This window comes from Adiantum capillus-veneris, chromosome 19 (assembly GCF_014529385.1).
Source record: "Adiantum capillus-veneris isolate H3 chromosome 19, ASM1452938v2, whole genome shotgun sequence".
NCBI lineage: Eukaryota > Viridiplantae > Streptophyta > Polypodiopsida > Polypodiales > Pteridaceae > Adiantum > Adiantum capillus-veneris.
Window position 1 is genome coordinate 5,299,030 of NC_140949.1, and position 144,179 is coordinate 5,443,208.

At 43.7% G+C, this 144,179-nt stretch overlaps 1 protein-coding gene across 2 annotated transcripts; it reads left to right on the forward strand.

Annotated features, from left to right (window-relative positions):
• The first annotated feature begins 37,524 nt into the window (after positions 1–37,524).
• Positions 37,525–117,356, forward strand: LOC147433492 (DEA(D/H)-box RNA helicase family protein). 2 transcript variants are annotated; one of them, XM_086490174.1, is made up of 9 exons: positions 37,525–37,923; positions 67,590–67,865; positions 67,954–68,277; positions 68,775–68,966; positions 69,066–69,221; positions 69,295–69,592; positions 69,706–69,823; positions 70,052–70,203; positions 116,451–117,356. In XM_086490174.1, exons 1-9 carry the CDS (start codon positions 37,549–37,551, stop codon positions 116,816–116,818), a joined length of 2,259 nt encoding a protein of 752 aa, XP_086346300.1. In that variant the 5' UTR covers positions 37,525–37,548; the 3' UTR covers positions 116,819–117,356. The 2 variants fall into 2 exon arrangements, with proteins under 2 accessions (XP_086346300.1, XP_086346301.1); XM_086490175.1 differs by having other exon boundaries at positions 37,785–37,923; positions 67,545–67,865.
• Positions 117,357–144,179: the final 26,823 nt, after the last annotated feature.

Consider the following 144,179-nt stretch of genomic DNA (forward strand, 5'->3'; position numbering starts at 1 on the left):
AGGGGCTTTATTTGTGCCGTTTGGAGCCTGCAAAGTGGAGCTCTCTGACAAAGGAGTGTGCCTGTCAAAGCCCTTTGTATTTTCTCGTGAAAATGGCCATGGTGATGGCAGTGCAAGCCTATGTACATGCCTTTTGAAGTGCAATCAAGCCACTGTTGCTCCGTCTTGTTGTTGTTTCCCCTTCCCCCCTTCTCTTTCTCCTACTTTCATGTTTCCCCTCGGTGCCGGCAGTGTGGATGGCAGTGCGAGCCTATGTACATGCCTTTTGAAGTGCAATCAAGCCACTGTTGCCCCGTCTTGTTGTTGTTTCCCCTTCCCCCCTTCTCTTTCTCCTACTTTCATGTTTCCCCTCGGTGCCGGCAGTGTGGATGTGTGTGCCCCCCGGGATTGACGGTGTTTTGAGGTAGAGAGTGAGATTGAGCGGTTGTGTGCGTGTGTAAGGATGGAGACAGACCGTGGCAGTATGTGTTCTTTGTGTGGAGGATTTGTGGAGTGTGTGAGCGGTGGAAGTTGGGAAGGCGGTGGTCTGCAAGTGTGAAGTGTGTTTTTGAAGGTGTTTTCCGAGAGGATAGGGGTGATGTGGATACCCTGAGCTATAGAGAGGCCTTTGTTGTTGTGTCAGGTGTGTTCCCCATTCCCCCTCTCCATCTTTTGGTGCCCCCACTGAGGAGTGTGTTGATGCTCCTAGTTGAAGTTGAAGTGGTGATTTTGGTGATGCCAAAGGTGCGGCCTTTGAAGAGCAGGTGCTGCTAGTGATGGCTTGGGTGGGATTTCCCATTTTCACTGGGGTTGAAGATGCAAAAACCTGGCTTCAAGACTATGGATTGTTTGTGTTGGAAAGCGTTTTATCAAGAGAAGATGGTGCGGTATAGGTGTTCCCGCTCCTAGTTCATGGTAAAGCGAGTCTATGGTTCGATAGACTTGGTGATGAAGAAAAGGCAGATTGTTGCGAAGCCCTGGAGGCGGCTTTTCAAAGAAGATTCATAGTGGATGCGCAATTGGATGAAGTAAACCGGAAGCTAGACGGATTGAAGCAAAGCTTGGAGGATGATTTTCAAGCGTTCGAGTGGGAGTTCGAAGCCCTTCGGGGAAAATTGATTAAGGTAACTGCTACAAAAAATGCCAATTTTTTTAAGTTGAGTAGATTCATGGATTGCCTGCATGAGGAAGTGCGAGATAAGGTGGAAATAGATGGCATGGTGTCGTATGAAGAGGCAGTAGCTCTAGCGAAAGGGCGGACCAAAAAGATTCTGAAGTAGCATGAGGCTAGGCAGGTTTTGTCAGGCGCAATGATGCCAAGGCAGTGTAATGCGGTGGTAGACGAGCCACATGTGGTGCAAAGGGAAGTGCATGTGCAAGAAGAACCAAGGGTTCTTTGGCTACAGAGAGATAGGGTGGTTCCTATGTCGAAGATGCCGGCTAGAGTGGTTCCAATAGTGGAGGAAGTGCAGGTGGTTCCAGAGTGGACAAAGGATGTGTTGTCAAGTTCAAGTGCGGTTGTAGAAGCTCCGTTGAAGTGTGGTAAAGAGCAAAGAGTGCAGTTTGTAGACGAGGTCAAAGCAATGAAGCTAGAGGAGGTTCCTGAGCTTGAAACAGAGGAGGAGATTGAGTCAAGTGACAATAGCTCTATGGATGCGGACACTAGTTGGGAGACAGAGTCGTCTCAATCCAGGTATGATGAGTTTGACCTCTTGCATGTAAGTAGAGAGGCAGTAAATGTATGTGAGGAGCAGCATGAAGTGCAAGCTGAGGTGCCAAGTGGAGTGGCCTAGGCCTACAAGTGATGATGTGCAGGTAAAGCTGGTGTGCAGTGCCATGCTAATGGCCGTGTTGCTGAAAGTAGCTGTGGAATGTGCCATGGCGATGCAGCAAGTGCATAATTTTTCCAAGAGGGATAGAGCGGCCGTGCCCATGGAAGAGGACAAAGATGACGTGATAGAGGACGAGTTTCTCTCTTCCTTGGCGGAGCTTGATGCAGCGGTAGAAGAACAGGTGGTTGCAGCCGACAAGCAGGTGGTGCTTATCAACCTTGAAGGGCCACTTGAGGAAGAAGAGATCGAAGATGCTGGAATTGAGTGCATGGTAGGTGAGAAGGGTAGTGCAGAGTCAAAAATAGAGGTGCTTCCTATGCAGTCAGTGCCCTCTATGACAGGTGACATGGATTCCAAGGCGGTGTCCAAGCTTTCTAAGAAGGTTTGTGAGTGGTGGTTGAAGGGGATGCTAATAAAGGGAGCTGTGCAATGGGCCGTTAAAGAGGTATAGGATCTGCTAGATGAGGATCTAGCTTTACATGGTTGGGAGGGTGGGTCAAGTATGTTAAGTATGTCAGGAGTGTTAATTGAGAAGAATGGTGAGCACGAGGGTGCTCTATTTGGTGTTCTTCGAGGTGCTTTGTTGCGAGTGGGCAATTTGCCAATGAGTGCTTGGAGTGTTAGAAGTATGATGTTGGCGGTTTGGGTATGCAATTGGTTATGTGCCTTGGGGTGGCACTATGCAAAGGTGTTGCAGGTGGATGGAGGAGACCAATCCAAGGTGTTTGACCCTGGTGGGTGATTACAGGTAAGGTAGGGGGTTGGGCAACCCGCATGAGCAAAGGTGGCGGGTGGCAGATGCCAGGTTTTGTACATATGTTAGGTGTTTTGTGGTGTTCGGAGAGTTTGTTTTGGGTGTGCATTTTTTTAGTGCAATAAGCCCATGTGTGGTTGAACATAAACGTTCAACGAGGGGGTGGGCAATGATGATGCAGCCCAAGTTGGTCAGAGCTAGAAAGTGGTCTATGCCAAGCGAAGGTTGCAGGCAGGTGCAGTGCAGAAGGCTAGGGCAGGTACCAAGGTCCTGGGCAACCAAAGGATAGCGGGTATGTATGTCTAAAGTAGTTTTTTAGGCTAAAAGAGCTAAGGGATGGTCCAGATGGGATAGCAAGTGAAGGTGCCCGAAGTGCCGAGTCGGTGCCCTGGAATGTAGTGTTCCATGTGCTCTAGAAGCCGGTCCAAACGGCTCGTCAAACGAAACCTCGGAGCTCAAGATACTGAAGTTCAAAGGTAGAAGGTGTTGCAGATCCTCGACGGATAGGGCAGCTGGGACAGGTGGCTCATGCAAATGTCAGTAGATAGATGTGTAGAGCTCAAATTATGGAGCATGCATGTCTTCTCGGATTGCGCATGGGAGCTTGGGATAGCAAGTTATGGTCAATTGAGATTTTTCAGGGGGTCGGGTTTGAGCCCACTTGCCCGCATCATGGAATGTGCCATCTGGCATCTTTATGGCCTCACCAAGGTCCTCGGTGATAGTATGCTTTATGTGGAGTTGGTAGAAAGTGACCAAACATCAATCGAGTTCTTGGTCAGTAAGTTATTGCAAGTCAAAGTCGGCAATTGGCAATGAGAGTGGGGTGTCAGATGATTTTTTTGGTTTTTTGCACGCATTGTTCAAAGGCACACCAAGGCCAAAATGTGACGAGGTTCATGTGGTTCAGAGCCGACAAGGAATTCTTTCCACTGAGCTCAACAGACTGCTCATTGAGCATGTGAGCAAAGGATGGGAGTTGGACTAGGTTGGCATCCCGAAGGGGGGGTTTCTCTCTCATGGAGGAGGTTTTTTTTATAAAGGATTTTAAAGCCTTAAAAGGTTTGGAGGCCCAGGTGACTCCACATGTCAGAAGATTAGTCCCATATGCGAAGCGAGGGCGCCATGGGGTGGGCTTTATAGGGTGGACCGTGAGCGCCATTTGGAGTGTATGAGGGGGTGAGAGCTCCCTGGAGCAGTGGGCGATGGCGTGCGTAGCTGGCAGCGCTTCCAACGCTGTGCGCGAACGGCAGGGGCGGAGCGTGGCGGTGGTTTTGCTTGGCAGTTGGCGCATGGGGTGGTCCTACCCGGCGGCGCTCTCACTATGGTGGTATCGCAAAGATAACGTGGCAATCCTCAGGCAACTAGGCCCACAGCCCCAAGGCTGCCAAGTATTGGAGGCAAGGTGCCCCCCCCCCCCCCCCCCCAGTAGCGATATCGCTATTGCTCACTAAGGGGAGGGGTCCCGCGAGCAGTGAGTTAGAGAAGAAAGATAAGGCATTTCAAGGGCAATCCCACGGTCAGTGAGACAGAGAGAGGGAGAGAGAGAGCCCTAGGGGGCCGCCCAGTGAAAGGTGCAAGCGGGCCATTCCAAGGCCGCAAGCTCTCTACACACTCAATCCCTCTTTTTCTCTCTCTAATCTCTCTTATTCCTCACTCTAATCTCTCTTTTCCTTTCTCTACTCTCTCTTTCTCCCTCTCTTAACTCTCTCTATACCCTCTATCCCTATTTTTCTCTCTATGATCTCTCTTTTTTCTCTCTATCTCATTCTCTCTTTACCTAATCTAACTACCTCTACCTGTACCTAATCTCTACCTCACTCTTCTCTCTACTTAATCTCTAAACTCTCTCTAACTACTCTATCTATACCTCTCTTTACTCTCTCTATACCTTAATCTCTATTCTCTACCTAATCTCTATCTCTGCCCTCTCTCTACTCTTTCTCTCTCTACCTAATCTCTATCTTTGTATTCTCTACTCTCTCTCTCTATCTATCTATCTCAGAATCTCTACACACCTCTATATCTCTCTCTACACTCTAACTACCTCTCACTACTATCTCTCTATACCCTCTACCTACCGTCTTGCTACACCCTCTACCCTCTTTTCCTCTCTCTAATCTAGGCACCACTCTCTCCTCTCTCTCTCTCTCTCTCTCTCTCTCTCTACACCCTCTATGTACTCTCTCTAATCGCTCTTTTCCTCTCCTTTCTCTCTCTAGTCTCTCTTTTCCTCTCTTTGCTCTCTTTAAATATCTTGCTTCCTCTCTCTAATCTCTCTTTCCTCTTCTCACTCTTTTTCTCTCTTATTCTCTCTTTTTGTCTCTCTAATCTAGCCTACACTCTATTAACACTTTTTTCCTTCCTAATCCTCCCTCTAATCCCTCTTTTTCCTCTCATTTTTCTACCTCTCCCTTTTCTTCCTTCTTCGCGTGATGTCAACATGCATACAAAGAAGTCTTGGTGGAAAACCCCCCTTAAAACACACACCCCTCTCAAAACATACCTCAACCCACAAAAAGGGCCTTGGAAGAAAACACCTCCTACAAAAAACATTGGTGGAAAAGGGAAGAGTGGTAACCTCATTAAAAGAGGAATCTATAACTGACTATCCCCCACTCCCCTCACCTAAAATACAATTAAAAAAGATCTCCCACTCCTCCCCCCTTTTTCTTTGCACGGCTTAGTTTATTTGGAGGGAACCAAGAACTTGGAGAAACCTATATAAGGACAAGACTCCCAAAAAGATCATTGCAAGAGGATTTCAAACTATCTCACCAAGTGTTGTACTTCCTGCAAACTATCCAAGCCTACACCATGGACCCTCTCGACCAAGTGTTGTCTCATGCATGATTTATTAGGGTGACATCAATAACACGTAGGAGTTTCTTACAACACCTGCTTTCCACCTTATGAACTAACTTTTTCTTGTTTCTTTTTTGGGTGATGGTGGCAGGTAACAGGACTCTCCTCTCTCTAATGCATGTGCATGATGGACACCCATCACCAGTAACATCAAAACTATTGTAAAATTTCTCCAAGTTTCTCTAAAATAGGCTCACTTTGCGTATGGATGTAGATTTTTCAATAATATATCTGCTTCTTTGGACATACATGTGTGATTCAGCCATCTCTACTCCCCTAAATTTCCAAGAAATTTTGTATTGTTCCATTTAATACTCTCTCTCTCTCTCTCTCTCTCTCTCTCTCTCTCTCTCTCTCTCTCTCTCTCTCTCTCTCTCTCTCTCTCTCTCTCTCTCTCTCTCTCTCTCTCGGCCTAGTAGGCATTGTACCCTTAGGCTACACAAGTCTACCTAGCATCTGTAAGCCTCAAACATTTCAAAACTCTTTGGTTTTAACTTAGCCCCACAGAACTACGACCTTTAATTCTCTGATTTTAGACTTAGCCCCATCGGGCTGTGACCTTTTTACTTGACCCCTCTGGGTGTTGAACTTTTGGGTTGGCCATGGCCCCTCCAGGCTACTTAGCCTTGACACCACGTTATTCTTCTTTTTTTCCAAGAGATCCTTGGGCCCCACTGGGCATACTAAAAGACCTTAGCAGCGTGTCAAGAGGTTTTTAATTTCAAATGTGAAGCCACCTATAGCCAGCTAAGCCCACCTACCAAAAGTGGTAGCCCGAGTCTGACTTTCGTGGCCCCTGTAGGCTCGTCCTCACTCAACTTTTCTACCCAAGAGCCGCTCACACTACCTGCGTTCTCCCTAGCAAGACTAATACACATAGCGCAAGCATCTCTGTGGCACTTAGATGTTTTTTGCAACCAACCCTTGGCCGGGGCTTGTAGACCCGCTAGCACCCCTCCTCAACTAGCTTTTGCAAGCTTAGGTACGGAGGAAATCCGGCCTGCACTGGCTTTGAAGGTGTTATCACACTATGTCCCCCTCGAGCTCTATGCCAAGCTTGCAAAGCATGAAAGATGCGTTGTTCGATAGTCTCTCTCTAACCACTTGAGCTTCCTTCTGTAATATCCCTCTAGCCTATGTATCAACCATTCAACAAATACAGCATGATAAGGAGCTTTATCTCCTTTGCGCTCTTCTCTGCATGCTTGAGCACCCCTACCTGTATTACGGATCCGCTCTCTTTCTATTCTACAGAAGGCAGGTCCCGCTCTATACTACTGTATGAGGCTTGATAAAGCCATGGTATAGAATTTTGTGGTACCACCACCATACTTTCTCTACATACTACAAAATAACAACTTCACGCTACAGATTTGTTCTATAATAGGTTATGAGGCATGATAAGGCTATGGTACAGAGTTTTATGATACCACCACAAAACTATCTCTTCATGCTGCATAGTAAAGTCTTCATGCTACTGATTATCACATGCTGCTAATATGCACTGATTAGAAAGTCGGACTAAATCTATGCTACAGAGTATCTAGGAACTATGGTACTAAAACCATACTTTTTTATGTGCCGTAGATTGAAGCATGCTGAGACCCCGCACTCCTGTAATTGGGTTATGGCTCCCTCACGCCAGCTCCACCTCCGATTGTTCAGGGGCTTCTGCTCTGCATCAAGGACCCCTCCTATCATGCGACCCTCACCAGGCTGGACAGTGTAGCCATTGCTACAGATGCAGACACGGATTTGCTCGTCCTCAACTTACTGGACCTCCCCACATGGTTCAGAATGTATTCTCTCGTTCAGGATAACCCGCAGGCAGCAGTGCAAAGGTTTAAAGAGCTTGCAGCGAGCCTAAAAGACATAGCTGAGGATGATGAGCATGAGCAAAAGGAATGGATGGAGCACTCGCCCAACCTTATGAGGCGCTTCATGGAAGCATATGGGAAGAAGCTCCGGAACGACCCACTGTCTCACGGCAAAAGAAACGCCACCTACTCAATGGCTTCGACAAGATCACCCTCACACCACCAACCGAGGCCATTAGCTCTCTAATCCACACACATCTGGATTAAGAAGAATTCATTCTTGCAAACAAAAGCTTCACTCTCAATAGCCCTACCCCTAGTCTTACTCAAAAGCCCTTTGACATATACACTGACCCCTACATCCCCGGACGGTTCTTAGAGCTACTGTTAGCTAATGCACATCATAAGCCTTGGTCGATGGGTAATTTCACCCTTATGGAACCTTTATCTTAAGGTCTCCTCCTCACACTACTCAACAAGAAGGACAAGAAGGCCCTAAAGCTTGGTTTACAGCAAGTACTCGAGTCCAACACCTCTACCCTCTTTGAAAACTCCCTCATAAATGCCCCCTTCACCATGTCCAAGTTTGGCACAACAAGGTGCAAAGCAGCCTATGGATGCACCATTGGTGTAAAAGGAGTAATATCGACCACTAGGCGGGAACCCAACTACACTACTCAAGTGTGGAATGTCCACAGGACCTTCTTGAAATGCGTTTGTGAGCATGTGGGCTAGGCAAATGCGTGCAAAGATGGGAATGTGCTATGGTTTGACCATGCACTTTGGATGGTCATGCACCATCTTCCCATCTTCTTCTTGAGTCCAAGCTTAAAGAGGACCACAATATCTCTCCTCAGTGAGAAGGAAGCGCAGGAGGCCATCAAAGCCACGGTCATTCACTTACTCTACAGACAGAAACTAAAGGATGCCATCAAGTATACTATCTTGTCAGATCAGAAACCCCCCTCTGTGGACCCCAACTCAAAAGTCGTTAGCTTCATCTATGCAGCCATCAACCCTGGCAAAATGCCGAACATGCGTGGTGGTAAGCGTGCCAGGTCGGAACCTAATCGACACATTAGAGGACATGGGAGGCAACCCTACACACCACAACGACCTGTCACATCCTCCGCCTCACTATCTAGGCGGACCAATGGGTTATCAGCCAACTCTTCTAGCAGTTGCTTCACGCCACAAGGAGTCTCTTCGTAGTCAGCCTTCTCCTCACAACCCCCTCTCTTGGCACAACCTTCTGTGTAGAACTCATGCACCCACCCTGCATTTATTGCTCAATGTGCTAGCAGTGCTAAGGCCCTATTCTATAACTAAAAAGGTGTTTTCTAAAAAATTGCAGGTTATCCGTGATGAGCATGGTCGCCTTTTCTTGTAGAAAAAATATCCCTCCAAAGGCACTTTCGTGCCAATTTTGTTTGTAAACCCTCTCCTAGACATACCTAACCTAAAGGCTTTCGTAAGCTTTTTCTTTTTTGGACTTTGTATTGCCACCACCCCCGCCTGGGATGAATGTCTCTTCAATTGGGCCTTTTCCCCCCCTTTAAAAGTTCAGCTATGTAATAGTAGGGAAGTGTTTGCTTTTAAGCATGATCCTTTGTCCAGTTGTGCATGTCATACTTTACCAGACAAACTTAACAAGACCTGGGGACATCTTATCTCTACAAAGATAAGGAAATTTGTTAGCCTAGAGCTTGCCACACTAAGATCTTATGTTTTGGGACACATACCCTCTAGGCCACCACTACTTGAAGAAGCCATCATTCAATTAAGTAAAGTCATGGACTTCCTCACCTCAAATAACATTATCAGTCGCCCTCTAGGGCTCTCTCGGGAAAGCATGCACCAAGTGCTCTATGGGTATTGCAACAAATACCTCCCTTTAAATAGGCAACACAGAGCATACTCCGATCTCCAACCCAAGATCAATGAGCTTAGAAGCCATTTTTTCATCACATGTCTTGATACAGTAGCCAATAACCAGGTCCTGATATGCAAACAACTAATCATCTTGGAAGCCAACAAAAGGCTACAAGGACTAGGCACATAAGCAGCACTCTCACTCCCATATTGCAAGTCAAAAACAACTCTCTACCCTTTCTTACAACAACCTACAAAAGCCACAAGGAGGCATTTCGATGGATTACATGTGTCTCTAACTGTTGCTTCACAGAAATTTCTCTGCTTATGGCATGCATCGTCAAGACATGCATTCCTTACCTCAAACAACAAGCCAAAAAAATCAACCTCAAGGCTCTCTTATGCCACAACCTGCATATTCAATCTTGGTGGATAGTGGATTCTATTTATGAGTGTGCCCTTAATCTACCAAACGAAGCAAAAACATTGTACTCGGGTGATATAAAGAGATGTTATGAAAATATCCCCCACCACGGACCTCAAGGTCTGATTCACCACATCACACACCTATTTTATGTGGCTTTCTCTATTGATCACCAAACGTTCATATCATTGAAAAGACTCCCTTCTTCATGTACCGAAGGAACATGGTCTTCATACCCCTAAAAATCAGGACTCTCATTCTCACTTCAACAAGTGATTGAACTTAACACATGGCTCATCAACCACATGTTAATCCAACATCAAAACTGTGTGTATAGGCAAATCAATGGCATACCCATGGGGTTAGCATGCTCCCCCCTATGGTGCAATCTCTACCTTCATGCTTTATAATATGATTACCATACGAAAACCCTTAACTCACCTAATCCAAAATCTATCTTGGCAAAATTTGGCACGCCTTATAGATGCTTTGACGACCTCCTCATCATTAACTCAGAAGACCCTCTACAGTTCATAAATAACCACACTATATACCCTAAGTTCCTAAGCATTGAAAGTAATATTGGCACCCAAGCCAAATTTCTCAACCTCCAACTTACAATCACTAACAACCAATTAATAAAAAAACTCTCCAAAAAAGAGGATGGCCTATCCTACAAACCTATCAAATATCTCCAAAGGTCAAGTAATAGACCTATAGAATGGGCCCACAAAGTGATTCTCTCCCAACTAAAACCCATTCTATTTTGTAACTCATACCCATTAGAAGCTACAAAAGACATCAAAAAGGGCCTTGGAAGAAAACACCTCCCACAAAAAACATTGGTGGAAAAGGGAAGAGTGGTAACCTCATTAAAAGAGGAATCTATAACTGACCACCCCCACTTCCCTCACCTAAAATACATTTAAAAAATACCTCCCACTCCTCCCCCCTTTTTCTTTGCACGGCTGAGTTTATTTGGAGGGAACCAAGAACTTGGAGAAACCTATATAAGGACAAGACTCCCAAAAAGATCATTGCAAGAGGATTTCAAACTATCTCACCAAGTGTTGTACTTCCTGCAACTATCCAAGCCTACGCCATGGACCCTCTCAACTAGGTGTTGTCTCATGCATGATTTATTAGGGTGACTTCAATAACATGTAGGAGTTTCTTATGACACCTGCTTTCCACCTATGAACTAACTTTTTCTTACTTCTTTTTTGGGTGATGGTGGCAGTTAACAGGACTCTCCTCTCTCTAATGCATGTTGCATGATGGACACCCATCACTTGTAACATCAAAACTATTGTAAAATTTCTCCAAGTTGCTTTAAAATAGGCTCACTTTGCCCATGGATGTAGATTTTTTAATTAAATGTCTGCTTCTTTGGACATACATGTGTGATTCATTCATCTCTACTCCCCTAAATTTCCAAGAAATTTTGAATTGTTCCATTTAATTCTCTCTCTCTCTCTCTCTCTCTCTCTCTCTCTCTCTCTCTCTCTCTCCCTCCCTCTCTCCCGCTCTCTAATTTAACATATACAAAGTTCACACCTTTTATCTCTCTTTATCCTCTCTTTTCTAATGTCCAAATTATCATACTCTAATTTATCACTTTTTCAATTTTCCTTCTTCTAATGTTTAATGCCTAATGTTTAACTTTCTCTCTCTTTTTTCCTCTGTTTTTCTCTCTCTAATTTTAATATACACATATTTCAAGCATTTCCTCACTCTAACTTTAACATTAAACATGCAAGAAATTTCCTCTCTCTTTTTTCTCTCTCTACTTTAACACTAATTTACTATTAACCAATAAATCTAAGATAATCTCTCTTTCTCCCTCTCTTTTCCTCTCTCTCTTTTTTCTCTCTCCGTAATCACACACCAAGCAAGCAAGCACTGACAATTGCAAGCCAGCAAGCACCTACGAACTAATCACACACTCACAACAAGCAATCAAGCAAGCAAAGTGATCACAACCAAGCAAACAAGCAAACACCTACACCAAACATGCAAGAGGTATAAAATCTTTGGATCTATCTTTTTTAATGTGTGTGTGTGTGTGTGTGTGTGTGTGTGTGTGTGTGTGTGTGTGTGTGTGTGTGTGTGTACGTGCCCGCTTAAAACAATAGGGCATGGGGTTGTGTAGAAGCTTATGTCTTGCTCTCTTGTGTTATGTCAAAGATCACGGAGTGATGGAACTCCAATGATTGTCAAGTGTAGATCTCTCCATGAAATATTGTGTGTGTGTGTGTGTGTGTGTGTGTGTGTGTGTGTGTGTGTGTGTGTGTGTGTGTGTGTGTGTGTGTGTGTAAAGGGGGGGGGGGGGAGAGAGAGAGAGAGAGTTGTAATCTTTGAGAGGGAGAGAAGGAGAGAAGCTTGTAGATGCAATGGCGACTAGAAGAGCAAGGTATGCTGCAAAAAACACGGCATGCCTTGCTCTATTTCTTTTTGAAGAGCTCTACTTATTATTGCACCAGTTATTGCGGATATTACCATGTCCCTTACCACGGATATTACCACAATTTGAATTTTCTAAATGTTTGAAAAAGAATCCGATGTTCCAAATCTGACCAATATTTAATGACCACCCAAATGTAGCATTACATAGTATTATTTTTAGCTTTTTTTAACTACTATTTTGCTTTTCACTTATTAGTTGTTTTTAAAGTAATACTTTAGTGTTTTCTTTCATTGTCACATGTTATTTTTATTATAACCTATTTACTATTGATGTTGAGGAAACATTAATTTTACAAAATGTTGAAATAATGTAGCTCTATTTCGTGTGTATGCAAGGCAATTGGGATGAACTTTGCCCTCCAAACGGTCCATAGCACGAGTGATGGCTCAAAGAAAAACTCCATTGCCCTTGTGCCAAGTGCAAACATGCAATTCCTTGCTTGCAATGTATTGCCTTGGAGCATGTGGAAAACAAGGGGCTTTGGATCCCTCAAACAAGAGTTTGAGTTGATGGGAGCACCATCCCACCCTCGCTTAACAATGCTTCATATTGGTCTAATATTGGTGGAACTCGGAGAGCACACAAGAATTAAAAAAAATAACAAGAGGGAGTGAGCAAAAGCATGGTACCAGTGATTGTGGCACTAGCTCTACTTAGATAGCTCCTTCACATGCCTCTCAAGGTCACTTTGAGTTTGAGGGTGAGCACATGCTTGACATGGTTGATGAGTTGTTGTCACATGAAGCCAACATGTGTGAAGAGGATTATAGAACATGCACGAAAGGGACACAAGCACTGGAGGAAAAGTTGTTATCGCGTTCTAAAACACCTCTTTAGAATGGTGCACAGTACTCAATGCTCCAACCATTGTTGGAAGTCCTCATCTTCTTGCAAGTAAAATTTGGTTGGAGCAATGCTAATGTAGATGTAGTGCTCCTCAAGTAAGTTCTCTTTTCACTTCTTTTTTTCAAATTTTTCTTGGCTGCTCTATAAAATTATATTGATTATCTATTTGATTGTAGATTGATAGGCAAAATGATTCCTAGAGATCACCACATAGCTTTGGATCATCCAACATGTGAGATCGTATGTCACTAGACTTGGCATGGAGTATGATCACATCCATGCATGTATCGACAATTGCATTCTTTATTGAAATCAACATGCACATGTCATTGCCTGTCCCATGTGTGGGGAGCCATGCTACAAGATTAGCATGACCGAAGCTCACTTAGCTCACTTATCCTATATGGTATTGAGGCATTTTCCACTTATTTCTTGGATCCAGTGTAGCAGGTCTATGGTGGAACTTCTCACATGGGATGTCAACGACCACTCAAATGATGGAATCATGCATGCCCCTACCAATTCACCTACATTGAGGCATATAGAGACTCAATGTCTAGAGTTTATGCTAGAGTCTCAACACTTAAAGCTTGGATTGGCAAGTGATGGTGTCAATCCCTTTGGCACCAAGTCTACGGCATGGAGCACTTGGCGGGTGTTGATCATCAACTACAATATTTCACCATGACAGACACCTAAGATGGAAAATATACTTCTTTCTTTGCTTGTGCATGGGAAGCACAAAGTGGAAAATATCCATGTCTACCTCAAGTATCTCATCAAGGAGTTGGAGGAGTTATGGAAGGGTATCTCCGTTTTGGATGTATCACTTCCTAAGGAGAGGAGAGAGGTTGTTGTGAGGGGTATCCTTATGTGGACTATGCACAACTATCCTAGCCTCAAAGAGATTTTTTGTATGTTGTGTTCATTCCGCTTGCTCTTTATTATTTGAAGAATACATATTTTTTCTAATGATATGAATATAAGATTGTCCACAATGCTTGTCCTTATTGCGAGACATCATTGGTGATGGAGCAACCAAATGCCTTGTGCAAGGTAATCTATCTAAAAAATCATCATTCCTTGCATCAAAGTCAAAGAAAATTCAAGGCTCCCATAGATGGGAAGAGCTCTCCAAAGTGCACAATTGAAGATTGGGCAAGTAATTGGGAAGAGCATGTTAGCGGGTCACCACGATTGGATGTCTATAGCATAGCTATTCGGCACTAACATAGTGTCAATACTCAGAGAAGGGACTCAAATGGGGCGTGGAGACTCTTTGAGGGTGTCAACCTCAAGAAGTGAACCTACTAAACTAAGCCATCAACACAACCAGCAAACTATCACTCTCCAATCTGGGAAATCAGCTTATTCCTATCTCGATGCTCTAGGTCATCCCGCTATAATAGACGTAATAGCACTAATGGGATCATCCAACAAGGTACCTAAATCCCGATCCATTGTGGTCCAAGTCCTAAAACCTGTAATAGAAAAGTCCAAAAAGGTCAACCCTAGGATCTAGGAACACTCTCCTATGGGTAAAATGTTAAAAAACAACCCTTACGGCACTCAAATCTATAGATATAGCTCACAAGCAAATAGTCGCAAACCACAACAAAATTGAGAATGGTTATACTTAAATGAAAGGACAAGAGACAAGGAGAACAATGCAATTCTTGCAATAAAATTTTGATTACGAAATGAAGAAAATCAATTACAAGTTGCTCTTGAGTAGTTGCTCACAGTCATATGTACGAAAAGCTCTTCAAAACTCTAGGTAATATAACAATGTGTTTTCAAACTAAGGGCTTTTGAGCTTTATACCTAGGGATTTTTATATGGCCAATGGCAGGCTTACAAGGTTTTTAGGCTCATGATAAAAGAATACATCTCTGAATTTATAGCATTCGGCTCAAAAATCATAGCGTCCTTTTTACAAGGCTTTTGGAAAAAATGATATGGGTTACATCAAAGTTTTAGACCCAGGGAAGGTGTGGCTGGCTAGGAGCGCGCCCATCACCTACATCTACCAAACACTCCCCCCTTCTTAGTTGTTGCAAGTCCTCAGGCAAGCCTTTTCTACTGATTCTTAGCAGTCGAACTGTCGCTTTTTCAATGTCTTGGTGATCTGAGTGAATTTTGTAGCTTAAGCAACTCTGGTAGGCACTTTCATAGGGTCTTGGTGATCTGAGTGAATTTTGTAGCTTAAGCAACTCTGGTAGGCACTTTCATAGGGTATGTGCCTTGCGTGTAAATATTTGGTCAAGGGGTTTAGTATCTTAAAAGGCCTATATGCAAGTGATAATTATTTTGATTATATTTCTCATCATGTGACATGTTAGATCAGGTACATCCATCATTTGAGAAATGACAACTTTCATGGTATGGACCATGTACGATTGTCTCTGAGAATTGTCGTCTAGGGATTGGATAATAGGTTGGGTCGATCCTAAGGTGTTGAGGGCACTTTCATAAGTGGTCTCATCTTGGGGTCTTTTCTCAAACCACTTCTTTCTCCATAGCTTGGTCTACTATAACTGGCGCATCCTCCTAGAATCCCTTTGCATTTGGTTCCAATGTCAGAAAGAGCTTTTTTTTCCACAATATAGCTTCTTATTTCATCATAAAATCTAATATCCAGCCAACCCAAATTATTTTCTCATATTAAACTAATCATTTAATGTGGGGGAATAAACGGGAACGAGGGTTAGAATATAGACATGTGATTACAGATCTATCTCAACACGGGGTCAATGGTAAAGGGGTCCAAATGAGATATGTTCAATCAAAGAGCAAGGCTAGCTAATGGATCTTAAATACCTTAGGGTTAGCTTCATTAAATACCTCCAAAGATTAGTGTTAAAAGTCCTTTAACCTTAGGTAAGCTAGGGATGTACTTGAGGTGGGAACCCGGCCCAAGCTTGAGGTGCTTGTCGTGCTTGTTGACTAAGGTGCTTGAGGTGCTTGTAGTGCTTGCTGACTAAGGTGCTTGTAGTGCTTGAGGTGCTTATGACTAAGGTGCTAAGGTGCTCCATGACTAAGGTGCTTACGGGGTAAGGTGTTCAAAAGTCAATGCATATCCCTACACAAGGGGAGGGCAAGCCCTCATTGTAGGAGCTAGAGAGAGAGCACACACACCCTCACACAAGGCAAGCTTGGTACAAAGAAAGCATCTACCACACTTGTCAAGCTCCTCCTCATGTTTCCCTCATGGTATGCCTAAATCCTATTGGTTGGCCTCCCAATGGGTACAATGATAATTTAGTTAATTTAATTAATTGTTTATGCATTTATCAAGTCCTCTCTCTTAAAGGGGGAAGGGGGACACTTGGCCCAAGGCTACCCTTGTTGATTGATATGCACTAAGCATGTGATTGGCCAGGCTGAGGAGGTCCAATCGAGTGCCAGATAGTGCTAGAAGAGGGGGTCGACCAAATCAAGGAGGGGGCTAGCTTGGGAAGTATACTCCCCCCCCCCCCCCCCCCCCCCCCACACACACACACACGCACTCAAACACACTCATTGTGTGAGTTGCAAAGTGCAAGAGCTCCATCTCCTTCTCCAAGCTTGTAGAGAAGTTGAGAGCCTACACAACCACTCTTGGCTATGGAATGCAAATCCAACCAAGAGCCATGCTTCAATGCTTAAGCTTGCCATCTTCTCCATCTTCATTACTATGTTATTATGTATGCTAGCAAGAAGAGTGATGATAAGTGAGGAACTATTTCTTTTTCCTATGAATGTTTCTTCTTCCTCTTCCCTACCCTCGTTCCCCGCTAGCTCTCTCCACCTTTGAAGGTGTTTAAGGCCTTGGGACTGAGGCTGGGGATAGTAAATGTTTTTTTACAAATTCTATGTTATGCTCTTGATGCATGAATCTTTCCATCTTCATTGCATCACCTAGGTCACAAGGAACACAAAGATTGTATTGTACCAAGTCTCTCTTGATGGGAGAATCTATTATACAAAAGCCTATTGGAGGGGGGACCGGCTCCGCATAAGTCCGGTCCTCAAATGTTGTCAAACTTCCTAAACTCTCTCTCTTGCAAAAGAATTGTTCATGCCAAGTTAATTAAGTATTATGGTTAAGTTTCTACCGCTAACTAAGTTCACCCTCTATGTTCTCAAAGGAGTCTCACAAAAATGTTCTCTTTAATTCTCCTAGTTCCGCTATTCTTAAAGTTCATAGGCCATTTCCATTACATTGGTATCAAAGCTATTGGTTTCTCTTTTCTTGCTTAAAAAGAGAGGTCCTTATCCATGAAAGGTTGGAAATATTTATTGCAATAGGGTGAGTGGGACAGGGATCTATTATCTTGATTGAGAAGGACTTAGTTCAAGGTACACCATTGCGAACTATAATCTTAATAATGGAGCCTCTTGGGGTTTGCCTTTGGCTTAACCATTATTGAGCTATGAGCAAGCTCGAGAGGAACCATAATCAACCGAGCAATGTGAGACCCTCTCCACTAGTCTTTGCAATCAATAGTGTCTAAACCACGGGTGTAGCTGCTTGAGAACTGATTTTCAAAGGTAAAGAAGAGTAGCGACTAAGGTTTTTGAGGGTACCAAAGCACAAAGTAAATCTATACATAATTTTAATTAGCATGGCTGACAATAACCAAGAGAGTAGAATAAACATTGATAACTTTGATTTTGCACATGAAGGTGTTAATGATGATGCCCCATGTTTGTCAATTATCTTGTTACTAGGTTGCAGCAAGCTATGGGCAACCCTACTTTGCAAGCCGAAGTTACTCAACAACTTTGTGCTTATGGGATTTCCCTTCCTCTCCAAGAGGAGAGAGAGCTTAGGATGCTTCTTGATGAGACCCCCAAAACAAGACTCCCTCCCGTAAGAGAGGAGGAATCCAAAGAACGAGAAAGAAGCGAATCCTTAAGTTGCTCTGAAGATGTGGCTCCAGGAAGACGGCGGTCTAGATGATCGCCAACTCCTCCCAAGAGAAACGGTCAACCCAGAGCCCTTCTCCTTGTCACTCTGAAAGGGAAAGGAAACAAAGGAAGAAAAGGGAAGAGAGAGGTCACCCTCTTCTCCTTGTTCTTCACCTTTCTCCTCTTCCGCCAAAAGCTATGGCTATTCTTCTAGAGAATACAAGAGGGGAGGACATCGCAAATCTTCCCGTGCATGGCAAAGGTCCCAAAAGCTCAGGAAGCTCAAAGAGGGAGGAAAGAGTATCTCTTTTCTCACCTATAATGGCACCTTTGGTGCTATTGATAAAGTATTGGCCTTCATCCAGCAATTTGATGCGGCCTTTGGAGACGAGGGCTTCACGGAGTTCTCCAAGCTACGCCATGTAGCTATGCACTTCCAAAACTCTGCTCGTCAATGGTGGGCTAGCCTTCATGGCAACGAAGAAGCCCCAAAGACATGGAAAACTCTACGAGTTTTGATCATGAAGCAATTCCTTGCAAGCTATGCAAAGGATAAAGTGCTTACCAAATGGCGGAGTTTGAAGCTTCTCTCCCATGAGTCTATCCACAAATACGTGGACAAGTTTTTGGATTTACATCTCAAGGCTATTTTCTTTCAAAAGATAGACTTCTCCAAGAAAAAAGCAAAAATTCTATGCGGGATTACTTGAAAAGATGGCCGAGTACCTCAACTCTCAGGCCTGGTTCTATCACTGAAGTAATCCACCACACTATGGTTGCTTCGCGCATCAATTTCCAACAAGGGGCTAGAAGGAATGTCAAGCCCATGGAAAGCAAAGACAAAAGTGATGCCAAGGGGAAAACCAGTGCCCAAAATTCTTCCCGAGGCAATTTCAATAACAACAACAACAACAATTGGTCCAAGGAGAAGGGAGTTTTACAAAGGCAAAAATAAACTCTCTCCTGAAGAGCTTGAAGCTTTTTGCAAGGACCACAAATGTTTTGTGGGGAGCAAGGACATGGCTATCGTTCTTGCCCCAAGAGAAATGCCCTCAATGAGACTCCTAGAGCTTCCACTATCGAAGCTCCAAAAGAGGATGCTCATTGCAAAGAATCACCTCTCTCCTATGCTTGGGGAGCATGATGCCTTCATTTTGTTTGACCCTGGCTCTCCTCACAACTTCATATCAATGGAGTTGGCCTTCAAGCTTTTGAGATGGGAGATATTGTAACTGCCAATACAGCTTTGAAGGGACAACAAGCCTCCGTTACTTCCTTGATTGGGAAGTTGAGGCTTCATGTCCAAAGCTACGGCAACAAAGAAGACTTTTTCATCTCTCCTCTCCAACATGAGGATGTTATCCTAGGGGTACCATGGTTCAACCGTATGGTTGCCAACATGAAGTTCCCTAAAAGGACAATCTACTTCACCTACAGGGAAAAGAGCATGTATATAGATGCTAGTGAGTCTGGTCGTACTATATCACTTGTAAATCCTCTTGCTTTTGATAAATCAATGAAAAGCTCAGTTTTTGCGTACATGATTTTTGGCAGAGTCCCTAAAAGGTCCTAATGTTTCATCAAATGTAAATAGTAGGAATCAAGAAGAGTTAGACTTGTCTAATTTTCTAAAACGATTCCAAGATGTGTTTATCGATGATATTCCTATGAACTTACCTCCAAAACGAGGGGATGATGACCATCGAATTGAGATCCTGCCAGGAAGCTCACCACCTAACAAGCCTCCTTATCAAGTTTCCCAAGCTCAACAAGAGGAGATCATGAGGCAAGTACAAAAATTGGTAGACAAAGGGATGGTGAGGCCTAGCTCCTCTCCCTTTTGTTCTCCAGTCCTTTTATTGCAAAAGAAAGATGGTACATACCACATGTGTGTGGACTATGGAGCACCACAAACCATATCACTATCAAAATAGATTTCTCGTACCTCGGGTAGAAGATCTGTTTGATAAGCTACAAGGCTATACCTACTTTAGTAGGATTGACCTTAAAAGTGGCTATCATCAAAGAAGGATAGTGAATGAAGATATCCTAAAGACTGCATTTCGTACAATGTTTGGTCTTTATAAATATCTAGTCATGCCTTTTGGCTTGACTAATGCACCAACCACGTTCAATTGTTTAATGTAGAAAATATTTAGACCCTACCGCAAATTCACTGGAGATCTTTGATGATATCATCATCTACTCCAAGTCCTTGGAGGAACACAAGCAACATCTCCAGGTGATTTTTCAAGCTTTGAGCAAAAACAAGCTTTTTATCAATCAAAAGAAAAGAAAATTTTTCCTTTCATATTATCTCTCAAGATGGTATCCTTATGGATCCATCAAAGTTGGAGGTAATAAAACCATGGCCTAACCCAAGAAATCTACATGAGCTAAGAAGCTTTATTGGTATGTGTGCATACTATAGACATTTAATAGCAAAATGCTTTTGACAAGCTCAAACAGAAGCTTACTTCCCAACCAGTTCTTATGCTTTCCAATCTCTCAAAGACATTTGAGGTGCAATGTGATGCTTGTGGTGATTGCCTTGAAGCAGTCTTGCTTCAAGAAGGACATGCCATAGCATATGAGAGTCGAAGGCTCAATACGGATGAACGGGTCTTGGGCATTTATGAGAAAGAGCGCCTAGCTATTTTACATGCCCTAGACACATAGAAGCACTATCTATTGGGGACTCCATTTATTTTACAAACAGACCACCAAAGTCCATAATGCAAACCAAGCTTTCTGACAAACAAATGAGGTGGGCAAATTTTCATTTACAGTTTTACTTTCATATTGCTCACATTGCTGGTAAGCACAATTAAGTGGCCGATGCACTTTCACGACAACCAAAAGTTAATGCAATGTCTATAGAAACTCACAATGATCTATCTTCTATGATAGATGAATATGCTATTGACCTTGACTTTAAAGACATAATGCCAGCCCTTGCTTTGGGGAAGAAAGAGGAACCATTCACCTTGCAGGATGGTTATCTTCTCCATGACAATAGGCTATGTGTTACCCACTCCCTTCGTGAGAAAGTTATGTATAAATCCCATGCTCCTCCCTATGCAGGGCATAGAGGCATTCAACCTACTCTTCACAGAGTAGAGATGTACTTCTATTGGCCTACCATGAAAGTGGACATACAAGAGTATGTTTCAAAATGTGTGGTATGCCAAAAGACTAAGTATGATAGAGGGAAGCAACCTAGATTACTCCATCCATTGCCAATCCCTAATTCACCATGGGAGAGTATATCCATGGATTTTATCTTTGGATTACCCAAGCTTATCCATGGGAATGTGGGAATCTGGACAATAGTCGATAGATTAAGCAAGCAAGCACACTTTATTCCTATCAAAAAGACTATTAAGGCACACCAAATTGCAACTCTCTTGATATCCCAGATTTTCAAACACCATGGATTGCCAACATCCATCATGTCGAATAGAGATCCTAAAATGACTAGCAATTTTTGGAAAGGTCTCTTTGAAAATCTAGGTACAAGATTGAATTTCTCTTAGGCCTATCACCCACAAACGGATGGCCAAAGTCAGATATCTTACGATTCTTGATCTACTAAAGAATTATGTTGCAGAAGTAGATCAACGCTCACAATGAAAAAAGTACTTACCCCTTGTAGAGTATGCGTACAATAATACTGTCCATACTTCTACGAGAAAAGCACCTTTTGAAATCATTGAGAGAAGACCAAAAATCCCTTGTTAATTAAAGTACATGGGAGGATCTTTGTTGTGGATGAGTATTGTCGTGACCTACAAGAATCTTTCCAAAAGATTAAGAAGGCTATATCCATCTCTCAACAAAGGCAAAAAGTTGCTACTCACATGTACAAAAGGGCCTTAACATTTAAAGAAAATGATTGGGTCTTACTTAAGTTCTCGAAGGCTCGATTGAGGCAAACGATCGGCAAAAATCCTACGGGCCATCAAAAGTATTATGTTAAACTAGCAAAAAGATACTATGGCCCTTTTCAAATTTTGAAGCCAATCAATGAGATGGCTTATCAACTCAAGCTGCCCAACCATTGGCTTATACACAATGCTTTTCATGTGAGCCTACTTAAGTCTTACAAAGGAGAGTCACCAAGTGAACCAATTATTGAAGACTCTCTCAAAATCGAAGACCAAGAAGAGGTGAAACAACCCGAAGCTATCCTTTGGCATGAAGACAAGGTACTACGACATGGTAAGATTATCCGACGGTATCTTATTAAGCTAAAGAATTATCCTTTTGAAGATGCTAGATGGATGCAATGAATACAGCTTAAGGATAGTATGAACCTTGTTAATGCTTACAATGCTACATTAGAGTAAGCAAATGTACATGTTTCTTTTTAATGACCAATGTTTTTGTCTTATAAGACTAATTCTCTTTTTATTGTGCACAAACTTAAATAGTATGCATGCTTTCAATCATGTTTGTGATGACGACGTCTCTCAAACACCAAGTAGAATTTGTCACTCTACTTTGGGAGAATGAAATGGACTAAAGAGCAGACATGCTTGCGACAGCTACATCTCCCAAGCACCAAATGGATTAGTCATCCATCTTGGAATGATGTCGTAGGGTAAAAAGGGATTCTCTACACGCTAAGAAACATTGACTAATGACTAAGGCTTTATCTCTTTTTCCTCATAGTCGAGGACGACTATGATTTCAAGAGAGAGGTAATGTCATAATATCTAATATCTAACCAACCCAAATGATTTTCTCATATTTAACTGATCATTTAATGTGGGAGAATAAATGGGAACAAGGGTTAGAAATAGACATGTGCTTACATATCTATCTCAACACGGGGCCAATGGTAAAGGGGTCCAAATGAGAGATGTTCTATCAAAGAGAAAGGCTAGCTAATGGAGCTTAAATACCTTAGGTTTAGCTTCATTAAAGACCTTCAAAGGTTAGTGTTAAAAGTCCTCTGACCTTAGGTAAGCTAGGGCTGTACTTGAGGTGGAAACCCGGCCCAAGCTTGAGGTGCTTGTCGTGCTTGCTGACTAAGGTGCTTGAGGTGCTCCATGACTAAGTTGCTTAAGGGGGTAAGGTGTTCAAAATTCAATGTGTATCCCTACACAAGGGGGGGGGGCAAGCCCTCATTGTAGGAGCTAGAGAGAGAACACACACACCCTCACACAAGGCAAGCTTGGTACAAAGAAAGCATCTATGACCCTTGTCAAGCTCCTCCTCATGTTTCCCTCATGGTATGCCTAAAGCCTATTGGTTGGCCTCCCAAGGGGTACAATGATAATTTAGTTGATTTAACTAATTGTTTATGCATTTATCAAGTCCTCTCTCTCAAAGGGGAAAGGAGGACACTTGGCCCAAGGCTACCCTTGTTGATTGATATGCACTAAGCATGTGATTGGCCAGGCTTGAGGAGGTCAAATCGAGTGCGAGATAGTGCTAGAAGAGGGGTCGATCAAAGCAAGGAGGGGGCTAGCTTGGGACGTATACTCTCTCTCTCTCTCTCTCTCTCTCTCTCTCTCTCTCTCTCTCTCTCTCTCATTGTGTGAGTTGCAAAGTGCAAGAGCTCCATCTCCTTCTCCAAGCTTGTAGAGAAGTTGAGAGCCTACACAACCACTCTTGGCTATGGAATGCAAATCCAACCAAGAGACTCTCTTGATTGGAGAATCTATAATACAAAAGCCTATTGGAGGGGGGATCATAAATCTGGTCCTCAAATGTTGTCAAGTTCTCTAAACTCTCTCTCTTGCAAAAGTATTGTTCATGCCAAGTTAATTAAATATCATGGTTAAGTTGCCACTGCTAAATAAGTTCACCCTCCATGTTCCCAAAGTAGTCTCACAAAAATGTTCTCTTTAATTCTCCTAATTCCGCTATTCTCAAAGTTCATAGCATTACAAGTCTCCTTTCTGCCAAGCCCATCAAAATTACCACATCAATATGGAGGTTTAGCTCGGTGTACCTCTTTGGCTTTTGAACCTTGAGATTTTGGGAAATAAGTCAAAGGGGCAACTCTAAGTCTCAAAGTAAATAATATCTTTATAGGTTAATTTTTGTCTTTGTTGCTTAATGAAGGCCTTATCATTGTCTATTTCCTCTGATTTATCGAGGAGATTATGAGCGCCAGCTGGTAGGTGGAGGGCTTGGTTGATCAATTCATCCATGATTCTTACTTTGATAGTTGCTCCATCCTTGTCTATAAGGGTAGCTTCGCCATTGTACTATATTGAGCTCATCGGCTCATGCGATCTGTGGAAGTAAGTGCCCCAAGGTGGTAGTCTAAAAAGGCCATCCAAGTATAGTACATGCATCTTGCTCTCTTCAAGACTTCCTTCTTTTGATGCAATGTCTAGAGTTCTTTGGGAAAAATGGCGGTCTTCACATTTGTCCCATCAAAGGCCTAAAACTTGCCAATGAACACATTTTTCGATATCTTGCTAACTCCTTGTCTGTGACATGGGAATTTTCATTCAAGGAGATGTCCACGACTTTGTATGGAGCGGCTTACCACTCCTTCTGAGCCTTTTACGAGGCATCTTGCTACCAAAAATTAAATTGCTAGGCGTAGAAGCTGGTCGATAAGTTGTCAAAAATTTGTATGCAAACTTGACCATAAAATAAAAAATGAGCATAACTTGATCAAAATTGTTCCAAATTTGACCAAACTTTACCAGTGTGACTAAGACAACTATAAGCACTAGGTCAATGGGTTGCAGGTCAATTATGGGTCAGAGGTACATGGATCACAATCCATGTTAGAACACTTTTTAAAAGATCTGATTGCACCATCTGATTTAGTATGTTATAAAGATGCTACATTTGAAAAAATTTGTGATTTGGATCACTAGTTTGAGATCTACACCAATGTTAGGAATTTTCCACAAACTTAAATAATTGTGGCATCTTTACAAGGTTTAAATAACTAAATGACTTGGAACTTTAGGGTTCGGCATTTTTGAACATTTGGCAGCTGATGACTAAGTTTTGGTCTAGAAATGTGGAAAAGGTACATGGATCGTGGTCCATGTTTGGTCACATTTAGAGATGAAACTTTGGGGACATGTTCTTATAGGCTATCCTAGCACATTAGTGGACTCTTTTCAAATTTGGATTTGCTTTTCCTAAATATATCCAATTTTCCACTCTATGGCTCAATTTTTTTTTGCTCTTGTCATATTGGTTTCGTGGAGCCAAGTTGGATTGATCCCTATGCCTAAAGTGTGTTGATTTTGATTTATTTGAATATTTGAGCTTGAAATCCATCCCCAAGGCTACCTGATTGTCAAGTTTCACATCATTTGGAGTCTCTTTGATCCCTCTAGCTGAAATAGAAAAACTTGCCCAGTTTGATAAGCATTTGTGATGCCTTTTTGAACCATTAGACATACCATAATTTCACTTTCATTTGGTTTAAGAAAAGCCCTAATTTTGCAATGAATACTCTAAAAATGTACAATTGCTAGAATTGGAACAATCTTGCATTAATTCCTTGATAACTTGATGGCCTTCGGCTCTGCAAACATTGTGGGCTCTGACTTTGACATCTAGGAACGCTTTCGTATGGTTAAAATGTTAAAAAACAACCATTTTGGCACTCAAATTTACATATATACCTCACAAGCAAGTAGTCGCAAACCACAAAAAATTTGAGAATGATCGTACTTAAATGAAAGGGAAAGAAACAAGTAGCACAATTCAATTCTTGGAATAGAATATTGATTACCAGACGAAGAGAAAAATCAATTACAAGTTGCACTTGAGTAGTTGCTCACAGTCGTACGTACAAAAAACTCTTCAAACTTCAGTTAATGTTACAATGTGTTTTCAAACTAAGGGTTTTTTAGCTTTATACCTAGGGCTTTTTATACGGCCAATGTCTAGCTTACAAGGTTTTTAGGCTCATGATAAAAGAATACATCTCTAAATTTACAGCATTCGGCTCAAAAATCATAGCGTCCTTTTTACAAGGCTTTTTGGGAAAATTGATATGGGTTACATCAAAGTTTTATGCCCAAGGAAGGTGTGGTTGGCTAGGAGGGCGCCCGTTAACTACATCTACCAAACACTCCCCCCTTCCTAGCTGTTGCACGTCCTTGGGAAAACCTTTTCTGTTGATTCTTAGCAGTCAAACTGGCGATTTTTCAATGTCTTGGCGATCTGAGTGAATTTGGTAGCTCGAACAACTCTGGTAGGCACTTTGGTAGGCTATGTGCCTTGCCTATAAATCTTTGGTCAGAGGGTTGAGTATCTTCAAAGGCCTATATGCAAGGGATAAATATTTTGGTTATCTTTCTCATCATCTGGCATGTTAGATCAGGTACATCCCTCATTTGAGCAATGACAACTTTCATGGTATGGACCATGTATGATTGTGTCGGTTTGTAGTTGTTGATTGGATTTGAGAGTATAAGGTAATTTAGAAAAGAGGGCCTCGTGCTCCACCATGTGTAGTAGATCTCCCAAGATTGTTGTCTAGGGATTGGATAATAGGTTGGGTCAATCCTAAGGTGTTGAAGAGCACTTTGGTAAGTCGTTTCATCCTGGGGTCTTTTCTCAAACCACTTCTTTCTCCATAGGGGCTGACTCTTGAGGATGAGAAGCACTTGGTCTACTATAACTGGTGCATCCTCCTAGAATCCCTTTGCATTTGATTCCAATGTTAGAAACAACTTCTTTTTCCACAATATAGCTTCTTATTTCATCATATTGACCCAGCCATACGCATCTATCTTTGTAGCTTTTCTTAGGCTAGCTCCACCTTGAGTGCTTTGCGTTCCCTTGTAGTGGTTGCTGGAGCTTGATATGTGGAGGCAGGTGTGGGTACTTCTTAGAGTTTAAGGAGGATCAAGAGTGTGTGCTTGACCACATCATATGACTCACATAATTTTGAGTACTTCTTTTGTTCTCCTGCCAAAGTCTCTTCTAGAGCTTGGTGCTCTACCTGCAGCTCACTATTGGCCTCTATCTACTTTTCTAGGTCTTGGAATAGGCTGGCCACATCGTATTTTTCTCTCACCAGAGTAGCATGGAGTTTCTCTTTGTCTTCTTGTAGGCATTCAATTTGCTAGTGGAGCCGCTCAATCTCTTTGATGGCATAATAAGCTTCATCTTTGGCATCTCTTGTATCCACCTCCCGCAAATCCAAAACTACTCTTTGGCATTTGAATTGCAATCTAATCATTTCAAGGTGGTCTTCTAAATCAAAATCCTAGAGGAGCTTGTCTATTGCTTTTGTCTTCACTCTTAAGAGAGGTACCTCCCACCGTAGTTGAGTTGCCTATCATCTAAGAGCTCCGTGGCACTTGTTCTCTTTTTGTTATTCTTCAAGTTGCTTTTGCTCTTCTTCTGGCTTGCTTTGATCTTGGTTTGCTGTTTTGAAATCTTTGATCTCGGCTTGAGCTTCATTTTCCTTTACTTCAAACTCCTTCTTGTCTCCTTGATCATCAATTCCTTCTTGATCTCGGTCTTTGTCAGTAGGAGGAGAAGTTGTTGGTTTGGGTGAGACTTGTTGTTGCTCCATCTTTGATCTCTTCTCCTCTTGTTGTGTAGTGATAGTTGTGTCCTAAGGAGTATCTCTCTACATGGACTATTGACTCCCAAATGAGTCCAACAAAGATTCCAATTCAGTCATCTTCTATATCCTTTGAATTATTCCTCCTCTGTTTAGTTGGATTTGCACTTTAATACTTCATGGATCTTTTGCCTAAATAAGCTTGCTGATTTTGCTTTAGCAGTTTCTTTTTGGCATGTCTTTGGTTTGATCTTCTCTAGTCGTTCTTATCTATTTTTCTCAATCTTTCTATCGAGCTCAACATCATCTTCCTTCTCCTCTAAGGGGGCTTCATCCACTTTCTTCATTTTATCAGCTAGCCTTGCCAGTCGTTGCTCTCACAGTCATTGTACTTCTTTGCAGTCGAAGGGATGGTGATATCTTCCTCCTCTTTAGTAAACTAATACTCTAAAGGGATGCCATGATTTGTTCCTTTGATCTCTCCGCTTAGCTCAAAATGTGACTGCGTGGCCTCACTATTTGGTGTCTTGGCCCTTGAGCATTTCCCTCTTGTTCTTTGTTTTGTGGGTGTGGTGTATGTGTCCAATAGACCTTACCAAATGCTTCTCTTTGTGTAATAAATTCAATTGTGAGTCCGCTTTTGGTATCTCATCTATCATGCCCAATGCTTGATAAGCAACTTGGGTTAGTGTTGGACTTGCATTCATGTAAGCTCTATTGCAATCACTGTCCTTTATATTTGCATCTAATAGGTTCTCAAGGATGTAGTTGCCTAGTTCGCATCCTTGTTCGCATTTGATGAGTCTTCTTTTTGCCAAGCCCATTACCATTACCACATCAATATGGAGGTTTGGCTCGGTGTACCTTGGTGGCTTCTGAACCTTGAGATTCTGGGAAATAAGTCCAAGGGGAATCTCTGTGTCATTGGTGGGGCTTCACTCCGATGTAGTAACCCTCTCAAAGCACCACAAAAACCCATCAACCACATAGGATAACCCTAATAAGATATGTATGGGTGGGGCGAAGGCAAGACACTTGATTCCAAACTATGGTGAGACTCAAAGCCATACTCCTTTTCAGATAAGGAAGCAAGTGTGTGACATAACAACCTACCTTGCCAAGACACTTGATTTCAAACTATGGTGAGATGCAAAGCCATACTCCTTTTCAGATATGGAAGCAGGTGTGTGACATAACAACCTACCTTGGCAATGAGGCAACACTAGGGCTGAAGAGAGTGTGTGTCTGGGAAGCATGCAATGAGATGATGAGGCTTCTTGAGAGGCCGCACCTTAGTGAAGATGAGATACAATCATTCAAGGTGTTTATTAATAAATTCACAGAGCTAATGGTCGATGCATGGGGTGAAATCCATATCACACATTACATGCATATCTTGTTTGCCCACGGTCCATACTTTCTTAACGAGTATGAATCCCTTGCATTCTGGAGCAATCAAGGGATGGAAAGGTCACACTATCAAGCAAAGGCTGCCTATTTTAAAAGCACTCAACATGGTGGTGGAAAGATCCACAGCAACGCGTTTCAGGAGATGTTCAATGGCGAGAAGCTACACCATTTTGTATTATTTAATTGTGATGAGAAGCAGGATGTTTTGTAAGGGTTAAGAGATCATTTTTGGTGGGAACGAGTCTCTAAGGAGGAATTGTATATAAGCCAAATTTTTGTAACCCTAAGCAAATTTTGAATTAATCAAACTATTGCGTTCATTGTGCTGTGTCTGTGTAACTCTGTGTGTGTGTGTGTGTGTGTGTGTGTGTGTGTGTGAGAGAGAGAGAGAGAGAGAGAGAGAGAGGTCTTATCTCTTCACTATGCACACTATGGAGCAACCATTGCAAAGCCGACACCACCGATGAATTAGCAACGGAAAGGGCTACGCTCCAACGCCAAGCTTGCAAAGTTTCGGTTTTCTCGTGAGGCGAGCTCCCATGAGCTTCGAAGTGAGTTATCTTGCAAACGTGTGTCTATTTTGCGAGTTCTTTATACCGATGGGTTCATGGTGAGTAGAGCTACATGTTGGAACCATACTTGACAAAAAAAAATTGGTGACCTATATACATTGTATGTCTTCATACACGGTTGTTGCACGGAGTGGTTATAGGCAGGGTATTGAGTTAGAGTCCATAGGGTAGTGAACACTTGGTAAGTAGAGTGTACCTTATGAGTTTCGTGGCGTTCCGAGCACATTTGGTCTTGATTTGGAGAGTGTAAGCGTGGAGGTTGAGTTGCATTCATGAGCGCATAGGATGTCCAGATTTGATTTCTTCAAGTAGTGATTGTCTTAGAAGGTCGAGTAGGTGATTGACAACCATCCACTTGTTTCCATGCGCCTACAGGTCGAGCTTCGTCCTTGGCTGACATTTAGTTTGTTGGCCTTGTTCTTGTTGTGCTAGCATGTGCTCGTGGCATATCGGCCAACATTAGCGTCGTTGTCGGGGATGAGAGCCCTAGGTAGGTGACCTTAGACTAGTCTTACAAGGTGAAAGTTCCTCTGGTTCGCCAAAATCTTATTATTTTATTTTAGGTAGGATCCGAGAGTGGGACTCTTGAGATCTTAGGGAAGTGCTAGGGAGCGTGTGACTCACTTGGATTTTCCACCATAGGTAGTATTAGTCTTAGTTTAGTGTTGGTTGGAGTGTGAGCGATTTGTGAGGTGATAAAAATGTTAGCTAGTCTGAGTGAGGCGGTGAAGCTTTTTTCTACTCATAAATACAAAACCTCATATGATGTGTAGGAGTAGTTTAGGTAAGTGATCTGATTCTGATGTAGAGCTATTCATCATAATTTTTTTTGCTTGTATGCTTGTTTGCATTTATGATCTTTGAAAAGTTGATTTTTAGGGTTAACATGCAATAAACAAGTTCCAATGGATAATTGTGCATGGTTTAATGATGCTGGAGCATAAAAGAACACATATGCAAGAGATCTGGATGAGAAAATTATAATTTTTCAACTCTGGAATCATACGTGTACGATGTTCTTAGGCCTAACAAGAGACTAAATTTGCAAAACAGTATGCACCAGAGTGTTCAAAAGGGGTGTTTTACCCTAAGTACACCTTGAGACTAAAGTTTTGACCAACATTTGGTCCCCAAAAGACAAGAGTCGTGGACAAAGCATATCAAGGAGAGCACAAGATTCAAGTTTGAGCTGATTCTAAGCATTTAGACATCTTACGCGTATGTTGTCTAAAGTCTCAGTTTTAGGATTCAGACTGTGAATTTGGTGGTCCAAAAGTCTTCCTTGTGACCCTAGGATCTCATCTGTTCTTTCTGACCACTGCATAGAGGGAATCAATGCCTTATATACAATTGTTTGGTTGAGATTAACCCTCTAGTTTGACCAACACCGTACAGCACTAAAGTGAGAATCACTAGTTTGACAAAAATTTGTAGAGTCAAAGTTTTGTACAAATATCTTGAACCAAGGATCCTACAAGTTGATGATCATTTTCGAGTGCAAAGTACTTTACAAGTTGAGAAAGTGGTTGGAATGCAGATCAGAGCAAAGAGCAGCAGCAAGTAGACTTCTAAGATAAGAGGTTTGGGTTGATAGTCGTGTGTGAGAAATATTTGATGAATTTGAGATGTGGTAGGTGTCTTCAAAGAGACCGAAGAGTGGTAGGAGATCATGCTAGCTTAGTGTCGACAAAAGAGAGTGTAAACCTAGCAAGGATAGATCCGTTAGCACGAGGGCAGTGATACTGACACCTCTTCTGAAGGATCATATCAATGGATGGTTAACCAACAACTTGGAGGATTCCAATAGCAAGGGACAATGGGGGGTAGCACCTCCCAAAAACCCTTAAGCATACCAAAATACACGGAAATCTTCCTAAAGGGAACAAATGCCCATGGAGCCCTAATGTATGTTGATGTTCGAGGACGTCAATGCATCTGTATTGAAGAACGGCTAGCGAGAGGATTGGCAATAATCATGGTAACTGACGATGGTAATAGGTTCCGCGATGAGGAGGAAAACCACTATCTCATTGTCAAAGACCCACAATCGGTATGGAGACAACGTAGCAAGAGGGAAAATGGTTATGGAGACCTAAGAATTACCTCCTAAACTAACTCTTTCTTGAGCCTTCTACGTTCATGACAAGAGAGTAGAGAGAATGGCTACAATTTGGGAAAATATTGGGATTTACAAGCACAAGGAGGGAAGAGTAACCTCTTACTACCATTGCATGGAACCCCATGTGAATGAATTAAGCATAGGCAAAGTCCTGTACTTGTTTTTGTATGATCTTGTAGCTCGATTCCATATGATTTTTGTCGATAAGTACGGACGAGAACGCGAGCCAATTCACTCAGAAGATGTAGGGCGTGATAACGCCATAACTGATGGCGCATGCTCTAAATGAGAAGCAAAAGCCCATAGAAACCCCTAGCAAGTTTACAAATCCCTTCTCAGATGATTAAAGCATACAATGCAATCAAATGTGCCTTGTCAAGAGTGGGCCTTCTTGCCCTGCACTAGCGAAGACCAGAGAGTGGGCCCTCCTTACCCTGCCTCAGAGAAGAAAGAGTAGAAGTGGGCCTTCTTGCCCTGCACTAGTGAAGACCAGAGAGTGGGCCCTCCTTACCCTGCCTCAGAGAAGAAAGAGTAGAAGTGGGCCTTCTTGCCCTTTGCACCAGAGAAGATCAGAGAGTGGGCCCTCGACCCTCCTTGCCTTGCATCACACAAAGAGAGAGAGAGAGAGAGAGAGAGAGAGAGAGAGAGAGAGAGAGAGAGAGAGAGAGAGAGAGAGAGAGAGAGAGAGAGAGAGTTTCTAGACTTCGGGAGAAGTAGCTCGACTTTTGTCACACACGCAAAAACAAAATGAGAGCGAGGGAGAGGGGGGGGAGATGCTGCTTCTTGTGGGTCCTATCGTGCACACACACACACACACACATAATGAGAATGTGTGTGTGTGTGTGTGTGAGAGAGAGAGTACTCACATGCACAAAAACTTACATTGACTAATGTTCGATTTACTTTCAAATGGTTTGTCTGTAGTATGTATGTACAACACCGTGTCCTTTCTCCAGGTCTCTCTCTCTTTGCATACGGGCTCCCTCTCTCTCTCTCTCTCTCTCTCTCTCTCTCTCTCTCTCTCTCTCTCTCTCTCTCTCTCTCTCTCTCTCTCTCTCTCTCTCTCTCTCTCTCTCCCCCCAGAAAATCCGTCACACCTCGTCGCTTTCTCACTCCACCCATTGTGCACCGGCTTGCCCCACTGTGCTGCTCGCCCTCATTGCCAGCGTAGAGCGCAGTGCCGTAGTCGCCTCCATCACCGCGGCAGGAGCGGAGTCAGAGGAATTCAAGGCAAAGGTAGACCCAAACCCACTACCACTACCACCTCGTCATGTGCAACAAAGGCCTCGCGTAAGCCGTCAATCACACAATTCCTTGAATGGACATTATGGCCTTGATTCCCGAGTCTTCAAGTGAGGGCCCAAATGCCATCTCTTGGAGTGCGTTGATTGTGGGATACACACAACAGGAGTAGGGCTGCAAAGCTCTCGACTGTTTTCAAAGGATGCAAAGCGAGGGCCTCTCTCCAATTGCAATCACATACGCATGCATCTTGAAGGCATGTGGCTCTACACAAGAAGCCGATATGGGTTTAAAAGTTCACCCTGACATTGTTAGTCAGGGGTTGTTGCAGAAAACTGCCGTGCTTCGCAATGCCTTGGTCGACATGTATGCCAAATGTGGTGCTCCTGTGCAGGATGTCATCTTTTGAAACACACTAATTGCATGATATGCCCGACAAGGGCCGGGCAAGAAGCTATGGGCTGTTTCGAGCAGGTGCGAAGCGAGGGCCTTTCTCCATACGCTATCACCTACGTGTGCATCTTGCAGGCATGTGGCTCTATGCAATGTACTCTTGAAAAGAGATGGCGTGCTTAGCACTATGAGACCTACTACTTACTCTTGCACCTTGAAGGCGAGTGACCTTATGCAAGCAGTTGACATGGGTGAGAGAAACTATTGAGGCCCTACGTGGTCCGACGCTCTTGGGGAAGCATGTCATGCTCTAGGCTGCTTTTAGCTGATGCAAAGCAAGTGTATCTCTCCAAATTTAGTCATCTATATTTTTGCCTTGAAGGCTATGCTTACATCTTGAAGGCATATTGCTCTATGCAAGAGCTCGAGGAGGTTTCTTTTTGGAGTGTGGACTCTTGGAATACATTGATTTCAAGATTTTCCTTGTGCAACGTGCTTTGCATTGTCTTGGTCGATATGGACGCAAAGCGAGGGACTCTCTCCAGATGCAATTACCTACGTATGTATCTTGAAGGCATGTAACTCTACACAAGATACTGATATGGGCACAAAAATTAGCAATTATATTGTTAGTTAGAGGTTGTTGAAAAACGATGTCATGCTTGGTACTCCCTTGGTCGATATGTAAGCCAAATGTGTAATGCTTAAGAAAGCACAAATAGAACTTGAGCAGCTTCGTGGCTGGAATGTCGCCTCTTGGAATGCACTGATTGCGGGATGTGCACAACCAGAGCAGGATCAAAAAGATCTTGTTGAAGTGAAGTGAGGGTCTCTCTCCATAGGCGATCAACTATGCATGCATCTTGAACGAATGTGGCGCTACGAGAGATGCTGATATGGGCACAAAGACTCACCATTATATTGTTAGTTAGAGGCTGTTGAAAAAGGATGTCATGTTTGACACTGCCTACTATGGTGCGGCTTGAGAAAGCACAAAAAGACGTGCTTGAGGAGCTTCCTGTCCTCAATGTTACCTCTGGGAATGCATTGATTGCAGGATGTGCACAACAAGAGCACGCTGTTGAAAAATGATGTCCTGCTTGGCACTGGTTGATGCCAAATCTGGTGCGCTTGAGAAAGCACAAAGAGTGCTTGAGTAGCTTTTTGGACGGAATGTCGCCTCTTGAAATGCACTGATTGCGGGATGTGCGCAACAAGAGTAGGGCTAGAAAGTTCTCGTTGAAGAAAAACAAGGAGCTCTCCCTGGATGCAATTAGTTACGCATGCATCTTGAAGGTATGTGGCTCTACGCAAGATGCTGATATGGGCACAAAGTTCCACCATTATATTGTTTGTTAGAAGCTGTTGCAAAAGGATGTCGTGCTTGGCACTGCCTTGGTCGATATGTATGCCAAATGTGGGTTGCATGAGAAAGCACAAAAAGTGCTTGAGCAGCTTCTTGGCCAAAATGTCGCCTCTTGGAATGCATTGATTGTGGGATGCACGCAACAAGGGCAGGGCCAGAAAGCTCTTGTTGAAGAGAAGCGAGGGGCTCGCTTCAGATGCAATCAGCTACACATGCATCTTGAAGACATGTTGCTCTACGCAATATGGACTGATATAGGCACAAAGATTCACCATTGTATTGTTACTTAGAGGTTGTTGAAAAAGGATGTCGTGCTTGGCACTGCCTAATGTGGTTGGTGTGCTTCAGAAAGCACAAAAAGTGGTTGACTAGCTTTCGGTCCAGAATGTGGCCTCTTGGAATGCTTTGATTGCGGGATGTGTACAACACGAAGGTGACCAAAATTCTCTAGGTTGTTTTCAGCGGATGCAAAGCAAGTATATCTCTCCAAATTCAGTCACTTATACTTTCGTCTTGAAGGCATGTGGCTCTACACAAGTGCTTGAGAAGATTCGTGTCCTGAGTGTGGACTCTTGGAATGCATCGATTTCATGATTTTCTCCACAAGGGTAGGGCCAAAAAGCTCTATTTTCTTTTCAACAGCCTTATCTAGATGCAATCACGTACGCAAGAAGTTGATATGGGCACAAAAAATCACTATTGTATTGTTGGTCAGAGGCTGTTGAAAAAAGATGTTGTGCTTAGTACTGCCTTCCAAATGTGGTGCGTTTGAGAAAGCACAAAAAGTGGTTGAGGAGCTTTTCGTCTAGAATGTCATCTCTTGGAATGCACTGATTGCAAGATACGCACGATAGAAAGTTCTAGGCTGTTTTCAGCAATGCATCTCTCCAAATTCAGTCTGAATGTGACCTTCTACAAGCTATTGACATGGTTGAGAGAATTAATGAGGCCATACCTCGTCCGGGGCTCTTGGGGAGGCATGTCATGCTCTAGGATGCTTTCAGCAGACGCAAAGCAAGTGTATCTCTCCAGATTTGGTCACCTATACTTTCTTTTTGAAGGCTATGCTTACATTTTGAAGGCATCTTGCTCTATGCAAGAGCTCGAGGAGCTTCATTTTGGAGTGTGGACTCTTTGAATGCACTAATTCCAAGATTTTCCTTGTGCAACGTGCTTTGTGTTGTCTTGGTCGATATATATGCAAAGTGAGGGCCTCTTTCCAGATCAATCACTGACATATGTATCTTGAAGGCATGTGACTCTACACAAGATATTGATATGGGCACAAAACTTTGCAATTAAATTGTTTGTCAGAGGTTGTTGAAAAAGGATGTCATGCTTGGCACTGCCTTGGTTGATATGTAAGCCAAATGTGGAGTGCTTAAGAAGGCACAAAAAGAACTTGAGCAGCTTCCTGGCCGGAATGTCGCCTCTTGAGGGATGTGTGCAACAAGAGCACGGCCAAAAAGCTCTTGTTGAAGCGAAGCGAGGGGCTCTCTCTAGATGCAATTAGTTACGAATGCATCTTGAAGGCATGTGGCTCTACGCAAGATGCCAATATGGGCACAAAGATTCACATTATATTGTTAGTCAGTGGCTACTGAAAGAGGATGTCGTGCTTGGCACTGCCTAATGTGGTGCGTTTGAGAAAGCACAAAAAGTGCTTGAGGAGCTTCTTGTTCAGAATGTCACCTCTAGGAATGCATTGATTGTGGGATGCGTGCAACAAGAGCAGGGCGATGTCCTGCTTGGCACTGCCTTGGTCGATATGTATGCCACATGTGTTGCGGTTGAAAAAGCACAAAAAGTGCTTGAGCAACTTCCTGGCCAGAATGTCGCCTCTTGGAACGCGTTGATTGTAGGATGTGCGAAACAAGAGCACAACGAGAAAGATCTTGTTGAAGCGAAGCAAGGAGCTCTCTCCAAATGCAATCATCTATCCATGCATCTTGAAGGTATGTGGCTCTATGCGAGATGCCAATATGGGCACAAAGATTCACCATTATATTGTTAGTAAGAGGCTGTTGAAAAAGGATGTTGTGCTTGGGACTGCCTAATATGGTGTGCTTGAGAAAGCACAAAAAGTGCTCGAGCAGCTTCTTGTTTGCAATGTCGACTCTTGGAATGCATTGATTGGGGGGTGTGCACAACAAGAGCAAGGCCAAAAAGTTATTGTTGAAGCGAAGCAAGAGGCTCTCTTCAGATGCAATCAGTTACGCATGCATCTTGAAGGCATGTGGCTCTACGTAAGATGCTGACATGGGCACAAAGATTCACCATTATATTGTTAATGGTCTCAACGTACATTTTATTCAGGATCTCATCATTTGGCGGTGGTTTGGTTGATATGTATGCTAAATGTGGTGTCCTCACAATAGCACAAAAACTTCTTGCAGGGTATCCTCTTTGGGATGTCATCTCTTGCAGGGGTTAAGTGCAAGAGATGCCCAACATAGTTGATGCAATGAAGTGCATTGGCGATAGACATTCAATCGCACGGTGAGTAAGAATTATCTTTTTTTTTTTTTTGACACTGGGAACGCTGTTAATGAACACAATGAAAATTGTAAGCTGTCGTGGGAATGGCACGTTCCCTCGTATTATAAAAATTGGAGAGGACTGTGCAAACTCCCCCCATGCAAGGAGACTTGCATGCTTTCTTTTTTTGAAACATAAAAATGAAACTACAAACAACTAATAACATTGACATCTTCTATGATCATGAACATTGTGCTTGACAAAACTCTAACACTCCTTGTGGTTTTTTGCGAGGTATCACTTCAAAGCACTACGATTGGTATCCCATTTTTTTGAGGTACATCTCTGAATCATGACAATCAATATCCCAAACACCCTCAAGTAAAAAATTTAACACGCTTTCATGAAAAATCTCTCTCTCTCTCTCTCTCTCTCTCTCTTTGCTTCATTTTCTCTCGAGAAAATAAATAAATATAACACCCTTGATCTCTCTCTCAACTTTGTTTTGATGTCTCTCCTCCAAATTAATAATTGAAATGGCATACATAATTTTCAATATTTGTTTGATCTCAATTCGATGCGAAGGCAGCTAACGAAGCACTCTAGTTTTTTTTTAGTAGTCCATGTAAATTTTAATCAACTTGTTCAAAAGTGTGCAAGTTAGGAAGCCAAAATCATAGAAGTTTAGCCTAGACAAACATTCGAGCAATGGAGAAGCGGGATGGCAAGCGAAAGTTTCAGAGAGGGCGCAAAGATGGGCGGATGGCGGAAGCGGAGGAGATTGCTCAGCTGGAAGCTCGTCTGAGTGCGGGTGCCCCTGCTCCGGGCTCCAACCCGCTTGCTCATTCCTTACCTCTGCAGAACCAGCAGCCCTCTGATGGAGCTGCTCTCGCACCTTTTGTGGGCGCCAAGCTCTTCCAGCAGCTGCCCCTCTCTGAAAGGACCAAGCGTGGCCTCACGGAAGCTAAGTTCACGCACATGACGGCTATTCAGAGAGCAGCCCTGCCTCATGGGCTCTGTGGCCGAGACGTCCTTGGCGCTGCAAAGACTGGCTCCGGAAAGACACTTGCGTTTTTGATTCCTGTGAGTCTTGCTGCATACGATGTAGATAAAATTGGGTGCTCTTGTACCTTGTTTCACCAAGCAAAATAATTCAGTATCAATTTATAATCATGAACGTGTTGGGAAGTCTTGTCGTTGGGAGCATATTGATGTTCTGCCAATGCAGGCTCCATTTCTTGCGATGGCATTGTGTGAAGTGCTTCTTTAATCGAGAACAAGCTTTGGGTATGCCAGCTTGAAAGCAATGGAAACATTGACTATTTTGGGAAGAATTTCGTTCTGCGAAGGTGTCTAGTTGAATTAAGAGAAAGAATTTTACTGTTTTGAAAGATGCTATTGAGAAGCTTTTGCTGGAGTGTAAGGGAGATAGACCAGTTGGAATAGGTAGACTGCCATCTACAATCTATAATCGGATTGACATGCCTATAATGTTTGGAGAAGAGTACTTTGATGGGAATGCTTTACTCTTTGAGGAGTTGAACTACCAGAGTGGACCATTTGAACAAGGAAATAGGGGGGTAATTTCTTTAAACTAAATTCTGCTCCTTTAAACTTTGTCCATTGGTTTTATAAAGGATAAAGGATGTGGTAAACTTGAACTAACTTGACCAAGAACTACTCCTACACTTTGAAACTAATGACATGAGTAGGGATGTCGCAATTGTTGTCCAAGCTATGCATGGTAAAGGTGATTATCTTTTCCAATTTGGAGTTTGGACAGGCGATGAAGTTGAGGTTGCATGTTGTGAAGTTTTCAAGATCGTTTTTAATCTGGTCAGTATTGCTTCTATCTAGGACCACACATTGTAGAATCCTATTTTGGTCTTTGCTTGTATCAGGACTCTAGAATTTACATTTTTTAATCGTATGTTTGCCTTGTCATATTGAGTTATAAAGTTTTAGGAACTATCTATTTGTGTCGTCTTGTTCTCATTTTGAACACCTTTACAACTGATTTTAACTATTTATTTGTGCTGTCTTGTTCTCATTTTGAACACCTCCACAAGTGAGTTTCTTGTCCTAATTTTTGGTCAAAAAAGCTTTTCTTGCTTATTTTGCCTAGCTTTTTCACCAAGTCTTTTTTAGGTAAAATGCTGTTTTGTTTTTAAACAAATAAAATGATTATTGGATTGATCGTGCCACCTGATCGTCTTTGTTTGTATATTTTGATCTTCTAAGTTCTTACTTTTTTGACCTTGTGAAGGTATATAAATTCTATCCTTGTAAAGCTAGAATAACTATCCTAAATCATCATTGAAGGCATACCAAGTGTTTAAGGCATTGGAAGAGTCTGTCTTGCGGAACCATGTGAAAAGCTTTGCGGAAGTCCGCAACAATGTAGCCTCCTCTTCTGCCCCTTCGTCTGGCCAATCAGGCAGCATAGAGTGTAGATGTGACTAATAGTAGCAAAGCCAGCCTATCTCTCTACTTGGCTCTGTCTCTAGGATTGCTCCATAGAGTTTGGTCAAGGTATGGCCGATCATGATAGTCCTGTAGTTGTTGGGGCTAAGAGTTTCCTCGGACTTGTGGATAGGCACAATAATATGCATAGTCTACTTTGCTGGCAATTTGCGTGCAAATGCGCAATTGAAGAGTAGTGTAATTGGTTGGGCTACAGCCCCGGCGGTGCGGGACAGCAAAACAATAATTTTCATCTTTGTTAACCAGAATTTCAGCACATAGATACAAGACAAACTAATTGAGAGATAAGAGATGGGATCAGGAGAGGTGGAGAGGCGGAGCTCCTTCCCTACATGATATCGGCCCCTGAATAGGCGCCCCTCTTGGTATTTCTTTTATTTATGTAAAGAGTTACAGAACAATGCTCATGAGAGATGGCGCCTTGCTATTGTGTGATTGTGTGTGTGTGTGTGTGTGGGAGAGAGAGAGAGAGAGAGAGAGAGAGAGAGAGAGAGAGAGAGAGAGAGAGAGAGAGAGAGAGAGCTCTGACTTCTATCCTTGGTCAGTTCTTGCTACATGGCGGCCACCACACCTGCACCAGGCGTCACGACGACTGCCCACGCACCCTTCACTTGGACATATGACCCGACTATGGAAGTCCTAGCTAGTATCGAGGCGGCCACTACACATTACCGGGGCTGCACACTAGTTGAGCGCATGGTGGGCCTATCCCCTTCATGCGGCACAGTTCAAGAGCGATTCCAGTCTGCCCTCGGTGGCGCTGAAGGCAGCATCTTGGAACTCATCATACAGGGCCGTGGCATCTTTCAGGTGCAGCTTTCAGACGACTGCTGCGTCGAGTCTCTCTACTTGCTCTCCTATTGTTGCAAGGACCCGAGTGCTTTTTCTAGAACGTTGGACATCAGAGTTCGATGTTGAGGAGTTTGAGCGCTAGCAAAGGATCCCTCATTTTTCAGTCACTCTCCTTTCCATTGCTCCCAGTCCATCTTTCAAGTTGTGTTACTGGTGTTGCCGCTAGGTGGGGCCTGGTTATATGTGGTTCACTGGTTACAAAGATCGGCACACCACAGATACAGGTCTAGTGGGGATACTTTCCAAAAATAGTACGACTTTGCGATCCCACGATAGACCAGGTTCGCCTACAGAGGTTGGTGGTTACAGGTCGCGCGCATCAGTGTCTTGGATGCCATTAATTTGGGCACATGGTGAGAGACTGCCCTTTCCATCCTCTGCGTCGCTCTGAGCCACAACATCCCCCACCTTAGGACGCAACGGGTGGTTGGCAGAAGGCTCCTCGTTGCCTTACTTTTCTGCAGGCGTTGCCTTCAGCAACACCACTCCCACCACCTCGACAACCTTGTCTCCGACAATCTCACAGATCTCAGCTACTCAACCGGTCCAGCCGCTATAGGACATACCCTCTACTTTGCGACATCCACCCAAAGCTTCCTCGCCTTTAGCTATGGAGACAGATTTCCCACCTCTTACCATCTTCACGTGTCACGAGACACGGGCACCACGGGCCAGACTGAGCAACTTTAAGCACTCCAAATAACAACTAGATAGAAAGAGATGCACGACACGAGATAGGAGTGGCGGAGTTCCACCCCAAGAGAACACTGGCCCCAAACATTGGTGCCCCTTTCGGTATTTCTTTATATTGATTCAACTCAGTACAACCCCGGTACTCCAATCCCTGCATCTTCACGTAGAAGCATGCCAGAGAATGAGCCCTTGGCTCATATTTAAAGGCCCTTGGCCATGAAAAGCACTTACATGAAAAGCTTCAAACTCAAAAGCATCTGGTCCCAAAAGCAACCCAACGTAATTTATGGAAATCCGTACAATTGCCATGTCATCATTGTAAAACGCGAAAATTCGTACAGCTGCACGTCAACATGTCAATGCGTTTTAAGGGTTGTCCGTACAGTTGCCATGTTGTCATCTTCTACGCTTTGTGTGTGTGTGTATGTGTGTTGGCCTCGCTTTAATTTTAATGCCTTTAGGTCCCCTAGGCCCCATCAAACGGGGTGCCATAAGCTAGTAGGACTTCTTCTTCTTCTGCTGTTGTTGCTTCTTCTTAGGGTTTAGGCCCCTCGACCATTGCCTCTTCTGCTAGATACTGCTAGCGCTAGCTTTTCTTATATATTGCCCGAGTCAAATTGCCCTACCCAGTTTCCCAACAAAGTCACTTATTAATAATAAGTGAAAAATGGCTAAAATAGGGAAAATAGGTTTGTGCATTGTAAAAATGCTCGTGATGGGTTCTGATGGTAATCTGATGATCATGCTGTGTGCAACTAGAGGATATGCATCTACTCTAAGTGCCTGGACATGCACGGTCTGCGAACAGACTCACAAAAGTGCCATAACACTTCCTAAGCTAACTGACCCTTGTCATGAAGTAGCTTGTCCACGTACACATAGGGTTAGATGTGCATGTGACTAAGTGAGGTACTGGTACCGAACTGTATGGCATCGAGGGAGATCGCCAACAGCGTCTGGTTGGAAAGGACTCTTCGTCGGCCCACTCTGATGCGTGGGTCATGCGATACTTGAACTTCATAAAGGTCTGCAACGCTTGCTTCTTTGGGCCGCGCCGAAAGCGACAATCATCTATGGCTCCTTCCATGCTTCAACTTCGTCTATAGTCATGCGTCTACCTTCTTCAAGAATCTCCGAGGATGAAAATTCTTGAAACCACTTCCAACACAAAAACATGAACATACCCATTCAATGTAAAGTGACTAGAAAAATTCTAGTCTTCTTTAAAGGTTGTGCATCCAATGTAGATGGACATATAGGTGGAGTGCCAAACCGTTCATCAAACACACGCAAACGATGGAATTGAAACTTGGTTTTTTGATCTAAATCTATCAATTGTGGCAAATCATAATGGAAATGCCGATGCTTGATGCTCAATCCTTCTCGTGCTCTTTCGGATACTGTGTCATGCCAAGGAAGAGACATGGAATGTGAATTCCTTGAATGCAAACATTTCATCTTTTCATGAGTAATCCGCATACATCGGTGCTTATTCATGAGTGAATTGTGTTCATCGTGCAATATGTCATGCCTATGAAAAGGGATCACATAAAGACGGTGACTGAAATACAGGAAACCGTCACGAATGAAACACTTGAACAATGCGTACTGACTAATCATGTGCATACACAATACTTCCTGTGGGGGTTCCTCAAATCTCAACTCGAGGGCCAAGATCAGTTCTCCGTGATTAATCGAATCTGCAATGAGGTTAACTTCACTAGAAAAAGCATCAACTAAACCATCATCTTGGTGAACAATCACATCTTTATCCTGCAAATCATCATCATTGTAAATAAGCACATCTATATCATGCAAATCATGTGTGTCGTGCTTTGGAGAAGAAAAGACTGAGAGAGTCTCCTCCTTTTTCTTTTCAAGCTTCGCTTGCACATTAGAAATGAGAGATGAAGAATGAACAACTTCCTCCCCACGAATGACAATGGGAGAGTCACTTTTGGCATTGAAAGTGAAAGTATTTTCCGCCCAATCAATAAGAGGGTTGTGCTCACGAAACCATTGAATGCCTAAAAGCATATCACATCCTGAGAGAGGAGATACTACAAATTTTCTGCGGAAGGATGCTTGTTGAACAGTGGACAACACACCAAGGCATTCTCCTGTAATGAGAGAGCCCATATCGGGAGCGCAGCCCGACACCTCGAAAGGAGATGTCTTGCGAACCTCCAAGCGGGCTCTTTCGACAAGAGAGGGACTAATCACATCATGCATACTACAAGAATCAAACAAGACCACCATGTATTGACCATTCACATGACCATAGCACTTCATGAGAGACTCATCAATGGGAGGATCATGAGAAACTTGGGACACACTAGTGTTCTCATTTATGGCATTAACAGAGGATGTGGGTTCTCTGGGTTCTTTAGATTCGTTAGATTCAATCTTAGGACATGTTCTTTTTATGTGACCCTTGATGTGACTATGATAACATCGACCTTTCTTAGAATAAATGCTTTGTTCTTATGACGTGATGTATCCTCCTAAAATTCCTTGTGGTGCTTTTTCATCTGGGTTAGCTTTACCCGTAGATTCATTTGGAGAGTTCTTTTCTGAGAGACTAGAGGAGGATTGGTTAGAAGAGTTACCATCCTTACCATTCTTACCGTTCTTATCATTCCGAGGGTTCTGAGAAGTCTGAGTGGTACCTTGAGAAGTCTTGTTCTCCTTCGGCTTTCCCTTATTGTGCTTCACAAGAGCAATCGCTACCGCCTTGTTGAGATCGATGGGATCGAGTACCTCGACATCAAACTTGACATACTTGTCCAATCCATAAAGGAATGCCTCCTTGTGCTCAATTTCCGATTTGCGTAATTGGGTGCCGAGCTGCAAAACACGATTAGAGAAAGACATAACGGGCATACCATTTTGCTTGAGACCGAGCCAATCGTCCTTCAATCGTGCGAGGTACTGGGGTGGCATAAACCGCGCCTTCTTGGAAGTCGGCCCAATTGAAGGAAAGGGGCGCATCTCCGTCGGCTTCCTCTAGGTGCGCAGCCAACTGTGCCTCTTGCCATGCCTGGTACCAATTAATGGCATCATCGGCAAGGTACATGGCTGTCGTTAAAACCTTGCTATTTCTTATCTTCTTAGTTGTCGCAAAGTAAGCATTAAATTGATGCAACCAAGAATGAATAATAGTAGCATCCATCTTACCGTCATACTTATTGAACGTCAATATCATCATATCCATCATTGTCTTGACCAAAGCCTCCATAGGATTTGGTGCAATCCTTGGCGTAGATGGGGAAGGGGGAGGGTCGGAAAAACCTCCTGGTGGGGAAAATTCTTCTTCGCCACTTCCATGCTCACCACCTCCTTGCGAAGTATCCATTCCGCTTCGGGTGATGACCATACACTGAATTCAGTCTTGGGTTCTTAAGTTCACGAGGAACTTGGGTTCTTTTGGTTCTTGGGTTCTTGGGGGTCTTGAGTTCTTGAGGTTATTCTTTAGCTTGCAATCTGTGTTAGAGAAGGATCTTCTCTTACCCGAGCTCTTCTCTTTCCCGCGGGCGCACCCCTTGACGGCCTTGTGCTCACACCAAGGTTGCTTTTTTCCACCTCACGTCGATTGGCCGGCCACTAAGTGCACGGTCCGCTCTCAATGAGTGAAAAGAGAAACAAGGGGAGGTTGGACAAGCCCTTCTTTCTTGGGTTTCCTGTCACTCTTCAAAAACACGATTAGAAATCGACATGCCCAAGTTGACTTGGGTTACGTGCGACAGCAACAAGCAAAAAAATTCTTGCGGTTCTTTCCTTGAGTGATACAGAACATTGCCAAAGCTCTGATATTAATGTAAGGTGCAGCGGAAGTGATGTTGAACTTTGCTCAAGATGAGTGCTCCGTACTGTGCTCAAGGGTTCCTTTTAACTACGGAAGGGGGAGCCTTCCGTTCCTTTAGTGAGAGAGTCCAAATGATCACAAACAAAGTGGTAAACACTGTGAATGAAGGTGCTGAGATAGAGATAGAGAGAGAAGAATACGACACCAGAATGTTGTCAAACCCTCCTCCAAAGGCCCCACTCTATGGCGAGAGCGGTCTACTATCGATTGCACAAATCTATACAATGCAATGGACTTGCTGACGATGTCGACAATGACGAGGACGGGGACGAGACGGGCTGAAAACTGAAAACGCTAATGGCTGAAATTTGCAAATCTTGTATCTGTTGAATTCTGACTCTATGTCGGTGACGACGACGCCGCGACGATGACGTGCTGAAAACGCAGATGCTGAAATCTGCGAATAGCAGGCTGAATCTGCAAACGCTGGCTGATCTGATCGTGCGGCGAGGATCTGCTGTGGGAAGGTGAGATCTGCGAGGTTTGGGGGCTGTGGTACGGAGTCTAAATGCTGAAAACTGAAAATGCTGATGCAATCATGGGTTCTGTCGTCGGGAATCTGCAAACGCTAGAGGTAGTTTGCAATTTCAAAAACACTGGGCTGATTTGCTATTTGATGCAAAAACGCTAGGGAGTCTGTTGTGATCCGCTATTGCCAGGCATCATCTGCAACTGCAAAACGTTGGGCTGATTTGCAAAAGCTGAAAAAGTTGGCTGGTCTTTGGTGGTTGAAAACTCTAGGTTGCCTGCCGGGGGGTCTTGCTGAGAAGGTGCACTGTCGAACGCTTGGTCCCTGCCCCCTCTTCTGCCAGATACTACTAGCGCTAGATTTTCTTATATGTTGCTTGAGTCAAATTGTCCTACTCAGTTTCCCAACAAAGTCGCTTATTAATAATAAGTGAAAAATTGCTAAAATAGGGAAAATAGGCCTGTGGACTGTAAAAATGCTCCTGATGAGTTCTGATGGTAATCTGATGATCATGTTGTGTGCAACCAGAGGATATGCATCTACTCTAAGTGCCTGGACATGCACGATCTGCGAACAGACACACAAAAGTGCCAGAACACTTCCTAAGCTAACTGAACCCTTGTCATGAAGTAGCTTGTCCACGTACACATAGGGTTAGATGTGCACGTGACAAAACAATTCAAATCGGCACCAAGACATGCTTAAAATAGATACCATCCATTTCAAACAAATCTCAAAACAGTACTTGCTCAAACAGAGTTCAAAAGTAAAACTACAAAACAACTAGAAAATTCATTTAGGATTTTGTTCGGACAGTGGAACTTTGAGGACGGCTGGCTTGTCCTTCTGCATCAAGGTAATGGTTCGGTTTCGAATGTGGAGAGCTGCATCACTCGTCGTGCCAAGGCATGCTCAAGAGAACGTTGCAATTGCCCAACTTCATAATGTGAAATCGGCTGCTTTTTCATGATTATCTTGGATAGTCACTGGAAGGGCACCAATGAGTGGTACCACTTTCTGAGTTTGCCCCGTGGTTAGCTCGGCTTCAATTTCTCCACTCTCTGGACCATAATCAAAGTGCATCTGCTTCAAGAATTTTGGATGGATGAAGTTCTCTATAGCTCTGGGATCAAAGAAAATAAGGGCTTTCAAGCTGTTGACTTTGCCATATGCTCAACACAATTCATTTGTACTTTCAAGGCGTATGCCATAGATATCAAGGACTAGTCCAATAGCGGGTCTAGCTCTCTTAGCTGGAGGTGGCCCTTCGGATCTTTCTGTCGTGGGAGCAGACTGTTGCTCTAAAGACGTTGAGGCTCGCTCAGGACATGTATTGAATATATGGCCTCTTTGATAACATTCGAAGCATCGGCCTTCTTGTAAAAGGGTTTCTCGTTAACGCTGTACCAGACGAGGCCTTTGAGGTTGGGTTCACGAGACTCCCGAGAATTTGTTCGTTGTTGGCGAGAGTTTTAGTTGGTGGCCAAAATTGATTCTGTGGTAAACTTGAGGTTGGGTTTCACGAGACTTCCGAGAATTTGTTCGTTGTTGGCGAGAGTTTTGGTTGGTGGCCAGAATTGATTTTGTGGTAAACTTTCCCTTCATCAATTTGTAGCCGACCGCGACATGGTCCATAGGTTCTTGCATGGTTGAGACTTGCTTGGATAGACAATATTTCTGCAACGGTGATGGTAGTCCAATGGTGTATCGCTCGCATTGGTCCTCCAAGGAAGTGAACTTAAAGGAGGACACCTGAAGGTAGACGTCGAGAAACCTTTGGTTATAGTCGTCCATGGTCTCTGTGGCAAGCACTTTCAAGTTGCCCCATTCTTCCAAGATTCGGACTTCAAAGAGAGAAGTCATATGAGTGCGTGCAAATATTGTCTTGAAAGCTTGCAAGGTCCTTGGAGCATGCGGTTGCGTCTAGATGGAACTCCACCACTGCATGACATTATCTTGAAGAAATCCCGCTCCTCGAGAAATCTTGGATTCTTTTGTATAGTTCCCCAAAGCATAGTAGTTGTCGAATTGTTGTAGGAACTGCAATGCTTTCTTCCGATCTTTTCATCTCGGAAGAGGTGAAAAATTTGTTTGTCGTGCCGTCATCTTTGAAATCTTTCGGTTGGTTAGGCGAGTATCCTGGGTATGGATAATAAGGGTGTCCATATGGGCTCCAACCATTGTAGCCTTGTGGCGGTGGAGGTATGGGCAACGGCGGTTGCAGTGGATAAGGGTCAGATGGCTGCACCATATTCCTGAAGATTCCCTTGATTGGAACAAACGGTTGGGAAGGTTGCCGGTTGGAAGATCTCGTACTTTTTGGTGCTGGAGGAGGAGGTAACATGTAATTGGAAACGGTTGAAAACTTTGCAGCATTGAGAGATTCTATTGAGGATGCGGCTAAAGAATGTTGTGAAGCTCGTTGTGGAGAAACTCGATGCGCGATGGAGTAAGGTTGGGAGTGGCTAATAAGTCTAGGGTCGGCCACGAAGATACGTTAGTAAAATTCCCTCTAAAACTTCGAAGCGCCACCTTGCTCTGTCTGCTCTTTAGTAGGACCGGTATGCTTTTACTGGTGTGCTTTCAAAAAAGCACACGCCTGAAGCTCTGATACCACTGTCACGAGACATGGGCACCATGTGTGTCACAAACGGGAGTGCATAACAATATTGTCATGTGACACATCCCAACCCTATGTGTCCGTGGACAAGCTACACCACAGGAGGGTTCAGTCAGTCCGATCAAGTTAGATTAGCAGTGATCTGGCACTTTTGTGAGTCTATTCGTAGACCGTGCATGCCCAATCACTTAGCATAGATGCATATCCTCCGATTGCACATAGCATGATCATCGGAATTCCCATCAGAATCCATTAGCATCAGTTAGGGGAATTTTCCAGTGCATTTAGCCTATTTTCCTATTTATTGGGATTTTCACTTATTATTTTTAAGTGACTTTCCAACAAAAGTAGGTAGGGCAATTTTGCTAAGTTAATATATAAGCAAACCAAAGTTCACACTTTCTGGCAGAAGAGGCAGCAGGAGCACCTTGCTCAACAGGCAACTTCTAAGCAAGACCAACCCCCGCGACTACTCTTGCGTTTTCTCCACAGAAGACCTAGCGTTTTTGCATCAGATCAGCCTTGGCGATTTGTGCACAGCAGATCAGCCCCGACGTCATCACGACACAGTAGATCAGCCTAGCGTTTTTGCATTTGTAGAACCCCGGGGACAGAAGGATCAATTTCAGCCCCTGGCATTTTTGGATTTCAGCAGCAAATTAAGACCGGCATTATTCACCTAAAGTGTAGCAGATTCAGCCATCAGTTTTCAGCCCTAAGAAACCTCATTTTTCAGCCAAGAAAACGCAGCCAAAACAGTCGTTTTCAGCCACCGAAACAGTCCCGAGATTCAGCGATTAGAAGATCTCAGATTTCAGCCATCGTCGTCGTCGTCATCGTCATCGTCGTCACCGTCGTCGTCATCGGCATAGACCAAGTTGCATAGTCCATTGCATACGCATTGTACACCTTTGTGCAATCAAAGAATAGACCACTCTCGCCGACGAGTGGGTCCTACGGAGGAGGGTTTTACAACTCTCGGTGTCGTATCTCTTCTCTCTCCTTCTCTCAGTCTCATTCACTTGCACGCACAATCCACTCACTTTGTTCGTGACCACAACACTCTACAAAGACGGAAAGCTCTCCCTTTCCCTAAAGAACTAAAAGGAACCTTGAGCAATAAAGATCACTAATCTTGAGAAAATACAACATTCATTCAGTTGCACCTTACAAATATAAAATACATTTGGATAAATAGAATTTATCACTTAATACTGAAGCCAGAGGATATAGAGAGAAATAGATAGAGAGAGAGGGAGAGAGAGAGTGAGAAGATCGACACAGTATTGGGACCAGAAGATGGGCTGGTCCCTCCCCGTAATAGTATCTTTATTAGGGAGAATCTTTTTTACAAGCACAAGAACCGGAGAAAACCCCTCCGTTCTAATTCTCTGACTCGATGGTCGTTCCTTCCCGTAAGGGAAATCCGAGAGACGAGCTCTCAATCCTTTTTCCGTCTGTACTCGGAGTCGAGACTCCGCAGACAATTTCCGAATTCCGTTCCCGGAATTCCCAAGCGTAGGCCAAAGCCTTCTCGCTTCTCCTTCGCAATGAAGTACTTGCAAACACACACGCAAACACGCGACAACAATTCGTATGGTGAATCCACATTAGATACCCGTCGCTCTTGCGCGGGAAAAGTGACTTCCGTGCTTCGTAGTTCCTTACAGGGTTTAATAAATCTTGCGCTGGCTTATTAGTTGGTTGTAATAGAAACCATGCGTTGCTGTATAAGTGACCTGTGTAGACTTTTCACGAAAGGCTGCCAGCGTAAGATGTAACAAACTGCTAGCCTAAAGAATGGAGCCAACTTACAGATGTGCCGAGGGGCCTAAACTGTCACAAAGTGATGACGTGGTTGCCTGAGAGCAAAAACCCTAACCCTAATTTCTACCAAAAACCCTAATTGTTGAAACCCTAATTTTGCATGAAACCCTAACCCTAAAATCAAAAACCCTAATTTTGCCCAAAACCCTAATTTTGCTGAAACCCTAACCCTAAAATCAGAAACCCTAATTGTGCCCAAAATTCTAACCCTGATTTGCTGACGTGGCGGGCTGACACGTGGCCTGCCGTACAGACACCAGCGCGATTTAGGAAAAGTTGGCAGCTTTTTGGCATTGCTTTTGGACTAGAAGCTTTTGAGTTTTAAAAGCTTTTTACTGTAACTGCTTTTCAGGCCAAGGGCCTTTAAATATGAGGCTAGGGCTCATTCTCTGGGTGCAGAGTCTGGAGTACCGGCTTGTACTGTGTTGATGCAATATAAAGAAATATCGAAAGGGGTGCCAAGGTTTGGGGCCAATACTCTCTTGGGTGGAATTCCGCCACTCTGTGTTGCGTGTCGTCTCTTTCTTTCAGTTTAGTTGTTATTGAAGTGCTAAAAGTCTGTTCAGTCTGTTCTTTTCTATTGGCACGTGGTGCTCGCCTTGTGATAGTGGTATCAGAGCATCAAGCATGTGCTTTTCTGAAAGCATACCGGTCCTACAAAAGAGCAGACAAAGCTATTGGATTTTGACTTGAGGTACCTTTGCCCTCCAACCCGGACTCTTTGCCCTCCAACTCGGACTTATCAACTACTCCCACCCTTACTTCATCGCGCATCGGGCACGCTCCTGTCTTCACCGCTCATGTCTTACAGCGCCTAAGCCATTAAGATCACTTGCAAAAGAAGGATCCCAGATTTGTTTCGAGTCACTGTTTTTCTCAGAAGCAGTGCCATGCAGATGTTGATGTCTATAGCTACTAAGTTGCACACTTCCAAGGACCTGGCAAGCTTTCAAGAAAATTTTTGCTCGAAGTTATATGGTTTCTGACATCTTCCTTCGAAGTGCAACTTCTGGTAGAGTAGGGTATCTTGAAATGCTTGCCATGGAAACCCTAGCAGATTATGACTTGAAGTTTCTCGACATCTCCCAATAGATGTCTCTTCACGACCAAATGACCTTGGAGGTCCAATGCAATTGCTATCTTGGGACTACCATCGCCGCCAAAGAAACATTGTCTGTCCAAGAGTTGATGGACCATGCTGTGCTTGGCTACGACCTTATGAAAGGAACCTAACCCTAATTTTTGATGCAGGTTTCAGGATGGAAAGTCAGTCGACTTTTTGAGCTCGACTGATGTCGAGATTGCTTTTTGAGTTTGACTTCTGTTTGAGAACTTGTTTGGTGATCTTGTTTGAAATGGATGGTATCTGTTTTGAACCTGTTTTGGTGCCGATTTGAATTGTTTGACTCTGATTTAATATTGGTTTCATTGATTGGTGATTTTACTCCGGGTGTAGTAGTGAAAAATGATGTTTGAGAATTCTTGTTCATACTCATGGCCCGGACCCTTGTGGTTATTTGCGGGGGGAGTATTGAATGATTGAAAAGTGATGTTTTTACTCATGGCCCGGACCCTTGTGGTTATTTGCGGGGGGAGTATTGAATGATTGAAAAGTGATGTTTTTACTCATGGCCCGGACCCTTGTGGTTATTTGCGGGGGGCGTATTGAATGATTGAAAAGTACTGTTTTTCTACTCATGGCCTGGACCCTTGTGGTTATTTACGGGGGGAGTATTGTTGTTGTTACTCATGGCCCGGACTTGGATGGTTATGCGGGAGGAGCATTAAGAAGTCTGAGCAGTGGTTACTCTCAGCACCTCCAAACGACGCACGCTGCGGTCTGGGGAGCGTTTGGTTGTAAAAGGCCTCTATATCTCATGGCTCGGACCTTTTTAGGTTATTTGCGGGAGGAGTGATGAGGGAGTCGTTGAACAGCTCATGGCTCGGACGTGGATGGTTATTTGCGGGGGGAGTGTTCATCGGCGACTTTATGTTTCTATGTCTTGTAACATGCATATGTGAGCATTTGTGTTGCATTGTGATGTGCCAACCACTGAATATTCCTAATTGGATGAGATTGCCTGGGTATGTAATTTTTTAGTGCATCAAGACACTCATGGAAGCTCAGTACGGTCTGGGTGTGATGGCTAATTTTACTACGCCGGAATATCAAGAGTTCCGATCTTGACGAAAGGAGAAGCTAACTCCTTGATCAAAAGAGTAGAAGGAGAAGCAAACTCCTTGATCAAAACAACCGAAAGGAGAAGCTAACTCCTTGATCAAAGGAGCAGAAAGGAGAAGCTAATTCCTTAATAAAAAGAACAAACTGATTGTCCCTCGGAACGACCCTCGGAAATTTTTGAGCTAACTTGAGTTGTTTTGCAGATATGTTGTAATCGTTGACGATTACTCTCTTTCAAGAAGGGGAGATGTAACAAACTGTTGACGTGTCAAAGCCTAAAGAATGGAGCCAACTTATAGATGTGGCCGAGGGGCCTAAACTGTCACAAAGTGATGACGTGGCTGCCCGAGAGCAAAAACCCCCAGCCCGTTCAATCCAAAAAGGGCGGTAGACTTTACTTCAAACCTTGATTTAGCTTTCACCCATTATTAGTCGTTTATTTTACCTGTACTTTCAAGACACAACAAAGGGGAGAGGGATACAGGCTGCTAGATTGCACCTGTATGAGTAGACCGACACCAGATTGGCCCTAAACCTGGAAAAATACACAGCAGTCTGTAATTTACTGTTTCGGGCTTCGTTTCGCGTGTCGGTCGCGTCCGTAGCAAGTCCTCGAGCTCCCGCACCTGTAGGGCTACTTGCCCTTTGAATCGGACGAGATTTCTGGCGTGAAACCTCTTCGAATTCACCTGTGCCTGCGGGGGATTAGCTGCTAGCTAATCCAGTACCTGTGCAAGAGGCTCTTGCCTCGGCAATCGCGCATGAACCCACACAACTGTACATTGGTCAAATGAAAAACCCACTAGTGGGGCATAACATACTGCCATAGGGGAGAGAGAGGGCAGTGCGTAGCGTGCAGGGCATCACTCCTGGCATCGCACTGTACATAGGAGGGAAAGCAAGCACTCCATAGCTCTTAACCTGTGACAGACTGAAAATGAGCCTCTCCCAGCTTAAAATTCAGCGCCACCTTCTCTTGCATGAGGAAAGTGCACCAGAATGTGCCACTTGGCGCATTTACAAGCATTTTCCCGTTTCGGGGTTGCCGCCTAAAAATCTCCCAACCAGTCACCCAGTTGACTTCACGGCAGAGTAAGAAAATATTCTCCTTGTCATTCCGGAGGTAATGACGCAAACACATTTTCAAGTCCCAAAATAGCAGTTCCCTAAATTTTAGGAGATGCTGCCATTGTATCTTTCTAGGTCATCTGACCCTCTTTGTACACTGCAGCCACACCCAGAACTAAAATGTAGCCTCTGTAACAAAGGATTCCAGTTTGGCTAGTCAATGATCCCACTTGGCTAACCATAGTCCTTGTCCAACTTTAGTGCTCTCTTGCCCTCAGGCTTGGACTCCCTCTGGACAGTTCCACACTAGCTATGCAATGCAGGGCAGTTAGGGTGTTTCCAAAAAGTGAAAGTAAATAGATAATAAGAAAGAAATCAACAAAAAGGATAGATAGTAGTCACACGCTGGTGACATACCCCCCTCTTGAAATCTCAAACGTCCTCGTTTGCATCTATGTCGTACATGCTCACGATCAACACTGATGTATTCAACACCTGTCGACACATGTACGACACATACATGCTCATTGTCAACCCTGGTGTATTCAACACCTCGTCGACTCATGTATTGCCTGCGTGTGAACCCTGTCCCAATGACGTAGTGGTAGCTTCGCACTGTGCCATTGCTTTGAGTTACTAACTTTCCAATGACAAAATGGTAGCTGCACATTTTGCCACTGTCTTATAGTACCCGTTGGATCCCGTAACACTTTCGAGTATACCCAAACCGACAGTTTAAGAATGCAGTTACACATGTACTCTTTAATAGAAGCAATTACTGTATCCTTGACAAACTAACAAGAAATACTCACTTCTATAGCACTAACAAAACTTTTGGACATTCCATAAGAGCAATTGCCAAACTGACAATCTGTACAGCTCTAACATTCATGTAACAGGTATTTCATTTGAGCTCACTTTAAATACCATGTACATCATTTGTTTCAGAAGCCATTGTCACACTGACAATCCATGTAGCTTTGAAACTCAAGGGGTCAAGGTAGGTTGCAAATCAAAGGCTTCAAGGTAAAGTGATAACACAGTTGGTGACTCTGCAAGTTCACCTTCTTACTTGAAAATATTGCTCATAAACAAGCGTGCCATCTGATCTGGTTTTATCTTCTTCCTGACAGGAATTAAATGAGCTTGTTTGTTGAATCTGCAAATAATGGTCCAAATACCACCGTTTCCTGTCTGCGTTCTCGGAAGATCAAAGATAAAATCCATAGCAATACTTTCCCATGGTTTATCTGGAATAGGTAGTGGTTGCAATAACCCTGGTGCCTTTTGCCTGTCAAACTTGACCTTCTGGCAAATTAGGCATTCTCGCACAAAGGCATCCACATCTCTTCTCAATGTAGGCCAATAGAAGAATGTCTCAACCGCTTTAACTGTAGCATCGATACCACGATTCCCTGCATACGGTGGGACATGACTCTCTTCCATAACCTTGCGTCGCAATGGCTTTGTGACACACAATCTGCCATGCATCATCATGAACCCATCTTTGAGAAGATAGTGTTCATGACGTTGTCCATCCATTAGCTGCTCGAAGACCCTTGTAAAATCTTCATCATTTGCATACTGTTCTCTCATATCATCAAGTTCATGATGATAAGGAATTGACACAGCTGAAATTTGTGGCTTCCTTGACAAGGCATCAGCCACAACGTTCTTCTTGCCTTCCACATGCACAATCTGAAAATGGAACATGGACAAAATATTTGCCCATCGCATATGCTTCTCAGATAACTTTGTCTGTGTCAAGAAGTATCGCAAGGTGTGATGGTCCGTTTGAACAACGAAATCTGCACCTAGCAGGTAGTGTTTCCAACTTAAGAGCGCATGAATCACAGCCAGTAACTCTTTCTCATAGGCCTGCATGGTCATCTCTGGCCCTTGCAAAATTCTGCTCTCATAGGCTACTACCCTGCCATCTTGCATTAGCACTGCACCAATGCTACTACCACAGGCGTCACACTGGACCACAAATGACTGGATCCGAAGTCATCTTTTCCTTTAAGAGATTAAAAGCTGAAATCTCTTTCTGTGTCCATCTAAAGGTGACTGCCTTCTTTTGAAGAGCATGTAAAGGTGAAGCAATCTCAGCGAAATTTCGGATAAACCTTCTGTAATAGGAGCATAGTCCCAAGAAGCTTCGGACATCATGCACCGTCTTCAAATCTGGCCATGACTTGATCGCTTCAACTTTTGCAGGATCCATTTTGACACCATCCTTTGAGACAATGTGTCCCAGAAAGTGAATCTCTTCCAGAAAAAACTCACTTTTCTTTGCATTGATGAGCAACCTATGACTGCGTAGCTCTTCGAACACAATGGCCAAGTGATGCCTATGCTCCTCTTCATTCTTTGAGTAGACTATCATATTATCAAAGAATGTACCAACAAACTGCTGGTGTGGACGGAAAATTCTGTCCATCATCCTATTGAACGTAGCAGGAGCATTTGTGAGACCAAAGGGCATCACTAAAACTTCGTAAAGGCCAAACGTTGTTCTAAAAGCAGTCTTGTGCACATCCTCTGACCTAATGCGGATCTGATGGTACCCACTCTTTAGATCTATCCTGCTAAACATAGGTGCTCCTAATTTGTCCATAATATCATCAATTCTAGGTATAGGGAACCTATTCTTGATGGTATTCTTGTTCAGTGCACGGTAGTCTATGCACATACGCCATGAGCCATCCTTTTTATGCACCAACAACACTGGAGAACAGAATGGAGATGAACCGGGCTCAATCAACCCCTTTTCTAACAGCTCCTGTACTTGGCCCATTATCTCTTTCTGCTGAGCCGCACTAACCCTGTACGGAGGCTTATTTGGTGGGCTACTGCCTGGCACCAAATCTATCGCATGGTCCTCGGGTCTCTCTGGCGGTAATTGAGACGGTAATGAATCGGAAAAACAGTCACTATACTGTTGTAAAAACATTGACCTTTCTTTATCTAGCATAGATAAATTTGATTCATCACAATTTGATACTTCACGTGCAAAAACCAAGTACGTAGAAAGATGCTTTTTCATTACAGAAGTAATAGCAGAAGTTGATACAGTGGGAATAGACTCCCCTTTAAGCTTTACATCCAGAATGTGAGTCTTTCCCCTGCTCTGTACAGTGATCTTTTTGTTGTAGGCATCCATGATTCCCTGTACACGAAATAACCAAGGAATACCTAACAACACATCACATCCGTCCAGTGGCATGATGTAAAATTCTTCAGCATCTATATAAGACTGGATATGTAGACGCAACTTTCCAATGATGGGTGTCACAGCCTCTGTATGGCCAGGACATGCCAAACCCGCCTCTGCTGTATACCCCATCTCTTCAAGTCTAATTCCCAACTTTGAAGCCAATTCTGGGGAAATGAAGTTGGCTTTGGCACCTGGATCATAGAAGATAAGCACTGTTTGATCCCTAACCTTGCCCCATGCTCTGCAAAGCTCACTTGCATTTGAATTTGGCTTGTCGCCCACCATATCTGGCACTAGACCAGCCATGGGCTTCTTTCCTTTCCTGTCCTCCTTGTCTTCAGAGTCAGTTGGCCTTTTCTTTGTAGGACAATTGTAAGCAATATGGCCAGGCTGCTCACAGATAAAGCATTTGTTCTCTGACCTAAGGACCTTCTTTTGCTCTTCCGACTTGCGAGGAAAACGTCTTTTCCATTTCTTCGCTGGTCCCCTTTCTGATTCAACCGAAGCTTTGTCTTTCCCTGTGTTGGCTTGCTCACGAGTCACTTTCGGAGCCTCCTTGGGAACATACTTCTTCGCTGAATTTTTCTTGGCTGATCCTTCCTTGACGCCAATATTGAATTCACAATCTTCTCCCTTGAGCAAACCATTGCCAGTGTTTGCTACCTCAATGAGCTGCGTCAAAGTAGTGACTTTGGTCTTCGTGCAGTATTTTCTCAATCCTTTGGGTAGGCCACAATAATATTTTTCAATCTGTTCTGCCAATGGCACAAACCTATAGAAAGTTATTGGAAGTAGAGCTTTCCAAAACTTCCGATTGTAGTCATCGAGATTCTTGCAAGTAGCAGCATTAAGCTGGTGCCATTCTGTCATGACATCTGCTTCAAAGTCATCAGATAACCATGCTGCTGCAAAAATTTGCTTGAAGTAAATCCATGTGGACGGAGCTTGCCCTTGCAGCAATAAAGTTGTCCACCATTGTCCCGCATTCCCTGTCAAGAAAGTGGCTGCCTTGCGGACCTTTGAAGCCTCTGTAAAGTTTCCCCCTGCATAGGCCTTGTCAAACTGTTGGAGGAATGAGAGAGCCTTCCTCCTGTCATCAAACCCTGTAAAGGTCGTGAATGTCACACCTTTGCCACCTTCTTTGTACGGAGTTGGCTTTTCCAGCGGCGTTAAATTGTCATATGGAAGTGACTGAAACATGGGAACACTATTAGGGTTCATTTGTGTTCCCTGACCGCAATTAAGTTGACGTGGAAATGCCATATTTGGCTGCTGATTTGTAATTCCAGCCATACCAAAATTTGCCTGTGGCATCCCAAATTGGCCCCGAGTGCTCTTAAACCCTGGTTGCATACCCATGACATTGTACATGGGGTTAGGCATCATCGTTTGAGCACTCTCGAACACTGTTCCTGGCGTGTAAAACTGATTTCTAGGTTCATGACCAGCCATGCTCTGGAATACCGATCCACCTCCAAAATAGCCAGGGTGTACTGAAGGTGGTGGGAAGACCTGTTGCATAGCTTGTAGGTTGCTTCCTTGCCCATTAGAACCAGCTATAGGCTGCTGAAAAGTGGCGGACTGAACTGATACAACTTGAAAGACTGGCATCTCAGCCACCTGTTCTTGCACCTTAGGCACATGTATTGGAGATTGCATGTTCTCCGTTAAGTGTACAGGTGTTTCCATTGACTGTGCAGTATGAATCACATGTGCTCGAGCCTTAACAGGCTTTTGAATATGATCCAGTGACCCAACTTGCTGAGACGGAACAGGAGGTTGCAGAAAGGCTAAAAACCTCGGATTCTGCATTACTTGTGTGAACATAGCCACAACAGTAGCCAACTGGGTCCTGAATATATCATCATCAGTTTGTGGTGGTCTTGAAGACTCACCCACTTCATGTGTTTGTTGACCCTGTGAAGAGGAAACCTCTTCAGTCACATCATCTGGTCTGTCAGCCATAATTACAATTCCATGTGTTTGGTCTATGATCCCCTGTGTCTTCAAGCCCAAACTATCCAAGGCTCACTTCTATGGGAAAAAGTGATTTAATCCCGGCAATGGAATTGAAATGGGCCTGTTCAATCCAAAAAGGGCGGTAGACTTTACTTCAAACCTTGATTTAGCTTTCACCCATTATTAGTCGTTTATTTTACCTGTACTTTCAAGACACAACAAAGGGGAGAGGGATACAGGCTGCTAGATTGCACCTGTATGAGTAGACCGACACCAGATTGGCCCTAAACCTGGAAAAATACACAGCAGTCTGTAATTTACTGTTTTGGGCTTCGTTTCGCGTGCCGGTCGCGTCCGTAGCAAGTCCTCGAGCTCCCGCACCTGTAGGGCTACTTGCCCTTTGAATCGGACGAGATTTCTGGCGTGAAACCTCTTCGAATTCACCTGTGCCTGCGGGGGATTAGCCGCTAGCTAATCCAGTACCTGTGCAAGAGGCTCTTGCCTCGGCAATCGCGCATGAACCCACACAACTGTACATTGGTCAAATGAAAAACCCACTAGTGGGGCATAACATACTGCCATAGGGGAGAGAGAGGGCAGTGCGTAGCGTGCAGGGCATCACTCTTGGCATCGCACTGTACATAGGAGGGAAAGCAAGCACTCCATAGCTCTTAACCTGTGACAGACTGAAAATGAGCCTCTCCCAGCTTAAAATTCAGCGCCACCTTCTCTTGCATGAGGAAAGTGCACCAGAATGTGCCACTTGGCGCATTTACAAGCATTTTCCCGTTTCGGGGTTGCCGCCTAAAAATCTCCCAACCAGTCACCCAGTTGACTTCACGGCAGAGTAAGAAAATATTCTCCTTGTCATTCCGGAGGTAATGACGCAAACACATTTTCAAGTCCCAAAATAGCAGTTCCCTAAATTTTAGGAGATGCTTCCATTGTATCTTTCTAGGTCATCTAACCCTCTATGTATACTGCAGCCACACCCAGAACTGAAATGTAGCCTCTGTAACAAAGGATTTCAGTTTGGCTAGTCAATGACCCCACTTGGCTAACCATAGTCCTTGTCCAACTTTAGTGCTCTCTTGCCCTCAGGCCTGGACTCCCTCTGGACAATTCCACACTAGCTATGTAATGCAGGGTAGTTAGATTTCCCGAGGGGTGTTTCCAAAAAGTGAAAGTAAATAGATAATAAGAAAGAAATCAACAAAAAGGATAGATAGTAGTCACACGCTGGTGACACTAACCCTAATTTCTGTCAGAAACCCTAACTGTTGAAACCCTAATTCTATCTGAAACCCTAACCAACCCTAATTCTACCCGAAACCCTAATTTTGTTGAAACCCTAATCTTAAAATAAAAAACCCTAATTCTGTCCGAAATCCTAACCCTAAAATCAAAAACCAAAACCCTAACCCTAACCCTGATTTGCCTACGTGGCAGGTTGACACGTGGCCTGCCGTACGGAGACTAGCGCGATTTAGGAAAAGCTGGCAGCTTTTTGGCTTTGCTTTTGGACCAAAAGCTTTTGAGTTTTAAAAGCTTTTTATTGTAACTGCTTTTCAGGCCAAGGGCCTTTAAATATGAGGCTAGGGCTCATTCTCTAGCATGCTTCCTGGAGAAGGTGCAGAGTCTGGAGTACCGGCTTGTACTGTGTTGATGCAATATAAAGAAATACCGAAAGGGGCGCCAAGGTTTGGGGCCAATACTCTCTGGGGTGAAATTCCGCCACTCCGCGTCGCGTGTCGTCTCTCTCTTTCAGTTCAGTTGTTATTGAAGTGCTAAAAGTCTGTTTAGTCTGTTCTTTTCTATTGGCACGTGGTGCCCGCCTTGTGCCATAAGACTTCAACGATTGGTGAGGAGGCACCAGGCTAAAGGGCACGCTAATATGTTGAAGAGGTAGGGCAGCCAGCATGTCATGCGCCAAGAGGTGCGAGCACGAAGAGATAGCAGCCAGCGTGGACATGCAGCATGTGTTTCAGAATTCAGCAGTGTTTCCAGAAATTCAGCCAACGCTTTGTGAAAGGGTGTAATTGTCTGGGAAGGGGTGCCACGAAAGTGGAGGGGTGCCCTTTCGCGAAGAGGTACCCTGGTGTTCTTTCACATGAAGAGGTGCGAGCGCAAAGGTTCAATTCAGCTAGTGATTCAACAATTCGTCGATTTCAATAGTCCAGCACTTGTGCACAACGGCATGTCACTTTGGGTGAGGGGTACTACCCGAGAAAAGGGCGCGTGAAGAGGCACCAACAGATGGGTTCTCGAACTGCACGGGGTAAGTAGCCGATACACATCCGTGTTCTATTCTTTATTTATAGAATTGGAACAGAAAAATTCATGTTACCTTATACGCATATGCGTGTGTGTACCACCTTTCTTCTGCTTCCATGCAACTCCGGGAAGGGGGTAGAGTGTAGCGGCGAGGGTGAGAGGCTCACAACCTTCGGGTCCCGAAAAAAATTTGCTCTGATACCACTGTAAGGATTCTTGGTACTAATCCTTAATCAAGTACTTAAACTCATGATTAAGACTTAAGAAACTTGAACCGAACTCAAAAACAAGACTCAGAAGACTCTGTGTTTGATTGATTGATTGAATGCTTGAAAACTGAGTACAATAGGCTCCTTATATAGGAGACGAAGAGACAAATGAAAAGACACGGCTCATGGTGAAGAGACGCGACTTTAGACGTAAATACACATCCTTTCGGCAAAGAGCTGCAACCATTGGGCGAAGAGTCGCACGCGTAGAGCGAAGGGGTGTGACTAGTCGTCGAAGAGTGTTGGCGAAGAGATATGTCTTTTGGGCAAAGGGGTGTGACCATCCAAGCGTAGGGTGATGAGTGCGCAGCAATGTGTGCAAGTGATAGAGCACGAGGAGATGTGCAAGACTTGAGCCTTGGAGAGGAGGCGTTGGTGTGCAAAGATGGGGGCGTGAGAGGTCAAAGTAGGAGAGAGAGAGAGAGGTTGCACGATTCTTGTAAGGGGAATAAGTTGAAAGTGAAATGGGCTCTCATTCCCTTTATTAAAGTATAGGACCATTTTTAAGTTAGTGGCCAAGTTCAATGTGAACTTGGCCAAAGGTTAGTAACTTTTAAAAACTATACACAAAAGGGGTCATTTGGGCTGGCCATTTGGGCCTTTAACCCAACAACCTCCCACTTAAAGGCATAAATGCGCCTTTAAGCTACATGACTCCCACCAACGTTATGCATAGTTGATGTTGTGCTTTGGGTAAGCACTTAGTGAGAGCATCTGCTGGATTTTGTGATGGATGGGCCTTAACCAATGTAATAAGGCCATCCTCAAGCACTTGCTTTGTGCGTGCATGAAACATGGCATTCTTTGCCAGACATATGGCACTCTGGCTATCACAACCAAGCATAGGTGCCTTGTCAGGCAAACCAAAATCACTGCATAGACGTGCTAACCAAATGGCTTCTTTGGAAGCCTCAGTAACTGAAATATATTCAGCCTTTGTAGTAGACAATGCAACTACCTTTTGCAATCTAGAACACCATGAAACAGCACCTCTTGCAACATAACCACTTGTGGATTTCGGTGTATCCACGTCACTAGCCATGTCAGAGTCACAAAATCCCTTCAACTCCAATGGTCCTTTACCATAGCAGAGGCATTTGTTTTTAGTCCCTTTCAAGTACCTCATAATGGACTTCACTGCATCCCAATGCAACCTGCCTGGATGAGCCATAAACTGGCTCACAACTCCCACTGCATGGGCTATGTCAAGCCTAGTAGCAACCATAGCATACATAAGTGAACCACAAGCTGAAGCGTAAGGCACACTTTGCATGTCATTGGCTTCTTCCTTTGACTTGGGGCAATCATCCTTGGAGATTTTGACATATGGTTGTAATGGCATGCAAAGAGGCTTTGCTTCAGCCATGTTAAATCTGTCCAACACCTTTTCAATGTACTTTTCTTGCGACAAATACAATATGCTATGGTCCCTTTGCCTTCTAACCCTCACTCCAAGTATATGTTCAGTTGCCCCAAGGTCTTTCATGGAAAATGCAGATTTCAGCAGCTCTTTAAGGGTATCAACTGTGCTTCTTTTCTTTGCAGCTATCAACATATCATCCACATAGAGCACAAGAATGATAGGGTTGCCATCCTCAACAAACAATGGTCTGGATGGCTTCTTTTGTAACCATGTTTGAGCATGAAGCGGTCAAACTTCTTGTACCATTGTCTACATGATTGTTTCAGACCATACAAGCTTCTATTGAGCATACATACCAAATGTTCCTTGCCAGGAATAACAAAACCCTCGGGTTGCTTCATGTAAAGCTCTTCCTCTACATCACCATGCAAGAAAGCGGTATGTACATCCATTTGGTCCAATTCCAAATCAAGGGCAGCCACTATGGCAAACAATACATGCAAAGTGGTCATCTTCACTACAGGAGAGAACACTTCCTGAAAGTCTATGCCCTTGGTTTGAATATATCCCTTTGCAACCAGCCTTGTCTTATACTTGGGTTTTGCATCAAGTGTCTTGATTTTATACACCCATTTGTTAGGAATAGCCTTCCTACCTTTGGGCAACTCAACCAAATCCCAAGTATGATTAGCATGCAAAGCTTTAATCTCTTCCTGCATAGCAAGCTCCCACTTGTCGCTGTGCTCACATGTCTTTGCCTCTTTATACGTAGAGGCTCTCCCTCATCTGGCAACATAATGTAATGCAAAGAGGGATCATATCTACTCACAGTCCGTCTTGGACGAGTAGACCGCCTCACCCAATGATCCACATTATGCGGTAATGGGTCGCCATCAGGTGGCATGATAAAGTCAGTAACAATGGGCTGCTGTACATGATTTTCAGCACCATTTTCATCATTGTTTTGTGCTGCAAATGCCCTTCAGGAGCTGCAATTTTTTGCCCAACATCATCTGGCTCAAACACCACTGGATCATCTACATTTTCAGCCATATTTGGTGCATCTTGAGGGTCAAGAATAGGCCTAATAGGTGGCTGGTCATGCTGAAATTTGACCCTTTTATGGTCATGCTGAAATTTGACCCTTTTATGGTCATGCTTTGAGGCACAATTGTTTTGAAGCAGCCTTGCCTCATTAAAAACAACATCCCGCTGAGTACAACCCTTTTGGGCTGAGGTAACCAAATCCTGTAACCCATTTCGCCTTCTTCACCATATCCCATGAAGAGGCCTTAATGGACTTGGCATCTAGTTTGCTTCTCAACTCAGGTCTAATATGCACAAAAGCTTCGCAACCAAAAATGCGTAAGTGATCATATGAAGCAGACTTGCCAGACCAAACCTCTTCAGGGATGTCACCTTTCAAAGACATGTGAGGGGATCGATTGCATATATGCACTGCAGTTTTCAAAGCTTCTCCCCAAAATCCATGAGAAAGATTAGCTGTGGACAGCATGCATCTCACCCTCTCACAGTGTCCTATTGAATCTTTCAGCCACACCATTAGAAGAGGGGTTGTATGGCACAATAAGCTCCTTCTTAATGCCCAAATTTTCACAAAATTTGTTAAATTCAGCACTTGTGAACTCTCCCCCATTGTCCGTACGCAAGTATTTCAGCTTTCCACCTGTTTGGGTGGTCACAAATGCATGAAATTTCTTAAACGCAACAAAGGCTTCATCCTTAGATTTAAGCAAATAAACCCGAATGATCATCAACAAAGGAGACAAAATAGCATGCACCTCCCATAGACTTAGTAGGCATGCTACATACATCAGAATGTACAAGATCAAGGACACAAGATTTACGAGAGACACAGGAGTAATAAGAACGCTTTACTTGCTTGCCATATTGACATTCATTACTAAAGTCAAGCTTTGTGCCTTTAGCATTAAGCTTGTTCAAAGTACAAAGCTTAGAAAGGCCCTTTTGGCTCATATGGCCAAGCCTCTTGTGCCATAACTCCATGTGAGAGTTAATTTCAGCCAACGCAATAAACTTGTCCAACATGGCCTTTCCATGCATGCAGTAAAGTGTCCCTTTCTTTGTGCCCTTTACAATCAACCTTGAGCCTTTAGTCATTTTCCATGATCCTCTCTCAAACAAGATGCTGTAACCATGCATATCCATCTGACCAACAAAAAGCAGACTCTTCTTGATTCCCGGCACATATCTAACATCATGCAAGACAAGCTCATTTGTGCTATCTATGGAGAGATGCACAATGCCAATACCCTCAATGGAACATGCATGATTGTTTCCAAGGTATACATGGCCATGCTTGCTTGCATCAAAATTAGAGAAACACTCCTTGATAGGAGTCACATGAAATGAAGCATCGGAATCAACTATCCAAGTCTGGGATAATGCATCATTGACAGTCAACAAAGCATCAATAAGATCACTCTTGGTGATCTGCATGTCCTGTGAATGAACATTAAAGCATCAATAAGATCACTCTTGGTGATCTGCATGTCTTGTGAATGAACATTAAGAGAGGCATCAAGGTCATAAGCATCATCATCTGACAAAGTGGCACACAAGATGTCCTCTACATCTAATAGCTCCTCAATCTCAACACTAGAAGCCACATTGGCCTTCTCTTTGTCCTTTGAGCTGTCCTGTGCATCTGTCTTGACTTCCTTCTTTTGTTTCTTTTTATCTCCGCCATTCTTTTTTCGTTCTAACTCGGCTTTGTAGTACCTGCAATCGGGTTTCTTGTGACCTTTCCTGCCACATTGATAGCAAGTCACATCACCCTTGCCTTTGCTGGCAGTTCCCCTTTCCTTACTCTTACTCTTACTCTTTTGTGCATAGACATTCTTCTTCTCTGTGTTGCCTCTAACCATGTTGGCAGAGCTGTCTCCCTCTCCACCTGCTTTCCTCTTGATTTCCTCATTCAAGATAGAACCCCTAACACCATCAAAGGTCAAATTGGGGTTATTCGACAATGAAACCACCAATGTTTTCCATGAATCAGGTAAGGTCATAAGCAAGAAGATAGCTTTCACCTTATCATCAAAAGGGGGCAAACCTGAATTCTGTAATTGCGACAAAGTACCTGTAAACAACGACAAGTGCTCTGCAGCGCTCTTGGACTCATCTAGCTGCATTCCAACAAGTTTTCGCATCAAATGCACTTGGTTGACAGGCGTTGTATTCGCATACATCGCCTTTAACTTCTCCCACACATCAAAAGCATTTGTGAGACCTTTCAAATCAATGATTGTCTCATCGGTCATGGCCATTTTGATGTATATAACTGCCTTCTTGTTCAGGATAACCCATGCTTCATCCGACATATCCTGTGGCTTTACCTGTTCAAGGGCCCCTTCACAATCCTTAAGAAATAGGATTCCTTGGATCCTGTCTTTCCAAAGGTCGAAACCTGTTCCATCGAACCTCCGAATCTCGAAGAGATTTTTCACATCCGAAGAAGATGAGGCCATTGATGCACGAATAAGAGGGCTAATACGCTGAATTTTTGGGCAAAATGCTAAAACCGGAGTATTAACCTCACAGAAGTGTGCACTACAGCTCCACATGGTCACAATAGCAATTTGGGGCAAAATGGGTCAATTTAGGCACAAAAACAATTTCTGAAATTTCTGCGCAGGAAATTTCAGCAAGTGAATTTGTGCTCAAAAACAACAATTTTAGTTTTTTTTAGCCTCACAGGACATACATAAGGCTAATGCATAGCCTTTAGAAGCATGTATGAGCAAAAGCCCCAATTTGTAGCATCAAATTGTAGAAAATTGAGCCACAAATGGTCATACATAGCCCAAACTTGTCAAATGTGCATAAATTGCATCAATTTGTACTTTCCTCAATGTAGATGCATCAAAAATACACTTGCAAAAACCTGTGTAAATCTGAAATTTGTTGAAAATACCTGTTTTGGGACCTGTTTTTCAGCAATTTCTTTGTTTTCGGGTAGCGGGGACCTAGTAAAGATGTTCCCTCACCTTAATACATGATTTGCAAAACTTGTATTTTCCCGTCATAACCTGTAATTTACTGATTTTGACCTAATTTCAGCTTGTTTTAGGTCAATTTGACCAGCCGGGAATCCTCTAGTGTCCGGGGACGAGTCCTTTGGCGATAAAATTGCAAAACCTCGCGTGAAAGTTGACCTCCTTGGTTGAAAATCAGCGTTTGCAGGTTTGGAAGCAAACCCTAAATTTGCTTTGATATCAGTTGATGAGTGCGTAGCAATGTGTGCAAGTGATAGAGCACGAGGAGATGTGCAAGACTTGAGCCTTGGAGAGGAGGCGTTGGTGTGCAGAGATGGGGGCGTGAGAGGTCGAAGTAGGAGAGAGAGAGAGGCTGCACGAATCTTGTAAGGGGAATAAGTTGAAAGTGAATTGGGTTCTCATTCCCTTTATTAAAGAATAGGACCATTTTTAAGTTAGTGGCCAAGTTCAATGTGAACTTGGCCAAAGGTTAGTAACCTTTAAAAACTATACACAAAAGGGGTCATTTAGGCTGGCCATTTGGGCCTTTAACCCAACATAGGGGTCCTCCTTGGCATGGCAGTTCGCGTATCTGCAACTAGGAGTGGATGTAATATTGTTAACATAGTCACAATCGTGACAGGTGCATCCCAACAGAAGAGACATCACCGTCGCAAGAAGACTCTACACCAAAAATCTGGTAGAGAGATAGCCTCTAGCCCTTGTCAATGATCAACAGGGCTATGACATTCTTCAACCTGCAAGCAGAAGTAGTGTATGGTGCAAATTTGAAGGTGAGGTTGGTACCGCCCAAGGGACCCACCTACCCAAACCCACCAAACTAATTCCAAACTTAAATCACCCATCAAAGAGGAGAAAAAACAAAAAAGAACTAGTTGTAAACAAGTATAACGGGCAAACATACACGCACACACACCTCTGCCACAAGCAGTCATGCAAAACGTACTCACCCAAGCACATGCAGATCCACAAGCACAAGCATCACTCACAAAAGAAATAAGGCGCATACAAGCAAGCAAGCTTAACATAAAGAAATCATGAGAAACAAAGAAAAAAATTGTCTAAGAATAGCAAACAAAATGAAAGGAACGAAACCGACATAGGCAGCACATGTGACATAAGAGGGGAACAGATATGTGGTGAAAGTGGCCAAGTAGAGCACTTGTGGTTCTATAAACCTTAAGCGACCACTGTAGTTATAAGTATGGTGGTTGCGTTTGTCACAGTGGAAAATCAATCTATTGCGTCCAGGGCCTCTCTCTCTCTCTCTCTCTCTCTCTCTATGCATCCCAAGGTTTAAAATTTGATTTTGCATGTTACTTTTTTTGTGATCTTTTCTTTTGTCCGTGTATGATGCTGGAAAAATCTTGCATTGGATGGTGGTGGAATTGGTGAATCATAGATTACAAAATGGGTTGGAACTTTGTACCATTTCTAGACATGACTATGGTAATTAGTCCATTATACTGATTTGTTAAATGACCCGCTGTATTGCACTGGTTGCTTGTGCTACATGAAATAACAGGGTCCTGGGGTCTATGGTATCATGACCTGAAAGCATTTTACACAGGCTGTGGAGAAACTGTTTCGTATGCAATGGGGAGCTATGGATGGCGTTGGAGCACTGATTATTTCTCCAACCAGAGAGTTGGCTGTCCAGATCTTTGAAGAGCTTCGCAAAGTTGGCAAACATCATAGCCTTAGTGGTGGTCTGCTCATAGGGGGGCGGAAAGATGTTGATTCAGAGAAGGGGCGAGTAAATAAATTAAATATACTGGTCTGCACACCAGGGCGTCTGCTACAGCACATGGATGAGACTCCCAACTTCGACTGCTCTCAGTTGCAGGTAATGCAAGGACTGCATCTACACCTAGTAAGTGTACAATGCTCAATCATGTTCTAAGATTCATGATATAAGAATTCTGTTGTACTAGGTGTTGGTGCTTGATGAGGCTGACAGGATTTTGGACATGGGCTTTGCAAACACTTTAAATGCAATAGTGACTCAGTTACCTAAGCAGAGGCAAACACTGCTGTTTTCTGCAACCCAGACAAAATCAGTGAAGGATCTTGCGAGGCTCAGCTTGAAGGACCCAGAGTACCTTGCGGTGCATGCTGAGTCAGCTGTTGCAACTCCAGCTCGGCTGCAGCAAACAGCTATGATTGTCCCACTTAATGAGAAGATGGACACACTCTGGAGTTTCATCAAAACCCATCTTCAATCCAAAACGCTCGTTTTTTTGTCTAGTTGCAAGCAGGTACTTGTTTAAGACTTTTTGCAAATGCATAGGCTTCCACTCAGCACATGATGGCAGGTAGAAAATATCTAAGGAAATACCTTTTCTGTAATAGTTTAAGCTTTTTTGGGTAAGTTTTGGGGGCAAAGCTGGCAAATTAAAGTTCCTTTTTGGGCTAGATCTCAAAGGGTGCCCTTAAGGAGTTTAAAGGGTCACATGATCCCTATTGTTTAAATGGGATAGTCAAATGTCGGGTCACCTGAGCCTCTTTGCTCGTGCCTATTCTCTATCTTATTTTGCACCTTGCATTTCTTTGAAGTGGATGGGTGCTCTATATGTCGCAGATATTTTTTTAGAACATTTACCGAGGAGCGTGACATGATGTTGATACATCCCACTCATCTTTTTGGCCAAGTCTCCCTTCCTGCTGCCTTGTTAAGAGCAGTTGGTTTGAGCATGTGGTACTAGAGATAATGATTTGTAGCACTAAGCACAACTGCTTTTTGTGCAATTCACAGGTGAAATTTGTTTTGGAGAGTTTCAAGCGACTACGCCCAGGTGTGCCATTAAAATGCTTGCATGGGCGCATGAAGCAAACTCAAAGAATGGTCGTGTTCTTCAAATTTTGCGAAGAAAAGCACTCGGTTCTGTTTGCCACTGATATTGCAGCACGGGGTCTTGATTTTCCAGCAGTGGACTGGGTAGTTCAGGTAGCAGGTCTGTTTGATTTTATTGCACTGCAAGATAGACCTCAGGTTGCTGGACTGTGCCTTTTGATGCTAAATGCATTGCTATGCATGATCATGCAGGTGGACTGCCCTGAAGATGTCCCTTCTTATATACATCGTGTTGGGCGAACGGCACGTTATACATCTGGTGGCCGCTCTGTGATCTTTTTATCACCTTCTGAAGCAAAAATGATTGAAGAATTACAGGCAGCTAAGATTCCAATCAAAGTTATCAAGGTACTTCCATTTCACCAAGTCTTTACTTTTTTTGGTGGATGGACCTTTGTCTAATGAAATGTGCCTTTATCAGCCAAATCGGGACAAGATTCAAGCAGTGTCAGGTCCCCTGGCCGGTCTCTTATCAAAAGATCCAGATCTAAAGTACATGGCTCAGCGTGCTTTTATCACGTACATAAGATCTATACATATACGTGGAGACAAAGAGATATTTGATGTTACAAAGCTTCCTCTGGACGAGTATTCTCTGTCATTAGGTTTACCGACTACCCCTCGCATTCGCTTTTTGAAGAAAGGCATGGGCACTGTCAGTGAGAATGTAAAGTTGAAGCATGATGACGATGCACACACTGAAAATGACAAGGATTCAGGTATTGCTTACTTGTATGTGTGACACTGTTGTTATCTTGGCATGTATTCATTTTTGTAACTAAAGCTATGTTCCTTGTAGTCTGACAAGTTTTTTTTTTGGTTCATTTATTAGACCAGAGCCCCTTTGGGACAGATGAGAAGGTTTCTGTTGACTTGCATGGTGAGAAGCTTTTAACAAAGAAAAGACCTGTTAAGGAGGAGAATGAACAAGAGCCTAAAGTGGAAGATAGGTTTGATGCCTTACTCAAATTTTTTTATGGTTTGCTTGTGAGAAATTGCTACAGCTTGCTATAACAATCAGGTGGTGGTCTTGATCATTGAGCCTATTGTGATATTCTGCCTTTGACTACTGCTTTTCCAAAAACTGTTGCTAAGCCTGATGCTAATTGTTTATTGATTTCTATGCAGTTGGTTCTTGATTTGTAAGATTTTGATTGTTTTGGGTGCTGTCTTTGCAGTCTTGGCACTAGGATCAACAAGAAAAAGAAGTTGAAAATCAATCCAAATAGACCAGCAGGAAAGAGATTTGTTTTTGATGATGAAGGCAATGCATTACCGCCTCTCGCAGCATTTAGTAAAGGGAGTTCAGATGAAGAGCTTCTAACCAAAGGTTGCACATCCATCTCTCTCTCTCTCTCTCTCTCTCTCTCTCTCTCTCTCTCTCTCTCTCAGTTCAGTTTTGTATCAGTTTTGTTTCATTTGTCTTTCCGATAGACGGATGACATACACACCATGTACATTTGATTTGTCTCATAGGCCGATTTCGGCCTGACATAGACGTTAAAAATCTTTCTTTCTTTCTCTCTCTCTCTCTCTCTCTCTCTCTCTCTCTCTCTCTCTCTCTCTCTGTGTGCATGTGTGTCATGCTTATGACTCTTTGCATAGGTCCATATACAAGAAATATGGGAAAAACCCTGAAAGGTATACAATTTGATCATGGGGCATAGAAGCCAAGGGATTATAAAACCCCTAGGAAATGCCTCCAAAATCATCCACATCCACTCTGACATGTCTGGATGTTGTACCCCCCTAAAACACACACATACACACACATCTGAAAGTCCATCTTAAGAGCATGATGAAAACAAGGGAATCAAAATTAAGCTCCACACACACCTGACACGCGCACACACACACACGCATGCAAACACCCATAGTTCAGAACAAGGAAGTGCAAGCAAAAAGAAACCTAAAAGCCAGGCAAACCAAAAGACAGGAAAGCAAGCAGGCAAGCGAAAGGAAGAGCGGTCCCGCCTGAATTTCGATACTGAAAATTTGCCAGGTCGAGCATCTTCTGCGTAACCAAGAAGACCAACAAGCTCGACTGTTATAGGGCGCGTTTGCTTGCAGGGTCACTGCTGGCCCGACTGAAGCAGGATTGGGGAGCCCCTCCAAGCGGTTTCTGCTACAGAGCAAGGCCATTCACCTAGCCAACCACACCGGATTTCCAAGCCCCAACCGGGCGCCAACCATCTGGATTGGCTGAAGGGACCACAGTGGAGGATGCGGGGGCAAAAGACTGCATCGTACGGAGGCAAAATTAGGCAGAGCAGTGCAAGTGGCTGGGAGGCGCCAGCAGGTGAGATGAGAAGGCGGGGCTGCTGGTTGCACGACAAGCCACAAGCACAAGCGATTGTGCAAGGTAGGTCGTTGAAGCTTCTGAAAACCTGAGGGTAGAAATGCGTAGGCTGGAAACGATGGTTGTAGACAACAGCAACGTGAGCGTGCGCAAGGTAGGCAAAGCGAAAGCAAGCAGGGTGTAGTGTGGAGGGTGAGGTGACGGATGGCGGGGCAAGGTTGCAGATTAGGATTTGACGGGGGTGAGGGTTTGCAGGGCAAGAGGCCCATACAACGCTCCCCCCTTTCTCATGTGCGCAAAGCTCTCTCTTGGTCTCATGGTTTGCAGTGTGCCATTGGTCAGATACACACATCCTCACATCAGCTGGAGATTGAGACTGGTAGATTCAGAGGGATACCAGCAGACAACAGGATATGCCGCTTATGCCAGCTAGAGCCAGAGACAGAGCTACATTACATATGTCATTCCACAATGTACTATGAGATTCGGGGCCGTTTCCACTGCTTATTCAGAAAGGGTTTCGGTCCTTTCTCTAGGGTCATGAGTTATGATGATCAGAGATGACTTGGGCTATATCTACTTGAGTTACACAGATATAGAGATACTTTATTGGGGAGAGCTAGAGAGAGACAGTCCCAGAGATGGATTACAGATTTCTTTTCACTAGATATGGGACAGCAAGAGGAGCAGCCATCACTGCGGAGCTCGGCCCACACTCATCCGACCATTACCAGCACTCTCATCGACCGAGCATTGGAGCTACGGAGATCCAGACGGCCATGATTGAGGAGAGGGGCTACACAGCATCGACGAAGACCACAGCAGAGGATTTGAGCCATACTCTTGACATCCAGAGTGCAGATGAGGATGGATTCTAGTCATAGGTCATTTTGGCCTTTTGAAGACGTTAATATAACATTTCATTTCTTGGCATCTCTCTCTCTCTCTCTCTCTCTCTCTCTCTCTCTCTCTCTCTCTCTCTCTCTCTCTCTCCCCCCCGGCAAACAAAAAAGCTCGTAGGTGAGGGATGGCAGGAGTAAGGCTGCATATTTGGGTTTGACATGGGCGAGGGTTTGCAGGTCAAGAGGCCTCTCTCTCTCTCTCTCTCTCTCTCTCTCTCTCTCTCTCTCTCTCTCAGTGCAAAGCTCTCTTAGAGCAGCCTGCTCTCTCTTTCCTTCATTTTATTTGTACCCAGACATTGTATTAGATCCACCAAGATTGTATGAGTTTGGTCTCATAGGTCATTTTGGCCTTTCAAAGACGTTTAATATAACATTTCATTTCATTTTATTTCTCTCTCTCTCTCTCTCTCTCTCTCTCTCTCTCTCTCTCTCTCCGTGTGTTGCCCCATCTACAAGTGCTTGCACACAATAGACTTGCAACAACGATAGAAGCTCGTCCAGCATCATGATCAAGCCGTGTCATGTGATTGTTAAAGGAAGTAAGGGGGTTGTTTGAAGCAGGGGCTAGCCTGAGCAAGCTGGGGCCTTACTTAAGCATAGGCCATGCTTCTCTCTCTCTCTCTCTCTCGTTATGTTTCCTGTGACACATAAGAGAAGGTGGTCATTGACAATCCAACCCACTCATGAAATCAAGCAAGAAGATTGCAAAGGATGATAGGATGAAGAGGGATAAGGTGGAGGCCATCAAGGAAGCCGTTTTAGCACACAATAAAGAGACGGATAGTGCCCTCGGTAGCGTCAATAGGGCCCAATCGAAGAAAATCACAGCTCTAGAGGCGGAGTATGCATCTCTCAAAAGCAAAGTGGAGGCACAAGATGGAGAAATTGACAAATCAAAGGAAGAGTTGGGGGACATGTGCTCCCAGACCAAGCTTGAAGGAGGAGAAATTCAGCCATCCAGAGTAGAAGAGTTGAATACCATTAGGGCGCAATTGCTCACATCCAAGCGAAGGAGGAGGAGCCACGGGAGACCTCTTCATGGGTACAGGTGTTCACCCGCACCAAGAAACAAATAGAGAAACAATGTCTCAACTAGCATACATGAAAGAATGCATGCTCAAGATCGTGGCCACCAGAGAGGTGCCTTCTATAGAGGAGGCAAAGTAGTGGTGCTCGATAGACGCACCGCATGACGGTGCGAGACCTATGGGACCAACTTAAAGCTTGCGATATGGAATTGCAATGGCTTGCTACAATTGGATGTCGGAGCATTCGGGAGGACTCCATCAGATGGAGGGACATGTTTTTCTATTTGGAGCATAGAGAGCACACTCCCGAGGGTGAGTGGATACAGATGGGAGAGCACATGCAGACATGTGGCTCATAATGAGCACAATAGCAAAGGAAGAGGAGTAGCAACAATATTATTTAGGGAGGAGGTACAGCCTATCATCCAGGTGGTTCAGAGAGATGAGAGTGCCTGGTATATGTGGATTAGAGTTAGAGCGGAGAAGGGCAGAACTCTCTACGTTACCATATGCTACTTCCCTCCTAGCACATCTCTTTATGCTTTGTGACTTGCCTAAGGGGCAGTCACCATACATGATAGTAGATCAGGATATTTTGGAGTTCTCGAGGGATGGGGATGTGATCCTACTTGGGGATTTCAATGCTATGACAACATGTCATTAGACATTGTCACAAGAGGGGCACCACGTGCCAATAGAAAAGAACAGACTGAACAAACTTTTAGCACTTAAATAACAACTGAACTGAAAGAGAGAGACGACACGTGACACGGAGTGGCGGAATTCCACTCCAGAGAGTATTGGCCCCAAACCTTGGCGCCCCTTTCGGTATTTCTTTATATTGCATGAACACAGTACAAGCCGGTACTCGAGACTCTGCACCTTCTCCAGGAAGCATGCCAGAGAATGAGCCCTATTTAAAGGCCCTTGGCCTAAAAAGCAATTACAGTGAAAAGCCTTCAAACTCAAAAGCATCTGGTCCAAAAGCAAAGCCAAAAAGCTGCCAGCGTAAATTACAGAAATCCATAGAGCTGCCACGTCATCAGCCAACGCAAAACGCAGAAATCCGTACAGCCTGTCACATCATCATGCCAACACAATTTTCGGAAATCTGCCACGTCATCAGTTTTAGCATGTGTGTAGGTCCTGCTTTATTTTAATCCTTTATGTCACTTGGGGCCCCATCAGACGGGGTCCCCATAAATTGGGTGGACTTCTACTGAGTTCTGTTACTTGTTCTTCTTAGGGTTTAGGCCCCTCGGCCGGCATTTGTAAGTTGGCTTCATTCTTTAGGCTTTGACACGTCAACAGTTTGTGAGAGACATCCTTCTTTGACACTTTTGAGGACATGTTGAGAGAGCTAGACTCCAATTAGATGTGGCTCTCCAGGATCTCAAAGGATGTGAAGGAGTTAATAGAGTATAAAAGATACTTGATTCAGATGGGCATAGCACATGGATTGACTATTTTGAATGGTCTTGATAGATACTTCTCTTCAAGCAGCTTCACTTGCTTCCCTCCTAGATATGGTGCTAGCAGTGTGGATTATGTTTTGGTTCCCACATCACTTATACCATGCATTTGGGACTCATTAGTCTGGCCTAGAACTATTGGAGTGAGTGTACATCATGCTCATATATCTTTTGCAGTAGATTTTACTTACATTATTGGTGGCTTTCATCATGTAGCGCATCTCCATCCGGGATACCATTTTTGCAGAGAGAGAGAGAGAGAGAGAGAGAGAGAGAGAGAGAGAGAGAGAGAGAGAGAGAGAGAGAGAGAGAGAGAGAGAGAGAGAGAGAGAGAGAGAGAGAGAGAGAGAGAGAGAGATGGAGTGTATACAACAAAGCTGTATAGGCTTCTTGCAAGGGAGAACCTCCATAAACCCGTGTTAGAGCTCACCCAAAGATTGACAGAGATGATGCACACAGTGGTAGCCACAACTTTTCTCCACTCTCAGGAGACCATGGTCTATGAGCGTGCCTCATAATAGTTGGTATGATGATGAGTGTCGAGAGACGAGATCCCGACTACAGAGAGAGGTGGCTTTGGGAGACATCACACATTGACAGTCACCTATACTCTTCCGAAGCCTTGTACAACGAAAGAGGAGAGCTTTCTTAGCTTGTTTGAGCGAGATATTTGTCAGATGCTTGAGGTGAGACTTTAGGGAGGCTTGACAACTCTTTAGAGAGCACTGCCCCGCTCTAGTCATTACTTCTACAGAGACATGGACACAATATGCATCATCTATACACGGTAGGAGAGCAATTACTATTGCTATACTTGCCGGAGCCCTGTCCTCCCACTTCTATTTTTTCACAGTAGAATTGGTGAGGCGAGCCATTGATAATTTGCACACAGGGGGGGCAAATTATCAATGGTATAGTGATAGAGCATTTCATACATGCTATAGATCATATTTTGATGGTTTGTTGGCCTTCATGTTCAATAGGGCTACATGTGAGGGGTTTTGTGAGACTTGGAGTATGTCTACGATTGTACCACCAAAGTTTGGAGATCCGACCGTGCCAACTAAGTATCACACTATCATGATTGGCCACTCATGGGCCAAGCTCTATGCATCTATACTTGAGCACGAGTTGAGTAGATTGGCGAAGAGAGGGTGTACGAGCTTTAGGGCAGGTTGGATTCAGAAGGGGATTCCGTCACAAATGGGAGAGCGCACAATAATCAACAAGCTGAAAAGAAATAAACTCTCAACCAAAAGAGACGAGGGAGAAGATCGACATAGTATTGGGTACCAGAAGATGGGTTGGCCCCCCCCCCCCCCTAAAGAGAATCTTTATTAGGGAGAATCTTTTTATGAGCACAAGAACCGGAGAAACCCCTCCGTTCTTAATCTCAGACTCGATGGTCAATTGACTCCCGTGTGGGAAATTTTCGAGAGGTGAACTCTCAAGTCCATCTGCATCTCGAGCATCAAACTCCTCAGACCATGCAAGATTTCGAAAAAAGGGTCCTCTGACAACAAACTTCCCAAGAAGGGCTCTGCTCTGTTGTGCTGGGTCTATGATCCCCACCCCCCCCCTGAGAACAAGGTAGAGTGATGACCTGCCAGGCCACTTTAGCGCGGGCTATCCGAGTGTCGCGCCTTGACCAAAGAAAATTCCTGATCAGCCTCTCTACCTGGCTGATGCAGGAACTCGAAAAGATCCAACAAGATGTAATGTACCACATAGTAGCCAACAACACCTGGTTGGCCACTACAACTCTGCCTGCCAAAGAAAGTCATGCAGGGCTCCAATGTAATGGCTTCCTCCGAATGGACAGGAGGAGGGGAGCAATCTGCTGCTCAGGAGACAAGTCCACGCCAACTTGACAGCCCAAGTATCAAACTGCAGTCCCTGGGGGAATCCATCTAAAAGCCTCACCTGGCAGCCAACCATGTGTAGGAGCATTGCCAACCGAGAAGCCACTGTCTTTCTCTAGTTGATCGGTGCGCCTATGATGCACAACAAAAAGTCTCAAGAGCTTGCTCACACCTGTGAAGGTTGGCCTCCTGCCCCTCCAAGTACAAAGCTGAGTCGTCTGCAAACTCAACATCCTTTAGCTCGTCGCCCCGAATAGGGAGCGCTAAACCACGTAGACCAACCTGCTGTGAAACCAAAAATCTGCTCGTCGCCTCAGCATAGAACAAAAAGAGGAAGGGGGCAAGAGGGCAGCCCTGTTTGATTGAACGTGTGAGCATGAAACATCTCCTCTACCACCTGTCAAAATTACCTGACTGTGTGCCCGTTTGTAAAGAGCTGACACGCCTCTTATCTAGGCATCTTAGAAGCCCATCCTGCGTAGAGCGCCCTCCAAAAAGTCCCTGTCAACTCTATCATAGGCCTTCTCAATATCGAGAAGAAGTATCACCAGATCTCACCACGAAGGCGCGCGAGGGCAGATGCCTTCCCTCCCAAAAAGTAAAGATGTTGTCAAGGATACTACGCTCCTTGACAAAACCTGTTTGTGTCCCATGTATAATGCTCTCTAGAAGTGGCTGAATCCTCAAACTCAGAGCCTTGGCAAGAATTTTGTAGGCTGAGTTGAGGATGGTTGTCACAAAGTGATGACGTGGCGGACAGCAGAAACCCTAAAATTCCTGCAAATCCTGATTTTTGCCAGAAACCCTAATTTTCGGAAATCGCGGAGGCAGATTATTCAAAAAAAATTTTTTTTTTTTTGGAAAATGATGAGCGACACAAATTTCGCTTTTTCTCTACTTAAATGAGAAAGAGAGAGAGAATGCTTTTGCTTTCATGTTTTGACTCTCTGTGAGAGAGAGAGAGCAATTGCTTTTGATTTGAAGCTTTTGGGGCTCTGCTTTTGGGCATCCCTTGTAACCTTTAAATTAGTGGTGAGGGCCTCACTTCTCAGGGCATCTGGACGCAGAGTCTGAGAGTGAAACCCTAACCGCTCTTTTGTACTTTGATGATTGATTAATATAAAAAGAAATACCGAAAGGGGCGCCAGTCTTTGGGGCCAATATCTCTAGGCACGGAACTCCGCCGGGCGAGTGCAAATCTATTGTGATCCGTGAATTGTTTTGAAGTGGTTATTTGGTGCTGTCGCGGTTGATTCTTGACTTGGAGTGTCCAAGTTTGTTACAGTGGTATCAGAGCACGGCCAATTTCTCTTCTACGGGAAATCCGATCCTCGAATTTTCCGCGGCACCTATGGCTTCAGGCAATGATCAGTCGACTCCTTCTGCATCTGGAGATGCGGGCTGGGATCACAACGAAGATTCAGGCAGAGAGTATGGCCCGCCTTGGCCTACTTAGGTGGAGCGGTGAGAGATAGAGCGTCGCCAGTTGATCGGCGATGCAACAAAGATGATGCTCAATTTTGCCAAGGACTCGAAGATGGCAAAATATATGAACCAGACCTCTTTGGAAGAGGTACAGATGGAGTGGCAGAGAACCACAACACCACTCCCGAAACCCGCTCTCAAGAAACCTTCTACCTCCAAGAAAATATACGGAGCAGGAACTGGAGAACGTGGTTGATGCACGGATTGCTCAGATTTTTGACACGCAAAAAAAAGCCAAAAAGCACGGCAAAAAGCAGAAGAAAGGCATTGACTTCCCGGGATATTCAGGTCGTCGGTCGACATTTGACAAGGCAAAGAAATTGAAGAAGCGCGTCAAGTTTGAAGACCTACCCAGTTCTTCTTCTTCTTCTTCAGACAGTTCTTCTAGCTCCTCGGATTCGAGCGAAGAAGACAGAAAAGGTAAAAAGCGAAGCAAGAAGCAACGCTTTGGAAAGGGCAAGAGAAAGGCAAAGAAGGCTAAATCTCGCCCAGAGACTGACAATTCTACTGAGGACTCGTCTACAGACAGCTCAGATTCCGATGACGGAAAGTTTGATGCGAACAAGAAGAATTTTTACAAAGCCAACCAGTATGACTTTCTCGAAGATAAAAGCAAGAAAGTCCCAGAGTTTAAGGAAGGTGGCCACTCGATCAAGTTTGATACTTTTCAGGATACTCAGATGCTTCGAAGACTTTGTCTTTTATACAGCAGTTTGACATCGCTTTCGCGGGAGGACGCTATTCAGAGCACTCCAAGATTCGGAGAGCTGCCTCTTACTCTAAGGGGAATGCTCGTACTTGGTGGTCCACGCTTCTATTAAGCAAGACTGTGCCAGTTACATGGCTGAAATTCAAGAGGCTTTTTATTTCTTCTTCGTTGACTGAAGAGTTTGAGCGAGATATACGAGCTGCTTGGAACCATCTCCGGATGACCAAGAGCGATACAGTGAATTCTTATTGTGAAAGATTCTGGAGCTCTTTTCTACCCGCCTCTTCATTCAAGAAGATCTCGTTTAGAGAACAGATTGAGCGGTTTACCTTGGGTCTACCTACAGAAATCCGAAATCACTGCTTGGAACAGAAGTCAGCTTCTGTTCAGGAGTTGATGAGTCATGCGAAGCAGGGCTTTGCCATTCACTCTGGCAGTCTGACCTACCCCACAGATGAGGCCATGACACAACGAGCCGAACAGACTTCTGGGAATGAAAGTAGAATGAAAAAGAGCAACCCAGAGAAAAAAAAGGATGCACGACCCAAGCTTACTCCTGAGGAGAGAGCTCGCTTCATCAGAGAGGGGAAGTGCTTTGGATGCGGGGAACATGGACATATTTCCGCAAAGTGTCCTAAAAAAGGCACAGAAAGAACAGAATGATAAAGACGACGACAGGCCTAAGAGTTTGAGAGCAGCTGAGGAATGTGGCAAAAAAGGCAGATAGAAAAGTAGAACTGGTACCACATGGCGTGGGACTTGCACCGAATCAAATGAATGAAAGTACAAACTTTGCCGCTTTTTTTGGGGCAAAGTGAAGGATCAGGAAGCTCTTTTGAAGGAGCCAAGGCCAACTTCTTTTCACTTGGATCTGGCGGCTCGACTTGGAACTACGCCCGACAGACTGACGCCACAGGCGGAGGTAGTTCGACTGGCACCCGGATGGGATGTTGCCATTACACCGAACCGAGCATTGGCAAACTTCGTTTGCAATGACAGGGGTGTTTAGGGCACGCGAGTGACGTTCTACTCGGGATCCCTTGGTACCACAAGAACTACGCCGTGGTTGACTACCGGGCCGAGAAAGCGACTTTGATAAATGAAGGGCTTAGAGATTGTACCCGATGAACTTCAGTTTTCTTACTCATTCTTTTGGGAGAACTGAACGATGGATAAAAGTTGAATATGTTTTGACCTGAAGAAAAGAACGCCAAGATTTTTTTCTCCACGCTCATGCCGATTGCTTTTGAGAGGGCCTGAAGATCATACCATTGATCTGATATCTGGAAGCACGCCACCGAATCGGCCACCTTATCGTGTGAGCCGAGTACAGAATGAAAAGATTATGAACTCAGTGAAAGACCTCTTGGAAAAGGGTCTTGTCCAGCCTAGTACTTCACCGTATTGCTCTCCAGTGTTGTTGGTTTTGAAGAAAGACGGATCTTGGAGAATGTGCATCGATTATAGCACTCTCAACGAAATCACCATCAAGAACAGATTTCCGATTCCTAGGATCGATGATATACCCGACAGGTTACAGGGATCCTCGTGCCTTAGTAGGATTGTCTTGAAGAGTGGATATCATCAGATCAGGATAGCGCCAGGAGATGTCTACAAGACAGCTTTTCGAACGACTTTTGGGTTATTTGAGTTTTTGGTGATGCCTTTTGGCTTAACCAATGCTCCTGCGACATTTAATCGGATGATGGATAGGATTTTTCGAGAAGTACAGGCTATTTGTTGGCACTTTCTTTGACGACATCATTGTTTTCTCCAAGAATGAGGCAGAACACAGAGATCATCTGCTTCAAGTCTTTCAGGCATTACGAGATCACACATTAGTGATTAATGCTAAGAAAAGTGATTTTTTCCTACTAGAGATACATTTTGTGGGACACATTGTGTCAACAGCAGGAGTGCAAATGAACCCGGCCAAGATAGAGACTATCTGTGATTGGCCCGATTGAGGAATGTCCATGAAGTTAGAAGCTTCTTGGGACTGTGTTCGTACTACAGGCGGTTCATACGAAAGTTTGCAGAGGTTGCTTCCCCTTTGCATACCTTGACACAGAAAGGAGTACCTTTTTCGTGGGGACCCACAGAGGTGACTGCCTTTCAGACATTGAAAGAGAAATTGACTACGGGACCTATTTTGACTTTGCCGGACTTGCAGAAGTCATTTGAAGTATTGTGATGCTTGTGGTCGTAGTCTGGGTGCGGTCTTGATGCAAGAAGGCCATGTCATAGCTTACGAGAGTCGTTTGTTCTCTAGGCCGGAGATGACAACACAGATTTATGAGAAAAAGCTTTTGGCGGTTATCCATGCTCTTACTCAGTGGCGGCATTACCTACTCGAAGCGGATTTTACTGTCTTTACAGACCATCAGAGTTTGCGCTACTTCTTGTCACAGAAGCAGCTTTCAGAAAAGCAGATGCGGTGGGCGAACATCTTGTCACAGTTTCACTTCCAGATTGTCTATGTGCATGGACGGAAGAATGTGGTGGCAGATGCTTTATCTCGGAAACCGTTGGTTCTGGCTGTTTCCGCACTACATCATAGGAGCTTCGAGGATATGGTCGATCAGTATGCCACAGATACAGATTTTGCAGATATTTTCACACGGATACGGGATGGGGAGACAGTAGCTGGATACTCCCTTCGGGAAGGCTACTTGATGAAAAAGACTATGTTGTGCGTTACACAGCTGTTGAGGGATAAGGTTATGACTGAATGCCACTGTCCACCTTTTACGGGTCACCGCGGCATTGCTACCACCATGAAAGGGGTAGAGAGAGATTTCTTTTGGCGGAGACTGAAGAAGGATGTGGACGAGTTTGTGCGCAGTTGCTTGGTATGTCAGAAGGTCAAGTTTGACAGGCATAAGGCACAGGGATTGTTATAGCCTTTACCCATACCCACCCGCCCCTGGAAAAATATTGAAATGGATTTCATTTTTTTTGATCTTCCGAGAATACAGAATGATCACGATGATTTTCCGATTACATGGCACGCCTGAGACGATTGTCTCCGACAGAGACCCCAGATTTATGAGTTTGTTTTGGAAGGCAATTTGGGAGAACATTGGCACGCGGTTGCAGTTCTCGTCATCGTTCCACTTGCAGACTGACGGGCAATCTGAGATTGCCAATTCAGTGATTTTAGATTTATTGAAGTCTTGTATCTCGCATCAGAAGACTCAATGGGAAAAGAACTTACCTTTGGTGGAATTTGCCTACAATAACACGATACACTCTTCGACGGGGAAGACGCCATGTGAGATTGTTGAAACTGCTGCGAAGGTTCCATCCTTCCTGAGCACGAAAGATTATAAATTTGAAGCGAATGAATATTCGCGAGATTTGGATACGGCTTTTGCCAAGGTTCGCGAGACTTTGCAGGAGTCTCAAGAACGACAGAAAAAGGCAGCGGATCGCCATCGTCGCGACTTGAAACTGAAGGAGGATGATTGGGTGCTCTTACTTTTGAGAAGGCACGTCTAAGAAAGAAAAAGGGAAAGGAGAGGCTTTTTCCAAAGCTTAGTATGTGATACTACGGACCTTTCCAGATTACTGACAAGATAAATGATGTCTCCTTCCGATTGAAACTGCCAGATACTTGGAGGATTCACAATGCATTGCATGTGAGTCTCTTGAAACTTGTTAAGGGTGATGTGCCTGATGATGGGGAGGCTGATGAGCAACCCAAAGTGGAAGAAAACTAGGAGATCCTTGTTCCTGAACAGATTTTGGCACATAATGATACGAAGAAAGGTAAAGTCTGAAGGCGGGTTCTTGGTTAAGTTCAAGAACTTTCCTGCATTTGATGCGAAGTGGATGGAGGAGGAGGACCTAGCAGATACTCCTCGGATTGTGAAACTTTACCTCGATGTTTTGGTTTAGCATAGTCTACTCCAAACGGAACCCAGAATTCAGCTTGGCCGGAGATCTGGTGCAGTGGGATGCACAAGAGGGGAGTCACTCCGCTCCCTTGTCAACATATGCCTCGATTTTGATACTAAAGTCACTGATGTCTCTTTGAGCTTCAGGGATATTGAGAGCTGACAGTATTCTGCTGGATGACTTTATGAAATGGAATTCCTGATTATGATACTGATTTGTTCTTGACTTCTTGTGAGTGCAGGAACTGATAGACGAAATGACTGCAGCATTTTGGTCTACTTGATCTCGAATAGACATGGTTGCAATAGGGGTTAGTCAATCGGACATCGATGAGGTCCCGATTGGACCTAGATATGATTGCTAGCTACATTGCCGATAAATCATTGTCTAAGATCCGAATGAATGTTGAATGTCATGTGATGTCCTGTGATGTCTGGTGATGTCCTGTGATGTCGTGTGATGTGAATGTCGATTTTGTACATGTGCTAGATGTGTGTTCCTAGTACGTAGGTACTAACAGTCAGTGTCTGCTAAGACGGTTTATGGCTTTTGTCGGTTTTGCAGGCGTAATCGCGGTCGATTGCAATGCTTTCAAGAGGGGGGTATGTCCCAAAGTGATGACGTGGCAGATAACAAAAACCCTAATTTCTGTCAGAAACCCTAATTTCCAGAAATCGCGGAGGCGGATTATTAAAAAAAATAAAAATAAAAATTTTTGGAAAATGATGGGCGACGCAAATTTCTCTTTTTCTCTACTTAAATGAGAAAGAGAGAGAGAATGCTTTTGCTTTCATGTTTTGACTCTCTGTGAGAGAGAGAGAGCAATTGCTTTTGATTTGAAGCTTTTGGGGCTCTGCTTTTGGGCATCCCTTGTAACCTTTAAATTAGTGGTGAGGGCCTCACTTCTCAGGGTATCTGGACGCAGAGTCTGAGAGTGAAACCCTAACCGCTCTTTTGTACTTTGATGATTGATTAATATAAAAAGAAATACCGAAAGGGGCGCTAGTCTTTGGGGCCAATATCTCTAGGCACGGAACTCCGCCGGGCCAGTGCAAATCTATTGTGATCTTTGAATTGTTTTGAAGTGGTTATTTGGTGCTGTCGCGGTTGATTCTTGACTTGGAGTGTCCAAGTCTGTTACAATGGTGATGGGCCGCCACTGTCGAATCTCATCCAAGGAGCCACCCTCCTTGGGAATAAGGTAAATCAGGCGATCTCACTCTACCCATCCGTTTGAGGATGATATGCAGAATAAAAATTCAACTTTGTGTTAAGGTTATCAAACAAGGCACGCCAAAAGTTGCCTGTCATGCGAGGATCTCGATCACTCAGAGTAGACTCGGGCAGCCCATGATGCTTAAAGTTCTTTGCTAGAAAAATTCTAGCCATATGATCTGCTTTGATTGTTTTCTTGACTGGAATAAAGTGAGCTTGCTTGCTAAATCTGTCCACGATGGTCCAGATCGCATCATTTTCAGTTTGAGTCTTTGGGAGATCCATAATAAAATCCATGGCAATACTCTCCGAGGGTTGATTAGGCACAGGTAAAGGTTGGAGTAACCTAAGCGTCTTATGTCGGTGATACTTTACTTTTTGGCAACCCAAGCATTCCCTGACGTTTTGATCAATGTCTGCTTTAATGCTTGGCCCAAAGAAATATCTTTTCAATGCTAAGGTCGTAGGGAGAATTCCCTGATGACCCGCATAAGGTGAAGCATGTGCTTCTTCCATGATTTTCTTTCTCAATGGTTCTGCCACACAAATTGCTTGGTGGTGATATAGGTAACCATCCCGAATAGAATAGGGATACTCATCCTCTCCGTTCTGTAACTTATTCCAAATGGAGAAGTCTCGGTCATTCGGATACAACTCTGGAAGTGATTCCAGTTCTTGGTGATACACCGAAGTAATTGCGTTCACCCTAGGCCGTCTAGACGATGCTCCCAGCGGTATGGAGGATGTGGATGTGAAACATGGACAAAAAGTTAGTCCATCTCATTTGCTTCTCAGATAGTTTCCGTTGCGTAAGAAAATACCGCAAACTCTGGTGATCGGTTTTGATCACAAAATCCGCTCCTAGAAGATAGTGCTTCCAGGTAGACAAGGCATGGATCACAACCATAAGTTCCTTCTCGTAGATCGAGGCATGCAATTCTGCATCCTTAAGTCGTCTGCATGGGCTTCTTGGTTAAGCACTACACCGATGCAATCATTGTCGCAAGACGGGCACCACGTGCCAATAGAAAAGAACAGACTGAACAGACTTTAGCACTTCAATAACAAGTGAACTGAGAGAGAGAAACGACACGCGACACGGAGTGGCGGAATTCCACCCCAGAGAGTATTGGCCCCAAACCTTGGCACCCCTTTCGATATTTCTTTATATTACTGCTGATTCGTAAAGTACAACAGCCGGGGAGCACCTCCTCTGCAATCTGCACCAAGAGTGCCAGAGAGGGCCCCCAAGGCTCATATTTAAAGTCCCAAAGCCTAAAAGCATCAAATATGAAAAGCTGACCCCAAAAAAACGCTTTCCTAAAATTTCAGATTTCCCTAAAATTTCGTCGCGAATTGCGGAACGTCCGTACAGGTGCCACGTCATCATGTTTTGATGTGCAAAGTCCTTTGAGTGTGTTCTTCTTTACTTTTAATGCCTTTATGTCACTTGGGGCCCCATCGAACAGGGTCTCCATAAGTTGGTAGGACTTCTTCTTTTGTTACTATTTCTTCTTAGGGTTTAGGCCCCTCGGCCGACATCTACAAGTTGACTCCATTCTTCAGGGTTTTGACACGTCAGCAGTTTGTTACATCTCCCCTTCTTGAAAGAGAGTAATCGTCCGCGATTACTGCAAAACAACTCAAGTTAGCTCAAAAATTTCCGAGGGTCATTCCAAGGGACAATCAGTTTGCTCTTTTTGTTAAGGAGTTAGCTTCTCCTTTCGGCTTTTTGATCAAGGAGTTAGCTTCTCCTTTTGTCTAGATGGAACTCTCAATATTCGGACGTAGTAAAATTAGCCATCACACCCAGATCGTACTGATCTTCCATGGGTGTTTTGATGCACTAAAATTGAGTGTAGCAGGGAACGGGGGGGAACACAGCCCAAACGTTCCGAAACAGCGTTCCGAACGAGTCTCGTTCCCGAAACAGAGATGGGAACGGCACTCCGTTCCGGAACGGGGTATAACTGGAACGGTGTTCCGGAATGGGGGGAACGAGGCGAAACGACCGAAACGCGGGGCGGAACGGGCAAAAGTAGGCATTTGGGGGGAAAAAAGTGGGCTTTTGGATGCAGGTTTGGGGTTGTTTGGGGAACATATTTGGTGCAGTTTGAGGGCAGGTTAGGGGGCAATTTCGGGGTTGTTTAGGAGTTTATTTGGGACTAAGCTGAATGGAGGTAATTCAAGCCTTACTCTAGGTGGACTGTTCCGGCCCCGTTCCCGTTCCGCCCCCCCCTCCTCCTCTCCATTCCCGTCCCGTTCTGAACCCTCCCGTTCCCGTTCTTGGTCCAGGTAACTATGCTAAAATTACATATCCATGCAATCTCATCCAATTAGAAATATTGAGTGGTTGGCACATCACAATGCAACACAAATGCTTACATATGCATGTTACAAGACATAGAAACATAAAGCCGCCGATGAACACCCCCCCGCAAATAACATCCAGGTCCGGGCCATGAGCTGTTCAACGACTCTCTCATCACTCCTCCCGCAAATAACCTAAAAAGGTCTGGGCGATGAGATATAGAGGCCTTTTACAACCAAACACCCCCCAGACCGCAGCCTACGTCGTTTGGAGGTGCTGAGAGTAACCGCTGCTCAGACTTCTTAATACTCCTCCCGCATAACCATCCAGGTCCCGGCCGGGAGTCACAACAACAATACCCCCCCCCCCCCCCCCCCCCCCCCCCCCGTAAATAACCGCAAGGGTCCGGGCCATGAGTTAAAAAAAAAAGCATTTTTCAATCATTTAATACTCCCTCCGCAAATAAGTAGAAGGGTCCGGGCCATGAGTATGAACAAGCATTCTCAAACATCATTTCTCACTACTCCACCCGGGAGTAAAATCACCAATCAATAAAACCAGTATTAAAACCAGAGTCAAACATTTCAAATCGGCACCAAAATAGGTTCAAAACTGTTAAGTATGGAGCCTGATTTACCCTTGTAATTTTCTGTGGTAAAAGCGCACATTTGTAAGGCCCCTATTATGAGGAGAAGCCATCGTGCGTGAAGGAAAATCACTCACGGGAAACCAAAATTTTCACGGACAAGAATCAGGGGCAACTTTAAAGCTCCGCCCCCGAGACTTTTTTTCCGCGGGAATATTCTTTTTTCACCGGAATATTATGGCCGGACGGCGGCCGGAAAGTGGTCGGAAAACAACCGGTCGGTTGGCCGGTGGCCGGTAGTCAATGGCCGATGGCTGGTGGTCGGAAGTCAATGGCAGGTGGCCGGTGGTCGGAAGTCAATGGCCGGTGGCCGAATTCAAAAGCGGACTTGTCTTCTCAAGGGCGGCCACACATCGCGGATTGGAGGGTCCGATTTGGACTTATTCGCACAAGGGCGGCTACACATGGCTGTCTCTCATAAGAGAGGGCAGCCCTTTTGGCCTATAAAAGGAGGCCATTTCCACACACATTTCATAGTGTGAAGTTGATGCAACAAGGTGAGTGTGAGGTGGTGAGAGTGAAGCAAGGCGGGAGCTCCATTAAGGGTATAATCCCTTTGTAAACTACTTCTTGTTTTGAAGTACTAAAGCCATTGAGTGGCTGCTTTCCCGTGGATGTAGCCCACATTGGGTGAACCACGTATATCGTGTGTACTCTCTCTCTCTCTCTCTCTCTCTCTCTCTCTCTCTACTCTATAATCTCGTGTGTATAAATCTGTTTCTCTCCATTAAGTAATCTACTCAATTATCTATTTAGCTACGTCTTATTTCCTAACAAAAACAGATACCATCCATTTCAAACAAATTTCAACAGGATCACCAAACAAGTTCTCAAACAAATTTCAAACTTTAAAAGCAATCTCGACATTAGTCAAGCCTGAAAAATCGACTGGCTTTCCATCCTTAACCTGCACCAAAAATTAGGGTTAGGTTCATTCCATAAGGTCGTAGCCGAGCACAGCATGGTCCATCAGCTCTTGGACAAATAGTGTTTCTTTGGCGGCGATGGTAGTCCCAAGATAGCAATCGCACTGGACCTCCAAGGTCATGTGCTTATGAAGAGACATCTACTGAGAGATGTCGAGAAATTTCAAGTTATTATCTGCTAGGGTTTCCATGGCAAGCATTTCAAGATACCCCACTTTGCCAGAAGTTGCACTCCGAAGGAAGATGTCAGAAACCAAATAACTTCAGGCAATTTTTTTTTTTTCCTTGAGAGCTTGCCAAGTACTTGGAAGCGTGCTGCTTGGTTGCTATAGACATTGTCACAAACAGGAGCTCATAACAATATAAAATACATTCGGATAAATAGGATTAATCACTTATTACTGAAGCCAGAGGATATAGAGAGAAATAGATAGAGAGAGAGATAGAGAGTGAGAAGATCGACACAGTACTGGGGACCAGAAGATGGGCTGGTCCCCCCCCGTAATAGTATCTTTATTACTGAGGAGAAGTCTATACAAGCACTTGAATCGAACGTATTACCACGTTCGTTCTAGAATAAGACTTGATGGTTCCCGGAAGCCTCAGCTTCCGATTCCTAGGGCAAAACCCTATTCCAAGAAACTTCCGTTCCTTATTCCAAATCCTTGAGAACCAAGGTTCTCGTCTTTGGATCTCACCTTCGAGACTCAGGGCATGACATCCTTGCAACTCTCTTTTCCAACTCTGTTTCCAGAGTCCTCTTCCCGCAGAACAACGCTGCTTTCCCAAACACGAAGTCCTTACTCGGGAATCCCAACTTCCGGATGACAACTCGAGAGAGTATCACTCTTGGATCCGTGGATCTACTTCCCTAACTCGGGTATGAAACCCTTGGACTGATCTGGCTCTAGTTCCTCAGAGCGCTTTCTCCTGCAGAAGCTTATGCCTTCCTTTGCTCCTGCTCCCTCACTAAGAGGAAGTACACCTGCAAACAAATACTTAGAGATCATAACATGAAAATCGTTACCTTCAAAGTCTCAACGCTCGAAACGCGACTCGGTTCTCGAAAAGCAATTCCCCGGAAGAGATCTCTACATAGAAAATCCTCTCTTCCAATCTTACACACAAAGAGGTGTGTTCTCGGGTTCCTTCTCGTAAATCAGCCCCGTCTACGACGTTTATGGGCTGAAAAGAGAGAAAAACAGCAGCTTGTCGCGATGGAAACATGCTCCGTAGGCGCACTTCTTCACGAGGGAACTCGCGCACTGGGTCTTGGCGACATCGGGTACACTTGGGGCAGCCATGGGCATCACGGGCAACATGTTCTTTACGGCTGAAATCTGCAGCAGCATCTCCTCCTTGTGAAAACTGATCCTCTCCTCAGAGTGAGGGCATGTGATGCTTTTCTAGATCCTGGCCACGGCACGAATAGCAGAGCATTCACTGCTCGTGTAGAGATCGTGACCGTTTTTCTTTTTTTTAATAGCATTGTTCCGCCATAAAAAGAGAGAAAGAAAACGCTGGGTGAATCTCTTGCCTCATTTATCAGATGGCTGCCCACTTATTAAGTGGGCGGCCGGCATATTTCAAAAATAGTCTGAATCTGCCCAAAAACTCAATAAAACCTTATAGGTTAAAAACAATGCTTTCACAGCATTTCCCAGGCGTGCCTGCATGCAATCACATGCACATTTGCAATGCAGACATAAACTTCCTCGTGGGAAAGCGTCTGCTTTTCTGAAAAGCAATCCCGCTTTCTCAAAAAGCATCTATTTTTCCTCAAAGTTTTCTCTGAACCCATCTTCATTCAAGTGCTTGCTTTTCCTTGTGCACAATACCAACACAATTCGGAATTTCCTCCTGACTATGGATATTCCCTTTCCGATGCACTCATCACCCACCTTGTGACGCATCAGGAATACCCATCACCTAGTCCTTTCCTACTGAACTTACGGTATAATCTCCTTTGCGATGCTCTATGTCACCCATCCTATGACTCATCAGAGATATCCGTTCTGGGATGGTCGGATACTTCTTTCCGATGCTCCCTGTCACCCATCCGACGTGACGCATCAGAAGCACCCGTTCGTGGTGGCCTTATAGATATTCCCTTTCATAGTGCTCCCGTCATTACTTTGAATGACGCACTAGGAATACTGCGTAGTCGGATGTATCCAGTGAGAAAAACCCTCTCACTTAAAATTCCAATAATTCGTTTAGAATTATTTTTCCTAGGTGTAATCGAGCGAGAAAACCCTCACCTATAAATCCAATAATTCAAGTAGAATTATTTGTCTGTCAGATAAAACCAATTTAGCAACATCCCTCTCACTTACAAACAGTTGACCTCAATTGTAGAGGTCCAACTGAACCGCCGGGGAGAAACCGGAAAAAATTCCAAATCTTGCTCAATTGTGAGTTGAGCTGGTTCTTTCTCAGTAGAGAACTTAAAAGTAAATTAAAGAAAAAAATTTCATAATTCAATACTTACCTTAGCAGTTCATGTCCTTCCTCTAGTTCCTGGAGGATATCCTTCACCATACATCAAACTTACGAGCCATGTAGGAATTCGTCATTCGCGTCTTTCCGAGAATCTGTTAACTCAATTCCACCTTCTCAATCCTGAGAAGAATAATCCTCCTAAAAATCAATTTAGGTCTATGTCCTTGCGCATAACCTTACTCTATTAGTCCTGAGGATATTAAACCTCTTCTGTCCTCCCGCATAGAGCATGTCGAGAGCATTAAGCTCATGTGAATCTTCCTGTGGCAGACAAAGTGTGTCATCTTACCAAAGTAAGTTCTTATTCCGGGCTTTTGCGTTGGGTAGGCCAATTGTTCTGATCTAAAGTTTCCTTATCCGAGACTTTGTCTAGAAATCAATCTAGATATTTGTCCTTGCGCATAATCCTGCGCTGTTAGTCCAGAGGGTATTAAACCTCTTGTGTCCTCCCACATAGGGAATGCCCAAGTCATAGTGTCTTTCTTTCACAATTTGCGAAGATTCCTTGTGCACGGCGGCACTTCCTTCCAATCTTTATTACTTCCTTGCAAAATCTCAGGCAGATAGGATTCTAACCATAGCATTTTCTGAACGTACGTTCAAACCCGGTTCACAATAGAGCGAACCCTCTGTGATTCTCAGGGATGTTCTCCCATATGTAATTCTTACCATTTTGAAACGGTTGGCGAACTATATTCTTACGAATATAATAGTTCGAATTTATTCCAGCATCGTGTAAATGCTACTTAACCTGCTCATGGTCCATGGAGAAACATATACCGCAACCAAAAGTTGCTACTGTAATGGTAAAAGCACATAGCGTACTCAATGATCAACGACCATAAGAAAACCTCTTCTCCGTAGAGAAACTCAAATTCCTTCTACCGAACACATCTCAAATAGAGATTCTCGTGTCGGAATTTCCTTGCGCGCAAAAAGGCGCTCAAGAGAGTATAACAAACTCTTGTCCAGTTCCTTGGCATAGGTCTGTATCTTTGTGTGTTATCCATGTACCCAAAGGTGTACATAAGTTTCAGTGAGCCTGGGAAATTGCCTTCCCTTCGTAAGATCCTTAGAGCGAAGACGCTCAACCTGACGATCCCTTGGCTCGATCTTAGAGCAAAACCTGCTCATCAAATAATCTAGTATTTCAATCCTTTGATTCCTCGATCACAGGCCGTAGTCGTCGCTTGTTCCTTCCCTCGTAAAGAGAGCGTTCATTCACTTGTGCGAAAGCACTGCCATATCTTCCCTTACCGGTTAGGGGGTGTGGGCTTAAAGAGTATTCAAGCTTAATGAAATTTTTTCTTTGCTTGAAAGCTCAGAATGGTTCCTTCATGATTTCCTACCCGTAGTAGCAGGTAATCTGTTCAAGAATTACCAGATACTAGATTAATAGTTGACCTTCCGGCTAGTTAAACAAACCAATTCATCTCAGAAAACAATGTGTCAAATTGATCCTACCCTCATAAATACTCGAGAGTGATTGTCCTGGAGAGACACGTGGATATCTCGTGCATAAAAGCAATACGCATTTTATGAGTTCCTCAAAGATTTAACTTTGATCAAAGACCTGTCCTCTCACTTAAAGTTTAAGGGTCAAAAACTCAGGAGTTAGATTGAATTCCCTTACTCCAAACTTTCTCCGGATAGCAATGTATCCTTTGAGGAGAGGTAACAAAAATTCGTTGTTTTTGTGTTCAATGGTTCTCGTCCCACTGCGGGGATTGTATTCTATGTACACTAAGGTGTACACTTTCAGCTTTTATTGCTGACTCCACCATCTGCTGCAAAGTATCTTGCAAATGGGTTTACAAAATTTGGGCAAAGTCCTTCGTTAAATTTGTTCATCTTTCCTTCCTCAGAGAGGATCAAGAGTGGAGCTACCTTGGCAAGAGTGGACCACTACTTGCTTTGACTCGCTCGTGTTCCTATTGGGCAAACCGATCCCAATCTTCTTGGACGCCTTCCTCAAAGCATAGAGGGAAAAAAATTTGTCGGAAAATTCAGCTTTGAATTGAATCCAAGTCTTGTTGTAAGTTCCTTGCAGAGCTTTGGTATACCATTAAGTACTTGCAATTCCCCTTGAGGTGTTTGGTCACATGCCTCACCTTCGACACTTCTCCGAAATTGCCGTTTGCAAAGGCAACTTCAAACTGTCGAATGAAAGCAGTAGTTCTCAGGACATCTTCCCTTCCGTTAAAAGTATCAAACTTGACAGGTCTAAGGACCTTCTTCATATCCTTCCCGAAATGACGGGATTTCATGGCTATGGTTCAGGATTGATGTTCGTTGATATCTTCTAGGTTCTTGAGCATCATGCTCTTGTCACCTTCTCAAAGAAGTCAAAGTCTTGTGTCGACTTCTTGCAGAGAGAAAAATTTTCCCAACTCTGCGAGCTTTTCCTTGCAGGACTTAGGTTTCCGCCTGCTTACTTCTCTCTTGGCTTGTCATGGCTTCTTCCCGTATCTTCCCAGAGTCATCCTCCTTTACAGAGAAAGAGAGGAGACCATGCTCTGATACCACTGTCACAACGGGAGCGCATAACAATATAAAATACATTCGGATAAATAGGATTAATCACTTATTACTGAAGCCAGAGGATATAGAGAGAAACGGATAGAGAGAGAGAGATAGAGAGTGAGAAGATCGACACAGTAGTAGGGACCATAAGATGGGCTGGTCCCCCCTCGTAATAGTATCTTTATTACTGAGGAGAAGTCTAAACAAGCACTTGAACCGAACGTATTACCACGTTCGTTCTAGAATAAGACTTGATGTTCCGGAAGCCTCAGCTTTCGATTCCTAGGGCAAAACCCTATTCCAAGGAACTTCCGTTCCTTATTCCAAATCCTTGAGAACCAAGGTTCTCGCCTCTGGATCTCACCTTCGAGACTCAGGGCATGACATCCTTGCAACTCTCTTTTCCAACTCTGTTTCCAGAGTCCTCTTCCCGCAGAACAACTCTGCTTTCTCGGACATGAAGTCCTTACTGGGGAATCCCAACTCCGGATGACAACTCGAAAGAGTATCACTCTCGGATCCGTGGATCTACTTCCCAAACTCGGGTACGAAACCCTTGGGCTGAACTGGCTCTAGTTCCTCAGAGCGCTTTCTTTTGTAGAGGCTCATGCCTTCCTCTGCTCCTACTCCCTCACTAAGAGGAAGTACACCTGCAAACAAATACTTAGAGATCATAACATGAAAATCGTTACCTTCAAAGTCTCGACGCTCGAAACGCGACTAAAAGAAATTTCCCGAAAGAGATCTCTACATAGAAAATCCTCTCTTCCAATCTTACACACAAAAGAGGTGTGTTCTTGGGTTCCTTCTCGTAAATCAGCCCCATCTACGACGTTTATGGGCTGAAAAGAGAGAAAAACAGTAGCTTGTCGCGATGGAAACATGCTCCGTAGGCACTTCTTCACGAGGGAACTCGCGCACTGGGTCTTGGCGACATCGAGTACACTTGGGGCAGCCATGGGCATCACGGGCAATGTCTTCTTTACGGCTGAAATCTGCAGCAGCATCTCCTCCTTGTGAAAACTGATCCCCTCCTCTAAGTGAGGGCATGTGATGCTTTTCTAGCTCCTGGCCACGGCACGAATAGCAGAGATTCGCTGCTCGCGTAGAGATCGCGACCGTTTTTTCTTTTTTTTAATAGCGTTGTTCCGCCATAAAAAGAGAGAAAGAAAACGTCGGGTGAATCTCTTGCCTTATTTATCAGATGGCTGCCCACTTATTAAGTGTGCGGCCGGCATATTTCAAAAATAGTCTGAATCTGCTTAAAAAACTCAATAGAACCTTATAAGTTAAAAACAAGGCTTTCACAACACTTCCCAGGTGTCCCTGGATGCAATCACATGTACAGTTGCAATGCAGACATAAACTTCCTCGCAGGAACTCGTCGCGGGAAAGTGTTTGCTTTTCCGAAAAGCAATCCCGCTTTCTCAAAAAGCATCTATTTTTCCTCAAAGTTTCCTCTGAACCCATCTTCATTCAAGTGCTTGCTTTTCCTTGTGCACAATACCAATACAGTTTGGAGTTTCCTCCTGACTATGGATATTCCCTTCTCGATGCACTCATCACCCACCTTGTGACGCATCAGGAATACCCATCACCTAGTCCTTTCCTACCGAACTTACGGTACAATCTCCTTCGCGATGCTCTATGTCACCCATCCTATGACGCATCAGAGATGTCCGTTCCCAGATGGTCGGATACTTCTTCCTGATGCTCACTGTCACCCATTCGATGTGACACATCAGAAGCACCCGTTCCTGGTGGCCTTATAGATATTCCCTTTCACAGTGCTCCCGTCATAGTAACAGGGAATAGCCGTTTTCAGGTCTCGGTTCCCCATTCCCATTCCAAGTTCCCGTTCCGAATCCCCGTTCCGTGTTTCAAACATGAGTACCCATAACAGGGAATGGCATTTTGTTCCACGTTCTCGTTCCGGTTTCCCATTCCTGGTAACTATGGCTCCCGTCATTACTTTGAATGACGCACTAGGAATACTTCGTACTCGGATGTCTCCAGTGAGAAAAACCCTTTCACTTAAAATTCCAATAATTCATTTAGAATTATTTTTCCTTGGTGTAACCAAGCGAGAAAACCCTCTCACTTATAAATCCAATAATTCATTTAGAATTATTTTTTTGTCAGATAAAGCCAATTTAGCAACAGACATCTGTATGGTAGTGTCTCTGAGAAAAACAGCAGATCGAAACAAATCTTGGATCCTTCTCTTGTAAGTGAGCTTAATGGCTTATGCCCTGTAAGACATGAGCGTTGAAGACGGAAGCGCGCCTTATGCGCGATGAAGTAAGGGTGGGAGTGACTAATAAGCCCGGGTTAGAGGGCGAAGATATCTCAAATAAAAATACAATAGCTCTGTCTGCTCTTTTGTAGGACTGGTATGCTTTCATAAAAGCACACGCCTGATGCTCTGATACCATTGTCACAAGAGGGGAACCACGTGCCATAGAAAAGAATAGATTGAACAGACTTTAGCACTTCAATAACAACTGAACTGAGAGAGAGAAACGACACGCGACACGGAGTGGCGGAATTCCACCCCAGAGAGTATTGGCTCCAAACCTTGGCGCCCCTTTCGGTATTTCTTTATATTACTGCTGATTTGCAAAGTACAGCAGCCGGGGAGCACATCCTCTGCAAGCTGTACGTTGAAGAGTGTCAGAGAGGGCCCCCAATGCTCATATTTAAAGTCCCAAAGCCTAAAAGCATCAAATATGAAAAGCTGACCCCAAAAAAACGCTTTCCTAAAATTTCAGATTTTCCTAAAATTCCGTCGCGAATTGCGGAACGTCCGTACAGGTGCCACGTCATCATGTTTTGATGTGCAAAGTCCTTTGAGTGTGTCTGCTTTATTTTTAATGCCTTTATGTCACTTGGAGCCCCATTGGACAGGGTCCCCATAAGTTGGTAGGACTTCTTCTTTTGTTACTTGTTCTTCTTAGGGTTTAGGCCCCTCGGCCGGCATTTGCAAGTTGACTCCATTCTTCAGGGCTTTGACACGTCAGTAGTTTGTTACAATCACCTGAGGCATCGAAGTGAACCTCTAATGGTTTCCTTAAGTCTGGCACTATCAAAATAGGCCCATGGCTTAATAGATACTTTAGCCTACCAAAGGCACCTTGTTGTCTCGATCCCCACATGAAAGGGATCTTTTTCCTTGTTAGGTCATGAAGTGGTCCTACTACTTGAGCAAAGCCTCGAATAAACCTCAGATAGTAAGAACAAAATCCCAAAAAACTTCGTACATCATGTTCCATAGTGGGAGTTGGCCAATCGTGCATGACTTGGATCTTTGCGGGATCCATTTTCACCTGGTTGTGTGAGACTATATGGCCGAGATAGTGTATCTCAATGAGGAAGAACTCACTCTTCTTTGCATTCACATGCAACTCATGCTTTCGCAATTCCTAAAACACTATGTCCAAGTGCTTCCGATGTTCCTCCTCAGTCTTTGAAAAGACAAGTATGTCATCAAAGAACACTCTTGTGAAAGCTCGGTGTGGGCTGAAAATTCGATCCATCATTCGATTGAATGTGGTAGGAGCATTGGTCAAGCCAAACAACATTACCAAAAATTCATAAAGTCCAAAAGTTGTGCGAAAGGTAGTCTTATGGACATCCTTAGGGGCTATGCCTATCTGATGATACCCGCTTTTTAAGTCAGTACGACTAAAGATGCTTGCTCCCTGCAACGTATCGAGAATATCATCATTCTGGGGTTTTGGAAAGCGATTCTTGATAGTGATCTTGTTTAGAGATTGATAATCTATGCACATTCGAAACATGCCGTCCTTCTGCACCAGTAGAACTGGAGAGCAGTAGGGCGAAGTACTTGGTCGTACTAGACCTTTTTCCAGAAGCTCGTTGACTTGCTTCAAAATTTCCCCTTGGTGAGCAAGACTAACCCGATAGGGGGGCAGGTTTGGGGGAGAACTACCTGGTACGAGATCAATGCGATGACCTTCCGGACGTTCCGGAGGTAGCTTGTCTGGTAGAGTATCCGTGATACAATCTTTATACTTTTCAAGAAATTGAAAACGTTTAACTTCCAAACTAGAGAGCGAACCCTCATTAGTTTTATCTCTTTCATGTGCGAAAATCAAGTAAGCAGAAACGCACTTCTTTATTTCCTTCTTAATGAAGATGTGGCTTACAATAGGGAAGAGCCAATCCCATGCATCAACAAAAATTTTAATGTTCTTGCTCTCATGCTCAAAAGCAAGGGTCTTTTCTACATAATCTGGGACCGGTTGCATATGGTAATGCCATGGCATAACCCAAGATGATATCACATCCCTCTATAGGTGCCATCAAAAAACATTTGTGGTCCTTGTATTCACCAATCCGAAATTTGAGTTTTCCTTGCACGGGAGTTGCATTGGTGGTCAACGCCTCGAATGCCAATCCGGAAGTGACCGGAGTTCCAAGCTGAGCCGGTGTAAGGCCCAAGCGTTCTGCAGTTTCCAGTGAGATGAAGTTGTCCGTTGATCCAGGGTCATAGAGGATCAACACCTGCTGGTTATTCACAGATCCCTAGGCTTTGAGGAGCTGGCGCTTCCCTTTCTCGGTTGCTGTATTCCCTTGCACATCAGGAATGTAATTCAAGCTTGGTGGAGCGGGTTCCTTCTTCGAAGATGCTTGTTCCTGTCGTTTGTTGCCGAATAGGGTAGTTGGGCTTCATATGTCCTTTTTCACCACAGTAGAAGCACCTTTCTTGTTCTTTGAAGGTCTGTACTTGGTTCGGGGTGAGATACTTAAGCCGTTTTCCGGTACTCTCTGGCTTCTTAGGCTGATCTGGGTCCTCTAGGAAACGCTTTTTGCCTTGGTTGCCATGGTCATCATAAACCGCTCTTTGCCTTGCACGGTTTGTGCTATGTTCCATCCGTCTGGGGGTACCAGTGGAATGTAAATCCTCGGCAATGATTGCCTCTCCATCATCTACTGAGGGTGTCGTGTGGGTACACCTTCATGCTCTTCCGAAGCGGTGGTTGAAGACCTGCTTCAAACTTTCGCATCTTTTCCTCATCGGAAATCTTCATGAAAGGGGTAACTTTCAGAAGAACCGATTAAAACTTGTCAACATAAGCCATGACTTTCTCTTGTTCCTTTCGGGCGAGCCAGTCCCATTCCTTCCGAATGTCCTTTTCGAAATCAGGTGGAAGAAATTGTTCATAGAATTCAGCTTTGAATTGAGCCCAGGTTCTGGCTCGAGTACCTTCCAAAATTTTGGCTAGCCACCAGTTGCTTGCAGTCTCCTTGAGATGCATCCCAACATGACGCAACTTGGATTCTTCATTGAAGTTTCCTTTGGCAAAAGCAACGTCAAACTGCCTGATGAAAGACAGTGCCTTGGAGATATCTCTCCGTCCTGTGTAGTTATCAAACTTCACATCCTTGTCACCGGATTTGAAAATCCGCATCTTGCGGTGACATCTGCGGTTATCCCTCTTGAACTGGGGCTTCTCTTTAGTAGTATGTAGGGAAGTAGTAGGTGTTTTCTTCTTGGAAGAAGATTTAGATACTGTATGAGAAGTAGATGTAGTAGTATAGCCTGGAGAGTATGATGGAGAAGAGATAGAGACATCCTTGCTTTCGTTAAGCAGAGAAAGTTCTTTTTCTTGGCCCTTGTTCTTGGAAGGCCGTTTGTCTTGATCTGGAGATCCCTTGTGCGTTTCGGCATCTCTTTCCGCACCATCCCCCTGCGGGTTACTTCCATTAGAAGGATTTTCTTGACGCCCATCGGCATTCGTTCCTTGCGGCTTCTTGATTCCGTCCAAAGCCTTTTGGACAGCCGACAACGAAACGAGTTGTTGCAATTCCGCGAGTTGGGCTCTCACTTGCTGAAGTTCGTCTTTAGCGGTTCTTCCGTGGCTTGTCATGGTTCTTCCCGTTCCTCCTCCGAATTCCTCCTTTGCAAAGAGAGAGAGGAATCCGAGCTCTGATACCACTGTCACAAACAGGAGCACCATACGAATAATCCACAAGATGAAAATAAATAATCTTTGAACTAAACAGAGTTGAGGGAGAAGTATGACACAATATTTTGGACCAGAAAATGGGCTGGCCTCCCCGCTTAAAGAGAATCCTTTATTAGGGAGAATCTTTTTACAAGCACAAGAACCGGAGAAAATCCCTTCGTTCTAATTCTCAGACTCGATGGTCGTTCCTTCGCGTGAGGGAAATCTGAGAGACGAGCTCTCAATCCTTTTCCGTTTGTACTCGGAGTCGAGACTCTGCAGATAATTCCCGAATTCCATTCTCGAAATTTCCAAGCATAGGTCGAAGCCTTCTCGCTTCTCCCTCACGATGAAGTACGTGCAAACACACATACACAAACACGGGACAACAATTCGTATGGCGAATCCACAATAGATACCTATCGCTCTTGCGTGGGAAAAGCGACTTCTGTGCTTCGTAGTCTCGCAATCTCTTGCGTTCCCGGCACTAGAGTCTTCTCTTGTTGGCGCTTGCAACTCCTTCCTCTGAGTGAGGGCATGGGATGCTTTTATAGCTCCCCTGGCCACGACATGAATAGCTGAGCAGAGGTTGCCCGTGTAGAGATCCCGACGGTTTTTTTTTTTTTTTGGCTGTGCTACCCGAAATAGGGAGAGAGAAATTGATGGCTGGTTTTGTTGCTTTATTTTCAAGGTGGCTGTCCACTTATTAAGTGGGCGGTCGGCATATTTTAAAACTGGTCTGAACGTGTCCAAAAACTCAATAAAACCTTATAAGTTAAAAACAATGCTTTTCACAGCACTTCCCAGGCGTCCCTGGATGCAACCACATGCACAAATGCAATGCAGACATAGATTCCTTGCGGGAAAGAGTTTGCTCTTCTTGGAAAACTCGTTAAAATATTCCGCTTTTCTTAAAAAGCTTCTCAGAACCCATCTTTATTCTTGTGCTTGTGTCTTTACGCGTATTCCTCTTTCCGGTTCTTGTTTCTTGCCAGACCAACGAGATATTCTCTTTCCGATGCTCCCGTCACCCCATCACGTGACGCATCAGGAATATACGTTTCCCGGTCTCTCCCACCGAACTAACGGTAAAACTCCTTCGCGATGCTTAATGTCACGCATCATATGACGCATAAGAGTTTTCCGAACCTGATTGCTTTTAATAATTCCAGTAGATCTACAGTTCCTAACCTTACGGTTCAAGTGCACATATTTAACTATCCTAATTTCAATAAAAAGAAATTACTCTAGAAAATAAGAAAATAAGAAAGTAGTCCATTTAGCAACATGAGGGGTCGGCGAGAGCAACAACGAGCTTATTGAAAGATTTACATTTTATTAGCGCTGATATTTTTTAATAAGCCTTCCTTTAATTTTCTTACTTGGCTTCCCACTTATTAAGTGGGCGACCTATTAAAAGTATGTGAAACATGTCAAAACTCATTGAGCTGAAAACTGATGCTACACAACACTTCCTAGGCGTCCTTGGATGCAATTCTCATGCATAGTGTAACAAACTGCTGACGTGTCAAAGCCTAAAGAATGGAGCCAACTTACAGATGTGGCCGAGGGGCCTAAACTATCACAAAGTGATGACGTGGCTGCTCGAGAGCACAAACCCTAACCCTAATTTTTGCTAGAAATCCTAAATGCTTAAACCCTAATTTTGGAAATCCCTAACCCTAAAACCTGCAAACCCTAATTCTAGAAATCCTAACCCTAAAATTTGCAAACCCTAACCCTAAAACTGCAAAAACCCTAACCCTAACCCTAACCCTAACCCTAACCCTAACCCTAAGGGCAGTAGGGAGATTTCCGAAAATTGCGTTGGTTGATGACGTGGCAGGTTGTATGGATTTCCGTGATTTACGCTAGCAGCTTTTTGGCTTTGCTTTTGGACCAAATGCTTTTCAGTTTGAAGGCTTTTCACTGTTATTGCTTTTTAGGCCAAGGGCCCTTAAATATGTGGTTAGGGCTCATTCTCTGGCATGCTTCCTGGAGAAGGTGCAGAGTGTGGAGTACCGGCTTGTACTTTGATGATGCAATATAAAGAAATACCGAAAGGGGCGCCAAGGTTTGAGGCCAATACTCTCTGGGGTGGAATTCCGCCACTACGTGTCGCGTGTCGTCTCTTTCTTTCAGTTGTTATTTAAAGTGCTTAAAGTTGTTCAGTCTGTTCTTTTCAATTGGCACGTGGTGCCCGCCTTGTGACAGTGGTATCAGAGCATCAGGCGTGTGCTTTTCTGAAAGCATACCGGTCCTATAAAAGAGTAGACAGAGCTATTGGAATTTTTATTTGAGGTATCCTCGCGTATCCTCTATTTGAGGTATCCTCGCCCTCCAACCCGGACTTATTAGCCACTCCCACCCTTACCTCGTCGCGCATCGGGCGTGCTCCCTTCTTCACCGCTCATGTCTTACAGGGCCTAAGCCAATCAAGATCACTTGCAAGAGAAGAATCCGGATTTGTTTCAAGTCATTGTTTTTTCTCAGATGCAGTGCCACGCAGATGTTGATGTCTACAGCTACCAAGCAACATACTCCCAAGTACTTGACAAGCTTTCAAGGAAATTTTTTTCTTGCCCGAAGTTATATATTTTCTGACATCTTCCTTTGGAGTGCAACTTCTGGCAGAGTGGGGTATCCTGAAATGCTTGCCATGGAAACCCTAGTAGATTATAACTTGAAATTTCTCAACATCTCTTAGTGGATGTCTTTTCATGAGCAGATGACCTTGGAGGTCCAGTGCGATTGCTATCTTGGGACTACCATCGCCGCCAAAGAAACACTGTTTGTCCAAGAGCTGATGGACCATGCTGTGCTCGGCTACAACCCTATGGGATGAACCTAACCCTGATTTTTGGTGCAGGTTTCAGGATGGAAAGTCAATCGACTTTTCGAGCTCGCTTGATGTCGAGATTGCTTTTTAAGTTTGAAAACTATTTGAGAACTTGTTTGGTGATCTTGTTTGGAATTTGTTTGAAATGGATGGTATCTGTTTTGAACCTAATTTGAATTATTTGACTCTGGTTTCAATACTGGTTTCATTGATTGGTGATTTTTTACTCCCGGGTTGAGTGAGAAATACTATTTTGGTATTGTTTGAACCTCGGAACGACGCATGCCGATGCCTGGGGAGCGTTTCGTTGTATGCTAGAAAACCTTCGAACGACGCAGGCCGATGCTTGGGGAGCGTTTGGTTGTATGCTTGAACCTCCGAGCGACGCAGAGTGCGGCCTGGGGAGCGTTTGGTTGTATGCTTGAACCTCCGAGCGACGCAGAGTGCGGTCTGGGAAGTGTTTAGTTGTATAGTCCTCTGAGCTCATGGCCCGGACCTTTTTAGGTTATTTGCGGGGGGAGTGACGAGGTAGTCGTTTAGTAGCTTCATACCGCAGACCGTTTGTCTCGGGGGAGTGCTCAGCGGCGCTGTTTGTTGTGTCTCGTAACATGCATATGTAAGCATTTGTGTTGCATTGTGATGTGCCAATTACTGAATATTCCTAATTGGATGAGATTGCCTGGGTATGTAATTTTAGTGCATCAAGACACCTGTGGAAGATCAGTACGGTCTGGGTGTGATGGCTAATTTTACTACGCCGGAATATCAAGAGTTCCGGTCTGGACGAAAGGAGAAGCTAACTCCTTGATCAAAACAGCCGAAAGGAGAAGCTAACTCCGTGATCAAAACAATCGAAAGGAGAAGCTAACTCCTTGATCAAAAGAGCAGAAAGGAGAAGCTAACTCCTTAATAAAAAAAGCAAACTGATTGTCCCTCGGAAATTTTTGAGCTGACTTGAGTTGTTTTGCAGATATGCTGTAATCGCAGACAATTACTCTCTTTCAAGAAGGGGAGATGTAACAAACTGCTGATGTGTCAAAGCCTAAAGAATGGAGCCAACTTACAGATGTCGCCGAGGGGCCTAAACTATCACAAAGTGATGACATGGCTGCCCGAGAGTAGAAACCCTAATTGTTGAAACCCTAATTTTGGAAACCCTAACTCTAAAACCTGCAAACCCTAATTCTCGAAACCCTAACCCTAAGAATTGCAAACCCTAATTTTGGAAACCCTAACCCTAAGAAGTACAAACCCTAATTTTGGAAACCCTAACCCTAAGAATTGCAAACCTAATTTTGGAAACCCTAACTCTAAGAAGTGCAAACCCTAATTCTGGAAACCCTAACCCTAAAACTGCAAAAACCCTAACCCTAACCCCAAGGGCAGCAGGGAGATTTTTGAAAATTGCGTTGCTTGCTGACGTGGCAGGCTGTACGGATTTTCGTGATTTACGTTGGCAGCTTTTTGGCTTTGCTTTTGGACCAGATGCTTTTAAGTTTGAAGGCTTTTCATTGTTATTGCTTTTTAGGCCAAGGGCCTTTAAATATGAGGTTAGGGCTCATTCTTTGGCATGCTTCGTGGAGAAGGTGCAGAGTCTGAAGTACCGGCTTGTACTTTGATGATGCAATATAAAGAAATACCGAAAGGGGCGCCAAGGTTTAGGGCCAATACTCTCTGGGGTGGAATTCTGCCACTCCGTGTCGTGTGTCGTCTCTCTTTCAGTTGTTATTTGAAGTGCCTAAAGTTGTTCAGTCTGTTCTTTTCTATTGGCACGTGGTGCCCGCCTTGTGACACATAGATGCAATATCGGTACAAATTCCATGCGGGAAAGCATCTTTTTTTAGAAAAAGATTCTCAGAACCCATCTTTATTCTTGTGCCTGTGTCTTTACGCGTATTCCTTTTTCTAGTTCGGATATCCTTCTAGACCAAAGGAATATTCTCTATCCGATACTCCCGTCACCCATCATGTGACGCATCTCGTACTTCCCATGGACGATGAAGCCTATGATGTTCCAGACCCGTACTTGTTCTATGTAGACGAACTACCTGAAGAGATCCTTCCCAAAAATCCTCCTTTGCCTCTGGCGGCTTCGGAACCACTTCCATTGCCCGTCAGTTCTCGTCCTGTTCTCGAGTCTCAGCCAAAGCCAGAACCCGCTCTAGAAACAGTTCCTACTTCCAAGTTATCAGTTACTTTCTCTAAGCAGTCAGCATGATTGGATCACAAGATGGTGACAAGAATATTCTAGCCGATGATCCGATAGCAGTTCTCAAAAAGTAGATGGCAGCAATTTCAACAAGTCTCGCATCGATTCACACTCGCTTGGATCAGATGCAAATGCAAACCTCTTCTCGGAGTCACCTAACTGCTTCTCTGAGTCACCTAACTGCGCATGCTCGGTGCTCATACTTTCATGTGCTCTTTCTAGAACTGTGTCATGCCAAGGAAGAGACATGGAATGTGACTTCCTGACATACATACTTTTCAGCTTTTCATGAAAAATCCACATACACTCGTGCTCATCCATGAGAGAAACGTGCTAAACATACAATATGTCATGCCTAGGAAAAGGGATCACATAATGATGCTGACTAAAATACAGGAAACGATCACGAATGAAACATTCGAACAATGCGTGCGTATCAATCATGTGAACACATAATACTTCCTGTGAGAGTTCTTTGGACCTAAGCTCGAGAGCCAAGATCGGTTCTTCCTGAATGATCGAATCGTTCTGTGGGGGTTCTTTGGACCTCGACCCGAAAGCCAAGATTGGTTCTTCGTGATTGATCGAATCTACCACGAGGTTAGCTTCGCTAGAAAAAGCATCCACTAACACATCATCCTTGTGAACAATCACATCATCTTCATGCAACTCATCATGCTTGTGAGAAATCACATCTTGATCATGCAAATCATCATGCTTGTCATTGGCAATCCAAATCATCATGCTTACCAATATCATTCAAATCATCATGCTTATCTTTGTCATCCAAATCATCATGCTTGTCATTCAAACCATCATCATGCTTCACACAATCATGCAAATCCTGTGTGTCATGCTTTGGAGAAGAAGAGACTAAGAGAGTCTCCTTTCCCCAAATCTCTTGCATCTGTGCCTGAACTTGAGAATAGAGTCGCCGGAACTCTTTGTTTTGTCGGTCGCTCTGCTCTTGTATTGCTTTTCTTTCTGCTTTGTCTTCTGCATGTCTGCGATCCATTTCTGCTTTTTTTACTTTGGCTTCCAAGCGGGCTTGCTCGCTTGCACGGGCTATGACTGCCATTGTTTCTTGGTACTTACGCTCTATGGTTGCGATTCTTTCTTCGCTTTCTAACTTCCTGTCCATCATCCTCTTGTCAAAAGCCTCCATAGGAGTTAGCGCGATCCTTGTCGTAGATGGAAAAGGGGGAGGGTCGGAAAAACCTCCTGGTGGGGAAATCCCTTCTTCGCCTCTCTCATGCTCATCACCTCCAAGCGAAGTATCCATTCCGCTTCGAGTGATGACTAGTCTGAAGTCGTGGGTTCTTGTGGGTTCTTAAGTTCACGAGGAACTTGGGTTCTTGGGGGTCTTGGTTCTTGAGGTTCTTGAGCTCTTCTTTCGCTTGCAAATCGCGTTTGAGAAGGATCTTCTCTTCACCCGAGTTCTACTCCTTTCCGTGCGGGCGCACCCCTTGGCGGCCTTGCGCTCACACCAAGGTTGCTTTTTCCCACCTCACGTTGATTGGCCGGTTGCTAAGTGCATGGTCCGCTCTCAATGAGTGAAAAGGGGAGGCTGGACAAGCCCTTCTTTCTTGGGATTCTTGTCACTCTTCAACAAAACACGATTAAGAATCGACACGCCGAAGCGAACTTGGGTTCGAACGACCGCAACAAGCAAAAAAAAATATGTGGTTCTTTCCTTGAGTGATACAAAACACTGGCAAAGCTCTGATACCAATGTAAGGTACAACGGAATGAATGTTTGCGCTTTGCTCAAGATGAGTGCTCCGAACTGTGCTCAAGGTTCCTTTTGTTCCTTTTGTTCCTTTTGTTCTTATGGAAGGTAGAGCCTTCCGTTCGTAATGAGAGAGTGCTATGATCACAAACAAAGTGAATGGACACTGTGCGTGCAAGTGTATGAGACTGAGAGATAGAGAAGAGAATACGACATTAGAGACGTTGTAAAACCCTCCTCCGAAGGCCCCACTCTCGTCGGCGAGAGTGGTCTACTTTGATTGCACAAAGGTGTACAATGCATATGCAATGGACTGATGCAACTTGGACTATGCCGATGACGACGACTTAGGGCTGAAATCTGGGATCTTTTATTTGCTGAATTTCATGGCTGTTTCAGGGCTGAAAATGACTGTTTCACTGCTGTCTCAAGGGCTGAAATTGAATGGTTCCGTCGGGGTTCATGCTGATGATAAAAAATGCTGATGATGTAGCTCCATCAGGGTACGTTTTAGGGTTCCTATCGTTGGCTGAAAACGCTGGATTTTGCAGGTTTGTCAATGCTGAAAAACGCTGAAATGGCCAGCAGTACTAGCGTTAGTAGTTTGCTGAAAAACGCTGAGATGGAGGGAAAAAACGCCATCATAGAATGTGTGATGGCGATATCTGCAAGAGAAGGAAAACGCCAGTGAATGGGACTTGATGGCGATGCTGGGGGATCTGCAATGGCTAGGATGTTGAGGGTGATGGCAATCAAGGCAAGGCCTGAAGCGCTGAGCACTGGAAAATGCCCGCGAAGATGGAGGTCCAAAAATGCTGGGGATGCTGTGGGGGGGGGGGTTTACTGTTGAGAAGTTGCCTGTTGAGCGGGAAGCTCCTGCTGCCTCTTCTGTCAGAAAATGCTAACTTGGGTTTGCTTATATATTAACTTAGCAAAATTGCCCTACCTACTTATGTTGGAAAGTCACTTAAAAATAATAAGTGAAAATAACCAAAAATATGGAAAATAGGCTAAATGCACTGGAAAATTCCCGTGACTGAATCTGATGGATTTTGAAGGGAATACTGATGATCATGCTGTGTGCAACCAGAGGATATGCATCTATGCTAAGTGACTGGGCATGCACGGTCTACGAATAGACTCACAAAAGTGCTAGATCACTGCTAATCTAGACTTGACTGGAGTGACTGAACCTTGATCATGCTGTAGCTTGTCCACGGACACATAGGGTTGGATGTGTCACGTGACATCCCCTCCTTTTCAAAGTGAGGTACTGGTACCGAACTGTATGGCGTCGAGGGAGATCGCCAATAGCATCCGGAATCTTGGAAGGGACTCTTCGCCAGCCCACTCTGAGGTGTGGGTCGTGCGGTACTTGAACTTCATAAAGGTCTGCAACGCTTGCTTCTTTGGGCCGCGCTGAAAGCGACACAAAGTCTTCTGTGGCTTCTTCCTTGCTTCAACTTCGTCTAGAGACCTGCTTCTTTCGTCTTCAAGAATCTCCATGGTTGAAAATTCCTGAAACCAGTTCCAACACAAAACCATGAACATACCCATTCCATGTATAGTGAAGGAAGAAAATCTTGTCTTCGCTAAAGTCTGTGTATGCAATGTAGATGAACATAGAGACGGAGTGACAACCCGTTCATCAAACACATGCAAACAATGAGATTGAATCTTTCTCTTATGATCTAGAGCAATCAACTTTGGCAATTCACAATGGAAAAGCGCATGCTCGGTTCTCGTACTTTCATGTGCTCTTTCTACAACTGTGTCATGCCAAGGAAGAGACATAAAATGTGACTTCCTGACATACATACTTTTCAGCTTTTCTCGAAAAATCCACATACACACGTGCTCATTCATGAGAGAAACGTGCTCAACATACAATATGTCATGCCTAGGAAAAGGGCTCACATAATGATGCTGACTAAAATACAGGAAACGATCACGAATGAAACATTCGAACAATGCGTGCGTATCAATCATGTGAACACATAATACTTCTTGTGAGGGTTCTTGGGACCTAGGCTCGAGAGCCAAGATCTGTTCTTCCTGAATGATCGAATCGTGCTGTGGGGGTTCTTTGGACCTCGACCCGAAAGCCAAGCTTGGTTCTTCGTGATTGATCGAATCTACCACGAGGTAAGCTTCACTAGAAAAGCATCCACTAACACATCATCCTTGTGAACAATCACATCATCTTCATGCAACTCATCATGCTTTTGAGAAATCACATCTTGATCATGCAAATCATCATGCTTGTCATTGGCAATCCAAATCATCATGCTTATCTTTGTCATCCAAATCATCATGCTTGTCATTCAAACCATCATCATGCTTCACACAATCATGCAAATCCTGTGTGTCATGCTTTGGAGAAGAAGAGACTGAGAGAGTCTCCTTTCCCCAAATCTCTTGCATCTGTGCCTGAACTTGAGAATAGAGTCGCCGGAACTCTTTGTTTTGTCGGTCGCTCTGTTCTTGTATTGTTTTTCTTTCTGCTTTGTCTTCTGCGTGTCTGCGATCCATTTCTGCTTTTTTTACTTTGGCTTCTAAGCGGGCTTGCTCGCTCGCACGGGCTATGACTGCCATTCTTTCTTGGTACTTACGCTCTATGGTTGCGATTCTTTCTTCGCTTTCTAACTTCCTGTCCATCATCCTCTTGTCGAAAGCCTCCATAGGAGTTAGCGCGATCCTTGTCGTAGATGGAAAAGGGGGAGGGTCGGAAAAACCTCCTGGTGGGGAAATCCCTTCTTCGCCTCTCTCATGCTCATCACCTCCAAGCAAAGTATCCATTCCACTTCGAGTGATGACCAGTCTGAAGTTGTGGGTTCTTAAGTTCATGAGGAACTTGGGTTCTTGGGGGTCTTGGTTCTTGAGGTTCTTGAGGTTTTCTTTCGCTTGCAAATCGCGTTTGAAAAGGATCTTCTCTTCACCCGAGTTCTGCTCCTTTCCACGGGCACACCCCTTGGCGGCCTTGCGCTCACACCAAGGTTGCTTTTTCCCACCTCACGTCGATTGGCCGGCTGCTAAGTGCATGGTCTGCTCTCAATGAGTTAAAAGAGACACAAGGGGAGGTTGAACAAGCCCTTCTTTCTTGGGATTCTTATCACTCTTCAACAAAACACGATTAGGAATCGACACGCCCAAGCGAACTTGGGTTCGTACGACCTCAATAAGCAAAATAAATTTTGTGGTTCTTGTGGTTCTTTCCTTGAGTGATACAGAACACTGGCAAAGCTCTGATACCAATGTAAGGTGCAGCGGAATGAATGTTTGCGCTTTGCTCAAGATGAGTGCTCCGAACTGTGCTCAAGGTTCCTTTTGTTCTTATGGAAGGTAGAGCCTTCCGTTCGTAATGAGAGAGTCTATGATCACAAACAAAGTGAATGGACACTGTGCGTGCAAGTGTATGAGATTGAGAGATAGAGAAGAGAATACGACACTAGAGACGTAAAACCCTCCTCCGAAGGCCCCACTCTCGTCGGCGAGAGTGGTCTACTTTGATTGCACAAAGGTGTACAATGCGTATGCAATGGACTGATGCAACATGGACTATGCCGATGACGACGACGGTGGTGATGACGACGACTTAGGGCTGAAATCTGGGATCTTCTATTTGCTGAATTTCATGGCTGTTTCGGGGCTGAAAATGACTGTTTCACTGCTGTCTTAAGGGCTGAAATTGAATGGTTCCGTCGGGGTTCATGTTGATGACAAAAAACGCTGATGATAGCTCCATCAGGCTGCGTTTTAGGGTTCCAATCGTTGCCTGTTGAGCGGGAAGCTCCTGCTTCCTCTTCTGCCATAAAATGCTAACTTGGGTTTTCTTATATATTAACTTAGCAAAATTGCCCTACCTACTTTTGTTGGAAAGTCACTTAAAAATAATAAGTGAAAATAACTAAAAATAGGGAAAATAGGCTAAATGCATTGGAAAATTCCCCTGACTGAATCTGATGGATTCTGAAGGGAATACTGATGATCATGCTGTGTGCAACCAGAGGATATGCATCTATCCTAAGTGACCGGGCATGCACGGTCTACGAATAGACTCACAAAAGTGCTAGATCACTGCTAATCTAGACTTGACTGGAGTGACTGAACCTTGATCATGCTGTAGCTTGTCCACGGACACATAGGGTTGGATGTGTCACGTGAGACCGACCCTCGTTGAGTACCTGGTCGTGAATGCCGCGATTGTGGACAAGTTCCCCCTCGTGAGCCATGCCCTACCTTTAAGTCTTTCTTGTTTGATGGTGGTAAAGTTGAAGATTTATTGATCCTTTCCTTGTGCAAGAGGACCCTTAATAGTTCTAAGAGGCAACAACTCCCTCGACCTCCCCCTCAATTGGAAGCCTTAATACCCACTGAGAAAGCTGAAGATTCAAACGATTCTGGTTCTTGTGCGACAACCCTTCTTTGGCCGTGATCCAGGCAGAAAAACTCACCTCGTCACCACCCTTGCAGAATAAAGTCTTTGTTTCTGAACCGATACCAAATGCAGTGGTGAATGATAAGTTTTCAAACTTGAAGATAAATCAAATGCAGACTCTTGCAGCATGACTTTAGTCGCTGCAATTCAATCTTTGGACACAACTTGTTCGACAAGTAAACCTTTACAGATGGATATACCTCCAAACCCTACTCTGTCTTAGTCTACGACATCCCTTCAAGAGGATTTTACTGCTCCAGACAAACCAATGGAATACCTTGGAGATTTTCAACCAATGGTTCTCACTCAACAGAAAACTCAAGTCAGTTTACCAATAGTTTCACTCGAAGCAAATAAAGATGCAATCTTTTCTAGGACAAAGCTCGAAGTTACAAATGACTTTGGCAAAGGCACTAATCAAGTTGCAGATATGATCAGTTTTCACTTTGGCAAAATAGTTATGGTCAATAACAATGCCATGACATGGGACTTAACAAAAGGAGCTTTGGATGCAGAAGCACTACAACAATACCTTTTCCTTCTACCGAAGTTTCTTCTACTACCCTGGGTTTTATTTTAAATGGGAGGAATGTCACGATTGTGGCGTATTCTTTATCTTTGTATTACCTTCCTTGCTTGGTTCTCTTGCAGATACGAAGACGTACCAAATCAGAGACCCCTGTTCTCGAAAGGATCCTCTTCGCTCAAGAGTCGCACGTGTTTAGCGAATAGCCATGCCTCTTCAGCGAATGGCTGCACCTTTATGCTGAAGGGTCACCACTCTACAACAGAGGGACACGACTATTGGCCTAGAGTCATGTCTCTTGACCTATGGTCATGTCTTTTCATCGTGTCTCTTCAGTTTCTATATAAGAATACCCTTGTAACACATTTGAAGCATATCATCAATCAATCAAACACATATTTTTTTGAGTCTTGTCTTTGAGTCAAGTTAGCACACCCTGGACCATGGTGAAAAAAGGCCCAGGGCGCCAGAGTCGAAGGAAAGCCTCTCTGCGCTCCCTCATGCGATCAGAGCTGCCCTGGAGTCCCTCGAACTGTCCTCTGAGAGTATGGATCAGGTTCAGTCAAAGATCGCGAACAGTCTCTACTGGTGGTATAGGGCGAGCCTCCAAGACGCGGAAGCAGCGGGCCCGCCAGATGAACCAGAGTGTCAGGCCGCAAATGAGCTCCCAACACTCCTCTCTCATTGCACCACTCCTGTGGAGTAAGCTCTGTATAGCAGGGCGGAGTGTAGTCGACCCCCCTACCATGGGGTTTTAAACAAGGGGTTGTCTCGGGCGCTCCTCTGTGCCAGTAAGTTGACGCTGCTCTAGGCCTCTTCGCAGCTGCTCCCAAGATCGGAGCAGACTCACAGCGAAGCGGTCCTCCAGTCTCCTGCTCAAGCCAACTTTGCGCATCTCTGTGAAAATCCATATGGTCGAAGGTCGCCAGGGGCCTCCAGCCTGAGGCACTCTAGCACTAAGGCGCTGAAACAAGAACTCCTTCCAAGGCTCCTCTCCTGGAAGAAGTTCTCTGACGATAAACTTCCCTAGAAGGGCTCTGATCTGCAGTGCTGGGTCTATGATCCCCAACCCTCCCTGAGAACAAGGAAGAATGATGACCTGCCATGCCACTTTGGCCCGGGCTATCTGAGTGTCACGTCGTGACCAAAGGAAGTTCCTGATCAGCCTCTCTACCTGACTGATGCAAGAACTTGAAAAAATCCAACAAGAAGTGATGTACCACATAGTAGCCAACAACACCTGGTTGGCCACTACAACTCTGCCTGCCAGAGAAAGTCGTGCGGAGCTCCAATGTAACAACTTCCTCCTGATGGACAGGAGGAGGGGAGCAATCTGCTGCTCGGGAGACGAGTCAAAGCTAACCTGACAGCCGAAGTATCGAACTGCAATCCCTGGGGGAATCCATCTGAATCAGGCGTAGGAGCACTAGCAACCGAGAAATTCACTAGCAACCGAGAAATTCACTGTCTTTCTCCAGTTGATCAGTGCGCCTGATGCACAACAAAAAGTCTCAAGGGCCTGCTCACACCTGTGCAGGTTGGCTTCCTGGCCATCCAAGTACAAGGCTGAGTTGTCTGTAAACTTAGCATCTAGTAGCTCATCTCCCCAAATAGGGAGCGCTAAGCCACGCAAACCAACCTGGCTCATCCCCTCAGCATAGAATAGAAAGAGGAAGGGGGCAAGAGGGCAACCTTGTCTGACCGATCGTGTGAGCATGAAACGATCACCTCTACCTCTTGACAACAGTACCTGATTGTGTGCCCGTCTGTATAAAGCTGACACACCTATGATCCAAGCATCTGAGAAGCCCATCCTGCGTAGAGTGCCCTCCAAAAAGCCCCAGTCAACTCTATCGTAGGCCTTCTCAAAATCGAGAAGAAGAATCACCAGATCCTCACCACGGAGCCACGCGAGGACAAAAGCCTCCCAAAAAGTAAAGATGTTGTCAAGGATACTACGCTCCTTGACAAAACCTGTCTGTGTCCCATGTATAATGCTCTCTAGTAGTGGCTGAATCCTCAAACTCAGAGCCTTGGCAAGAATTTTGTAGGATGAGTTGAGGATGGTGATAGGTCACCACTGTTGAATCTCATCCAAGGAGCCACCCTCCTTGGGAATGAGGTAAATCAGACCCTAACTCATGCTGTCAGGCATCTCTCTTGTGTGCAGGATGTACTGAAAAGCGTGGCAGAGATCTGAGCCAAGCAAGTCCCAGTACTCCAAGAAAAAGCTAGGAGTAAAACCATCCTCACCTGGACAGCTACCACAGGGGAGTGCTCTAAGAGCCGCGTGTAGCTTCTCTAGCTGAAGAGGTAGCTCAAGCCTCTGGCGCATCTCCTCAGTCACAAGACAAGGCATCTGTGCCCACATCTTCTCTCTGCATGCATCGTGACGCTCTGACTGAGGCTCAGTAGACAGTAGGTTTGGTAGAAGTCAATAGCAACTGCACGCATGTCCTCTGGCTCTAAAGCAACTAACCCGTTGAGCCTCCTCAACTGACTGACGTTGGCATACGTATGCCAGGGTCCCACTGCGTCAAAGAAAGCGCCTATCACTCTGTCACCCACCCGGGTCCATTGAGATGCTTGACGATGGAAAGCAAACTCATGGCGCCTCTCCTCTATGCTGACGAGCTCCTGGCGAGCCTGCTGCAACTGCTCCTCCAACCAAGGAGTGTCTGGATGATGATCCTGTATCCTCTGCAAGGAAGCAACGCCCTGTCAGAGACGCTCCTCCTCCTATCTCGTTGTAGCTAGGCGAGCCGAAGACTCCTGAAGAAAGAGACGACTAAGCTGAGCAAGTCTTGAGGCCACTCTGTCAGCAGGAGAATCCTGCATGTCTAAGCTCTCTGTCCAAAGAGCCACCACATGCTCCCTGAGTGCAGAGTCCACCCTCTCAGGGATGCAAAGCATCGTGCTCCCCCTCCTTTGTCTATGAGTCACTGTGAGGATCAATGGTGCATAATCCAAAAAGGAAGTCCTAGCCAGAATGCCAACTGTCCCACCCAAGTCACAGAAGTGGTCACTAGTGTAGAAGCGATCTATCCGAGATAGATTCACTCTTCCCACTTTGTGGTCCGAACGAGAGAAGGCGAGGCTGTCTGGGAGCCTCACAAAGCTAGAATGCTGCCACACATCTGAAACCCGCAGAGTCATACAAAAGCTCTCCCAATCTGCCAACTCAATCCCGTGCATAGTAGTATGGCTACCATCAATCCTGTCAGAGGGGTCCTCTAACATGTCAAAGTCACACCCAATGCACCATTGCTATGCCGAGATTGAACAATCTGAGACCAAAACTCTGCTCGTGCACTCGCCACATTGGGCGCATAGATGTCCAGGAAGCCCACGAGGCAACCCTGAACCTGCATAGTGATCCACTGAGCCCTGCTTGACACAATAATCCCTTTGCCCACAATGGCCTGCTGCAAAGAATCCGCAATAGTTATACATACCCCGCCCTGGACGCGTCCTGGTCCAAATGCAGCTGATCAAAAAGTCTCATATCGTCCACGCAAAAGCTGACCACAACGTCTAATGCAGCTCTCACACATGATGCTCTTGTAGCATAAGAAGATCAACCTCTCCTCCCACAAGGCATCACTAAAGCTCCTGACGCAATCGGCCCCTCTGACACTGAAACTGGGGCCCACCTAATCCTTGTACGTTCCATGGGACGATCCTCATGGGGAGCGAGAGAGACCTGATGCTGCAGCAGTAGCTAACCGCGCTATCTTCGAGGCAGGCTTGGATGGGGAGTAATCCGCATCCGAGTGTCCTCGAGATAGACGTGACTGCAAAGAGTGTCTATCCCAAGCCCAAGTAGAATGAGCCGTGCGCAAAGCAACCTCCTCTGTCCAAGAGTCCTCATGTATGTGTACATAACATGGCAGGCTCTGCGTGTCAGCAAAGAAGTGAACCACAATGTGTGTACATCCTGTTGCGTCTGGAGCATAGTTACTCAGAACGAGAATCGGGAACGGGAATGAGATGGGAACGGGGAGAAGGAGGGGGGGCCGGAACGGGAACGAGGCCGAAAAGGTCGACTAAAGTAAGGCTTGAACTACCTCCATCCAGCTTAGTCCTAAATAAACTCCTAAACAACCCAAAAACTACCTTCAAATCTGCCCTCAAACTGCACCAAATATGTTCCCCAAACAGCCTCAAATCTGCCCCCAAAAGCCTACTTTTTTGCCCTCAAATGCCTACTTTTGCCCGTTCCGCCCTGCGTTTCGCCATTTCCCCTCATGTTCCGCCCATTCTAGAACACCGTTCCGGTTACACCCGTTTCGAAACGGCGTTCCATTCCCGACGCCGTTTTGGGAACAGGACTCGTTTGGAATGCCGTTTCGGAACGTTTGGGCTGTGTTCCGTCCGTTCCGTGTTACACTGGTTTGGAGGTGTCATAGAAAACTTGGCCAACGGCCATAGAGTCTGAAGCAAGTCTGTAACCCCTAGGTCTCCCATGTGATGAGAGAACTCTAGGGCCTGTGTCTGCAGCCACTCTGACACTGAGTCTAAAGTCCACTCAGTTTGGTCCCTGCCGCATAGGGGAAAAGAGAAGCCAACCATTGAGTCCAAGGCCTCTATCCCCCTAGCTGCAAGGAACAGTACATGAACTCTGATGCATGCTGCCTTAAGGTCTAGTGAGGGGTCGCCGAGAAACCGTGTTTAGGGTTTCACACCTAAACTGCAAGATAACGCAGGGGAAGCCTCGGGAAAGCCTTGGGTGCTTGTACAGAACAATTCAGAGAGATTTCTTGCGAGGAATCTCCATATAATTCAAAGAGCAAGTGGCCCTACCGGTGTGGGAGCTTGAGGGCTACCCACAAGAGTGATCGGCACGCGAATCGAAGTGCAAAACAGACAATTACAGCTTGCTGTAATTTTTTGCAGGTTTAGGGTTTTGGTCAGTTTTGATGCCTACAAGTCCTAGGAGCTTTGGAGAAGCTAGGGAATCACCGAATATATGTTTTGGTGCAAATTGGGGGCCAAAAACAGAGAACTCAGCGTGCTGTAATTCATTGCCAGGTTTTGTAAAGTGCTTTAAAGTGCGTGGAAAGTCACTGTTTACTTGGGATTTCGTCAATGGAGGCTTCTATTGTGGTTATGCTACAAAAATCGTGTTAAGAGTAGGGGAATTTCAGCCCGATAAAAGTGGGACAACTTGTAGAATAAAGTATAAAGAAGTACCGAAAGGGGCGCCAGTCTTTGGGGCCAACAGGGTGTCTTTGTTTGCTTGGGAGCGCTCTAGCTGCCAAGCCGTGTCGACTCTCTCTCTCTCTCTCTCTCTCTCTCTCACAGTGATTTTGAAGTTTCTGTTTGCGTGTTGCTATTTATTTCTTGCTTGGAGTGTCCAAGCTTATAAGAGGTTCTGAGAAGACATCTGGTGAAGGTGGTCAAGGAGAGCACCTGCGGTTCTGCAAGCCTTAGTCGGTTCTTCTAGTTGGAAGTATGGTGGGTGCTTAAGGTCGGGAGCTATTCGTCATAGTGGAAAATCAAGCCATGGCCCACCACGTGGAGGTCGCTCCCCTAGGATCCCCCCCCCCCCCCCCCCCCCCCCCCCCCCCCTCTCTCTCTCTGCCAACAACATTTTGCAACGAATGGAAAGGGAGCAGGAAGTAATGAAAAATTAAAGTTAAGTCCATTCCAAAATACGTTTAGAATAGAAACCATTATAGAACATGCACAAGAGCTTGGCGATTTCAGGAAGTAGGTGTCATGAACATTACGAGAAACTTTTACTATGGCCTTTTAGTGAAAACATATGACATGGTCAAGGCATTATGGGAACCAGGATTACAAATTAGTTCATATACAGGTACCACAATGGGTAATGGCTAGAAACATAGACCAAATAGGGCTCTGGTGTTACCATGCAGTTGATGATTTCCGTAACGTGAATGGTCCATATGTATTCTTGGCTGTCAGAAGAACATTAAATAAATTCTCTCTCTCTCTCTCTCCCTCTCTCTCTCTCTCTCTGTCTCTCTCTCTCTGTGTGTGTGTGTGTGTGTGTGTTCTTTGGCACGTTTGTTTCTTGTTTCAAGATTGCTTATTTATAGCCTTTTTAAAACAATATAGATCCAGGAGTGTCACTGAAGGAAGCTGCCCAGGAGCGATACCAGAGGTTGAAGCTGGAAATGCAGAAAAGGGACAAGGAGGATAAGTTGCTTGAGAAGCGAAGACTCCAGGATAAAAGAAACAAGAAGAAACAAAGGAGCAGACCAAGTGAAAACGAGAACGGTCTGAATGCCGAGGAGGATGACCTCAGTAATGAGAGGCTACAGAGCGGATTGCCAGCTCAGAAGAAATATTTTGCCGATGACAGTTTTGATGAATCCGATTTGGAAGTGGAAGATCGAGAGGCTAAGACAAATGTACATGTACACAGTCTTTCGTTATCTGCACAGGAGTCACTTGCCCTCAGAATGCTGAATTTTAAAAGTTAAAAGCCTAGGCGCATCAGCAAAAGCTGGGATATTCAGAAGGCTTCTCATCGTTTGGCTAAATGCGTAATGCGTTTTATCTTACAGAAGATTTCTTCCATCTTGGATTTGCCAGAGAGCTATAGAGCCACTTATACTTTCCATGGCCGTTACATGGACGGTATAAAGAGAGTTGCAAGCGGAAAAGAAGAAATTGGTGGACTTGCTCTTTCCATGCCCTGCCCTTGGGCTCACCACTTTTGTCCAATGACCTCTTCTTTCATCAAAGAAAGCGAGCTGTGTTTTTGTAATCAAATGAGGTATACATCTTGAGCGTTGTGAAATTCACCGAGGCGGCAAGAGACTTCCTGCAGAGAAGTTGATGTTATCAGACTTGTGAAGAGTGTGAGGTCTTATGTCGAAAAGTATGCTTGCTTGGTTATAACGTCTATTTTGGCACTCAGCGTTTAGGGATGCTATTTGACCTTGTTGCATGGTGCTTTCCTAATACGATAAGATATGCTACTTTAAGGATTTCCTCAAAAACAAACATTGCCTTGTAGCATTCTTGTACAGATACTATGCATGCTTGGTAGTTATCGTGGGAGCTTCTTTGCCTTTACATTAACCAGATGTGCTTTTAGAAAAGATAGGCCCTATTCTGTAGGTTCCGTAAGTGAGTTACACCACTTCTACACCAAGGGTCTTGGGGCATCTTGGCTAGAGGATACATATGATGATGTTTCTATGCAAGTGATGTTGCACTTGAACCATTTACAAGTTAATGACTCAAGCTCTCATAGCCAAGGGTGGGTTACAATATTCATACTGAGCAAGCTGTAGACAGCAATGAGTTCTAATTTAACTTGCGACATCACATTTACATGTTCAGTTTTCTGGCTCTATGAGTCTCGCATTCACATTAAGTTGACATGAAGATGTAACATCATTCGCTCTCTTTTTGACAACTAGCTTTAATATATGTGTGCGAGCCTACTGTTAGGAACTATTGATTACGAACCTTCCCTAAAACCTGGAGACTCCAGAGGCAAGGGGACACAGTGTAGTGTGATGTATTAATGGCTCATCTAACACTGTGTTGTGCAAGATTTACCATCTCAAGTCCCTGGTCATGGTATGCAAGTATCCCATGGTTGTAATTTTGTCTCCCTTCTGTTAATATAACTTTCACCGCTTTGTTGGGAAAAAAAAAAGATTTTACCATCTCAAGTCTCTAGAGAGTAGATATAGTGCAAGTGGTCATCTCAAGCTTGCACGGTATCAACTATTGCCAAATATCCAATTAATATAAATGTATTGTTTTAGGAGAAAGCCATTTTAACGACGATGAACTCATCACATGCCCCTTTGCATATAACGCGATGTTGTCTCGTAGGCGAAAGATCATAGTACACACCCAACATGATTAGGAATACTGATTGTTATCAATGTGGCAATATGCAGGAAGCAAATGATCCACATAATTATATATAAATGAAAAGAACGATATACTCATTCTGTAAGGCTGATTCTTACCTTTTCTTGACAAAAATGAGTTTTCACAAAAGGGTATAAGAATAAATTCTTTTATGAGTACCCAATGCATCTACTTTCAAACCTCATTATTTGCTACAATGTAAAGGATGCAATCCATTAAGTGCTACATTTGCTAATAGCAACATTCTCTATCTCGTATAACTCCTACATAATTAAGTCTCCATGAGCTGCCTTGGGGCACTTATAGGAATTTGTAATATGCTTACAAAAGTACCAATTGTAGCCCTACTTAGTTTCCCATACATGATAAGTAGCATTTGTGATTTGCTTCAAAGGCTACTTTATTTTATTTGGTTGGTTTGTTGGTGCTATTAAAGTACAGCATGGAATGTTCATAGTGCCAACTAATGCTCTAGTCGTAGATCTAGAGATGTCAACTAGCACATATAAATTCCCAAGAGGACCTAATCAACACACTAAAATCTGATAACAAGTGCTCATTATCACATTGTCCTTTTGCAAAAGCTTGTCAGTACATTTTCTAGAGCATTCTTATTTTCCGTTTGAGTGCTGGTTTATCATTTTCTAGAATATTTATAGATGCTATGATTACTATCTAGAATGCTTGTACATGCATGATTAGGACACTAGTAAATGCTTTAGGTTTGCATTAGCACTTGTAATTTGGCCACAAAAGGACATTTGCTAATAAAAGAATCTTTGAGTATCTTAGAGGAGCAAATTTACAACCTTGCAAGATCTTATTGACACTCTTCTTTGCCTCAATTGCTAATTTGAAACAATAGTATGCCTAGATATGCTAGTAAGCACTTCATGGGCTTCTATAGGTGCTAAACAACGCTATAGTAGTTTTATTTCTTGTGCTATTCAGTAAAGGTGAAATGCCATTAGGCAATCATTGGCACTATGCGTTATGACTAGTTTGCCTTTTTGTGCGTATTAGTCCTTAGAAACGCTTATTGAAGCAAATAAGAATTGTGTGAGATTCTATTAGGTGCTACATAGTACCTTAGGGTTATTAACGAGTGGTAATAATTAGAACTATAATTTTCTTCTAGATGATGGATATATCTTTATGGTATGACAAAATCTAAAAACATTCTCTAGTGACCTCTCGATACCTATTGGTCACCTGTAAAGTTTCACACTCGTGAGCATTCCAAAGAATACTATTGTTTATAGTGCTTGATGATTAACGAAAGGACTTTGGAATCCACCTATGCATACAATCAATATTTGTAGTATGCCCATAGCTAACTATTGCCTTTATAAGATGAGATGCACTTATAATTTGGTTGTAGTGAACTTGTAACTTGGAAACAATCACTAATTAGCACTATGAGATGCACCAATAGGTTTTAATAGTGATATTGTGTATGTGAGGGCTATTTGTGTACATTTGGTGGGATGGCCATGTAGGGTGAGTGATTGCAGAGAGAGAGAGAGAGAGAGAGAGAGAGAGAGAGCTGTCATAAAATCTAATATCTAACCTACCGAAAAGATTTTCTCATATTAAACTGATCATTTAATGTGGGAGAATAAATGGGAACAAGGGTTGGAATATAGACATGTGCTTACAGATCTATCTCAACATGGGGCCAATGGTAAAGGGGTCCAAATGAGAGATGGCTTGTCAAAGAGCAAGGCTAGCTAATGGATCTTAAAGACCTTAGGGTTAGCTTCATTAAAGACATCCAAAGGTTAAAAGTCCTTTGATCTTAGGCACGCTAGGGCTGTGCTTGAGGGTGGAACCCGGCCCAAGCTTGAGGGGCTTGTCGTGCTTGCTGACTAAGATGCTTGAGGTGCTTAATGACTAAAGTGCTAAGGTGCTCCATGACTAAGGTGCTTGAGGGGTTCAGCTGTTCAAAAGTCAAAGCATATCCCTACTCATGAGGGGGTGAGCCCTCTTTGTAGGAGCTAGAGAAATAACACACACACACCCTCACACAAGGCAAGCTTGGTTCAAAGAAAACACATAGAAAACTTGTCAAGCTCCTCTTCATGTTGCCTTCATAGTGTGCCTAAAGCTTATTGGTTGACCTCCCAAGGGGTTCAATGATAATTTGGTTAATTTAATTAATTGTTTTTGCATTTATCAAGTCCTCTCTCTCAAAGGGGAAAGGGAAAATTTGTTCCAAGGTTACCCTTGTTGCTTGATATGCACTAAGCATGTGATTGGCCAAGCTTGAGGAGTTCCAATCAAGTGCGTGCTAGAAGAGGGGGTCGACCAAAGCAAGGAGGGGGCTAGCTTGGGGCGTATACTCCCCCCCCCCCCCCCCCCCCCCCCCCACACACACACACACACACATACACACACACACACTCATTGTGTGATTTGCAAAGTGCAAGAGCTCCATCTCCTTCTCCAAGCTTGTAGAGAAGTTAAGAGCCTACACCAACACTCTTGGCGATGGAATGCAAATCCAACCAAGAGCCATGCTCCAATGCTTAAGCTTGCCACCTTCTCCATCTTCATTACTATGCTATTATGTATGCTAAGCAAGAAGAGTGATGATAAGTGAGGAACCATTTCTTTCTCCTATGAATTTTTCTTCTTCCTCTTCCCTACCCTCATTCCCCGCTAGCTCTCTCCACCTTTGAAGGTGTTTGAGGCCTTGGGACTAAGGCCAGGGATAGTTAATGATTTTTACAAAAGTCTATGTTATGCTCGTGATGCATGAAGCTTTCCATCTTCATTGCATCACCTAGGTCACAAGGAACACAAAGATTGTATTGTACCAAGTCTCTCTTCATGGGAGAATCTGAAATACAAAAGCCTATTGGAGGGGGGACCAACTCCACATAAATCCGGTCCTCAAATGTTGTCAAGCTCTCGAAACTCTCTCTCTTGCAAAAGTATTGTTCATGCCAAGTTAATTAAGTAGTATGGTTATGTTGCTACCGCTAATTAAGTTCACCCTCTATGTTCTCAAAGTAGTCTCACAAAAATGCTCACTCTAATTCTCCGCTATTCTCAAAGTTCATAGGCCATTTCCATTACATTGGTATAAGAGCCATTGGTTTCTGTTTCTTGCTTAAGAAGAGAGGTCCTTAAGTTGTCCATGAAAGGTTGGGCCTGTTTATTGCAATAGGGTAAGTGGGAGAGGGATCTGTTATCTTGGTTGAGAAGGACTTACTTCGAGGTACACCATTGGGAACTATAGTCTTAATAATGGAGCCTCTTGGGGCTTGTCTTTGGCTTAACCATTATTGAGCTACGAGCAAGCTCAACAGGAACCATGAGCAACGGAGCAATATTAGACCTTCTCCACTAGTGTTTTCAATCAACAGGTCTAAACCATGGGTGTGGCTGCTTGAGAACTGATTTTCAAAGGTAAAGAAGAGTAGCGACTAAGTTTTTTGGGGGTACAAAGCCACAAAGTAATCTACACATAAGTTTAATTAGCATGGCTGACAATAACCAAGAGAGTAGACTGAACATTGATAACTTTGATTTTGCACATGAAGGTGCTAATGATGATGCCCCCATGTTTTTCAACTATCTTGTTACTAGGTTGCAACAAGCTGTGGGCAACCCTGCTTTGCAAGCCGAAGTTACTCAACAAATTCGTGCTTATGGGATTTCCTTTCCTCTCCAAGAGGAGAGAGATCTTAGGAGGCCTCTTGAAGAGACCCCCAAAAGAAGACTCTTTCCCATAAGAGAAGAGGAATCCAAAGAACGAGAAAGAAGTGAATCCCTATGTTCCTTTGAAGATGTGGCTCCACGAAGACGGCGGTTTAGAAGATTGTCAACTCCTCCCAAGAGGAAACGGCCAACCCACAATCCTTTTCCTCGTCACTCCAAAAGGGAAGAGAGGAAACAAAGGAAGAAAAGGTAAGAAAGAGGTCACCCTCTTCTCCCTCTTCTTCACCTTCCTCCTTTTTCGACGAAAGCAATAGCTATTCTCCTAGAGAATACAAGATGGGAGGACATTGCAAATCTTACCCTGCATGGTGAAGGTCGCAAAAGCTCAAGAAGTTCAAAGAGGGAGAAAAGAGTACCTCTTTTCTCACCTATGATGGAACCTTTGGTGCTACCGACAAAGTATTGGCCTTCATCCAACAATTTGATGTGGCCTTTGGAGACGAGGGCTTCACGGAGTCCTCCAAGCTACACCATGTAGCTATGCACTTCCAAAAATTGGCTCGTCAATGGTGGGCTAGCCTTCGTGACAACGGCGAAGCCCAAAAGACATGGAAAACTCTACAGGTTTCCATCATGAAGCAATTCCTTACAAGTGATGCAAAGGAAAAAGTGCTTACCGAATGACAGAGTTTGAAGCTTCTCTCCCATGAGTCTATCCACAAATACGTGGACAAGTTTTGGGATTTACATCTCAAGGCTATTGTCTTTCAGAAGATAGACTTCGTCGAGAAAAAGCAACAATTCTATGCGGGATTACTTGAAAAGATTGCTGAGTACCTCAACTCTCAACGGCCTAGTTCTATCACTGAAGTAATCCACCACACTCTGGTTGCTTCGCACATCAATTCAACATTATTCCCAAGGCAATTCCAATTACAACAAAAACAACAATCGGTCCAAGGAGAAGGGAGTTTATAAAGGTAAAAATAAACTCTCTTCTGAAGAGCTTGAAGCTTTTTGCAAGGACCACAAATTTTTCAAGTGTGGGGAGCAAAGACATGGTTATGATTTTCGCAAGGACCACAAATGTTTTAAGTGTGGGGAACAAGGACATGGTTATGCTTCTTACCCCAAGAGAAATGCCCGCAATGAGACTCCTAGAGCGTCCACTATTGAAGCTCCAAAAGAGGATGCTCATTGCAAAGGATCACCTGTCTCCTATGCTTGGAAAAAAGTAAGGGAGCATGACGCCTTCATCTTGTTTGACCCTGGATCTACTCACAACTTCATATGAAAGGAGTTGGCCACCAAGTTGGGCATTCAAGCTTTCAAGATGGGAGATACTGTAACTGCCGATATAGCTTTTAAGGGACAGCAAGCCCTTTGGTCTTTATGCATATCTACTCATGACTTTTGGCTTGACTAATGCACCAACCACATTCAATCATTTAATGGAGAAAATCTTTAGACCCTACCGCAAATTCACTGGAGTGTTCTTTGATGACATCATCATCTACTGCAAGTCCTTGGAGGTACACAAGCAACATCTCCAGGTGATTTTTCAATCATTGAGGGGAAACAAGCTTTTTATCAATCAAAAGAAAAGTGAATTCTTCCTTCAAGAGATTTAATACCTAGTTCATATTATCTCTCAAGATGGTATCCCTATGGATCCATCAAAGTTGGAGGTAGTAAAAGCATGGCCTAATCCAAGGAATCTACATGAGCTAAGAAGCTTTATTGGTATGTGTGCATACTAAAGATGCTCCATAGAAAAATTCTCTCAAATAGTATGACCATTGCATGACTTAACAAAGAAGAACGTTAAGTACTTATGGACTGCTAAGGAGAAAAATGATTTTGATAAACTCAAAGAGAAGCTTACCTCCCAACTAGTCCTTATGCTTCCGGATCTCTCAAAGCCATTTGAGGTCCAATGTGATGCTTGTGGTGAATACCTTGGAGCAGTCTTACTTCAAGAAGAGCATGCCATAGCATATGAGAGCCGAAGGCTCAATGCCGATGAATAAGTCTTGGGCATATACAAAACAAAGCTTTTAGCTGTTCTACATGTCCTAGACACATGGAAGCAATATCTATTAGGGAATCCATTTATTTTGCGAACAGACCACCAAAGTCTCAAGTACTTCACATTGACGCAAACCAAGCTTTCTGACAAACAAATGAGGTGGACAGATTTTCTTTCGCAATTTTATTTTTACATTGCTCATATTGCTGGTAAGCACAATCAAGTGGCCGATGCACTTTTACAATGACCAAAAGTTAATGCGGTGTCTACAGAAACTCATAATGATCTATTTTCTATGATAGATGAGTATGCTACTGACCCTGACTTTAAAGACATAATGTCAGCCCTTTGTTTGGGGAAGAAATAGGAACCATTCACCTTGCAGGATGGTTATCTTCTCCATGGCAATGGGCTATGTGTTACCCACTCCCTTCATGTGAAAGTCATGTATGATCCCCATGTCCCTCCCTATGCGGGGCATAGAGGCATTCAACCTACTCTTTGAGGAGTAGAGACGTACTTCTATTGGCCTACCATGAAAGTGGACATACAAGAGTATGTTTCAAAACGTGTGGTATGCCAAAAGAGTAAGTATGATATAGGAAAGCAACGTGGATTACTCCAGCCATTGCCAATCCCTAATTCACCATGCGAGAATATATCCATGGATTTTATCTTTGGATTACCCAAGTCTGTCCATGGAAATACGAGAATATGGACAATAGTGGACAGGCACACCAAATGGAAACTCTCTTCAGATCTCAGATTTTCAAACACCATCGATTGCCAACATCCATCCTGTCAGATAGAGATCCTAGAATGACCAGTAATTTGTGGAAAGGTCTCTTTGAAAATCTAGGTACAAGATTGAGTTTCTCTTTGGCCTATCACCAACAAATGGATGGCCAAAGTAAGATAGCCAATGTTACGATACTCAATCTACTAAAGACTTATGTTACAAAAGTAGATCAACGTTCACAATGGAAAAAGTATCTACCCCTTGTAAAGTATGCACACAATAATACTGTACATACTTCTACGAGAAAAGAACATTTCAAAATCATTGAGGGAAGACCTAAAAGTCCCTTGTTACTTAAAGTACATGGGAAGATCTTCGCTGCTGCTGTCGATGAGTATAGCCGTGACCTACAAGAATCTTTCCAAAAGATTAAAGAGGCTATATCCATCTCTCAACAAAGGCAAAAAGCTGCTGCTGACAAGCACAGAAGGGCCTTAAGGTTCAAAGAAAATGATTGGGTATTACTTAAGTTTCCCAAGGCTCCATTGAGACAAACAACGGGCAAAAATTCTACGGGTCATCAAAAGTATTATGCTAAACTAGCAAAAAGATACTATGGTCATTTTCAAATCTTGAAGCCAATCAATGAGATGGATTATCAACTCAAGTTACCAACCATTGGCTCTTACACAATGCTTTTCATGTGAGCCTATGTAAGCCCTACAAAGGAGAGCCACCAAGTGAACCAATTATTGAAGACCAAGAAGAGGTGCTACAAACCAAAGCTATCCTTGGGCATAAAGACAAGGTACTACGACATGATAAGATTATCCAAAGGTATCTTATTAAGTTCAAAAATTATCCTTTTGAAGATGCTAGATGGATGTAAGGAATACAACTTAAGGATACTAGTATGAACCTTGTCAATGCTTACAATGCTACATTAGAGTAAGCAAATGTACATTTTCTTTTAAATGATCAATGCTTTTGTTTTATAAGACTAGTTCTCTTTTTATTGTGCACAAATTTAAATAGTATGCATGCTTTCAATCATGTTTGTGATGACGACGTCTCTCAAACACCAAGTAGAATTTATCACTCTACTTTGGGAAAATGAAATGGACTAAAGAGCAAACATGCTTGTGGCAGCTATATCTCCCTAGCAGCAAATGGATTAGTCATCCATCTTGGAAAGATGTCATGCTGTAAAAAGGGATCCTCTACCCACTAAGAAACATCGACTAATGACTAAGTTTTTATCTCTTCTACCTCATAGTTGAGGACGACTATGATTCAAGCGAGAGGTAATGTCAGAAAATCTAATATCTAACCTATCCAAATGATTTTCTCATATTAAACTGATCACTTAATGTGGGAGAATAAATGGGAACAAGGGTTAGAATATAGACATGTGCTTATAGATCTATCTCAACACGGGGCTAATGATAAAGGGGTCCAAATGAGAGATGGTTTGTCAAAGAGCAAGGCTAGCTAATGGAGCTTAAAGATCTTAGGGCTAGCTTTATTAAAGACCTCCAAAGGTTAGTGTTAAAAGTCCTTTGAACTTAGGCAAGCTAGGGTTGTGCTTGACGTGAGAACTCGACCGAAACTGGAGGTGCTTGTCATACTTGCTGAGTAAAGTGCTTGAGGTGCTTATTGTGCTTGTTGACTAAGGTGCTTGAGGTGCTTAATGACTAAGGTGCTAAGGTGCTCCATGACTAAGGTCCTTGAGGGGTTAAGGTGTTCAAAAAGTCAAAGAATATCCCTACTCATTATGAGGGGCGAGCCCTCTTTGTAGAAGCTAGAGAGAGAACACACACGCCCTCACACAAGGCAAGCTTGGTTCAAAGAAAGCAATTGGGACGCTTGTCAAGCTCCTCCTCATGGTGCCTTCATAGTGTGCCTAAAGCCTATTGGTTGGCCTCCCAAGGGTTCCAATGATAATTTAGTTAATTTAATTGATTATTTTTGCATTTATCAAGTCCTCTCTCCCAAAGGGGAAAGGGGGGCACTTCTTCCAAGGCTACCCTTGTAGGTTGATATACACTAAACATGTGATTGGCTAAGCTTGAGGAGGTCCAATCAAGTGCAAGCTAGTGCTAGAAGAGGGGGTCGACCAAAGCAAGGAGGGGGCTAGCTTGGGGGGTATACTCTCCCACACTCTCCCACACACACACACACACACACACACACACACACACACACACACACACACACACACACACACACACACACACACACACACACACTCATTGTGTGAGTTGCAAAGTGCAAGAGCTCCATCTCTTTCTCCAAGCTTGTAGAGAAGTTGAGAGCTTACACCAACACTCTTGGCTATGGAATGCAAATCCAAACCAAAGCCATGATCCAATGCTTTAGCTTGCCATCTTCTCCATCTTCATTTCTATGCTATTATGTATGTTAAGCAAGAAGAGTAATGATAAGTGAGGAACTATTTCTTTCTCCTATGAATTTTTCTTCTTCCTCTTCCCTACCTTCATTCCCCGCTAGCTCTCTCCACCTTTGAAGTTGTTTGAGGCCTTGGGACTGAGGCCGGGGATGGTTAATGATTTTTACAAAAGTCTATGTTATGCTCGTGATGTATGAAGCTTTCCATCTTCATTGCATCACCTAGGTCACAAGGAACGCAAAGATTGTATTGTACCAAGTCTCTCTTGATGGGAGAATATATAATACAAAAGCCTATTGGAGTGGGGACTGGCTTCACATAAATCCAGTCCTCAACTGTTGTCAAGCTCTCTAAACTTTCTCTCTGGAAAAATTATTGTTCATGCCAAGTTAATTAAGTATTATGGTTATGTTGCTACCGCTAATTACGTTCACCCTCTATGTTCTCAAAGTAGTCTCACAAAAATTCTCACTCTAATTCTCCTAATTCCGCTATTCTCAAAGTTCATAGGCCATTTCCATTACAAGAGAAATAGGCATAAGCGCAACGACCTTGCCAAAGCATAAAATATTGTGCATTCTAGCAAATAACCTTCAAGTTGTTGCCTTTTCCCAATTCAACTACAAAAAAAGTGTTCTCGCACTCTATTTTGCATAAGAACACAATAACCTGTTCCAACATTCCTAGGGGTTGCTCCACATATGCGTATGCTAGTTTCAATTTCATGCATGTTTTCCTAAGAGCTGGTCTTTCCCATTTCTCCCAGATTTCTTTTGTAGCAATGGCTACTCTAGATTCACTATCGAGTATTGCTACCATCTTTACTCCCTTGTACTCTAGCGATAAGGTTGTATTCTCTTCTTCACCTTTGCAATAGTGAACCACCTTATTCACTGGTACATACTCTAATATGGGTTTCTCTGGTTGATCTGTTTCCGTGATTTCACCGAAAATTTTGTAATTTAGATGGATTTTCAGCCCCATTCTTATGAGATTTTTGCTCATTTTTCCCCACAAACGTTGCCTAATTTTCAATAGTTCGGCAAGAGTAAAGGTGTATCTTATAGGGGAAGACATAAGATCGTGCAAGCTTTTTGTGTCCATTCTATGTGGAATCAGATTCCATTGAGATGGCACAGTTCTCACTTTAGCTTTTGTCTCATGTTCCTCTACAAAGGAACGTAAGGTCCTTACGGTCGTCGTTGGTTTACTCTCCACTGATACTTTCGTCCCTGCATCTCCATACAATGATTGCATATTCCCAAGTCAAATCTCATGATCCATGTTTATCTCAAGAATTGGTTCGGACAACAATGTGGCGCTTTTGTTTGTTTCTCATAATGATTGTGGCCATGGCTTGTCTACTTTAGGAATTGGCAGCATCTCGTGAGATTTGTCCTCATCCATCGTGTTTGCAATAACCCTCGTATCCAAAGGTTTTTTTTCACTATATTGTTTAATTCGTTTTGTTTTCCTTGAGTGTGCTTGCATTTTCCTTTCCTCGCATATGCTCTAGGTGCTCAAGGGTTTTCAATGTTTTTGGTTTCATTAGAGCTTGAGTGGTCTCTATGAGCCTTTTGCACATTTCCATTGATTTGGTTTCTATTTCATGATGTGGGTAGGTAATAAATCTTTGTTCCAATGTTTAATTTCTCTTCAACCTTGCCTCCTAGGCTTAGAATATGGAATACAAATGCTCGTTCACTTTTTCAACCAAGATAATCCGCCTGATACAGCCTTTGACTCTTACGCTCCCTTGGCATTTTCCTTATTCTCTTGTTCACATTTGAGTTTTTCCTTGCTTTGATTTAGTTTAGTTTCTAAGGCCGTCTTCTCCTTCACCCTCTTCACTTTCATTTTTTTTGTTTTGCTTTCCATGATTTCATTGAGTCCTCACTGACCCGCTTTCAAACTTGGTTTATGTTGAAGGTTTCAACTTATCTGCCACCACTGGCTTGTTCCTGGTTGCTTCCTCTTGGGCTCTTGTCATCACTTCGAGAGGAAATGTCGGCTTTGACTTGGATCCACTTGAACAAGGTAAAACTCCAATGACATTCACAGTCACTTTTCCAATGTTGAGGTGATCCTTTTCACAACCATCACCTAGGGGCAGTATATGATGACAAGTGAAAGGGCATAGGGAGATAGACATGCCAATATCCACCCAACCATACTTATATATAGGCCCTCGGTCCTCCTATATATTGCCCCTATACCGCATGTGTATCCATCGACCCTTGTCCAGGGCCGTGCCCTCCTATAGTACTACCCTTGGCATGACATTACTCCCTCCTTGGAGAAGCGTTTTCGTCCGCAAAAACAAAAGTGGTAGGATCTTCATAAGAACACTAATGTTTTCCAGAGTGGTATCCTTCATGGATCCAGCTGTTTGTTTGACTGAAAACATGGTGTAGTAGGAGGTTCAATGAAATCAAGAATAACATCTCGATTTTGCACATTGTTGTCCATTTGGAACCATCTAGTGTGTAGACTCCATTTAGAACGCACATGAGCATGCTAAACGAGTTATCACGACAAAGATGTACCTGAAAGAGTACCAATTTTCACTTTTCGTGAAAGTAACTTGCTGACCTAACTCATCAGCCAAGTGTAAGTCCTTGACTTGTTCTCAAATTTCATTAGTAAAAAAACCCCACCATAACTAGTGTTCAAGGTTGAGAATCTGACTTATACATGAAGAGACTAAACCTAGTCGCAAACATGCTTTAACTGATAGTAAGTAAACTCCCAGTAGAGCAATAAATGCTTTATTAATTGGAGTGCTTGGTGCTAATGTATGCACTTTGCATATCCTTTAGCCCAAGATTACACTTTGTAATCTGCCTATCCCCTTGGAAAACTGACAGTACTGAGGTGTGTTTCCCCCATGGTTAGCAGGCAGTCTTCCCAGATGACTGGTAAATGGGAATCACAATATCGTATAACCTTGTTGAGGAATCAACAATGTCTGGAATAACCATCGTGGTTATCTTGAAAAATCCACAAACACCCAAACCGAGCCATGACCTCTATTGGTGATTAGTAGACCCAAAAGTAATCTCATAGAGATACTGCACATAGAGTGCAAAAGGCTTCATAAGCAAAAACTTGATGAATATGCATGCCATTCCAAATCAACCTTTACTAAACACTAGGGCCCATAACACCTAGTGTGCATGCATTTAGCAAAAACAGATCCGAACCTGTATATCCATGATCATCCACAATACTTATGGCAAATGTGATGCGCCTAGCACACATTAAAGAGGAATGTAAATAGTTTTGAAAAGAAACTAAATAATTTTAGTTGCAATCATTTGCAAGCCTTGCTGAAACGTCTGAACCATAATAGAAGGTGAAACAATTATCACTTCTAGGTACAAACAATGAAACTTTTTCATTCATAGCCTTTCTATATGTAAAACAAACATCTTTAGTGTTGTTCAACAACACTTGTACCTTAAAAAGTCATTCTAAGTATCCGACAATGTCTACCCTCCAAAATTGCTCCTGATACATCGTGCTGAAAATGGTCTAGAAAACAGATTTGACCAGCACCTAGGGACCTTGTCGTAACACATACTTGAAATAATGGGCGCCAATGTCAGTTCGAGAGACTCATATTCGTCACATGTGGAATATGTCTCAACTAAGGATGTCTGAAAAAAGAACATCCTACAAGTACAAGATGTACTTGTGTGTGGAGGTAACTGCAAACACTCTACGACAGGAGTGAGAGGGATCCTCATTAGCATTGCTCCTCACTAGCTAAACCGAACTCCTTGAGTTCCTAGACCATGTTGCATCCTATGTGACAACATGTGCCATGTAAACCCTACAAATGGGTCTATACCTGCATAATGAAAATATTTATTTTGAACACTATGGCCCTAATATCTTTGATCTTAGCATGGCCCTGGGATTGAACTGAAAGTTCAGTTACCCGTATGCAAATGCACAGGAGTATGGCTCCCACCTGTGAAAAACCCAAGCAACATCCTGGGTGTTGCCTTCGCAATCCAAGCTCGTTGGGTAGAATCTACGTAGTCAAACCCCTCGGTAAGACCCTTTGTAGGAACTGCTCAACTAACATGTAATGGTAACCAACATAGTCAACCGTGTACAGAATGAGGAGAAGAAACTTGAAAAGTTGAAGTTGTTCACTACCCCCTGATAGATTGCGGACTTCTTTCCTTGAAAATACAACTGGGTTAGATCAAGCTGTGATCTTGAATGCCTATGGAGTGATTTGGTAATCACCCGTCCCGCTGGGTCTTACCCCAAAACTGTGCTTCCATAGACACGCATAGTGCTATAGAGAGAGCAGGAGATCCACACAAGTGAAATGCCTAGCTCTTATGGATAGCCATGCTGTCTCAACTGTTTGCTACCTCTAGACTCCGTGGTATAGATAAGCAGATGCGAGTTTAAGATGATAAAAAACTCAACTTGAGCGTCGCACTAAAAACATGTAGTACAAAAATGACACCCAAAACATACGTTATGAAAAGACTCTTGCTTGCCCATGAACGCGGATGGGTAATCCATTTGATAGATCTGTTCAAACTAGAGGACAATCACCCAAGAAATACCAGCATTGGGTCTTACCCTAGGTCTGACAATGGCTCTTAGCCTGTGTGGCTCATAGCCCTTATGCCAATAGCAAATTAGTGTTTAATCAAGAAATCGATGAAGACTAATTGGAGTGGCATCTTAGCCACTTACTAGCTGAGAGTCCGAGCACCTTGGCTCAGGCTGACTCACGAGTAAAACATGTATAAAAAGCTTCTTAGAAAGTTTTCATTATTCTTAGAGAGAAAAAAGAGCATGCTGGGCTGAGGAATTTTCCTTAAATTTCTAGAGTGTGTGCCCAATCTGTGTGTTACGCATCTTATCCCTGAATTGTAGCTTATCCTATAAGCATTCCACAGTTTTCTGATATGACTCTCTCACCAAGAGAGGGTAAAAAACACAAACACATCTTGACCTACCTACCGTGCAGGGGTCGTGATTGTATAAGAATGACTTAGCATTGGCACTTTGTCTAGGAACTACAAAGTCCAAATTTTAGGTTCCTTTTAGTGTTTTTGTGTATTGACAGCAACCAACAAGCATGTTAAACAATCCAAAACTTATCTTGTCCTTGACAAAGTGTCTGGTGTTATAGCGAAAGCGTGTTTTGAGAGGCGATAGAATTGAATCCAGCTAGCTAGCATGCCGTGCATACATAATTTTAAGCCCTTGGCAAAAGTGATGGTCTCAAATGTGAGAATCAAAATTGGCAGTGCCTTGCACAATCTAAACCAATAGGGATTCGGTGAGTTATATTCCCATTTTTCCAGTTCCCCAAACGTGTGTGCCACTACCCGTGATGCCAAGTCATTGGGCAGTACCTTGTGAAGGGGATCGGGGAGCACCACAGACGGAGAGTGAGAGAGAGAAGGAGACACACACACGATGTGGGTGGGGAGACTGTGAAGTGGCAGCTCCCCCTATACAGTATACTCACTATAAGTATAGGATAATAGTGAGCGGGCGCCCATGACCTGGGCGACCGGTCAAGGCACATAGGCCTTAACCCCAACAACCTCCCACTTAAAGGCCAATGTGCCTTTAAGCAAGATCTACTAGTGTACAACTAATAGAAGGTGAGAGATTCTCTCAACCTATGCCCACTGACTCTCGATGAGCTAGTGCATCCGGCTCTACTGATAGACAAACATCCCGCTGCGGAAGCCACACAGAGCTAGCTCCAAGCTCTGCAAATAGTCTACAAGAGCTCATGCACTCCTGCAAGTATCGGTCCAATACCTGCAAACCTCCCCTATGCTCTATGCTGAGATCATTCATCGAACAACTAATCAAACCTGCTATAAATGCTCCCACTGCAGCTGCTATGTCGGGCCTCGAGATCAGCATCTCGTACATGAGGACACCGAACATTGATGCAACCCTGGCAACCTCTACCACCTCCAACTCAGAACTCAACTCATGGTAATCCTGTCCCCTATCATAGAGACCATGGCACTTTGACTCCGAGCTCTAGAGTGACTCCTCGTGCCCACCACATATCACATGTGTACCAAGAGTATCCATCTGTCCTGAATCTGTATCAAGCTCTGGCATAAGCATATCAAGAAATGACTCCACAATAGCCGACATCTCATCATCCATGTGAGTCATCTCTGTCATCACCTTTGATGACTCATCCTGCTGTGACTCACTAGAGCTGTCCCACTCTACCTGTGCATCCGTAGACGCAACCTGCACAACAAGGTCACTGCTCTGCACTCCATGCAAAGCATCCTGCAACCCACAAGCAAAAGAGACTTGCCTGCTCTCTCGCTCTCTACATGGCTGCATGATCACAAAGACAACACCATCTCTTCCGTGATCCACATGCAATGGGTAACCTGTACCACTCTTGGCACCTCTCGGAATCACTAGCGAACCCAAATGCATCACAAAATCTCGCTCTCGAAGCGAAATCTGACATCCACAATCTCTAAGCTGACCAATCGAGATCAAAATCACTATCAAATCTGGTACATAGCGCACATGTCGTAACAAGTAAGATGCACCACTCGGTAATGATAGTCTCACATCTCCTGCACCTGCTATCGCATGCACCGATCCATCGGTCAAACGTACACTTCCAAGCATCCCGCTAGAATAGCTACAAAACCATTCATGATGAGGCGTGACATGAAATATAGCATCTGCGTCTAGCAACCACTGCGAAGGGAGTGCACTATCCACATGTATAGCATATCGTGCATAGCTTGAGGTAAAAGTGACATCCCCATCACTAGTATACTCCGACACTATATTCGCCTCAACTGTCAAAGAAACTGAATCCATGGCATCACTACATACATCTCTGAGACTTCCATGTCTCCTACGATGTTGCATACGATGAAAACAGCGCCGTCTAACGTGTCCAGAATGACCACAATACCAACATGTCACCTGTCGGCGTGCTCGTGAATGTACATGTCTCACACGAGTCCATGATGACTCAGATCTATCATATATATCATGTAATCTGCGCCAAAGTGCTCTCAAAGTAGTCTCATACATAACAAGAGAATATACAGATTCCGCAAGGTGCAAAGAGAGTGTAGATAGTGCCATCTCCTCTAGCTCGTGCCACTGATTTTCAGACATGTTTGAAGGTCTACCTGCATCACCACTCAATGGTCGATGCAACCCTTGCTGTGTCAATGCATCAAGCATACACTCTCTCCATGCTGCAAAGTCTGACCCATCAAACATGCAAATTTCGGAGAGATCATAATCTGAGCGATCACCTGTCTCTGCCATGAGCATAATGTAGCAAACTAGAAAGCAAAACCACCTCACCAACAACACCTCGAAACTGTCTACAAATATGGCCAAAAACACAATGTAAAACCTGTGAGACACACTCCAAAATAGAGCTCCTGCAATGTCAATACAAGCCTCGCCTGCTCTAGTATCACACTGCAATCTGTGAGCTAATCACCAAGCCCACACTATGCGGTATCGATGCATACACACGCACAAGAGCTCCCGCAATGTCAATACAAGCCTCGCATGCTCTAGTATCACACTGCAATCTGTGAGCTAATCACCAAGCCCACACTGTGCGGTATCGATGCATACACACACACAAATCTCCCACCTGCAGAGAACACCGCACGCAAATGCTGAGTGCAACCCGCAATCTCTACCTAGATCGCATAAATGATATGCATAAAACTCCTGGGAAAATTTCGCTAGAGTTTCGACGCACAATGGCTATCAACACAAAATAACCATTGTCCTGCAAGCTCAATACAATGAGCAATCAATGCACATCAAACTACACTCAACATACATGCATAAGCTCTGCAAAACTATGGCAAACAATGCTCGAGATCACAAGACTCTCCCACCTGAGAGCAAACCACTGTCTCAAGCAAAGAAAGATACACAACTCCTCACTCTTGCGAGAGTTGATACAAAAACACAAAACTGTGTCCAAACTGACAAAACCTGTGAGACACACTCCAAAATAGAGCTCCCGCAATGTCAATACAAGCCTCGCCTGCTCTAGTATCACACTGCAATCTGTGAGCTAATCACCAAGCCCACACTATGCGGTATCGATGCATACACATGCACAACTGATACCAATTGAAGGGGATCGGGGAGCACCACAGACGGAGAGTGAGAGAGAGAAGGAGACACACATATGATGTGGGTGGGGAGACTGTGAAGTGGCAGCTCTCCCTATACAGTATACTCACTATAAGTATAGGGTAACAGTGAGCGGGCGCCCATGACCTGGGCGACCGGTCAAGGCACATAGGCCTTAACCCCAACAACCTCCGACAAGGGAGAAGCCTTGCTTCATGTAAAATTGGCAACTCAATGTAAACAATACTGAACATGGAGAAATAAACAATACTGAACATGGTCTAACCCAGTCATCCTGCTGTAACATGTTGTCTGGAGATCTCGACAAAAAAGCTTGCTCAAATGTAGATCATAACCATCTTTGTTGCACGAGAGAAAGTTCACCTGAAATATTTTGCAGGCATATGGAGAAATTCCCTAGAGGCGTGTGCTCATAGCATACCCCAAACGGGAAAAATCTCAATATATAGGCCCTTGGCCCTCTGGCTCTTAGCTCTATATAGCCCCTATTATCGGGCTAGAAACAGTGACAAGGAGTCGACCATGCCGAGCAACTTGCCCCTTGAGAGACCAAAACATTGCAAATTTGCTATGCATTTGCATCAAATTTTACCGTTGTCGAACTTTTCAATTCAAGGCGGTATAGACTCAAGCCATGCGTGAGGCTAATTAACATTGTTCCTATGCCAACAATGTATGCCAGTAACACCATAGTAGATGCATACACTCAACAAATACTTATCATTTTCAAAGTCAATACAAGTTGTGCTTGTCTGCAATCTTCAAAAGTTTAATGCAGCATGTTATGCATTAAACCATATGCATGTGCAAAGCTATAAAAGAATGATCCATACTTGACAAACCATGTCAAGAACCGGAATTGGCTAGCTCCAATAATAGCCTTGCTGTAAAAACCTTCAAGCCATGCTTGAAAATCCAATACACCCCTTGGGTGGCAATCACGGCACAAATTGGCATTTGCAAACCCAACTAAGTGCATATGATTTCATAACCAAATCAACAGTAAAGTGTAAACAGACAAACGAGTACCTGAAAGTTTGTTAGATTTCCAGTATGCTTCGCAGTATGCCGAAAGACCTTTAGCAATTCCGCCTGAATTCTTGACTGCTATATCCGTTGGATAACCATAATTGGAAATTCCCATCCACGTGTCGATTCTTGCGCGTCGAACCACTATAGCTTGCCGATTGTAAGCGGTTATGTCGCTATGCGAGCCATGCATACTTTTGGTCGAGCTTGGCACATCTTGTTATCGGCCACAGTGGTGATCATTGTTGAGGCCTTGCACTCGACAAAATCCGTGGTTGACAAGAGTGTGCGTCCATAGCTTGGCCTGCATGCCCGTGGCTGCATGCCCTTGCATGGCACGAGTATGGCGGTTTCTGTGAATCGGCACCATGGCCACTGCTGATGCTGATTTTTTGCAATGTCGATTGCATGTTGCCTCCCGACTATGAATTCCTACACCGTGTGCTCAACCAAAAAAACGGCAGCGGCGGCAGGGACAAGCAAGTAGTCCCTCTTCGTACCATGGGAGGGCCCGCTTAGGGTGTCCATGGGGTCACCCCTTGGGCGGCCACATGCAAAAGAAAAAAAAAATTATTATACCTAAACTCACTGCATCGATGGCGGCTTGTTGCGCAACGTCGCAAGTAGAGGGGGGGAGAGTTACAGGCATCGGGGACTGACGAGACAAAAATGAACGTTGCCTCTGTCTCCTGCGAGCCCAACTGACACCGATCAAAGGCAATTCCGTGGAGGTCCTCCACTGGGCCTCCTTGTGTGCATGCAACCGCTCCCATGGCCCTGCATGCCGACGGTTCCCGCCCTCGACTGCTAAGGGCTCCTGCCCACGGCTTGGATTGTCTTCTTGAGCTCGTCATGGAAGCTCTCATGAAAGAGAGAGAGAGAGAGAACATGCGAGAGAGCGAGCACCCTGCCTCATGCTGCAATCGAGAGATCGAGAGAGAGAGAGAGAGAGAGAGAGAGAGAGAGAGAGAGAGAGAGAGAGAGAGAGAGAGAGAGAGAGAGAGAGTCCTTCCCCTTCCTCCATAGCTCTCACCTCCCTCCCTAAGCTCTGATACCAGTGAAAGGGCATAGGGAGATAGACATGCCAATAACCACCCAACCATACCTATATATAGGCCCTTGGCCCTCCTATATATAGCCCCTGTACCACATGTGTATCCATCGGCCCTTGGCCAGGGCCGTGCCCTCCTATAGTACTACCCTTGGCATGACAACAAGGTACCAAAATCACAATCCGTCATGATAAAGTTCCTATAAACTACAACATATTATACAAGAAAGGTTTCCCATTGGTCTAGGAACACTCCCCTATGGTCGAAACATAAAAAAAACCCATTAAATCACTCAAAATAGCCAATTTAGCTCGCTAATACGTAGTCATAAACCACATCAGAATTGACAATGTCGATACTTAGATAAAAGAGCAGTAGACAAGGAACAAAATGCAAGTTTTGAAATCAAAATTGGATTACTAGAGCTCAAGATAAATCTAAAGATCCTTGAAGTCTTGCATTTCACACCATCATAGGTTTTATTTGATGTATATTGTTTGTCACTACACAATATGAGAGCTATAATCCTTAATTGGATGAAAATAGGTGCTTATATATTTAATAAAATGTATAAGGGGGCTACAATCCTTGATTGTGTAAAAGTAGTCCTTGTGTGTAATTGTATTGAAGATTTCATAGTTTTGTTTTATGCATAATATTAGATAGAGAGTGCATTGTGTACTCTAAAAAATTGTTGGTGCATGAGATTGAAATCATACATATTGTTACTGTTGTTTGTGTTTTGTAAATAATTATCATCATTCCAATGTCAACTTTTTCTTTGTTGCACGTAAAAATAATAGAGCAAATAATAAAATTCTAAGTACAGAGAATGTGATATTTATAAATGTGTCTTATTGTCTGCAAATCGAAGAGTGTGTAAAAGTAATCCTCAAGTGTGTAATTGAAATTCTTAATCTTTCCTTGATCTCTACATCTTTACATGGCCACATTGTCTTGGTCATTTTCTTGGTTACTTCTTTGTTGATGCCTTTTGATTGTGTATGGTTTAGATTTGTCCATTTCGATAGTCGACGAGCTGTGTGTGTCGCTTATTGCACTGACATGCCATGTGCTAGAGACTTCATGCATTGAAAAGTATTAACACCTGTTTGGTGCTGATCTGTTGGTATTGTTGGTGCATAACATGTCTACTCTTGCTCAATCATGGTGCCTTAAAACTGTAACTGCCAAATAGACAAATATTAAATATATTGGGTAAACATTTTTCTCTTGAACATCTACTTTGTAACTCTTCAGCTCAAAGTGTTTATAAACCATGACAAGACCACGTCAAACCAAAGATATCAGAATGCCTAGTTAGCACGATTGTAAAAGGTTATCCCACTCAGCCCAATTATAGATAATTGGTACAAATACTTCAGTTGTACAATAGACAACTCAATTGACTATAGACAATTGATCCAAATGAACTTCAGATCATGTGAACAACAATATCACGATTGATTATAGATGGATGGTTCAAATAGAAAACCCAAATGACAAATGAGTAATTGGTACAAAAAATTCAGTAGGAGACAACTCAATTGACTATAGACAATTGATCCAAATGAACTTCAACTCATTTGAACAACAATATTGCAAGATGGATGGTTCAAATAAAAAATCCAGATGACAAATCATTTACAATAATGGATAGTAATTTTCAAAGATTTTAAGCCAGATACAAAGACAGTGTAAGTACAATGAGTGGTCCTTTGAACAGAATTAGGATCTGTCTTTAAATTCTCTTTGAAGAATAGAAAAATGTCAAAAGAATTTCTTCTAGCTTCACACTCTCTTAACTTCATCCAACAGTTCAACTTCTTTCTAAATAGCCGTGAGAGTATCATGATCAAGGTGACAAAACACTTCATGTGGGAAGTATACTTTCCTAGCTACACTCCAAAAGTCTATGAACATATCATACAAAAAACCTAGTGCATATATATTGTTGGCCTTTGTGTATGTGCCTGAACACTGTGGATCATATTATACCTCTCGAGAAATCCATGCCAACTTTGCCAAAGCACTGTTATCGTGGAAATCACTCTGCATGGTCTCCATAAGTGCCTTCAGATTATCCATATTGAAAGTGGCATTGCCTTCTAGATTCAGAATATCAGCCAAGTTATTATATATATCTCTCTCTGTTAAAGAGGCTTTTAATGCAATATGGCTAGTCAGCAGTGCGTTGAAATCAACCCTAGCATAGTCTCAAATCTGTGAGAATTTCTTAGAGCCTCTACCTTGTCTTCAATTAACTTCCTATTCTCTAATTCAAGCTTTAAGAGCTTACCTTCCAATGTCTGAATTGTCTTGAGACTCCGACTGATTTTCAAGAATACTATGCCGCAAAGATTGTGCTCCTATATCCTGCTTCAATTTTTGAACTTTCTCTTGACTGTTTCCCAGTTCTTCTTTTAGCTTATTCACTTCATCAGTGGAAGCTGAGGCATCCATCATTTGTCCCAGAGCATTGACAATTGTATTCCATGATGATTGGATAAGCACTGAGCAACCATCCATTATCGTCATTGGGTCAGAGGGAATTGGCTCATAAATCGTAACATGAGCCATATATGGTAATGTTGCAAAGTCACGCTTCTAAAGAATCAGTCGTCCTTTGAGAGGGTGATTTTTCAACTACTGCAGTCTGTCCTTTTTGGCTAAGGATAAAGTCAATTCACTGAAGGGAATAGGAATTTTTCTAGCTGGACTGGTAGGTTTTGGACCTTTTCCCTTATCAGTATGAACCGTGGTTCGCTAGCTGATCATCATTGGTCCTCCCATGCTGGTCTTTTCCAGCCATGGTATTTGCTAGAATCTGTTCATGTTGCTAGTTGCTCCCAGTAGTAATCCTTGCAGGAGGCTATTCTTCAGGTGTTATTGAAGCTTGGCCTACTGAAGTCTAGCCTGCTGAAGGTTTTGCAATAGGTAAAGTCTTAAACTGACTTTCTAGTTGCTTTAAGAAAGCACTGATTTTGGCCAATGTACCCTTTGGTTTCTTTGAACCACTAGCTTCCACCTGTGTGGCCTTCCTCTTTTGTCTAGTTAGAGCCAACTAAGTGCCTGGAGCTTCTTCATCTGAAGATAAGTCAACATTGTTAGTCTCTGGGATGGGCTTCTGACTCCAAGCCATCCGTACCTGATAATGAGCATCTGGAGAAGTTGCCCAGTAAAGAAATTACCATACATACCAAGCTTTGAAAACATTTTGAGATTTCAACTTGGCAATCTGCTAGAGCACATTATGGGATAATATCTGACATAAGTTGTTTGGAGCTGTTGCATCTAATATTTTTGTAAGCAAACACAACAAACAACTTTTTTGACACATATGTGGGGTTATTTTTCAAACTAACAGCTTTAGCCACAAACCTGTCTTCCAAGGATAAGTTGTATTGTTTCAAGCTAAAGAATTCATTCATCTTTATCGCTTCATGGGTAGGGGATAAGTATCTTTCCTTCACCACTTGTTTGATTTTCCACCAACTCTGAGAGTTTGACAACACTCCCATGTCATGACAATGTTGTTTCCACCATAATTTCGCTTCTCCTAAGAGACGAAACATCCCTAACGTCGCTTGATTTGCAGGTGTGGTCCTTGAAGTAGAGAAGTAATCATCCATAGCTTCAATCCATACTTCTACATCGTTCTCAATATCATCACCCTTTCCTTTAAAAGACGGTGGTTGCATTTGTTAGAGCAACAACTTCTTCTCCTGAATCTCCGTTTAGATAGCATCGTTCTGAGGTTTTCCAACGTAGAAGTGATTTGAGGATTCCCCTGAGTGTATATCAATGTTTATAATAACTCAAATCAATAGGGTACTTTCCAAAATTAGACTTATCCAGTCCACTAAAATCCAATCGTATGACTTAATCAATCCTTACTTATCCGATTCATTAAAACTCAATCACATGACCTAACCAATCTTGACTTAACCAGTCAATCAAAACTTAGCCACATGACTTAACCAGTCATGACTTATCCAGTCCGTCAAAACTCGATCATATGACTTAACTAGCCATGATGACCTAACCAATCTTGACTTAACCAGTCCATCAAAACTTAGCCACATGACTTAACCAGTCATGACTTATCCAGTCCGTCAAAACTCAATCATATGACTTAACTAGTCATGATTATCTCAATCACATGACTTAACCAGTCGTGGGTAATCTCATCACATGACTTAACCATTCATGAATAATCCAATCACATGACTTAACCAGTCATGGCTCATTCAATCCACACAAAAAACTCACATGACTTAACAAGTCAAACAATTTCTTTGTAGGCAAACAACTCAATCTTCTAATCAAAATGTCATATAGAAGTCTACAAAAGATCTCTCCATGACCAAAATAAATAATAGAGGTTTCACCTATATCTATGATACACGTCAATCGGCATAACGTAATATCTCTGCGAGTCCGATAAGGGGTATAGAAAACCATACACATGAGGAAGCTTGAAGTAGTCAATTTAATCTCTTTAATCTAGGCTCTGATACCAATTGTGAGACAAAGGTGAAATCCCATTGACATATTTAGAATCCATAAACAACGCCTTTTTTCCCATGTTTAAGAGGCACGGCCACCATCCATAAACCATAAATATGATATGAGACTTAGTCTAAACTAAATAGTAATCTTGTGTTACATAGATGTGGGTCATGTCGACTCTTGGCACAATGAGTCTCTAATTTCACTTCTCTTAATAAGAGGGAGTGGAGAGTTTCTCAACTAATTGAGACCACCCATCCTTGACTAGCAACCTAAGTCAGCCCCCACTTTCCACCCCACACTCACACTTTTTATCACACTGTTTAACATAGACAAACAGTGTTCCTTAATTAATTCCAAACACAGGTTCTTTTATACAACCCTCCAAACAATACCAAAACAATTCAAACAAGACCTAATGAATACAGTCCTATATTTCAACAAAAATAACTTTTCCAATTGCTCATGAATTTGCCGCTACCTGTGGACTTCCTCTGTCTAACAAACAGAGCCTTTGCAAAGGATTTATTCACTAACCACGAATTTTGAAACCTTCCCATCTCACTAACCGCGAGGCATCCCGCTACTTGTGAGACATCTTGCTAACTACCAGGCATCCTGCTACCCGCGAAACATCCCACTAACCGGGAGGAACAAAAGATAGCCGATAATCTCAGCTTAATGTGTGCTAACCGCGGAATCATCTTGCTACCCGTCAGGAATAAAAGATATTCTTTCAACAATTCTTCTCTTTAAATGATTCATCAAACATAATCAACCAATTCTTCATATCAATCAGTAACCACTTATCAAATAATAACAATTTATTAAGCAAAAACAATTCAACAAACAATGATAATTTATCAAACAATTTTTTCACTAATCTATGAAAACATATGATTGTTTCTTATGATAAAATCACGTTTCTTGGAGAGTTTAAGGGGTTCCCTATGCTTAGCTTCCCAAGTAATCATGAATAGAAATGCAGAATTATAAATTCATCTTACCGGATTAGTGACATGTTCGATTACCTCCCATGTTTGAGGTTGGACGACTTCGACTTCTTCTGTAACAATACCTCCACTTGAGCAACGTTTGGAGTAGTTGATGCCTTCCTCTGCACCTTCCTTGGAGGTGGATTGACATGAGCGTCCTTCAAGCTTCGAGTCACCTTCTTCGGGGCCATCGTATCGATGTAGAGAAGAGGGAAAGAGAGAAAGAGAACTCAAGAATCTGAAGGGCAACACGAGATAGTAGAGAAAGACTTGGAGATGGAGATGGTTTGAAGGTAAGAGCTTGAGGGAGAGAGGTTGAAAGAGATAAGGTAACTCCGGCGTCAAGGCAAGAGAGCTTCCGCTTCTGAGAGTGTGTGTCTATCCCTTCAAAGCGAGGGGAGAGGAGTCTTTATATAGGCTCTCAAGGCCAGCTAAGAATAGAGGGATAAGTTCGCATACGTTCAGGTTTCCCACCAAAAAAAAAACTTTGCACGGACACGGAATCTAATGCACGATTTCGGTTCTCCAATTTTAGAAGAAGCTTGGCTCCCAATACAAGAACTCTAAACATAACTCTCTCCTCTTTCTTTCCTAAAAATACTCCTCCTTTCCTAAAATTGCTCTCCCTTTCCTAAAATTACTCTCTCTTTCCAAAAGAGTCAACTCTTATCTTTAGATAGAATCTTGAGGCTTAAGTTTCCCATCAACCTTATTGTTCTCAAGTGAATAAGAGTCATAATTAATAGTTCTAAGGTCCGATTTTTTCTTCGATCGTTTCATTAGAATGCTCTTTGACTTAATAAAATGCATACCTCAAATATTTGCAAAGTAAATGAAATACTTTTATTCCAAAATATTGGTACATTACAATCTCCCCAACTTAGAGATTCGAGATGTCCTCATCTCGAGAAAAAGTGAGAATACTCCTACTCTAATTACTAACAACCATCATTATGTCTAAAAGGGTGCTGTCCTTAATATACTTCACTTGCTACTACTGCTCCATTATTCAGTTTGGACAAGAGTTTCGATAATGTCCCAACTCTCCACATTCAAAGCATCGAACATTGAAGCGTCGAGAATCTTGCGCATTTGCGGCATAAGCCCTTTGTGGTTGTCTCTTGTTGAGGCTCTGATCCCGTTCAATTCTTCTTGTTATCCCTTGTTCCTTCATCAAAGGTTTAGCTCGTAGTAAAGCATCTTGTACAATGGTAGGTTTCAATGCTTCAAATTGCGAACTAATTGGTTCTCTTAAACTTTGACAAAAGCGAGCTACCTGCTGCTCTATGGTCATTGATGGTGCGTAACGTTTAAGCCTTACAAACTTTGAGTAG

Bases quoted from the DNA above. Each gene is read 5' to 3' on its own strand.
- LOC147433492 (XM_086490174.1), top strand. From the start codon at position 37,549: ATGGAGAAGCGGGATGGCAAGCGAAAGTTTCAGAGAGGGCGCAAAGAT. The intron at 37,924-67,589 runs GTGAGTCTTGCT...CATTTTACACAG, and splicing joins CACTTGCGTTTTTGATTCCT to GCTGTGGAGAAACTGTTTCG. The intron at 69,593-69,705 runs GTATTGCTTACT...TTCATTTATTAG, and splicing joins TGAAAATGACAAGGATTCAG to ACCAGAGCCCCTTTGGGACA.